The sequence below is a fragment of the Mercenaria mercenaria genome, chromosome 14 (genome assembly GCF_021730395.1).
Source record: "Mercenaria mercenaria strain notata chromosome 14, MADL_Memer_1, whole genome shotgun sequence".
Taxonomy (NCBI): domain Eukaryota; kingdom Metazoa; phylum Mollusca; class Bivalvia; order Venerida; family Veneridae; genus Mercenaria; species Mercenaria mercenaria.
The window spans coordinates 21,852,054-21,996,232 of record NC_069374.1 but is presented as its reverse complement, the minus strand read 5'-3'; the positions used below and the strand labels follow the sequence as shown (position 1 = coordinate 21,996,232).

General features: G+C 35.7%; 3 protein-coding genes across 9 annotated transcripts; 2 read left to right on the top strand and 1 right to left on the bottom strand.

The window, feature by feature from the left end:
- Positions 1-20,807: 20,807 nt before the first annotated feature.
- On the top strand, positions 20,808-46,607 carry LOC123526549 (uncharacterized transmembrane protein DDB_G0289901-like). 4 transcript variants are annotated; one of them, XM_053523035.1, is made up of 5 exons: positions 20,808-21,202; positions 31,479-31,704; positions 32,306-32,385; positions 39,520-39,537; positions 43,708-46,607. In XM_053523035.1, exons 1-5 carry the CDS (start codon positions 20,992-20,994, stop codon positions 44,523-44,525), a joined length of 1,353 nt encoding a protein of 450 aa, XP_053379010.1. In that variant the 5' UTR covers positions 20,808-20,991; the 3' UTR covers positions 44,526-46,607. The 4 variants fall into 4 exon arrangements, with proteins under 4 accessions (XP_053379010.1, XP_045161679.2, XP_053379012.1 ...); XM_045305744.2 differs by having other exon boundaries at positions 43,705-46,607; XM_053523037.1 differs by lacking the exon at positions 39,520-39,537.
- An 11,432-nt stretch (positions 46,608-58,039) lies between these two features.
- On the bottom strand, positions 58,040-87,395 carry LOC123526547 (TBC1 domain family member 15-like). 2 transcript variants are annotated; one of them, XM_053523031.1, is made up of 14 exons: positions 87,262-87,395; positions 84,896-85,028; positions 81,312-81,426; positions 80,346-80,421; positions 79,687-79,781; positions 77,570-77,817; positions 76,646-76,749; positions 75,883-76,015; positions 70,925-71,006; positions 69,441-69,531; positions 65,383-65,531; positions 64,153-64,294; positions 61,600-61,738; positions 58,040-61,120 (listed from the first exon to the last, which is right to left on the bottom strand). In XM_053523031.1, the coding sequence occupies exons 1-13, from the start codon at positions 87,276-87,278 to the stop codon at positions 61,621-61,623; spliced, it is 1,503 nt and encodes a 500-aa protein (XP_053379006.1). In that variant the 5' UTR covers positions 87,279-87,395; the 3' UTR covers positions 58,040-61,120; positions 61,600-61,620. The 2 variants fall into 2 exon arrangements, with proteins under 2 accessions (XP_053379006.1, XP_045161678.2); XM_045305743.2 differs by having other exon boundaries at positions 58,040-61,738.
- Positions 87,396-87,451: 56 nt separating this feature from the next.
- Positions 87,452-129,606, top strand: LOC123526546 (uncharacterized). 3 transcript variants are annotated; one of them, XM_053523033.1, is made up of 9 exons: positions 87,452-87,527; positions 94,104-94,279; positions 97,553-97,721; positions 99,516-99,598; positions 103,403-103,598; positions 103,847-103,885; positions 105,780-105,956; positions 107,764-107,850; positions 129,273-129,606. In XM_053523033.1, exons 1-9 carry the CDS (start codon positions 87,503-87,505, stop codon positions 129,470-129,472), a joined length of 1,152 nt encoding a protein of 383 aa, XP_053379008.1. In that variant the 5' UTR covers positions 87,452-87,502; the 3' UTR covers positions 129,473-129,606. The 3 variants fall into 3 exon arrangements, with proteins under 3 accessions (XP_053379008.1, XP_053379007.1, XP_053379009.1); XM_053523032.1 differs by lacking the exon at positions 87,452-87,527 and adding an exon at positions 89,209-89,270; XM_053523034.1 differs by lacking the exons at positions 87,452-87,527; positions 129,273-129,606 and adding exons at positions 89,210-89,270; positions 109,337-120,150.
- Positions 129,607-144,179: the final 14,573 nt, after the last annotated feature.

Here is a 144,179-nt window from a genome sequence, read left to right as displayed (position 1 = left end):
GGGGGTTTAACGAAGGAAAAGATATAGAAATACTCCACATAAAGTTCTTGCGAAAGTTTCTTTCTGTAAAAAAGTCAACATATAAGGAGAGTTGAAATATTTCCGCTTATTGTGATAGGAAAATTACACATTGTACAATATTGGCTAAAAATATTAAACTCTGATGAAAATAACATAAAGAAAACGTATCAAATGTTAAAAACGGACGTAGGCATGAACAATTCATACAATAGCAAAAACTTGGCAGTTCAAGTCAAAACAATATTAGAAAATTTAGGTTTCACCGATTTATGGCAAAACAAAAATGATATTAAGATCCATGAATGTTTGTATTTCAAGTAATTAAAAACAGAGTTTTGATCAACTCAAACAGAGCTGGTATAGAACTATATATAACTCACAGAGGCTAGCTTCTTATATTTATTTCAAACATTCATTCGAAATTGAATCTTATCTAGATGTTATACAGAATAAAAAAAACCCCATAAAATAGCTCTTTCAAAATTTAGGTTATCGTCGCACAAACTCGAAAAAGAAAAAGGTCGTTATAAAAATATACCTAGAGAAGATAAAAAGTGTAAATTGTATTGTTCAATTGTAGGAGAAAGTGAGTACCATTTTATATTCGCGTGCACAATTTATAAAGACTTAAGAAAATTATTCATAAAGTCATGCTATCGTAGCTGGCCAAAATCTTGGTAAATTTGACAGGTTAATGAGTTCAAAAACTAAATATGAAATAATTTTATCTAAGTTTATTTATTTAGCACAACTTTTCAGGCAAAATAATGAAAACTAGTACATTATTAAATGCTGTTATTTGTGTAGAAACTTAAAAAAAATACTTCTTTTTCATAGTATAGCTTTAACCGATTTCCAAAGTTTATATCGTTCTCTAAAGCTTCTCTCATTATATCTTATTATATCTCATTACATTACATGTAAATCTCTACACTATACCTTGTAATACAGCTAGAGGCATTATATGCTTATAAGCTAAAATAAATGGTGTTATTATTATCGATGCTTAATGTAAGAGCCAAGTGCTTAATGTAACCGCAAGATGTTTGTGTCTAGTGCAAAATGTAAACGCTAAATGCGACGGTCGTTGTTCTACCCAGATGCCTACTCGTGATGAAATAATGCATAGATCCTAAACGAAAAAAAACAGTAACAAATGGTATCAAAATCGTGAATAAATGGTGAACAACTCGGGATTTGCCGATTTATTAACAACATTTGTTTACGATTCATTAAATGAATCGGGTTTTACAGAGCAAGTCCCTCCCCCATTCATTGCAAATAAATGATTTGTTTACCATTCATTTGAAACAGATATTTTGTGTAGTACCATTTATTACCGATTCATTAAAAAGTAAAGCTGCAATTTTTTGGGCGGGAAACATGAGTATATTATAGTGCGTTTTATTTTACCTGGCGGGGAGGAGTTAATCTCGGGCTTATGCAAATAATGGTAATCTCAAAAAGCGAGCAAAATAGGTAGAGCTGCAGTGGTTACAGTGTAAGGTAAATGGCCAGTGAATAAGAAATCAGGTTGCTGAATATACTACATACCCTGGACAATAATGTAGTGGATCGTCGCGAAACCCCGCCCCGCCAGGTCGATTAAAATTGACTATATCTTAATGCATTTCGGCGGGATAACTGAAATACATAGACGCACTACATATTCTAAAGTACTGGAATTTTAACTGTTATGGAGTAAGTACAAATGTTTGAATATCTAATATAGTTGTAAAAGGACATGCTTTATTACATACATTAACACTTTACACTATATTTGAAGCTGTTACGTTTAAAGGAAATAATTACAAGATTGTCATATGTTTTCATGACAACTTTACAGAACGTTTTATAAACAAGATGTGATGCATATGTTCTAATATGTATCCTTATCTTGAATTTTGCAGTTGCTATACTGTAAATAGAATCTATATATTTCATGTTGTTCTTTACTTACTAGATCATTTATTTTGCCATTTTTATAGTTAATGCTACCCTTTCTAGAGAATAACAATTCGCCCTTAAACTTTTTATATTCATGCTTTCATCCATTGAAATAATGCTGAATTATTAGCACGATATATAACCGATTCATTAGCACGATTTATTAGTGCCACTGATTTCCAAATTCCTTTCATTTCAACTTCAGCAAACACGATTTGTTACCGATTTATTGTTCAGCAAAACGAAGACCTGATTTGTTACCGATTTATTATAACGATTTGTTTACAGTTTATTACCGATTAATTAGCCAACTTGCATACCATTTGAATCGTGATCAAATCATGAACAAATCACCCGATTTTTTCACAATTTATTACACCGATTCATTCCAATCTTTTTCCTTTTTTTCTGTTTTGGGAGGGGCACTTTGGGTCTTCCTCCACCATCAAAACTGGAAAGTCGCCATATGACCTATATTTCTGTCAGTGCGACGTTAAACCCAACAAAATCAAAAAACAAAAATACATAAATTCACCTTAAACTCCTTAGTATATGTGTATGTGTTCATGTTTAACGTCTTTTTCAACAATTTTTCAGTCGTATAAACGACGGTCCTTAATATATAACCAAATATATATATAACATAACTGAAGGGATAATACACGTGTTTTGTGTATGAACGTCTGCAGAAGGCCTCTGTAATGTTTATGTCGCTTTTCTTGCATAAAGACAGGACTCGACTATCAAATGTATTTCCGGTACAATTTTCAATTACAATTCTGTTGTTCTTGGAAACGGTAAACGTAATTTAAAAATCCATAGCCAGGGCCCACAAATCAACAACACTACCAAAGGCATGTACTGAAGATTTTTAAGGACTTAGTTTTATTTATTGTTACAAAAAAACATGACATTACACATTATTTTGCATAACAGGGACACAATTTCAAGAAGGAAAACATTCCACTCGAGTTAGTTTGAGTACAAACACATTTCGAGTACGGATGAGTACGGATGAGTACGGACGTAGTGAATACTTTCAAGATTCGTATGAATTCTGTTAATTCTGCAAGGAATTAGATATAACACACACACACACGCACACACGCAAACAAAGCCAACACACAAGGACAAAACGAACAAAGGAACAGAGTGAGGCACCGCCTTGGAACGGTCAGTGGCAAAAACACCACTGGGGAGCTTAAACCGGTTTATGGTGCGCACCCAACCTCACTCTCACCCCCACCATGTTCTAAAGACACGAGCCAGTGTAAATAAAAGTACATTGTCATCCCCTCCAGGTGAATCTCTAACATACGTAATGGAAACAAAAGGCATGACATGTAAAACACAAAAATGCACGTGTATAAATATATAAAAAGTAAACCGTAAGAACCAAAAACGTATGTACTCAATGCCTTTTCAGAAGACAAAGCAACAAGAGAAACACCCTTAAGGGCCCGACGAAACAGGCCAGAGAACAGATATAAGAACAGTTCAGTGCTGGTAGGATCTAAAAACTGCTTATCATAGAGTCCTCTCCCTCTTCCGTCAGACACGATCAAAAAGGGATGCGTAAACGGTTTGTACATTAAACATGCGGTATATCTCGAAACAGTTTAGTCGTACCTCTTTTAATAAAACGTTTTATAATTTTACCAAACACAGTTTGAAAATTACCATGGCCCAAGATCTTACGAAGTTTGTAAACCACATCTAAGTCATTAGTGTTTTAACATACAATTATACAACATATCTTTGGTTTTTAAAATGTATGAGATACAAATATACAGTTTTTAATTGACTTGGCACAACAATCCTATTGTCATTAGTTAGACCATTGTTTATGAGTTTTGTAGCAAGTTTTCACTTGTTCTGTCCTAACTGAAAACTTTTCCACATGAAACAATGTTTTTATTTTTTTTTTGGATTTAACGTCGCACCGACACATGATAGGTCATATGGCGACTTTCCAGTTTTAATGGTAGAGGAAGACCCCAGGTGCCCCTCCGTGCATTATTTCATCACGAGCGGGCAACCGGGTAGAACCACCGACCTTCCGTAAGCCAGCTGGATGGCTTCCTCACATGAAGAATCCACATGAAACAAAGGTAGAGTTCTGTTGAACTCAGACTTAATGCTTGCAGACCGTGCGCCGCTCCTAGTAGACAATGGCTATTGCGGCAAATTAGTTAAGACTGCCGACTTCTACTTAACTTACCCTCCCCTCAGTTGATTCGAGTCCTTCCGGAAACGCCGTACAGCAGGCTTGCAGAAGCCCTCTGATTTCACCCAGGTTTAGCATGGCCCAAGATCTTACGAAGTTTGTAAACCACATCTAAGTCATTAGTGTTTTAACATACAATTATGCAACATATCTTAGGTTTAATATGTATGAGATACAAATATACAGTTTTTATTTGACTTGGCACAACAATCCTATTGTCATTAGTTAGACCATAACCAAGGCGGTGCCCCACTGTGTTCCTTTGTACGTATGTTAGGGTTTCACCTGACGGGGATAACTTTTATTTATACTGTCTTGTGACTTTTGAACATGGCGGGGGTAAGAGTGAGGTTAGGTGCACCATAAACCGGTTTAAACTCCCCAGTGATGGTTTTGCCACTGACCGTTCCAAGGCGGCGCCCCACTGTGTTCCTGTGTTTGTTCATTTTGTCCTTGTATTTGTTTTGTGTGTGTGTGTGTGTGTGTGTGTGTGGTGCGAGTGTTCTTCGTGTGTGCCTTCGGGGAGGCTGCGTTTTTGGAACGTTGCTATCCCTGTTGGATATTCTTCCTTGTTTTTCTGTCCTGCTTCAAATTATGACAGGAGTGACATAAACATTTTGATAATTAATTGTGTAGGTGTAACTTAAAAATCCACACATATCTAACTGGCTGGCGATCAGTTCTTCCTATATGTCTATCTAATTTTAAAAATTATGTTACTTATTTGTTTTATAACAACTTCTGTGGTGTCAAAGATAAATGACTCCATTTTCAAACAGTGACCTTAACAATTTGAAAGATTTAAAAAGAGATTTTTCCTGCCAGGTCTCCACTTAAAATTTGTAGATCTTGTCATACTGACGGCAATTTGCCCGACAAGCTATGTATAGGTATGTCAGAATGGTTATAGTGGTAAATAAAACAACCAAAAGATAAAAGGTTATGAATACTAGTATATATCTTTACATTATACATTTTTAACATGACAAAAAATATTTTTCATTCTATGCCACACGCAATGAGGAGCATGAAACATTGGATTTAAGAATAATTTACCTCACACATCTGCCCTAAGGCGGGTCAATTTCTATTATTCCCATACTTTAAAAAAGATGTTGATACCAAGGTTCATATGCAAAACAATATTTTCATTTTCATACTGAAACATTAATAGTTCGGTTTTGAGGTCAGCGATGTTAATGGAACGGTCCGTTATTCAGGTAATGTTATTCAGTACGAAAAGTGGTTTTACCTATGTGGCAAAGTACATCACGTTGATTTTCCTAATTAGTAGACGAACTGAACTCAAAAACGTAAAACCCGCCCACTTAGCTCAGTAGGTAGAGCGTCGGTCTACGGATCGCGGGGTTGTAAATTCGATCCTCGGGCGGGCCGTATGTTCTCCGTGACTACTTGGTAAACGACATTGTGTCTGCAATCATTAGTCCTCCACCTCTGATAATTCATGTGGGAAAGTTACTTGCGGAGAAAAGGTTTGTACTGGTACAGAATCCAGGAACACTGACCTTGATTGCATAAATGTAGGCTACATGCAGAAAATGGTAGGAAATGTTGACTCTTAGGTACGAATAGGGCATTTCTTTGATTGAACCTAGTGACCAAGTAGTTTACTCTGCAATTGATCTAACTTTAGTAAGACAGAAAAGGTGGCCTTCCCAAATTGACCTTGGGCGTCTTTTTGGCCAAATATGGCCTATTTTCAAGCCACACCTATATTCAACAGATACATTCCGACAAGGTTTCCTGTAGATCTAGAAGGACATGTTGCTTGTTTATGCCTATGTTTTACGCTTAATTACTAATGAATACGGGCACAGTGTATCTTCATTCAATTAGTAATACATTTGTTTTTATTTTTAATGAGAAATATGTAGGCAGGGAAATAGTCTATGTTTATTTAGAGCTAACTTTAAGTTATACCAACATATGGCGACTTTCAAACTTTTCACGGCTGAGGAAGACCCAGGGCAACACTGGGTTGCAAAATGTTCTGAGCAATTAGAACATGTGTATTCCTTGTAAATGTAAAAGTTATAAATCTATGTTGTTTGCACAGTTTCAACTTCAGTTAAATATAAATTGGGCGAATGTTACAATATCATATTGCCTGGTTCATCAAACTGATGTAATAAATGTATCCAAGGTTACAGATGACACTGACTTAACACTTCATGCATGTTGTGAACAGCTAACTATAAAGCACACATTTCCTGGATCCAAATTGCTCTATTGATAAATGTATATTTGATCCTACTCCGACAAGCGTATCATGTATGTTACATATACATACTTTACACAAGATTTATATCCCATTTGTCGCTCATATATATGACAACATTTTTCTTACCATTCATTTATCTAGGATATGACAGGTCATTTGACCACCTTGTGAAGTAAAACTGTTTTCGGTTTAGCTTTGTGGTACTTCTTTGTAATATAGTGATTATATTACAGCCGCTTGACAAGGGTAAAGTTCTAACAAAGGATAAATAATTTTAGAAGCCACTGGCTGTCAGTTATCAATTCATATCTTTTAGCCAAATTGGATGAATGTAGTCTAAAATGTATCGAAAAAGTCCTGCATGCATCCCAGACTAAATCCCATCCTCGTTAATTTAGACCATGGCTGACAAAACCTTCCCTTTGATTTGGGTAAAAAAAAAAGAAAAGAAAATCAACATGATTTGAAAAATAACAATATAAATCTAAGATTTAATTTTCAACAGAATCAATTGTAAATTAGAATGATAAAATAAAATAAAGGAAAGCTTTAATTTTCCTTCCTCAAATAGAGTAATAACTATAGGGAATTATGTTCAAATGTTGTCCTTTAGATAGTTTTTAAAGCTTTTGAACCTTAAAGCCCCTCAAGCAGGACAGCTTTGCATTTCTTCGACTGCGCAAAAGTGTCATCATACATTAATTCCTGTCATTGATCGTAGATATAGACAACATGGTTTGTAAGGTAAGTCTAAACTTGAACATCATTCCATTTGCTAACTTAAAACTGGCCGTACAACTGATAAAAGATCGGAAAATTTGTGAAAGATAGATTCATCATGGAAACACTTTGCTCAATATGCCGAGTTGTAATGAAAAGAGTTTAGCTTGAAGAAATGATAGCAAACAGTTAGCAAACGGGTTGCAACAAAATTTTACGATCATGCGTAAGGAGGTGTGGTGTCAGCGCGAATCAAAACCATTCAGGGAAGAAAATCAGTTTCACTGTGAGCCATGTAAAATAGATGGTCACCATCTTTCTGCGGAATGTTACATGTAACATCATGCATTGCGTGACACACTACAAGCTTCTAGATGCAGAAGCAATGCCAAAATTGAAACCAGCAACAAAAGTCAAGGATAACACTTTAAAATTCCCTGAAAAATACGAGGTCCGCGCAATATAAAAACGAAATCAATGTCAAAGCGGCGGATGAAAAGGAAGAACGTGACATGGATAGAATAACTATCTGAAAAAAAAAACAACTTGTCATTGCCGACAAAAGGAATAAGTCTGTTAAACTGTTTGACGTTGAACAAAAGAAGCTAGCTTTCATTAAAAAAAAAAACAACCAAAAAACAACAAACGATATAACCGCCATGTGGCAAAAGTTGAGGATGTGCAAAGTGCTGTAGCATATCCTTTCCTTTCACTAGCCAAGACAAAAAGGTTCCTTACAATATTAAAATCCAGGAAATGAGTTTGACAGAGCTATGAATGTGACTGAAGATTGTCATGGTATAACGTGTATTGGAATTACTCCACCGGTAGTGAAGATCCTTATATGCATGTACCAGTTATAAAGACAATACAGGATTAGCATTTTGAGTATCCTGCCTATGTAGCAGTTAATCCATAGCGCAATATGATTTATATTTCAAACTCGACAGAGGATTTTGGCTAAGTAACGTAAGTTACAGATGAAGAGAATGTTAATTGTGTAAGCGAATGTGATTATTCAAGAAACTCAACGGTGTGTTTGGACAAAAAGACTCCGTGTTTGTTTGTTGCTACTTCACACAACTCTCAGACGACTATGTAATGATACAAAAGCTTTTGAACAACAGCAATTGTATTACACACACTTAATGAACAAGACACACTTTATATAGGAATGGATGGTGATAAAATCAAAATGTTTAAGCTCTATCTGAAACCACAGTTAAACTCATTGGTATAATGTTAATGTTTATGTAAAACAATGAAGCCGTACTTAAGGGCAAGTGGGAAGTCGTTGATAAAAGTAAAATATACCTTTAGTTATATCTATGTATTAAAGATCCAACTAAATCATCCGTCCTCCACCTCTGATAATTCATGTGGTGAAGTTGGTAGTTACTTGCGAAGAACAGGTTTGTACAGGTACAGAATCCAGGAACACTGTTTAGGTTAACTGCCCGCCGTTACATGACTGAAATATTGCTAAACACGGCGTTAGACGCAAAAAAAAATTGCGCTGATACGAGTCTTCTGACATCCATTTAGTTTTTGATACATAATCAACTATTTCTGATGTCCATTTGCAAAAGAAACATATGTCTGAAATGGGAGAATAGATTTCCAGCCTAGAGCAAGTGCTGATAGTCGTGCCTGTTAGTTTAAAAAGGTTACATGACGGATAAGGAATCTCATCAACTGTCTTCAAGAGAAATTTATTTAGTTTACATATATTATGATAGAAACTTTTTCCAAACAATTTTCCTTAAAATAGACCAAAACTGTTCCTAATTAAAATTGGTTGAATATTTATTAGATTCATTCGAGGTCGAGGCCTTTATATCATGTTTTACATCTTTGTGGTTGTAAATTGAACACTGTTGACAATTACCAAAATTGAACGTCTTTGCAGAGGAATTATACCTACTTACATACACCTCACAATTCTTTTCGTCCGATGTAGAAGACATGCCTAGACTGTATTCAGACATTATGGTTTTCATCATCATAGGAGACAACTCCTGAGCTTCTCAAATTAAACATACACTGGAACGGAGTATTGCTCAGATAGTAAAAGTGAAAAAGTAGAAATTACATAAAGTATTTATATGTTTTTAAAAATATGCTCTAGTCGGTATCAAGACTAATAGAGTGCTAAGTATGTGTTATGAAAACCTATGATAAGCCGCATTCTGATTATTTTAAAATGATAACAGATAGGATAATTTGCAAAAACTTGTTCTTTAATTAAATTCACTCAATTGTCATTTTTTATGGAATGATTGCAGTACAAATAGAAGAAATGATTTTCAGTTTGTCTTGGAAGATTTATAGCAGTCAATAAGCCTACTGCAGCTTAGCCGGCATTATGTCAATCATATATGAATAACTTAAGTTTTATGTTTCATAAAAGTCATACCGTGTGCAATTAGCCTAATCTCATACTACGAAAAGGTCATGAAGCGTTCTTCCTAGGTAAGTGTGTTATACATGTACAAACAAGCTGCGAGGATGAAATTTAAAAAAAAAACAACAAAGACCCTCAACTTGAATAGACGTTATTACTCTGTTGTTTCTGGAAACACTGGACTTAAACAAGTAAGATATCAAATGAAACATATGTGCAAAAGTATTTATATTTGGTGTGGTCATATTTTCTGCTCCTTTTGGGATTATTACATGCAATCCATTCCGTATCCCATTCCTATTTCCTGAATAATATGGAACGATGAACCGATTTGTGTTCTATGTTTCCAAAGGTTCAGTTTCTAATTGATTTTAAATACAATCCCAACAGCAGTCTACAAGTACTGTGTTGCAGGAAAGTATAATTAAATGGAATGAGTATACAGACGATATTTTTCAACTATTGTTTTCAGAAAGAGCAAAAATGTAATGACGAAAACGTTGATTTAATTGCATAAAGTTTTACAATCGTGATAAACGAATACGCATCTAATGCATTTAGTTTCTAACGCAAATACAGTAATTTGGGTATCAGTTTTAACCTTTAGCCTGCTGGCGGCAAGTGATTCTGCCTTTTCGACCAGTGCAGACCAAGATCAGCCTGCAGAGACAACATATGTACAGGCTGATCATGGTCTGCATTGTTCGCTATTCAGTCAGTAAATTTTAAGTAAATGCCCCTTTGAGTATTAAGTAGTACTGTTCAAATTTAATAATGGACCAGTCCAATTTAGACATTTAGAAGGCTAACGATTAAGAAAATTAAGCAGTCGTGATTTAACGGCAATTGCTGTAACGGTAAACGGTCATTTAAAGAAATTAGAAATAATTTTTTTTTTTAATATTTCTAGTGAACCAGTAAGAACAGAGTGCATTGCTGAACGGGCGTTTTTTTTTTTCAAAAGTGAAGTGAATCCATAAATGAAAATTACACTTTATGTTGAAAAGACAACTTAAACAATTTAAGCAAATCTTAATTCAAAATATTTTGGAACAAAGGTAAGTAAACAAATATACAAAAAAGTATCAAACCAGCGCCGAAAACCTAATTTAAAATATTAATTAATTTTTTGTTCATTTTAGAATTAATATAGTACCGAATCTGAAAACAAAAATGCAGGGATAAACAATAAAATACAGGATGCAGAATTAGATAAGGATATATATATATATATGAAGTTAGAAAAACTGTAATATCACAAAATAATTACAAATGAAACGACATTGATTCAATTTTGGCCGAAATTTATAAAATCATATTAATTCGATGAAATATCACGATTTCTTTATTTACTTTTTAACAAATTATAGTTTAGGGCGAGTACCTAAAACCTTGTGGTAATGGCATAGTAGGTTATAAAAGTATACAAATAAATGATAATCAGTACAGCTTTCAAGAAGGGATTGTCTATTTTGACTGCGTTCGGTTATAACCGAAGTGTTATCACAAGGTTAACATGTCTATTCTCCCTTTGTCGATTTTGAAGAATATTTTAAGTATATTCTCATACGCCACTTTAAACATTATTGATACATATCTTGAAGAATAAATTGTAAAGTTTCAGGTATGTGCGCAAAAAATACTGCGTCTTTTGCGAACAGCAGGACAAACATGGAAAAAATGTCATGGGTTGCAAACAGTGCTTGAATATCATTGCACAAATGTTTGAAGTAGATCTTTTATATTTGATTGCCGCTTTGACAGAACTATACAAACTTTAAATTGCTGCTACAAATCTATTTAGAGTTTTCATTTTGTTGGAATAGTTTTATAGATATATAAGAATGTTTTAAAAATATTTGATTATCAAAGCAAAAAACGAAATAGGAATTTCATACCTATGGTTGCACATGTAACATGTACGAAATTCCAAATTAGAGACATTCACAGAAATATTCATACGGCGGTGTATGAAACGCTAGGCTAAAATGAAAAGCTGTGTATCATCCCCACTAGCTCTAAGCGAGAAAGCAATGGACAGACTACAATTTAGAGAGGGTATCAGAGGAGCTGCCTGTCACAGAAACTGTCAGAACTAAAATTAAAAAGCAGGCATTATATCTAAAGAATGCTTGAAAAATACCCAAAAATATTGAAAGCGGGAGAATTGGAACCATCCAAGCTGAAACGTTCAAGCTGAAAATCTAAACAGTACCACTAACACATCATAAATATTGCGCTCAACAATCTAAGCGTAACAAACATCTTTGACTGATATTAGAAACTGTTTCAATAATTAAGTATCCTTTTTTTGTTTTCATGTTAATATAGAAGATTTTATCCATAGTAAAACTTTATCTTTTAGATAATACATCTTGCAGAACTGCATTTGCAGTTTTTTCTATACTTTGAGGATTTATAATTAACTATTAACTTAAGATTTGTAACATTAAAAGCTATAAATTATTTTTTTTTTGCATTCTGCTATTGGGATCCATGCATACATAATACTCACGTTCTGCATTGGTATTCAGAACATTGTTAAAAATGTTTTGTTTGCATTTAAAAATAACAAATCATGTGACAATCGGTCATAACCATCTGTTAAAAAGATCACAAAATCTTTCTTTTGTTTTTCAAAATGATATGCCTCGGATGTTTTATTGTTGTTGTTTTTTCAACAATATTGTACTTCAGAAGTTTAAACAGAACAGCAAATTTTAACAACAATCCACTTTTAATAGACATATATTTAAAGAATATGCATTTACAACTCACATTACGTGAGCATTAAACATTTAACTTATATGTTACGGACACGTTTGACATTTATTTGGGCCTTGCCATATAAATACAGAAATCTGAAATCTATTATGCATTAATTTAATTCACCTTGCGCACATAAATGTATCTCATTTACAGTAAGTGTTATGTTCTATATAAACAAAACAAACAAACTTTATTAGCAAAATCAGCATACACTATGCCTTTGGCTAATTCTTAACTAAAATATACACACAAAAATACATATGTTAACATGACAAAATACAATCATTTATACATCTATATATGTCTTAAAGTGGAAAAAGCTAAATTACTTCACATTATCATTTCTTGCTTTGAAAGCTTCACATAGATATTTTGAAAAGTGTCGACTGATTTTACTTGACATTACACCTTGCTAAGGAAGGCCATGAAGTGTTTGGAAAATATTTTTGTGTATTTTGGAGAGGGCCTACTTTGGGCAAATTAACAGAAAATGATATTCACTTTCTACTGCATACATATTACAATACTCACATATTCTATTTTCTCTCAATTCCATGGTAACGATCTGTTTCAATTGCTTAATTTTGACTATTTAATCTAAAGAACGCGAACTGTTTTATCTTCTTGTCACTTTAAATTTTGTTTAAATATTCCTTCAATAATGTGTTATTACGTAATCTAATTATGTTAATAGTTAAATCTTTCGTTTAACAACAACTACATGTTTGTCGAGTCAGTTTATTTCACTAAAACCGCCACACGAAATAAAGTATGTAACAGATTTGTCAAGATATTAGTATCATTATAACAATGTAACACTCGATGAAACGTTCAAATCTAATTTATAAAAAGTAAGCATGGGTTACATTAGTATTTTACACCAATAACACACGTGCCTGTATGTTTGAACACACTAACTTAAACCTAAGCATGTGTTGTGATGTTCAACTCTCTAAAATTAATAAATAAAACATATGTGTGGTTTGACATTTAAGTATCTTTACACCAATGCAACATAAAATATAAGTTTAACGTAAGTATGGTTTGACATTAAGTACCTATACACCAGTGTAACACTAAATGAAACGTTATATTATGGTTTCCATGAAGTATATTTACACTAGTGTAACACTAAATAAAACAAAGTATGTATATCTACGAGAGTTGTTCTAAAATAAAGTAGACTTTTGCGTTTAAACTAAGTGAGTACTACTGTTTATACTGTAGGTAATGTCGTCATCGACCCCCATAGATAATCAGATAGTAGTTTAAGAAGTAGTTTAAGTATGTAGAAATTTTGGTGAACAGCAGCTAGAATTTACGGTCGAATAAAACAGACGCCACAACAATGCTCGGTCATCTGTGTCTTGGTCTTTCAATGGTACAAGTCATTCACAAATGGCCCAGCTTTGCTAAAAACAGCGGAGGTGGAGGGAGAAAACAAAAAAAAATCCGTGATTCGACTTTAACGTCAATGTTTGAAGTCGTGAACCAGCTTCACCAAAACAACATTGTCATGTTTGTGTCTCTATCATTTAATAAAAGATAAGGTCAGGAAAAGCTATACGTTATGGGCAACTTCAATTGGTTTGCAAACTGAAATAGAGAGTGAAACTGTCAAGTCATATTACATAAACATACACATTAATGATATATCATTTCCCGTTCTTACTATATAAGTATGCTACGCAAACAAAGTAAATAAAATTTTAAAAATTTGTCTTTTACAAATAGCCGCTGTTTTTCAGTTATTTCTGTAAGCATGGAACTGGAATAGATAAGATATCAAAAGAAGACATTGGCTCTGTGTTGTATTCTTGTCCTTTTGAACCACTACATGGAACCCATCCAAGATTTCTGAATAAAGGAGTTTCGCTTTAAAGACGTGAGCGGTATTTCACATTCTATTGTCTCTCAAGAACAAACTCAATCAAACCGAGTCTGCTGTTAGTTTGCCTGCTTATGTCATATGCTTTAAAATGATCTATATTGAGTATCAGAAGAACAATCTGGAAAAAAATAGATCTCTAGATCAAATATTGAACACAAGCACTTTGCAACCGTTGTGACTCCGGACCAGGTGTTATCTCGTTTTTATATATTGAAATTACATTTTTTTTTGTGAATTACACACTAGATAAATCCACATAAATGCCATTGTATCAATGTTTATTTACTATCGTCAGCAGCAACAATGATTTCGACAGCAAAAATATATAAAAACTTTAAACGACATAACATGTAGCGACAGTTACATAATTATAATGACATTTCGCATAATGACATTACATATAACGACATGACATGTAAGGACATTACATATAACGACACGACATATAACGAAATGACATATAAAGACATTACATATAAGAATATGACATGTAATGAAATGACATATAACGACATGACACATAACAACATTACATATAACGACATAACACATAACAACATGACATATAACGACACAACACATAACAACATTACATATAACGACATGATAAATAAAATCATTACACATAACGACATGACGCCCGCCCGCTTAGTTCAGTAGGTATGAGCGTCTGTCTACGGATCGCGGGGTCGCGAGTTCGATCCTCGGGGGGGGGGGGGGGGGCGTATGTTCTCCGTGACTATTTGATAAACGACATTGTTTCTGAAATCATTAGTCCTCCACCTCTGATTCATGTGGGGAAGTTGGCAGTTACTTGCGTAGAACAGATTTTTACTGGTACAGAATCCAGGAACACTGGTTAGGTTAACTACCCGCCGTTACATGACTGTAATACTGTTGAAAAACGGCGTTAAACCCAAAACAAAACAACACAAAAATAATAATAACGACATGACATAAAACAACATTACACATAACGACATTACATGTCAGCTTTCGTAAAAATTGGCCAATATTAGTGGCATAACAAATATACCGAAAGATACATTTAAAGCCACCGTTAGAGAGAAAAAATACAGCACATATGATAGAAATCTCTCCAGCTTCGGCACAGACTTGGTCAGTCCCATCCTTAAAAATGTGAACAGAAATACCCTCTAATTATTCTACTGATATAAAGCCATTTGCGTTATTTATTACCTACTATTCTCTAACCCGGCAAAGCTAATAAATTCAAATGTTTACATTTCAAATGTGTTTCTTTAGATAAAGCTATATACATATGATGAACACCAAATCCCTTGAATCTTGTTATCCATACGGTGGAACATTTCTGTGGCCAAAATGCTCCATTATCTCCGATTCTTTGTCACCTCTTTGTATGAAAACGTCCATGACTGGAAGATGCACATTGAAAACGTGTTTTGTAATGCGGTGTCCATCAGCTGTCATTCATTGGCGGAAACCTATTTATTTAAAAATGTGCACCGCTGGACTCAAATAAACCAATGTGAAAGAAAGGGAATAATATATAGAGAAATAAGAAATTTATTGCAGGTATGTAGTTTAAAGTACACATGAAGACCTTCCTTCTCCACCCACATTGAACAGTCCAATGTATTTTATACACAGATAGTAAAAAACATTATTCCTAAAATGAAATTGAAAACATTCACTTAACTTGGTGTGCAGAAACAAACTAAAAATGCTTTTGGCAAAATAACTAGCCATGTAATTAAACTCGTTTGTCATTCAGTCATGGAAATGAGGAAGACATCGTAACATGGTGTCTTCTTTTAGTAAAAAAATGACATTGTCAAAACTAAATACGACCTTAAATCTACAGTTCAGTAGTCTTTACTGCTTTTTTCGGCGAATGCCGTCTAAGAACGAATTCGTGACCTTGCCTGACCCATGCCACGTGATTGAAGTTTTCAAATCAGACTACTTGATAATGCATTATAGATAGTTTATCAAAATGAAAGATTGGGTGTCCTTTTGTTTCACGCTGAGGGAAATGACAGACGAAGCGTTTGACCTTCATGACACTGTCTATAGTTTTAAAGCTACGTTTCGCTCAGTATGTTCAGAAGAATATTGATATATATCTGAAAAATGATAAGAAAAATTAATAATTATAATAAAAACCTATTCAAATACCAACATATATCAATTCACAGAGAGAGCTGAATACGGTCTGCGTATCACATTAATACGGATGTGATTAGCAGATCAATTAAGGTCTTCTAGGTAAACCACTGCTGTAATTATTCGTCGTAGAATAAACGAAACAAAATTGTACCTCTAAGAAACCTTTGTGAAAAATTCAAAAAGAACCATTTAAATTGTTAAAGTGTGGGATTTAGTTTTGCTTTTTGAACTTGAAATGTTAGATAGGTGATAGAATAACACAAATGATATGAAAACCTCATAAACTTCTTGTCTTACAATTCGCCGACCATCTTTTTTTTTTAAATACATTTCTTGTTTTTATTTATTTTTAGCAAAATCATAACTAAATTCTCCTTTATTTTGAAGCTGTATAATGGTAATCGACTTCCTTAAAATTCGAATGACTTTGTCAGTGCACAACAATATTATTAAATTTATGTACATACACATGGTACCTAACTAACAATTATTTAAAGCTGCACTTAAAATACACTTAAGCACAGCAAGCAATTTGTCTGATGTAAATAGCTTATATACACAATCTGACTAAAGTACTCGATCTTCCTAAATGTTAGGTCTGATGGCGACCCGTTCTATATTAATCAGATTTCCAATGTCTATCTGAACCAGTCAAACGACTTGTTGAAGTCCAGATTTTGGCTAAAATAATATTTCTTTAGAATTGAAGTTTTGTCATATTATAAATATAAGAAAATTAAGCTTTTGTTTCTAAACTATGTAAAAGATAAATCAAGCCCGACTGAGTCGGGGACCCGCCGCCGCAGCGGGAATATAAATTTCCCCGCGTTCATGACCAATACACCACTGAGGAAAACGCTTTCCAAGTTTTAATGGAAAAAAAATAGGAAAACAACTAATTCTCAAATGTTTCCATAAGCTTAATTATTATTTTATTTCTTCTCAAAAAAAAAACACGAGGGCGTACCCACAAGAATTATAAACCCGTGGTAATCACATATCGAAAACTGAATCCCAGATTAAACTTCTAGTTTCACCTTCAAAATGTTGAAAGCAAGGCTCTGATTGGCTAGCGGAAAGGTCGTCTGAACTTGACCCTCTAAGACCTGTCTTCAGCGTTAATAGGAGATGATTTTGATTATATTGCTTATTATACCCATTTAACTCGTGTCCATTCTATATTCCTGAACCTCATATACCAGATATCGTTGGTAAACTATATACATGTGTAGCTTATTAGCAAATTGCATTTTTTTTGACAATGTACCACATACAGAAATAGACATTGACTGTCTGTTGGTATAATTAATGTTAAACTGTCAAGCCGTACTCTTAACCTTTTGTTCAAACGACACCACACATACACCACTGCTTGCCTTTATCCATTCCTTCAACTTTATTATTTATTTGCATTTATCTGGTAATATATTGAAATGGTAAGTGTATAATGTCTTTTTAATTCTTATAAAAATGTTCATTTACATGTGTTTTTCTTTGCGTTTAATGTATTTTCTGTTAATGTTAATGAATGAATAAAATATGAGTTGAAATTATACGCGAATATTTTAACTTATATGTCACTTCCATGCATATTCCATTGTTATGACAAGGATATTTTGCATGTCTTCAAGACAATAATATGTGGCTTTAATTAAAGAGAGTAAAATGACAAAATGGCTAATTAAAAGCTAGCGGCAGTGTGATTGTAAAATTGTCTCTCCCTAAAATCCTCTAAGTATGAGAGTCAGTGACCTTATGGAAAGGCGAAAATCTTGGTGTGACGTCACTGACGTCAGACACATATAGTTACTAGAGACACGACTGTTATTATTGCTTTGAAAGATATATAATCAAGTACACTTTGTCGTGATAAGCATGTGCTTTGTCGTGATAAGCATGTGCTTTCCGAAAGTTTGTACATGCACTTTGAATATGATGAAGTAGATCTATGTCATACGTTAATTTTAAATTTTGACACCACCGATAATAAAGGGAGATAATAATTGATATTTATTTCTAAAAGTTGTGTATGTCATCATATTACTTACTTTGAGCATAGATCATGAAACTGTTCTGACAATATCGTTCAGGTCTATTATACTAAAGACCCACCACAACCTAATGACCTACTTTTTCCTCCCACATAAACTTCATGCAAATCATTTTGATAATACTGGTATAATACAGCTATTCGACAAGATGACTGAGGGACAATTTAGGCGCTCCCTGAATTAATGCGTTTTGACAACTTCAGTCTGCAAACTTATCCAGTCATTCTCTTTTAGTACAGTTTTAGAAATACAGAATAATAAATATCTTACACTGTAGATACAAAGTGTGATCTAAACTCACCTTAATGCATCCAGTACTGTGCATACTACATATTAATTTAACAATATTTTGAGACAATAAACACACTGCCTTGGCCTTATATATGACAAATCATGTATAATTACCATCATGAAAATAATAAAGAATACAGTTATTTTGTTGCGCGTCTTTAAGTAACAAAACGTCCGAGAAACCATCGAACTGAGAACATGAACAGTGGCAAATTAAGCGCACATTCCTAAAAATAGTAAAACACGGACAATATTACTTATGTTTTTGGAACAATATCTCTGAGCCTTGAATCATGTCATTCTGCTTCAACAATATCAGATCGTGCATTTTGTCCATTGTTCAGAAAAGTGGAAGTACGGAAATAACTGTATAAAATTACCGTAAAAAAGTACCTTCAAAAAAAAAATTGTGGCTATATATACTTTACCACTGTTTAGACCTTTGACGCGGAGGCTTGTATAGTAACTTTAAATGGAGAGAACAGAGCTATTTGTAATTATATGTTTGCTTTGTTGATTTAAAAAAAAATCAGTTATACGGCGGACAGTATTTAGTGTTCCCAGAATTCATATCATTACCACCTTGCTGTGTTTCGAAATTATATGAAAAATTTACAATATAATTGAGATGTGAATGGCTACTAGCAATAACTGGACTATTGTCTTCAGTCAAATGTTCAAGGAGAAGTTGGTCGAATTAGCGGCCCCTGTCTGTGGATCGAACTAGCGGCCTCTGACCGGGGATCGAACTAGCGGCCTCAGACCGTAGATCGAACTAGCGGCCTCAGACCGGGAATCGAACAAGCGGCCTCAGACCGTAGATTGAACTAACGGCCTCAACCCTGGGATCGAACTAGCGGCCTCAAACCTGGGATCGAACTAGCGGCCTCAAGCCGGGGATCGAACTAGCGGTCTCAGACCGTAGATCGAACTAGCGGCCTCAGATTTTTCCAGTTGTACTTACCAGGCAAGCTTGTCTTCAGATACTAGTAACCTTCTTTACCTTGCTTATAAATGTACTGTTTTATCATAAATCTTCACATTCGAACGAAAGAAATATGTTTTTGTACCTAACAATAAAAAGATACCAAAATGAACGCCCTTAAAATTTTACTTCTCCTCCGCATTACCTTTACCAGTAGGTTTGTAACATTGAAGGTATTTATGACAATGGAAATAACGCCCCGAGGTAGAACAGCCAAATTTGTACCACGTTTCTGTCTGTCAAACTGATGTTTTCTTGACGGTTTTAACTGAATAACTGTCAACTGTTGAGCAGGTAAATTGAAAAATATATATTTGTATATCTGTGTACGCTTTTGTTTTATTTGCCTCGTTAGTAATCGTGGATATAGCGGCTCGTCACAGGGGTTTTGCTTTTATAGATAATTCGGAGGCCTGCTCTAACTCAGGTTTATATTAATAAAATCTATAAAAAGGTCATTTAGAAGCAAAGAAAGCAACCAAGAAGAATAATAGCAGACTCGGTTTGAATGAAAACATGATGGGTTTCGGTACATTTGCGGGAAGTTACACCGGCGCCATCTGGTGGAGATAGGAAAGAGTGACGCTGTTTCGAGTGTGTAAATGATTTCACGGTAAAGGCAGTGACAACTGAGATTTAATTAAATCATGTATCTCTTCAAAAATTCTATATCACTGCCCTCCATAATAATATTAGTTACAGCTTTTAATCAAAAATATCTTGCGAATTAAAGAAGTGAATAGTTTTGCTTTTGTTAGCAGCAAGTAGTTTCGATGACTTAAATTTTAAAAGAAAGATGCCAAAACGTTATTTCCTCTCGCTCGTTTCAGTTCAGTCTTTGCCTTGTTCATATTAAACGACTAGTACAAAAGAAAGAACTGAAAGGGTCTCTATGTCGAGGGCTGTGAATGGATTTGTGTAAATTGCATTTATTAAGTCGTAACAGTTACATGTAATTTTCTTACGGTCTGAACTTGCGCGTAAAATGTCATGAACTGTAACATCTCCGAATAAATAAAATCGCTGTGCACCCTTTCTGGTTGTCAAAACATGTTCCGAAAAGTGTTACGTCACGGTCACATGAGCCAATCAAAGCTTCGCATTTCACCATCCATCCTCTAAGAAGATCAAGAAAACGACAGAATCTTGTCAAACTCATTACAAATCACTACCTTTTTTATGTTGTGGCTTTTTACATGGATTTTTGATGTATTGAAACATTAATTGAAAACTCTTCAGTCAGCATAATCTAAAGAATTTTTTCTTAGATCGTTGTGTGGCAAACAACAGTCATGAAGGGATTATATTTACTATTTGGAATTTTATGCTTTATATATTACACTTACTCAAGGCCTAATGGGTCTCCAAAGGACTCTTGCTTTTACATGACGCCCAGGCATATACATCCACACACTTACAGAAGGGTTTTCCCGACAAAAGCAATGGGACTTTATAATATCACAACGTCGGCGGATGTGTTTAGGCCAGACAGGCCAATACGAGGTGAGTACAGTTGCGCTTGAAGTTTTGCATTTTATATTTGACCCTTTTTTCCAAATCCTATTGTTGGTTAATATTATACTATGCATAAAAGCAAGAAGTCCAAACACATTTCTCTTAAATGAAGCCGGAATGGTTGTAAAGAATAAAAGTAGTATTTCACGTATTGCTAGTCGTTTACTGCGAAAATGTGAATCTCTTCAAACTGTCTGCTTATGTTCAGACATCGAGAAAAAAAAAAACAAGAAGCAAACAACAACAATAAATAAATAAATAAATATCATAATATCATGAATTCATGAAAACTTTAACTTGGTGAAGCTTTTCAAAACCGCTTCGCTGTAAAACGCATTTTGAAGCATAGCCAAAATAGATTTTAACAAAATGAAACATAGTTCCTATAAGCCAAAAAAAAGAAGCATTTAACAATATGAAAATTATTATATTCCTTTAGAATGATTAATATACGCATGCTACAATGCAACAGATGTAAATACATCAAGTAAGACATGTGTTTCCGCGGTGTGAACATTATGACGTGTATAAAGGTATATTTCAGAAATTATTCAAAATTAATTATCTGTCTAAATTATGAAACATGTACGTATATATTTGGACTACTTTTTATGAACTTTTAAGAAAACTTTTAAAGCATTTTTTATCTGAAATGTCATAAATTTACGTGTCAGACAATGTAGTTTACTTTTTAGCCAGTGCTTTAACAACTGGCTATAACTCTAAATCAGTTTCAACCTCGCGTCGTTTGAGTTTTCTTCTATTTCTGTGTGACCGCATCAAACAAATATTCTGGACGTGTAAAAAATAGTCCCATATTTAGTTTTTATGATCTCGATATTATGTGAGTGTGTGAGCAACCGAGGACTACTGTTTTAAACAACAAAAACAAGCAACAACGGATTCTAGAATAATTATGAACTTTATATTAACATTCGAAATATTCGGAATCACTCCGCTCTAGGGTTAGGGTTAGGGTTTAGGGTTAGGGTTGAAACTGGCCCAACCCTGGGGCAAACTTAGTTTTACATAGAGTTGTATAGAGAAAACCTTTAAAAATCTTCTTGTCTTGAACCACAATGCACAGAGCTTAGATATTTGGCATGTAGCATTGTCTAGTGGACCTCTACCAACATTGTTAAAATCATGACCGGTCTACGCACAATTAAATGTTGATTCTTCAGGTGTATTGGTTGAAATATCACTCAGTAAGCACTGGCTATCAGTCCTTTCAGGGCTTTGATTTATCTTTGTCAGAATCACTTATTAATGATTGAAAAATATTCGTGTGCCTCTTTTGCACTAACATAAGATATTTACGATCTTGCGCATTAACATATTTTATTAGAGCAAAAAAGGAGATAATAAAAAAGAGGGATCCACTCATACTTTACATTATATTAATCAAATATTGAAATCTATGGCAAATCTATGGCAAATATATGAGATAATAATTACCGAATATGGAAATTAGACGAAATTAATGTTTTATATTCATATCAAAAACGCGACAGCCATATTATAACCAAAACCATTATGACACTTTAAATATTTGAGCCGCGCCATGAGAAAACCAACATAGTGCGTTTGCGATCAGCATGGATCAAGATCAGCCTGCGAATCCGCGCAGTCTGATCAGGATCCACGCTGTTCGCTTTCAAAGCCTATTGCAATTAGAGAAACCACTAGCGAATAGCATGGATCCTGACCAGACTGCGCAGGTTGGTCTGGATCCATGCTGATCGCAAACGCACTATGTTGGTTTTCACATGGCGCGGCTCATTTGCGTTTATCAATTGCATTGTATGCCTTTCATTCAAATTTTATATTTTGCGAAAATTACTAATTGAATGTTTGTCCTGTGATCATATATTCATTCTAAACAGGTATGTAATAAACCTTTGCCGAAATGTCTGAAATGTGATAAATTTACATGTGTCATTTCATTGCAGTATACAATTTGTCATATTAAGTGTACATTGAGAATATTAAACGAGTTAAATAAAGTAATATTTTATATCATTTTTTTCAACGAGTTTTATAAATTCAATGTGGAAAGTCACAAATGTTATCATTGTTTTATCACAAGTAAGCTGTTCTTGCCGAAACAACAAAATTGCTTATTTCTTCAAGTCAACTAGATCAACGTCTCTTATACTTAATGCTATCTTTAAAAGAATTTAGTAAGGTGGAACGCAATGGCAAAATTGATACAGCGTTATTAATTAAACATATTTCGTAATATATATGTGAAATCTAGAATAAAATGTGTACAGATATCGTACTTTATTTGATATAAATGTGAATACAGACAAAAAGAAACACACACACACACATAAGAAATAACACAACAGTATCTCTGGTGCTTTTCTCTAAACATTTTCATACGTAAACATGTCAATAAGTTTTCGTTAATAACCTGTTCAAGTACAAAAGTATTTAAATACAAGCACCGGCAAACTTCTTAAGGGTTTTATTTTTGTCACTCTCGATTGCTTTCTAAAGGTGTACATATATTTATATTGTCAAGTCAAACAGGTGCTCCATAACTTACCCCACTTGAACTATACAATAAATCATTGTATGCATATATAGTCCAGACAGCTGCACTTCATAGTTACTTAACATATATGTTCGTGCACTAAAACTGACATCCACTACTACATTTAACGCACCAATTTTTCTCCGCCTCAAAGTCTCTGACATATTCAACTATATCCATTTTAAGTAACTGCGTGAAAGTCACAGCATAATTTCCGTCTTTGCTCTTTTAGAAGCAAGGGAAATAATTTCATTGATAAATGAATAGCACCACGAGCAATGGTTCCCTGTTTCAAAGTGTAACACGTGTTCTAAGCCCGTAACCATCAAATTCAAAATGGAAAATAAAAATGTACTATCTATTCAATTTTTTTAAGTTGCAAATATAAAACTTTGTCTCAGAATATACTTAAACAAGACACAGCTGTACAAACTTTCAACTACAAAGATTCAAAATATATTGCAACTTGACAAAAAGTCTCATAAATCGATTTCACTTTTAATAATATAATTCCTTCTTAAATAAGTAATAAATAGGAGAAGACTAGCCCTGTGATAGGTCTTAGACATCATGGAAATGACCTGCTAGGCTGAGATACAATGGCGGCGTCAAGTTTGACCTACGAAATTGTCAATCGTTTATCATAAAATGTGTGTATTTTTCCACCATGCGTGCGCTGTCTGACTTAAGATTTAAATATCTGAGAAAGAACAATTTGACCACAGTCTTCACTGTCCTGGAGATAGCACAATTTCACCGAGGTCCTCACTCTCCCAATCTGAAATGGTGAGAAATGGAAACGGTTATTGTTAATATAAAAATCTCAGTGGGTGCATTTCTTTTACTGTTTAACTATTGTTGGTTCTTACGCCATTATTCACCAGATAAAGGCAATACAGTGAAGATATTCACCAGATAAAGGCAATACGTGACATCTTTGTTAGCATGTATGAGTAAATTATCCAAGTTAAAAAGAAAAGAAATAAAGGTTAATTCGTGAGGTTGTTAGTTATATATATACATGTATTAAGTAGTTGTAGTCTGTCTGGTGTTTGTTTGACTGACAGTTACACTAAAACTGGTATAAAATCGTGATGGTCATTTTATTCAGGTTTAAGGTCAATGTCACAAAGCAATGCTTGTTTCGTAAGCGTGTTACAAAAAAATTTATAAAACATATTGTTTCTTTCAGAGGATGACAAGTTGGGCCGTATAAATAGAATTGTAAGCACCAGTAAATTATTTGAGTTAAACAATAGACAAAAGGTGTTAGGTATCCTTTTCACCAAGCTTGACAAGTGTTCCATGGTGACTTGATTTTATGCTGTTTTATTGTGTGCATATGTTTGACGACGTACACATGTGCGTCTAAAGAAATTGTTTGTTCTGTACTGCTAAAAAACAACCGACATTTTCAAGTGTCTTCTGAAAACATTACATGCCTTCAGATGAATATCATCAAATGTCCACCTTTCACTAAAATATCTGATCTTTCGAACATTTGCTTCAAATGTAAAAAAACCTCATCAAGTGTACTTAACTTTACTAAATACATTAATTGTAGATAAATTAATTGTGTATTTTTAGTTTTGTCGTCATGCAGTTACAGACAAAATACTTCTAACTGTATAGTGGTAGTGCACATTTATACTGCCTTAAGCTATGTACCTGTGCATTGTACTTAGTGTGTAATTAGTTTCTGTTATGTTTGGGTTTAACGTCGCACCGACACGATTGTTGATCATATACTTTCAAGCTTTGCTGGCGGTGCACAGCTTAAAGAAAAAAAGTACAAATCACTCAAGAAATGTGCTGCTCGATCAGTGTAAGGTGAATTGCTGCACTTTAATTAAAACAAATGTATTTTGGTTAACGGTCCATCATAATCAAAGCACCTCATGATATATACTATGGATATTTAGAATGCGCGTCGTATACGCGTTTTACATTCGTACTGCCGTTCGACAGGATTTAACAAACTTCGACAACTTGAAATTACTTTTTTGACAGAGGTAGTATTTTGTCGTTGACAAATTCATTAGTGCACTAATTAAGTAAAAACTGTATTTGACCTGTCAGTCCATTTTTTTGTCTTTTTGACAAGCCAATTTGTTACACAGCTGTAAATGTTAAAAAGACAATGCTCTGTAATATATATTTATAATAAATGTGTTTACAGGTCTATTATAAATGTGTTTATATTTTGAAGACTTCGCGCATGCGAAAAAAAGCATGACATGACAACAAATTAATAGTAAATACCGTTTTAGATACTTTAAATAAAATATTTAGTAAGCACTGACATATATCATATCGAAAAAGGAACAGCTTAACTCATGAAATATTCACGCAATATCTGCTTAATACCCCAGTCACACATACGGCGCGGAAAGTACGTCTAGCACGGATTAAAAACGTAGTAATCTATCTATTCGTATTTGATACGTACCTGAGACGTACCTAATAGTATAATCCGTTCAATTTAGTAAATATTTAGGCTCAGTATCGGATCGATACGGTAACTACGTTCTATCAGTAGTAACTGCATTTGCGCTATGTGTGCTGTAAAACAACTTTGTTGTCAAATTATGTTTCACTTGTGTCCACTACATTGTTCGTCTGATGCGTTTCTTTCAAACTCGCACTGAAACGAAAATTAGATTTCTATTATTATTCAACATCTATTGTCAAGTTTTATCTTGTTTTGTAAATTTTCCTTTCTTTTTGCTTTTTGTTGAATGATTTTTATGGGTATGATCAAACTCGATACATGTATCTGTATTATTGGTTTTACATTTCATGTTCTCTAGTTTAATATTCTTCTTGTCCGATGACAGAGCATTACATGGCGTCAATTATGACGTCAAAATGTGGCATGCCGTTCGGTTCAATACTACTCTAGAAAAAAAAAAAACAGCATATTTTTATCATATAATTTCAAAGAGCATGTTAGAATGAAAATAAACAAGGTCTTCTTACAGTGGGTTGACGTCTGGTTTACATAGGTTCCGACTCACTGGTTCCTCAAATCCTGCGCGTCTGATGTCAGAACTACTGTAAATCAGACGTTAGAGGTCCATAATACTTATATTTTTTTATCTTATTAAAAACAGATGAAACAGTTTTCCAAACAGATGTTATGCGTACTTACATGGTTAGAAAAGCACTCCTTTTAATATTGCACATGAACTGTTATAGTTAGAGCTATAAAGGGAGGTAATAAAAATAATATATTCAATAAAACATTCTAGTATATTCTGCAATATTCAAACCTTTGACAAATGTTAATTAACAAGAATTCAATGTATTTTATGTTCATAACGGAAAATGTGACAGCCACATGTAAAACAAAGGCATTATGAGCGTTTAAACAACAAGAAGGCCTTGTTTATTTGTTTAATAGGATTTAAGATTTAAAGTGGCATATTTAAAAGTTCTGTTTTTAATTTACATTTAAAGACATCTTTTATTTTTTTAATATGATGTCAGAGGTTGCGAATAATGTGCAGCCAGAAGGAGTCTTTGAATACCTTTCCAATGCTCTCGAACCCTCCTCGATTGTGTAAGTTCTGTATTGTGACAAATAGAAATAATACCATTTAATGTGTTTATCTTATGTCTTGAAAGGAAAATTGAGACACGACAAAATGATATAATATCTTCATTATTTTCAATGTTTGCCATTTACGTATGTTTTATATAAGACTGTGCACGGTTTATTGATGATAATGCGTGTACACTTTAAACAATGGAAATCCAACCTTTTATTCAGTTTTCAGTAACATTTTTGACTGATTCCTATACGACAAAGGTATGCTTAGTATGCAATAATGTAAAATTGCTATGAATAATTCATGAACATGTGTATTTCATTTATTTTTATTTCAATTTTTATCGCATTTTAATACCTAATTCCTAGTTTTAACTTAATTTCTTTGTAACGCTGTTATATAATGAATATCTGAATAGTTATTAAAATCATTTTTTGGAATGACCTTTAAAATTTTTTACGATGTATGCTCATACATGAGGGGTTTTCCAAAAGTTTTGAAGTTTTGATGCATCACACAGATGCGTGAAGTTCCATTCTAGGAATATTTGCCATAGTGCTTAAGTGTACAAACCCGCCAGTACACTGGAAAATGACAGATGCAAGCACAAGACCAAAAAAAAAAAACAAAAAAAAAAAAAAAAAAAACAACAACAACAACTACATAATTTTCTCTTACCAGATAATTAATAGTTCAGTTTTGGAAAGTTCGAAATTGTCACATGTAGGAAGGTTAAGTAGCTAGATTGTGGCCTGGCCAACGTACTTCAGGCATGCTGTACTACGTTTATAGGATTTCTGCAAAGTTTTCTACGTGATACTTTCGAAAAACTTTGTGTCATCTGTAGTGTTTGTTCGATTTCTAATTTTCGTTTTGGTTTAAAACACAGTGCCAGTAACTTCATAGCATATGCATGTTGTAGGCTGGGGAACTCCCAGCATCATTTTGATCAACGGTTAACAAATGGGATCCAGTTTGCATTTTGATGTGTTTAATTTTATAGTTAGTCCTTCAGGCAAACGTCTTGCTCTTAGCTCCGAGTGTCTCAACGTTTACGTTAAGTCGAAACTCAAAGTGCAAACAACATTTTATTGCTTGAAATTCGACAAAACCATTTAGAGACAGTTGGACCTTCTGTGGAATTGTTGACAAGTCACTTTTAAATATACGCTAAGGTCTGGCGTACTAGCAATTTTCATACCTGTCATTTGGATTAACCCTTGTAGTACATGTACATAATATATCCTAGATGTTGCTCCATGGTATAGGAAATGACACGTGCCATCCTAAATTCTGATAAAATATAAAATCGGGATAAATACCGCCTTTACGAAACTTGAACACCTTTCGTTTGAGAGTATACATAAGTTATTGGCAAAATACAAAAAAAAAATGTACATGTATATCGAAAATAAAGAGATTCAAGCACTTTTCCTGAACTTCGTGACCAAGTATTGTAGGACGTATTTTAGGATATAGGTCATGAGAAAATTTTACGATGGGTTTAATAATGACAACTAACTGATTAAAGTGTTCAAAAAAGTAATTTATGTTGTGAATTTTATTATATATGTTAACAATAAAAAGATTGTTTCAGCGCGCGTTAGTTGATAGACATGTATAATGTATTATAACATAATTGACGCATCACGCGGCAATATGAGATTGTATGTCAAAGAAGTAACAATTGGATGAAACTGAGTCATTGTCACATGACATTGACAGCGAAAGCGACCCAATTATATGGACAGCAAATGACGAGACCACGCTTAGGGAATTAATCTGCAGCCTATGCGCATGCGTACGTCCCCAGCCACTGCAAATTGGTTTGAAACTTTGTCAGGAGTTTAGATAGTTAGATACTACATTCACCTACTAAGTATTATTATCTTGTGGACTGATAACACAAACAGGAAGTGACTACATAGTGTTACATGTGAAGTAGTCAAAATGTATTTCCATACTGTATAATACTTTTCTATTTTGATAGGAATACATGTCATACTGAATGGCCATATATGGTTTTCATATCATTGAAATACTCTAAAGTACTGAAAATGAGGCCTCAAGATTTGATTGTTTACATGAAATAAAGAAGGAACTGGATTAGTAGTATATAACTATAAAAGTGTTATTTCCATTTAAATTGTACGAGTATCCTAAATGCATGAAAAAAAAATACCAGTTTCAGTATGATAAAATTAATTTTCAAGGTTTTACAGCTTTTCCAGTAAGGTACGCTAGCATGCCAAATTTCCTTTAAAACAGCTGTCACGACATACAAGTTATGGCCGCTGTAATGAAGTATTTCGACCCCCATAGAATAATGACCCCCGGTCATTATTCTATAGAAAAAGTGACTCCTCGGTCATAGTATTATGACCTCCAGATCATAGTACTATGACTCCCCCACGTGAAGTAAACTGAACCTCATGAAGAATATTGACTCCCATAAAAAACGACCCCCGGTCATTTGGTCAAATTTAGTAATAACTCATGTATCTAAGGCCTAATTGCTGCATTTTATGCCCCCATTCAGGGGAGGGGGCATATAGATTTGCCCTTGTCCGTCTGTCTGTCCGTCCTTCCATTTGACAATTAGCCCCAGATACCATCACTTGACACAGAAATCAGAGCATTCCGCAACGGGAAAAGGGATTCTATTTCTAGATGCTGTATCTTGGTGTATACAATTTTTTTTCAGGAAAATAACAATTCACAATACATTCACAAAACACACCAGTGTAAATAATCCCTGCAAACTTCGGTATGAAGTAATTCTTCAGAAGAAAACTGCACAAGAAACTGCTAGCATAGAACTTAGTATTAATAGAAGTTGCAATACTTAGCAGTGGCAGTAAAGTACGGTAGCGGCAACAGTAGAAAGTAGTAGTAGTAGTAGTAGTGGCAGTTGCAGTAGTAGCAGCAGCAGCGCAGCAGCAGCAGCAGCAGCAGCAGAGAAATAAGTGACAGCAACAACAGCAGCAGGAGAAGAAGAGGTAGATGTACAAGACGTATTAGTGGAAGCTGGTATAGTAGTATCAGTAGTAGCAGTTGTAGTAGTAGTAGTAAAAGTAGTAGTAGTAAAAGTAGTAGTAGTAGTAGTAGTAGTAGTAGTAGTAGTAGAAGAAGTACACGTAGTAATAGCAATAGAAGTAGCGGCACCAGTAGTAGTAGCACAATAAAAATATTAACTATTGGCAATGGAGGGTATTAGAGTTGTAGATCTAGTAAAATTGTCCGTTAGGTTTGGTGGGGATCACTTTTTAATAGATATTATCGTCGAAAGTATTTTTAGGAGCCGGTGTTTTACACGTAAAGAGTAACTTTTTTAAATAGAATAATGTCCGGGAATCGGTATTGTATGAGAGTTCGAATGTAGTGATTTCGGCAGTGAGTATTTTACACGGAATGAGTTACTTTTTCTATAGAATAATATCCGGGGTCGTTATTCTATGAGATTCGAAGGGAGTCATCTTTAGCGAGTCAGTATTTTACTTGAAGGGGTCAGTTTTTCTATAGAATAATGACCGGGGGTCGTTATTCTATAGAGTTTTCAAAGGGAGTCAGTTTTTTATATGGGGAGTCAATATTTTACAGGAAAGGAGTCACATTTTCTATAGAATAATGACCGGGGGGGGGGGGTCGTTATTCTATGGGGGTCGAAATACTTCATTACACCGCTTCTCATTGTATGGGCTTATTTTTGCCATATTTTATCATTCTGTGCTCTAAACTGCACTCAAATCACACACTTCAACTGTAAAATGTACCCAGTCTTAGTTCTGACACCTAAAATTTAGCAAAATTTAGTCAGTATACGCATTGTTAGAAAAAAATAAACCCTTAACAGTGAATTTGAAATATTTTTTAGTTTTTTTTTTGTACACATTATCTGCAAAATTGCACTGAAATTATCATTTTCTATCATAATCTGACCAAATTAACCCATTTACAGCCACAAGTTGCTCAACTTCTAGTGATGACAACTTCGGTTGAATCGCAGGTAGATCGAAAACCTATATTCTACCTTAACGTCTTGTACCCACTCACCTCTATAACAAGAAACAACATTAATCTTCAGAAATTTAAGCGATTTGATAAAAGATATGATAAAATTATAATTATTACCATAGTAAATACATCAGCTTTTATTTGACTTTTTTTTCAGTTACATTATGGGGTCCACCTTTCAAAGGGTTCATGATGGTAGCTGCGGAGGAGGGTGCTAAAGATTGGCCCACGGGTATATTTTATAGCGAAGATGGGGGCTGCAAACGATTAAACTGTTTAGCACGTGGTGACACGGTGACGCATCAAAATAATTCTTATAAAGACTCCGTGTCTGTATTATGGTACGGTCCAGAAAATATGATGTCAGAGCAAATCCAATTTATGTGAGTATTTTCACTGTATACAGTTGAGTAGATTGTCCAGTAACCGCCCATATATCGTAAATGTTTTAATTTTTCTTCTTAGGATACCTTTATATTACTTAAAGCGTTTAAAGGTGCGTTTAGGATACCTTTAATTAAAGCGCTTTAAGATGAGTTTCATTGAAACGTCTCGGGATATCTTAATTGAATTAAGAAATAATTTATAGCAAAACAGTGCTTTTAAAGCATTGTTAGTCATATTACAATTATATCTTATTGCAATAAGCGTCTATTCGTTTGATAAACTGGTCAGGGTGACAGGTTACAACATTTACGTTTCTGTATTTATAATTTCTTTGATAAATATAATTGGTTTAAATGTGAATTTGATATAGCTATGTTGGGGTAAGCATATATTTCGCAGGATGTTCAGATACATGCTAGCCAAGCATTTCCAAATGCCGAGGAGACGTAGTTTATACTAAAGTAATTAAGACATGAACTTATGAACTTATCAGTTTCCTTCAAGCAATGTTTTTTTTTTTCTTTGGTCACGGTGTTTGCACTTTTTATAATACGTTAAATTTGAGAGATATTGTAATATTACTTCCGTTTATTTCAGAGCAACAGTTGTTGTGAATTTGACGATATACTATACAAATATTAGATCAGGAATGATTCGACTTGATCCCTCATTACATGGTAAGTATCAAAATACATGATATAATGTGTCTTTAAAATCTCAGTTGTGATAGAAACTGTCCGTTAAAGGCAATCGGTAATTTCCGCTTAATTACGTAGCTTTGTATGACGTTTCGGCGTTCTTCACACCGTGATGTAGGTTTGACGGTCCTAAATGTTCCCCCTATAATTTTTGTAAAAATGACAATCTAAAACATGGGATTTTTTATCAGCATTTACATCCTTGCGCTTCTTTTGAGACTACCGTTGCCTTATGGTCTCTCTATTGACAACAAGAAGTATTAGAAAATATGGGGTTGGAAACCATGGTCAAGTGACTGAGACAATATCTTTATTTCATAACATAGGTCTATAAAAGTTCAATTAGTACAGACAATTCAAATTCAAGTTGCTAGACATACACTAATGATCAATGCCATATTGAAACAAATGAAAAATATGCTAAAGAATGCAACCGGAAAACGTTTGTAATTTGTTTTGAACATATGCATTATTTTACACGTTAATATAAAAACAAGATAATTATTTTTCATGTCATAGTACTTAACCTTAAATAGTAGCAGAAGTAATTAATGTCAAACTCCTTATGACAACAACAAATAAAAATGATGCATATGACATAATAGCGTTAAATAATTTAATTGTGTCAGTTTTGTTTACACTTAAGGAGCACGTACCTTCCAATGAGTGATTAAATATACAATGTACAATATGAACGCCTTAAATTTGACACAACAGGGAAATATTATACATATCCACACCCAGGCGACACACGAACTTGGCCAAAACATCGCAATTAGTGACTTTTTTTGTACAGAGACATACATTTAATTAGATACAGTGTTGATGAGATCCTAATTTTGATCTTTAGTTTTTGGAAATTTTAAAACTTTCAGACTTTACTTTCCAACTTAGGTTTGCATCAGGTAAACATCAGCATCATTTTCGTAGTTATACAGTGAAAAATGGCGGCATATCATATCAACAAACTGCAGGTCAATGGAGAACGACGAACATAATATATATAGCATTCGGATACATGTAGCACATCAAATGGTGATAATGTAGACCTTTTGTAAAGTACATTCTACCAATTCTCCAATAAATATATCAACGTTATAAGTTCTAAATAATTACGCGACAAATAGACTAAGTTTGTTCAGTACAGCTATATTTGTGCTGGAGAACAATTCCAACTTGAAAAAGTTCGGATTAACATAGTAATATCGTTTCAACTACTTTTTTCTTTCATTAACAAATTGTTGACATATAAAAAGAAAGTGAAATTCATAACCTACATCACTATTACAAAAAGTACATTTTCTTTCAGAAGATGGTATTCCCTGCCATCTTCCCATTTCCACAGGTAATCTATGGTTTCTAACAAAAACGCATAATCAATAGACTACGTCTAGATGACAAAAGACTGATGTAAACGCTTCTATGGAAATTAGTTTTAATAGTTTTGTAAATATTAGTGCTTGATGTAATTTGTAAATCAGAATGCCATTTCTGTATAAAATTGCTCTAAATTTTTGACAAATTGACTCAATCAACCATTAGTCGCTTAAGAACTCTGACTATGCCATACACCCGAAAATCCGGACGAACATATTGGGACTTTATAGTACCTGAAATATTCATTTCATATATCATTCTGTAAACTTTACGAGACATTTTTTCAGTATTTTCATTAGAACATTTAGTAAGTTTTGTCCAAACGATATAACTCTTCTATGGATATCAAGACATACTTGAAAGATACCAAGTTCACCATAAAATTATATCATCTATGAAATTGTTGGTCGACTTCTTAAGTTTAAAGATATACAAACCTTTTTTAATACAATCAATATTTCCAAAACCCCAAATTTCATAACCATACAGTAATACTGGTTTTTCCATTTTGTTAAAGAGATCTATTTCCAGTTCATATGACAAATTAAGGGGTTCGGTTTTTTCTCAAAAAAAAAAAAAAAAAAAAAAAAAAGAAAACAATGCTTTATTTCCCTGGTCCTCTATATATTTCTTTGTTGTAAGAACAGAGCCACCCTTAGTAAAGTAAATGCGAAGGCACTTGTAGTGCTTGACGATTTCTACCTGACTGTTTCCAATATATAAAAAAAAACAAATTTCATCTGGTTCTACCTTTACCAAAAATGAGTATTTTTGATTTATCAACCGTTATTTTCAATTTCCACTGGACACAATGTGATTTCAATACATTTAAGGCATTTTGTAAATCGTTTTCAGGGTCTGCGAATATCATCTGCATATAAATCAATAATTCAAGTATATTTTAAATTTTCGGCATTTAAATGTTTGCTAAATCCCTCAACATTACTTTCACATAGATAATTTTTTAAGTCATTTAAGAATATACTAAATAAAAAAGGCGACAAATGTTCGCCTTGTCTCACACCGACATTACAATTAAAAAAGTCTTTACATTTTCCATTTATCTTTAACCGTTGCACTTTATACCACAAGTCGTTTCTACAAAAAGAGTCAAATGCCTGCTTAAAATCTACAGAACAACAATACAATTTCTTTTTACTAGACTGTACAATATCTATCAAGCTAAAAATCATCACAAGCTGAGTGAGATTTTCTAAAACCTGCCTGTGAAGTAAATAGCGCTGTCTTCATGTCTACAGTAATTTGAGGGTCCGACATATTTAGAATCCATGCTGTAAGCTATCCGCCAAGTGCATCTTAAAATGTATGTACTTCGTTTGTTCAACCATTGCTACCGTCGTTGCTGTTGAGGTGTGGATATTACTCCCACGCTTTCTTTGTCAGCCAATGAGAACCATCGGTATCAATTATTGGTTCTCGTTCTGCTTTTGGCTCATATGGCCTGGAACAAGTGAACATTTGGTCGAATACTGGAGAGTCTTTAAGCATCCGCCACTGCCCAAAGGCGCTCGCTTGTTGCGAAAAGTAGAAAGAGAACCAGTTACTCGAATTGAGCCACCAATTACACACGGGAGTAACGTCTGTACCTTAAGAGCAACGAAGGTAGCAATGATAAAACAAGTTATGTACTCGTGGTATGTGTCGAATGTGTGTAACACAACTTGGACAACACACGTATTTCGATTGTTATACTTTCCAAACAATTTGACAGCTTAGAGAACGCATTCTTCTACGTCATTTTGGTGCATGTAGGCTACATAAATATCGCCGCCGGATGCATCCTACGGAAATGTTAATTCTGTTTATTATTTCAGTTTGGCAGTTTTAGTCACAGCAGCAATGAAATGTTATTATTTCTAAATGGCAATTTTAGTCACAGCTATAATAAAATGTGTTCATATTTTATCTCTACTTTCGAAATTGCCATAAATTCATTGCATGAGATCATGCAGTGTTTTGTTGAATTTGATTATAAAATGAGTTGTCGGCAAAACATAAATGTGAAATGTCATTTGCAAAGTTTCAACAGTTGTAAAGGCAGGTCCAAACTGTCCAATCTTTCTCAGGTTTCCTATAGAACAAATTGTTCAATCATTCTCAGGCTTCCTATAGAACAAATTATCAAATCATTCTCAGTTTTCGTATAGAACTAACTACCTTTCTGAGCCCACCCGCTTAGCTCAGTAGGGAGAGCGTTGGTCGACGGATCGCGGGGTATTGAGTTCGATCCCCGGGCGTAGTATGTTCTCCGTGACGATTTGAAATCATTCGTCCTCCACCTCTGATTCATGTGGGGAAGTTGGCAGTTACTTGCGGAGAACAGGTTTGTACTGGTACAGAATCAAGGAACACTGGTTAGGTTAACTGTCCGCCGTAACATGACTGAAATACTGTTGAAAGACGGCGTTAAACTCAAACCAAACAAAATCTTTCTGTGTGCCAATATTAAGGTACTTACTCCGGTCCGTCTAGATGAAAGCTTTCGAGTACCATGGCATTTTTACATTGCTTTCTTTGCATTAAGCAATGGACAAGCAGAGAACCAGCAAACCTATCGCAATTACCCAAAAGAAACTAAATGAAAATTATATGCTACTGACGGTATACCGCGGTATACTCGTATGTACCATACTTTGTGTTTAAACATAGATTACAGGATAGATTTAAATCTACATCAGGTTAGAGCTGTGAAAAATATAGGAGAGACGCTTGTTGAAGGAAATTGAAAAATTCTAAACCAAGATTCATGTCACAGACGGGTATAATTGTTATTGTTTTTTAACCAGGTTTTCAACGAAAACTTGAGTTACTAGGTTGGGGTATGTCGTTGGGCGGGCGGGCGGATGGGCGGCGGCGTCAAACTGGTGACCGGTCAATAACTTTTGTTTCGGTAATGATATTTGAATAAAACTTGGTATGTATGTAGCTTATATCAAGACAAAGGCTGGGATTGATTTTGGGGTTTCTGGAGTCAAGGTCAAGGTCACTGTTACTTAAAATAGAAAAAGGGTTTCCGGTCAATAACTTAACTTAGGAATAAGTTATCATGATGAAACTTGGTGTATAGAAAACTTATATAAAGTTGTAGCTTGGGATTGATTTTGGGGTTTCTTGGATCAAGGTCAAGGTCATTGTTACTAAAAATAGGGTTAGGTTAGGTTAGGGTTAGGATTTAGGGTTTAGGGTTAGGGTTGTGCTTTAAAGTGGTGCACTGTGATTCAGTATACTTTTGTTTTCTTATGAAAAGTGTTGAAAACCTGGTTTCGTGGCATTGCCGCGTTTCTTGTTTTTTTTTTTTTTCGGCGACGCCGTCTAAATTCGTTTTCGTTACCTATGCCACGTGACCTCAGTTTGCAAATCAAGCTACTTGATAACGCATTATAGATAATTTATCAAAATGGAAGATTTATGCAACACTCTGCCTGATTGGACGAGAGTGTCAATTTCTTTCACTCTGTTGATTGTGCTACGCTGAGTGAAATGTAGACAAAGCATTCACCCTAAACGACGCTGTTCACAGTTTTAAAGCTAACTTTGGCTCAGTATATTTAGCAAGAATATTGATATATCTCAAAATGATAAGTAAGTTTAATAAATATGATAAAAACCTGTTCAAATACCAACATATATCAAATTAAAAAAAGAGCTGAATACGGTCTGCGTATCACATGAATAAGGGTGTGATAAGAGTCTTTTATGTAGAGAAGTGTTTTTTAAAGGATTTTCCTTCTTACAATTGTCGTGTATATGAAAAGGTTTCTTGTTTTTGTGACTTATTCAGATTGCATATTAAAATGAGTACTTGTTTGCTTTGATATATTTGTTATAAATTATTTAACTGATTTATTATATATGAATATTTTTCTTTAGTATGGTATGCAGATATTGAACTCAGTTGAAATCTATTTCATTATATATATGCTATATAATGACTGAATCTCATTACACTGAAATGAAGGTACGCTGCATACAGTTTATCTATGTGATATGACTACGGTCAAACTTTGCTTATGAAACAGAAATATTGAAATAATTACAATTGTATGTTTTGCTTGACCTTCACTTTTTTATAGGTGTGACGTTATTGTCCAAAGATTCATAAATAGCGAATATGCATTTGTTAAAGCGGGATCAGTTGGCCTATTTTAGAAATAAATAAAAATAATAAATAAAAAAATCCTTTAATTGATTTTTTCTCATGTGTTCTAATCAAACTTGATTTGTAGCATCTTTATTAGGCCCGCAGCCGACTTTGTTCAGCTGGGACATTTGACCCCTTTTAAGGGCTGCTAGAGCTAAAACTAGAAATGCCTTTATACAGCGTCTCATAAACAGCTTGGTGGATCTTTGTCATACATGGTCTGGAGCATCATTATAAGGTCCTCTTCCAAATTTATTTATATAGTAACTTGGGCCCTATTAGGAACCACTATAGCTAAAAGTAGATATGCCTTTCTTCGCACTAACCACAAAAATGTAATGGATTTTTATCAAACTCGATGTGTTACAATATCGTAAGGTCTCCTGCTATTTTGTTACAAATGGGGATAGGGACCAATTTAGCTAAAAATATAAACACGTTTAATGACCTCTTCTCATGAACCGCTTCATGAATCTTCATCAAACTACTGCTGTAATTATTCGTCTAAGGATAAACGAAACAAAATTGTAACCCTACGAAACCTTTGCGAAAAATTAAAAAATAATAAAAAAAAAATGTTAAAGTGCGGTGTTTAGTTTTGCAATTTGAAAAATGTTAGATGAAAGATGAATGTTAGATGAAAATTCATAAACTTCTTTCCTTATTACAATTCGCCGACCATCATTTTTAAAGATATTTCTTGTTATCAATTTAGCCCAAGGAGTTTATTTTCTTCACGGCTATCCTTTAGTAAGTTATATGCCATTTTTTCTTGTCTTTGAAGTGAATGCTGATGCGGTTCAAAGTGAGGTCATAGGAATAGTTACAGATTTAAATGGGCCGCTGTCTAATCTTGTTTGTGTTAAATGTGCATTCATTATCAGCTGAAATGGTTATATCTTATATTTTTGTATTTGTTAACTCAAATAATGCACAGTTCATTACGAAGTATCGTTCCGGCGTGATATCATTTTATATTTATATGTTATTATATCTTACAGAGTACGGTTGATTTCGAACGTAATTTGTCGGCATGATGCATCCTCTCTCTTGTCAGTTTATTGCAATTGCTTATAATATCATCGGATTGTCTGCTTTTAAATCAAATTATGCATAGTTGATCTCAAAAGTATCTTTCTGGCATGATATTTTACTTTATTGCCAGTTTATTGCCAGTTGTCTTTTCTCAGCTTTTAAATCAACATTGCAAGTGTAGTACACAGGCATGATGTTAAACTTATAACGTCCATTTGAGCCGCGCCATGAGAAAACCAACATAGTGGCTTTGCGACTAGCATGGATCCAGATCAGCCTGCGCATCCACGCAGTCGGATGCGCAGGCTGGTCAGGATCCATGCTGTTCGCTTTCAAAGCCTACTGGAATTAGAGATACTGTTAGCGAACAACATGGATCCTGAACAGACTGCGCGCGCGAATGCGCAGGCTGGTCTGGATCCATGCTGGTCACAATGCCACTATGTTGGTTTTCCCATGGCGCGGCTCATTTATTGCTTGTTGTCTAAGGTTATAACTAATTATATATCATGGTTTTCCTTTTTGTTAAATTTGATTAGCCACAGTTGATCCCGAAGGTAATGTGCCGGCATGAAATTTATCAAATATATTTGCTGTACATGCCATTCTCTGAATTGCCGTTTCTTATACCGGGCTCGTATTCATCAAAGTGTCAAGAATGAAACTTGAACTCGGACTGAAGAAATTATTTACCAAAACTTTTTTTATATCAAATTCTCATAACTGAAATTTGGCTAAGCTATTTGTAGTTACAGAATGCACGTTTATGTAAAGTTTAATGCACGTTTATTTAAAGTTTCAGCGCAGTCTGTGCTAATTTAACACTGAGAGAAAATGGAAAATATAGCATTGTAATGTTTTGGTCCAAGTTTTTTACTTAAAACTTTTATGAATATGTGCCCTTTTTTCAAACTATTGACTGGGCTCGAAATCTTTAGGCAAATCTGAATCACTTCCGAGCCCGTTTCCGTGTTAAATCTCACTTTTAATTATCGAAGTATGGTGGCCGCTGGAGCCCACTTTTTAGCTCACCTGAGCAATGCTCAGGTGAGTTTTTCTGATCACTCGATGTCCGGCGTCTGTCTGTCGTCTGTCTGTCTGTCCGCCAACATTTCGCTTTTGTATAGGATAGAGGCTGTATTTTTCAACTGATCTTCATGAAATTTGGCCAGAATGATTACCTTGATGAAATCTAGGCTGAGTTCGAAAATGGGTCATCTGGGGTCAAAAACTAGGTCACTAGGTCAAATCAAAGAAAAACTTTGTGTATGCGATAGAGGCTGTATTTTTCAACTTATCTTCATGCATTTTGTTCAGAATGATTATCCTGATAAAATCTAGGCCGAGTTTGAAAATGAGTCATCTCGGGTCAAAAACTAGGTCACTAGGTCAAATCAAAGAAAAACCTTGTGTATGCGATAGAGGCTGTATTTTTCAAGTAATTTTTATGAATTTTGGTCAGAATGATAACCTAGATGAAATCTAGACCGAGTTTGAAAATGGATTATCTGTATTCAAAAACTAGGTCACTAGGTCAAATTAAAGAAAAACCTTGTGTATGCGATAGAGGCTGTATTTTTCAACGTATCTTCATGAATTTTGGTCAGAATGATTATCATGATAAAATCTAGGCCGGTTTCGAAAATGGATTATCTGGAGTCAAAAACTAGGTCACTAGGTCAAATCAAAGAAAAACCTTGTGTATGCGATAGAGGCTGTATTTTTCAAGTAATCTTCATGCATTTTGGTTAGAATGATAATCTTGATCTAAAACTAGGTCACTAGGTCAAATTAAAGAAAAACCTTGTGTATGCGATGGAGTCTGTATTTTTCAATTAATCTACATGAATTTTGGTCAGAATGATTGCCTTGATGAAATCTAGGTCAGCTTAGAATATGGGTCATCTGGGGTCAAAAAGTAGGTCATTAGGTCAAATCAAAGAAAAACCTTGTGCATGCGATAGAGGCTATATTTTTCAACTGATCTTCGTGAAATTCAGTCAGAGTGATTGCCTTGATAAAATCTTGGTCAAGTTTGAATATGGGTCATCTTGGATCAAAAATTAGGTCACTAGGTCAAATCAAAGAAAAACCTTGTGTATGCAGTAGAGGCTGTATTTTTCAATTGATCTTTATGAAATCTGGTCAGAATTATTGCCTTGATAAAATCTAGGTAGAGTTTGGTTATTGGTCATCTGTGGTCAAAAACTAGGTCACTAGGTCAAATCAAAGAAAAACCTTGTGTATGCAATATAGGCTGTATTTTTCAATTGATCTTTATGAAATTTGGTAAGAATGATTTCCTTGAGTATGCGATAGACGCTATATTTTTCAATTGATTATCGTGAAATTCAGTCAGAAAGATTGCCTTGATAAAATCTAGGTCAAGTTTGAATATGGGTCATCTGGGGTCAAAAACTAGGTCACTAGGTCAAATAAAAGAAATACTTGTGTTTGCTCCAATTTTAATGATACTTGGTCAGAATATGTTTTTCCATGCAATCACTAGGTCTATGTTTACACTGTTATGGTGTATAATGGTGTGTTTCTCAGGAGAGCGACCTAGGGCCATCTTGGCCCTCTTGTTTATAACATACATTTGTTTGTAATGTATGATGATTAAATTTGTTCAGCTAAATTCCCTATCCTGAAATTATATTTGTCTACTAAAATGTTCTAAGAAACGACAAATCTTCTCTTATTGGTTTATATGTGAATTTACATATAAATTTTGTTTCGTGTGTTCTTTTTCATACAATAATTAGTGTTTTCACTTCAAATCCTGCCTCTGTTGTGTTTAGTGCATGGCTATGTGCCCGATCTTGAAAACTTCCGCTGCGAGGGTTGCGAATGCTGCATTTTGTAATAGTTCAGTAAGAATTGCGCTTGCATTAAAGTGAGATAAGAGTCTTGAAACTGCATTTCGTATTTTCATATGAAATAGCCTAAGCGCTTTTTATATTAGCATGGCTTTTAATTTAGCAGAGCGTAAGCCACTGTGGTTTGAAATATATGGGCTGATCTGCGTTTTTGAACATTATGATAAAATTAACAACACATATATCCACAGAACTAATACTGTTCAGCACTGCGTATAAATTATTTCTTGCAGGGGTGAAAAAGGTTAACATTCAAGTCATTGGCCTGAAATTTTGAGTACGTCAAGTGCCAATATTATTTTTGATGCTTGATCTAGACTTTGTTTCCTGAATAAGATGAACTTAGATCAAAGAAAACTACCCGCAATTTTAAATATCAAAGAATCATAAATCTAGGACGATAATGGCCAGTAACAATTTGTTGGTTTTTTTTTCGAACTATCTATATACAGCAAAACTGTTGTCCGAATCCCCGCGTTTAGCTACCCAGTTGGGACCATCATAACATCGGTAATCCAAACGTTTTCTATTTAGTTACCCAGTGGGAACCAACAGTAAATCTGTTGTCCGAACGTTCTACATTTAGATACCCAGTTGGGATCGTCATTAAATCTATAGTCCTAACTTTTTCTATTTAGCTACCCAGTTAGGGTCAACAGTAACACTGTAGTACGAAGGTTTCCATTTAGCTACCTAGTTGGGACCAACAATGAATCTGTAGTCAGAAATCCCTGCATTTAGCTACCTAGTTGGGGCCAACATTGAATCTGTAATCCGAAATCCCTGCATTTAGCTACCTAGTTGGGACCAACAATGAATCTGTAGTCAGAAATCCCTGCATTAAGCTACCTAGTTGGGACCAACAATGAATCTGTAGTCAGAAATCCCTGCATTTAGCTATGCACTTGGGACCATCAATGAATCTGTAGTCAGAAATCCCTGCATTTAGCTACCTAGTTGAGACCAACAATGAATCTGTAGTCAGAAATCCCTGCATTTAGCTACCTAGTTGGGACCAACAATGAATCTGTAGTTCGAACACTCTGCATTAAGCTGCCTAGTTGGGACCAATACTATGTGTAGTTTGAACTCGTGTGCATGTCAGCTACTTAGCTGAGACCAACAATAAATCTAAGGCCCGACTTTCCTGTATTTAGCTACCTAGTTGGGACCAACAGTAAATCTGTGGTCCGAACCCTTTGTATTTGACAACCTAGTTGGGGCTATCGTTAAATCAGTTGTTCGAACTCCAAGGATTAAGCAGACGCAATAGGATCAAGTTGAGCCAGAATCAAGCTTACCGGATAGGACATATGATTGGAACCATTCAATAGTTCGCAGCCTAGCGGATTCAGATGTTTTCTGCGGATATTTATTTTTGTCGGCGTGCATTGCTTCTAGTAACGAAAATACAGCAAGCTTGTCATTTTCTTGCTTTGAGTGCATGTAGCTTTGTTAGTGCTTTTATTGATAAGGGCATGAAAATTATGACAATCTTTTGAGACTTATTTGCATAACTTACTCTTTGTATTTCAGTAATGATATACGTTAAGCTGGCGTATGAATTTGTGAACATTTGCTAAAACTATTTAAACAAATTGTTCAAATTACTTTCATCATTTCATTTTTATCTGACCTTTACCAGGTCAGGAACGTACCAAAATCTCAAATGTAACAAAAGCTTTAAAGACAATACATGTAGTGTCATTTTGTAAAGCGGTGGTCATGAGAACAGAGCTTTGTAATATTTAGCCACTAGTAAGCATTACTTTACTTTATAGTGACTTTACGGAAGGTCAAACTTGATGCGTTGACTAATGCAAACATGTTTTGACGATATTTCAGCAGCAGCTGGAGCCGGTGGCGAAGGAGGAGCACCTGTTGCGGTTACCATGGATCCCTGGCTGTCTGGACAGTCGGTCACTCAAGCCCCAGCCAACATATGGAGCAGTCTGATTGGCGGTGCTGGCCGTGGTGCTGGTGCTGGTGCTGGTGCAGGCAACGGTTGGGGCTCAAATACGGCAGGCAACACTGGCTGGGGAGCAGGAGGGAGTACCGGTGGTGGCTGGGGTGCTGCGAACGCGAACACAGGAAATAATGGATGGGGAGCAAACACTGCAGGAGGGGGAAGCTGGGGTGCAAGTGGTGGGACTGGGGGATGGGGTACCTCTCAGACTGGGACTGGTACCGGGGGATGGGGCGCCCAGGGTGGTACAAACGGATGGGGTAGTCCAAATAATCAAGCTGCAGGTGGTACCTGGGGTGGCAATTCTGCCTCGTCTTGGGGAACTGGGGGCACTGGAACTGGTACTGGCACGGGCACTGGTGGCAGTTGGGGCACGAATGGGGACTGGCAGCAAGTGAATCAGGGATCAGTGACAGCAAGTAGTTGGTCTCAGAGAGGGGCACAGTATCAAAACGCTGACGGGAGTGTGGCATGGAACAATGGGCGGACGTCATGGCATGCGCCAGGAGACGGGAAACCCATCTGGAACTGGAATTCTGGGAAAATTGTTACCACGCAATCACCTTCCACAACACAAGCCCAACAAACGACAAAACCCGCAGGAGGAGCAGGATCGACACCCGCTACGGCATGGTCAGCACAAGCTTTATTAGAACTTGTTCAAAGACTAGGATTCGGTCCTGTTGCGAGAGGCCCATAATTCTTTTGCCAGTCTATTTATTATGTTTACAAAAGCTCAGTATTCTGTGAAGAGTCTGTTGAGATAAGCATTCAACGCTAATCAAATTTCACTTAATAGCTCTTGTGGTTTAAAATAAAGTGTGCTGGCGTTTAAAATAGGAATAAAACCTTGACCAACAATATAACGTTATGTAATTTTACTTCAAAATAGGGAAACAGTCGCCCGGGATCCGAACGTACTATCACCCGTTTGTTGTATTGTAATTTACCTACGTAGATAATCGGTCAGGCCTAACTTGTTCGGGAATATTGACGAAATTGTTATCACATTGGACTCTTCTTTGAATTTATAGGTGTCGGAAGTTACGTAATATATATGTATACATATAAATTCAGTAAATAACATAAGTGCAAATTTAAACAGCATACCTGCATAAGAAAATAAAATGAGCCGTGCCATGGGAAAACCAACATAGTGGGTTTGCGACCAGCATGGATCCAGACCAGCCTGCGCATCCGCGCAGTCTGGTCAGGCTCCATGCTGTTCGCTTTTAAAGCCTATTGGAATTGGAGAAACTGTTAGCGAACAGCATGGATCCTGATCCTGCGGATGCGCAGGCTGGTCTGGATCCATGCTGGTCGCCAACCCACTATGTTGGTTTTCTCATGGCACGGCTCAAATGCTTTGTAGATCTCTTCCTGAAGCGGGAACATACTGGGTATTCGAACAAATGTGATCTTTAATTTCGTTGAATTACGTATCATTTTGTTGGAATTTTATTAAAAGTTAAAGACAATAATGTACACCTCGATTTGCTTCTGACTATTTTCACATTTTATTTTTAAAACTGATTTATTATATCTCCTAACCGTATGTAAGAACAGGGTAGTTGGAGTCACTATGTACATGTGCAATTTTTGTCATACTGATGTAAGTTCCACAAATATGTACGTAGCGCTTAATAAAACGGCGTATTAATACATTTCTGTCTATATACCAAGTTCCATTCGTCCGACTGCCGCACTGTCTACTCTTTCTGACTTTTTTTTCCCCGCAAACCTTTTTATTTGTTTTATTTCACTGTTTTTGTTGGTTTTCTATTTCTGTTAAACATTTAAGTAAATTGTGTTCACAGTTACAAAATGTACATAATTTCTCCGATATGACTCAAATAGTATGGCCAGTAAATGGTAGTCAATTCAGAACAGTTTAGTGACAGAAATTACAAACAAAATATTTGTCGTAAGCTTGCATAAATCAACAGCTGCATGCCTTGTTAATTGTATTTCTAATTTATTTTGAGTTTTCTCCCCATTGCAATAAGTAGCTTATTGTATTTTTCTTGTATTTTGCAGATTTGCTGCATGGCTTTTGATGTTACAACCGCTGTTTGTGTTTGCACGACGCTTCATCGCACATCATACGTCACGCTTTGCATGTTTACGTCTTAAAAAAACAAATTGGTTCAGCGACACAAAATTATTACCATACTCGCTTTATACATGTTATTGTCTTGTTTATATCATCATATTTTTTTAAATGCATGGCTTGACAGTTGTACATTTTATTACACATACCATTACTAAATGCACATATGTTTTCGTAACGAAACTTAACCCTAACGTAAGTGCGTATTGAAAAATTACACCACCCATCTGGGTCATTTCGACTACAAATGCACAATGTCTTGCATGCTATTTTTCATTTTTTAAACCGCACGCGACGCAAAAGGTAATTGAAGATGCAGACATCTATAAAGTAATGAGTGCAAAAAAACATTTGCTTTATTTACTGTGTAACATCAAAAGAAAGGGAAAAGGTGAAAATAATTTTCAAGTCGTCTGTTCCCCGCGCTGCGGTCTAATTACATTACTATAGAAACGGTACTACTAATGAATGATGACACTTTTAATCGCATATTTTTTCTTTGTCTTCGTAATTGCGTACAGGCGTAAAAGGCACACTATAAATGCTTTCAAAGTTCAAGGTCAGCAAATGTCAAAATGGTTGTTCATGTAACATATGTGTTTGCCTTTTACGTATATTTTGTTTCAACAATATAAATTATTTGAAAATATTAAATACATTACTTTAAACGTTTCTTTTCTCTCTTTTGTTATATTCAGTACTAAAACTACACGGAGTGGAAAACATCATACTGTTTTGTCTGAGGCAGCCCGACAACGCCAAATCTGCCCAACAAATCTAACTGTTGAATTATATTAAAAAATCTTCACAAATCATTTGGTCTGGATCATATCATGTTAGCACTGTATTTGCCTGTATGCTTTTCAATGGTATTGTACGTTTTTAGCACGCACAGCATGCCGAGTGTTCTTATGAAAGGTGGAGCACGTAAAGTGCAATAGTTGCTCTGTTTGTTAAGAGGTTTTTAAGTATTCAAGTATAATGCTAAAATCGGCAAGTAGTAAAACAACGCTCGTATTGGTGGGTATCCGTGACCTAACCTTAATTGGATGGACGAGAATTAATTAAGAACCATACTTGTCCGAGTCGTAAATTCATCACAAGCGATTGCGTTAGCAACTAAATCGGCAAAAAAAAAACAACAAGTTAAGGTGAGAAGAAACAAAAGTTGTCCTTTGTACTCTAAACAGCAAATATTTTGTATCGCGGGTCGCGTGACGTCATCGCACGCGCACGATTCACGAAAAGAACATACGCTAACGCTATTCTAGCATAAAACGAGTAAAAAAACGTGAACGCGAGAATCTCTCTGTTAACACACGTGTTCTCTCCTGTTAAAACACCCCCGAAAAGTAACAATAACTGCAGTTTTATGCTAGAATATGTAATAAACAGTGACGTAAAAATCAAACTATGTCATGCCGGTGTGAGAATGATGACAGGCGCTTTTTATATCTCTGTTGGCAAATATTTCCAACGAGGTATGTTATTGAAAATTGATCGCATTCTGTTGAAAAAAAGAACGATTTTCGCTGTAGCATCGATTTATTTCCAAGACAATGTTGAAAATATAACCAACTTTATGTTTAAAAAATGGCCGAATATTATGTAACAACCTCTTGAAGGTAAACTGGAGGCTAAACCTGTCTGTTATTTTAAACGCGGTTTTATCGTTTACCATATTGTAAACTGCCGTTAATGATAACAATCAATGTTTCTTGTATTAAAGCACATATGGTAGAAATTTTGTACAAATCCGTTTTATAAAGAAAGAAATATTTATGAAAAACCACAAAAAGTGGTCGAATTTACGACTCGAACCAATACAGTGTTTTTTTTTTTCGTGTTAAAGTTTGCAAAAGCCCGCGGGATTATTGAGGAGAACGAGGACATCATCATATCCCGGAGGTTTCTGCAGACGTTAGTATATAAAACAAACACACAATGATCTCTGTTCTTGCATAAAAAATCGTAGACATGTGGACTTTATATGCCGTTTTATAGACCATTGCTATAAATGCTGCGTTTACACTAATAGCCACGATATCCACGATGTCCACGATTTAAAGAAAAGCTCGGAGCTCCACGATTTATTGCACGAATTTTGCATTACTACGCTCTCCTACGCTTTCTTACGCTCTCAGTACGTTTTGTTACTACCTGCAGCGTTTTATTACGAAACCAACACAATTCTGGTCGAGATCTGCCACGATTTTCATCACGTTCTCTCAAGTTCTCTTACGATTACCACGATATGCTATCACGCTTTGTCACGTTCTGTTTAGATCCCTCACGTTATCAAGTTTTGTTAAGCTCTCCAACGATTTATGGTCACGATTTGATCAAGAATGTCACGTTTTGAGCACGATTGGAGTATAAATAGGAGTCATGGGTCATCCTCTCATTCTGTCCAGAGATTTCAAAGAGGAACGAGCTATGCATCAAAGAGCTGAACAAAATGCTGAATTTGCATTTTTCGTGTATGCCTATAACAGTTACTCGTCGGCAGCAGCAACAAGGGACGGAATAGGGCAGGATATAAAAGAGAGTAATGAGAAGAAGAATAGAAGCCTAAGACCTGGCGGGTGAGACCATGGTTAAGTGGAAACCGAAGGCGCCAACTGGGACAATACTCTCAACTTTTCACAGAACTCAGGCGTGAAGGTGTCGGCTCTAACGTCAACTATGTAAGGATGCCTGCAGATCTAGTGGAACTTAGAATCGTGTTTCCAAGTTCACCAAGATCCCCATACGATGGAGCATCAAGGTCTGATGCGCTACGTTAATGTCTGTTAAGCTGCATTACGCTCTACAACGATTTCCAAGTTCTATCACGCTCTCTCAAGATTTAAGATAAATCGGGATAATCGTGGCAAAATTTTTGACTGCCAAAAATTTTGTCACGATCCTTACGATCATCACGATTCCACCAAGTTCCCTCAAGATCACCACGATTCGATCTCACGAGCCCCCACGCTCACCACGCTTCTCTCAAATCGTGGACATCGTGGCTAAGTGTAAACGCAGCATTACCATTCAGTCGTTATACTGTCAACATGTTTAAATATGGCCCTCCTCCATAATCCTACTGAACCCGCATATGTCCTTGAAGGCACACTAACAAACTAAAGAATTAATGGTACTCAAAATTTGTATGTCTCTTTATTATAAACATAATATCAATGGTACAAGTTTAGTATATAACTGGAAAACAAGTTAAAGACCCACCACAAAAAAATTGAATTCTTTTGTATTTCCTTGATGGTAATTATAACATAACTTGCATGAACAAATATGTAGTTACAAATAGACAGTGGCATTATAAATGTTTGTTTGTTTGGGGTTTAACGCCGTTTTTCAACAGTATTTCAGTCATGTAACGGCACGCAGTAAACCTAACCAGTGTTCCTGGGTTCTGTACCAGTAAAAACCTGTTCTCCGCAAGTAACTGCCAACTCCCACACATGAATCAGAGATGGAGAACAGATGATTTCAGACACGATGCCTTTTATCAAATCGTCATGGAGAACATACGTTGTTTCTACAGTGTAAGATAGTTATTTATGTTTTTAAAACTATACTGAAAATATGTTGACTGAATAAGTAATCAGATGAAGTTGTCACAGTGAAAACATATTTATAAAGAAAGGGACTAAATTGCCCACCTGTCATCTTTTAACATGTATTACCAGAATGATTTTCATGGAGTTTATGCGGTCACTAGGCTGTTGTGGGTCTTTAAGACTGAAAAGATGCGTAGAGGTTGATTTGGGTATGGACTGACCTGTAAACATACTTCCTACAGTCAGAGCATACCTCATGTGTCTATCAAACAATTTGTTGCTTTTTTAGTGTAAGTCTAAATTCAGAACCTATAATGTCGATAAACATAGGGCTGTGGACTGGTGCACCTCATTTTTCACATAAAACGATCGAAATATATTCGTCTTCAAGACCAAGTATTTTGTTTTTAAGTTAACGTTTATTTTTCAAACAAGATGGTTTAATTACGCAGATTTGACAATATACATCTCCGCTTCAAGTTATTACGAAAGTCATTTCGATGAATAAAGAAATGTTTATGTTGTCACATAGGTTTTTATAGCGTATTATCAGATGCCCAAAGGGGTACATGTCTTTTTCTAAGGAATAATGCACCAAACGGTGTTTGGAAACCTCTTTTGTATGAACTGAATTATTTCTACCGGAACCACATATTAGCTGATCTGACACCGTAGGTACATGACGTAAATTTGCAGCTCTTTTCTAACTTTTTTAAACCATTATCCTCAATCAATTGCAGCTAAGGGTGCATGCACGTGAAACATGGATTTATCGTCGCTCAGTCACTTACTCATTCACAAGCATACTCGCCCATGAAAACCCCTGATTAACAATAATACACTCACAGTCCTTAACAGTTATTTCGTATTGTGCAAAACAGGCTACTTTTAAAATGGGAAGGGGGTTCGACCAAGTGTTGTGGACCTTGTGCTCTGCATATTTGTTCTGACGTGGTAAAAAATGCTGCTATTTATATCAAAATCTTTGTGCTCATGTAAGCTGAAACGGTGAGAATTGCTCAAGGTCGGCTATAGTGATTTCAGTGTCCATCGCCGTCAAACGTTTACTTTTAACACTCTAGTCTACGAGAGTCAAATTTAACCCGATCTTAATGAAACTTGGTCAGACTACTCCTCTCAGCAAAGTCTCGAATAATTTCGAATCTGGGTCACTTGGGTTCAAAAACTTTGCAAATTATATGAATAACGTTGTGAACACTTCAGAGCCACAATTTCTTTAAAATCTCCAAAAGCATCCTCAGAATACTAAATTTTTTGTCTCAATACATTTAAGTTCAAAACTAGGTAACCTGAGGTCAAAGAAGAAAAAACAACATGTTAACATCAAATATTCGGAATAAATTTTGGAAAGGGTCTTCTATTGTAGCTAGAAACCAAAGTTTAATGAAGATTCACTAAACGATTCATAGGACGAAAGGTATTTCTTTGGGACTTTTTAGCACTGGAGGCCCCTACTAGTGGCCGAGTGTCCCATTGGAACAAATCTTAGAGAATATCTTATGATGATGCATCAGAGGTTTCATGAAAAGATGTTTAACCCTTACCCAGCTAAATTTCTATAATGAACTTGTCCATCTTTCAGTTTGGACAGTACCATTAACTGTTAAAAGGGGTGCTTACTAAAAATATACTGATTGAATCGCAAACAGTGTAGATCTTGATCAGACTGCACAGATGTGCAGGTGGATCATGATCTACACTGTTCGCATAGGCATAATCAGTCGTGTCCAGCATGATAAGGGTTAAAGGTATTTCTATTTTTAGCTCTAGCAGAAGCGAAAGGGGGCCGAGTATCTCTATTTAGAGATATTTGGGAGAGGACCTCGTAATGAAATTACCAACCATGTTTGATGAAGATCCATCAAGCGGTTCATGAGGAAAGTTTTTTATTTAAAGTTTTCTCTGATTTTATCTCTAGTTGCCCTAAATTGGATTAAGAGCCCCGACATGAACAAATCTGAGAGAATACCTTGCCAGAAGGCTATACATGGAGTTTGGTTTAAATCTGACCAGTAGTTTCAGAGGAGAAGATGTTAAAGTTCAAATGTCGATGTTATATGACAAACCATTTGCTTATAGGTATAGTTCACCCTGAATAAAGTTCAGGTCAGCTGAAACATTATTAACATTCTAGAGGCCACATCTTGTATCTGATCCTCATAAAACTTTGTTCATCTCTATGAAATCTGGGTCAAGGTGAAAGTCAAACTAGGTTACATCAAGAAGCCTTGTTAACACTTAAAAGCCACATTATTTACCCGATCTTCATGAGATTGTTCAGAATGATTTCCCATTTAAAATCTAATATAATTTGTTGCTGGGTCACTTGCTTCTAAAACTATTTTGATAACAATAACCTTGACCTCAACAGTAATCTTGACTTTGGTAATGATATAAGCTTAATATAGCTAAAGTTTCACTTCTTACTCTATTCGTCTATTGGACACAGTTTGTTTCTCCTCTCTGTTTTTAGAATAAAGGATCTTGGCCAAACAGGCAAAATTTGAAATCCAAATTCAGGCCTTACTCTGTAAGTTACTCAAAGGCTATGATTCATTATTTCAATATATTAATAAAATTTAATTTATTCAGGAAATACTGTTCTTAGATTTAGTAATAGTGACCTTGACCCCACTGGCATAGTGTCCAATCACATCCTTGGTGTTGACTAAAGCTTCCTACAGCATAAGTTTTGTTTCATTAACTTCTTTTTAAATTGAACTATTTAATGACACTGTTTTATTCTATTCTAGTGACAGTGACCTTGACATTTCTCCCACTGGACAAAATATACAGTCCCTTCTTGGGCTAACTGTAAAAAGCCTATATATCAAGTTATTTTCAACAAATCTACCCAAAACTAAAGTTGAGCTGACAGGATGAGATTGACACCACTAAAACATTTGTTCAACATTTACCAGTCTAACAAAACTTGTTAAAATATAAAGCTAAATTCAAACAGTGATTTTTTTTTTATTTTATTGCACTTCTATTGTTTATAACAAGAACAAAATCATAACAAAATTTAACTATAAGGAATATATAAATCAGTAACAAACTTCTTTTAGAAATCTATATCTTGGTCACAGTAACACTTTACTTCCTAGTGAGTACATATAAAAAACTTGTCTCCAAATTTGTATAATAGGGTTATTATAACAATAGCTCGATCTGGGATTCTGTATTCGGCTCAAGTGGATTTTTGCCAGATCGGATCTCACGAGGCACGCAAGCGCCGAGTGTGATCCAACCTTGCTAAATCCAGGAGAGCTGAATACAAAATCCAAGATCTAGCTACTGTTATAATGACCCTTTTATTATACACCTCTACCTTTTTGTTGTTTTGTTACTGAACGAAATCTTCAATGTTTACCGATATTAAAATGGAATTAAGTGAAGTTTTATGTGCGCTATTTATAGAACTGTGTCAGGTCATGCATTATTAATGAAAATAGTCCGGCAGCATACAATACGGAAGGTATAATATGGAATTTAAAAGGTACAATACCAAATTTTTTTTTGCCTGTACATATTTGTGAAATACAAGCCGATGTTTTTACAGAATTTATGTAGGTATATAATAATATATTTTATATATGTAATTGTATTATACTATAAATAAATATCAAGAAAACATTTTCTAGTATGTAACTGTATACAAACAAATAGCTTCAAATTCAAAACGCATACAAAGTTGTGAAATGCCTAGAAAATCTACTTCTTATTTTTGTCAGGGGATTTAACTGTGATATCAATGAACAAGAGGGTCATGACGACCCTGGATCGCTCACCTGAGAAATATGAGCTACATGTTTCAAATGTCAAACTGATGATTTTTAGAAATTTTTTTGGAAGATTTTCTGCTGTACAATCAAGCAACCCCTGGAGGTCATGATTTGAATAAAGTTTGTAGAAGTCTACTAGGCAATGTTATATATCAAATATCTAAGATCTAGGTCTCCTGGTTTATTTTTTTTAGCAAATTTATGAGGTTTTCCCTATGTACAATCAAGTAACCCCTGGGGCTGGGCCAATTTGACCCTGCGGGGAGGGGGAGTCAAGGTTTGAACAAATTTTGTAGAGATCAACTAGGCAATGCTACACTTCAAATATCTAAGCTCTAGGCCTTCTGGTTTATTTTTAGAAAATTTTGAAGATTTTTCTATGTACAATTAAGTACCCCCATGGGGCGGGTCAATTTGACCCCCAGGGTCATGATTTGAACAAATTTTGTAGAGGTCCACTAGGCAATGCTACATGTGAAATATCTAAGCTCTAGGCCTTCTGGTTTTTTCAAGAAAGTTTTTGAAGATTATCCTATGTAAAATCAAGTAACCCCTGGGGCGGTGTCAATTTTGACCCCGGGGATCATGATTTGAACAAATTTTGTAGAGGTCCACTAGGCAATGTTACACGTCAAATATCTAAGATCTAGGCCTTCTGGTTTATTTTTTTGAAAATTTTCCTATAGAAATCTATGTAAAATCAAGTGACCCCTGGGGTTCTGACCCCGGTGTAAAGATTTGAACAACTTTAGCAGAGGTCAACTAGGCAATGCTACATGTCAAATATCTAAGCTCTAGGGCTTCTGGTTTTTGAGAAGAAGATTTTTTAAGATTTTCCTATGTAAAATCAAGTGACCCCTGGGGCGGGGTCAATTTGACCCCGGGGTCATGATTTGAACAAAACTGGTAGAGGTCCACTAGGCAATGCTTCACACCAAATATCTAAGCTCTAGGGCTTCTGGTTTTTGAGAAGGAGATTTTTAAAGTTTTTCCTTCGGTGCCATGGAACCAGAGTTCTGCATGGAATTCTTCTTGAATAATTTGTAGAGGGTTCACCAAGGAACATTCCTGTGAAGTTTGGATGAAATTGGCATAGGGTTATGAGAATGTTGTTAAAGTAAAAGTTTACGGACGGACGACGAACATCAGACGGTGACTGATCCTAATAGCTCACCCTGAGTCTTTGGCTCTGGTGAGCTAAAAACAGCAGAATTATCCTTCATTGAGTGAACATCAGATGGCACGTGCATAAAAATGTTAGAATTGAAAAATCAAAAATTCCCTGTTAAATTTGTCCATACTTTTAACCAAATTGGTATGGATCTTAACACTTTTCTGAAACAATCATTATATATTTCAACAATATGTACAGAAGCTTTGGAAAAAACAAGTTTTAAAACTGTGAGTAGCTTGGAATTTATTCATTTCCAATCTAGCAACAGGCAAAGAGAGGTTAAAATGATATTATCTACTTTCATTTCTAATACATTTTGGCTAAATGAATAGTTGTAAATGTAAAGAAATATAACACATTAGTTCTTACATTCATATCACACCCTAAGTATGTTTACAAAACTCAATTCTTACACTGAAATAACTTTGTCTTGGTAGGTAAATACCTCCTGTGAAAATATAGGTTAAACATGAATTAAGCTCTCTGTGAATATAAACAAATGTTCAAGCTTTGAATAAATACATTATTTTAACCAAATCTAATTAACCACCTGGATGTCATTTTCTTCAGGAGCAATATAGGAAGTATTTTTGAAATGTTTTATGCTGGAAGTAACATCAATGTCCTAACATTTATAATAACTGCTAACTTGACGAAAAAAAGTTATCAACCACGTAATAATTAAATCATGCATAAATCAAATTACATATGCATGCCCTGTCTTACCTGTCTACCTTATTACTATGCGTTTACTACTCACACCTGCCATTTATGACTAATAAAACAAGTCTCTTTGATTCTTGCTGTCTGATTGATTTAAAGAGATCGAACAAAATGACACTGGGGTTTCTGAGTGTGTGAAAGAAGTATAGATATAAATATGTTTATTTTGCAGTTATAAGTACATAACAACATAATATAAATTTCAACATTTGAACCGCACCATGAGAAAATCAACATAGTGCGTTTGCGAGCCGCATGGATCAAGATCAGCCTGCGCGTCTTGCAGTCTGGTCAAGATCCATGCTGTTAACTAATGGTTTCTCTAATTGCAATAGGCTTTGAAAGCGAACAGCATGGATCCTGACCAGACTGCGCGGATGCGCAGGCTGGTCTGGATCCATGCTGGTTGCAAACGCACTATGTTGGTTTTCTCATGGCGCGGCTAATTTATTCTTACACAACCAGATTTATTTCCCTGCTAAATAAAAGAGACAAAAGCTGTGCATCATTATGCAACATATGCACTGTTTGTATATCACAATTATTACTTCATAGCATCCAACATCATACTGGTGCACTGGAATACAAAAACCACACAGAACGTGTAAATATTTGTTAATATCTTTGAAGATTAGATGTTACTCCTTGGTAACTTCATTCAGATGAGTATTATGATATCACTCGGGCTGCCCCATTGTGATATAATTCCTTCGCATCTGAACTCGAAACAATGATTATTATCAATGAAAAATCACTGCTTGGAATATCATTTCTTAATCTTCATAGCTGACTAGTTTTCATAAAGTTCATGGTTGTATCATTCAACAAAATTATTCCCAGCATACAAATAAAATACCCTTCTTTAAGATTTAAACTCAACAAATTTGTGTTGCTTTGAAATAGGCTTTTTGGCTGAAAGTATGAAATTTCAATGCCACAAAAGAATGAATTCACAATAAACATGTATAAACTAAAACACTATAACTGTATGCATGTAAAGCTAGCTAATTTGTTCTTTTTCAAATTAAACGAAAAGAAATTGAGGTCAGTATCAAAATACAATAAAATATTGAGATCATGAGACAATAACATAAATTTCTCCAACATCTGTAGTGGCAAAAAAAGAAAAAGAAAAAAAAACATAAAAATTTGAAGAATCAATTATAAAACTAGTAGTTTGACAAGTGTCCGAGTACTGCAGCAGCAAAACAAGTCCCCTACTGGTGGAAAACTTTCAAAAGTGACCTTGACCTTTTACGGACAACCACAGGTCATGTGCTGACACATTGTCTCATCATGGGGAACATTTGTGTGTAGCACTACGATAATCCATCAATGCATATAAAAGTTATGAAGCAGAAACAATTTTCACTTGACCTTCACCATTGACCTTGACCTTTGGCCTACACGTATTAGTCATGTACGAGCATAATGTACATATTGCCTTCTATCCGCAAACCAAGTTTTAAAACCTAGCTTGAATACTTCCAGTAACTGCAGGATCAAGATTTGCGGATGGGCAGACCAACGGACAGACAGACGGACGGAGGGCGTTCCTGTAGTCCCCTCTTTTACTCCACCAGCAGTGGTCTAAAAAGACTGCTGTTCAATCAATCCATTAAATCTGTACCAGGGTTTTTCATGAATTTTGGCTTTATTTTGCAAGATCAAGATATAAATCTTGTGAAATTCCAGACAATTTTCTTTTTACAAGGACAGGCTGCTTTAAAATTTACAATAGTTAAGATACCCTGAAAGTTCTATATCAATCCATCAATACATAAGGTAAAATTGACATTTTAAAACTTCCTGGTGCCCAAAATATCCAAAATTGGCAACTGACATTACATAATCAAAATAATTTTCTTGATGGTAAATTCAAAAGCAATAAATGTAATTTGAAAACCAAAAAAATCCTATTTCTACCCTTGGTTCTTTTCCGTCGTGCGTAACATTACTGGTATTATTATATATCTAAAGAGAAATAAAGTGAAAACCTGGATACAATTAACCTTTAACCTGCTGGTGGCAAGAGATTCTGCTTTTGTGACCAGTGCAGACCAATATCAGCCTGCACAATTATCTATTCAGTTAGAAAATTTTCAGTGAACATCCCTTTGAATAATAAGTGGTACTGCCCAAATTGGATGATGAGCTAGTCCTTTTTTGAAATTTAGCATGGTAAATGTAAAGGTGGACCAAAGTAGTAGGTTATTATTCCACTGACATACTAGTATATGTACAACTTAACTCTTCATTTTTGCAACATATTCATTGAAAAAAGTTGATGCTTGAAAAAATATTCAACAACTTGATAATAATACAGATATGGCACATTATTTGCAGTTTTCTTACATGTAAAATTATCTAATACACTCAACAATATTTAATTTTTAAGCAACGTATAAATACATTTATCTGATATAGGTCTATAATTGGTGCTAATTAACATACAAAATATATGGGCCTTCCAAAAAATGTTTGAGGCAGATTTTAATCAAAGGCCTGAATGGCCTGAGTCGGCTAATGATTGATGTACTGACAGTATAGTCTACCAGTTTCAGTTTGTTTTTAGTTTTTTTTTTCTTAAAATTTCATAACACAGCTCGATATTTAGCCAAAATATTATATCCAGATACGATTACACTTTTCTCCAGTTTGAACAATATATTTTACAAATTGTGATGATACGAAGACATTTAGCAGCAATTGGCAGTATCTGACATTGAAGTTTACGGTTAAATTACCTCTTATTTAAATCTTTTCATAAAAAAGTTGTTTCGCTTCGCCAAACATAGACGATCTACTTTCGATTTCAAAAACTACAAGAAAATACAATTTAATGTTTCGCCGATTTGTTTATTTCTCGAAAAATAAGAATTAAAATCATTTTTAATATCTGTAGTAACTAAACAAACCAGTAAGAGCTTCTTCTTCCGATAATTTATCCGTTTACTGACTGCAAAATTCATGTGTGTGTGTAGAAACCCACGCAAAGTTTATAGAAATCATACGATGCGTGTATACGTTCAATGTAGGAGAATTAAGGCTGATCGGGATCGGCTATGTTACCTAACGCATCCAGACGATTCAGATTTTGTTTTTAAAAAAGCATTGTGTGCATTTCTGTAATTTTATATACGTTTAGAAATTATTAGACATGCGTATTTGCATTATTTCTATACGTAATTTACGCTAATACGCATCTTATCTGGAGCCCTGTGGAACTATTTTTTGTCTTTCGCTGGATGTTACGCAAGCTTTGTAAGCCTGCGCAATTCATAAAATGCACATTTATGCTTAATGAGTTACATTCGAGTATTGCACAATTACAAGTCATAAATATGACAGATTACATCGTATATTGGTCATAGCAAAGGGAATTCACGCAACTTAACTTCATTCTTGCAGTGAACTGTTTGAAGTTTGAGAAATCTAATGGAACTACATCGCTTCACTGTGTTATTTGGTCCATTTAGACTTAGAGAATCGCTGGATAGCAAGGACTCGTCAAAACGATTACATCGTTTAGCCGACTCAAAAATCAGTAAACTTTTTATTGCATGCATTACTGGTTATTTACTTATTATCAAAACTTATTACATAAGTATCTATAAATAGTAATAAAGTTATGCTGGCAATTCTGTTGCAATATTACATTTTTGTTGTTGGCCCCTGTGCCATTACTGATCATAACCCCAACTTTAGCGTGGGAAATTTAAGTCTGTAAAGAGAAATGACGTCATGTCATTTCACAGAGGCAAAAAAAGCTGAGTTCAGCATTAGTTTTATTTATCTGAAGCATAATGCCATGTATTTTTCTTGAAATAACTTATTTTATTCCACAACCATACTATAAGCAACAATGAACAACTGTAAAGGCAGCTGGTTTTTATAGAATTGCGTAGAATCACTAGCCTATAAATGCTGAACATTTTTATGTTAGCAGATACTAGTACCAATAGTACCAATAAAAAAGTGTACATGTACTAGACTTTTCTTACTATATTACATGTAACTATGTAATAAACAGGTAATTACATGGGAGGAGGTTGTCTTTGAGTGATAACTGCCATTGAAAAAAAACAATTATAGCCTCTGAAAAAGAGAATAGCCCTCAGGCTATCATCTCCTTGCCAGGAGCATCATCAATCAAAAGCACTGCTTTCCCATTTATTAACATATACTCAACACTTTATTAAGAATTCTCTCTATGTTCCTTCTGATGACATGAAAAATTTTGAAATTTAATAATTTATGTAAGAAGAAGTATAACAAGAACAACAACAATCTAAGAGCCATTTTAGAACAACAATTAGGCGGAGAAATACTTATATTTACAAGCAAAAAGAGCTATACCATTATCACTTTGATTCTTGCATACTTGATGGGGATTTCTGGCATTTTCAGTGGTACTAGAAAACTCTATCTTACACCCAAGGGTGCATGATGACACTCGTGCTGTAAATGATGTATAGCGAACTTCTTATTTATTGAAGAATTATGCAGTAAGTTATATTTTATTACATAATACAGAATAAAGTTCAAACACCTCACTAGTTCCTCTTTGTTCATTATAGTAAATTCCTCAATTTAAAAAAAAGCCATTTTATCCAAAATACATAAGGTTATGCTGCAAGTGCTAAACAAAATCAGGACTAAACATTGTTATTTGTCTTTGAAACATCATGATGTCTTTCTGGTTTATGTACATTGATTTCACATGCCTTGTTTAAATACGCGACTATAGGAAACAAGAGCTGTCACAGGAGACAGCGCGCTCGACTATTTCAATGCTAGATAGTGAAACTGGGCACATCTGAGGAAACGAACTGTCACTAGAGCTTTCATTAACTCCAATGGCGGATGAAGATATTGCACAATAGCTGGAGTCTGTGTCAAAAATATTAAATAAGAAGAGAGGTAAAGATAAAGTGTATCAAAACACTATATAAGTATAGTCTACGTAAAAAGGAGGCATAATTCATTAAATATTGGTGCAAGAGTTATGCATCTTGTGTCATGTGGTGTTGGTGATGATGCTGAACAATTATTTTAAGTTTGAATCAGATCCATTCAGTAATAACAGAGATAGAGTCAAAGTGCATCAAAACTTTTACCTGAAATTCTAAGTAAAAAGGGGGACTAATTCATGAAAAATTGGTGCAAGAGTTACGCACCTTGTGTCATATGGTGTGAGTGATGATGTTGAACAACTATTTTAAGTTTGAATCAAATTCATTCAGTAATAACAGAGATAGAGTGAAAGTGCATCAAAACTTTAACCTTAAAATCAATGTGAAAAGGGGGAATAAATCATGAAATATTGGAGCCAGAGTTATGGCCCTTATGTCAGATGATGTGGGTGATGATGAGAAATAACTATTTCAAGTTTGAATCAAATCCATCAAGTAATTACAGAGATAAGTTGAAAAAAGAGAAAGTGTAAAAAAAAACTTTAACCAAGGTGGGGATGTGGAAAGACGCCAACGCCTGGTCGAGTAGGATAGCTCTCCTTATACTTCGTATAGTCGCGCTAATAAAAAGTGATAAAAGAAAATCATCCATGTGATTATTTCTTGAATACGGTAAGCAAGAGAAAGATTCTATCACTGGCTGTAAATGTGGATGGGAAAATCTGGACCTTGAGTAACTGTTTAATCCGCGGTAAACATAAATAGTTCCCCTCAAGCCAGATATTCCCATCTGTATCTTCAAACAGTGAAAGAATCTTACAAGCTTAAATTATCGAACAGTAGCATTTTATAAAAGACAAATAATTACAACATTTCACTGGATGGCATGAAAAACTTGACATTAAATCACAGTTTTTGGCAATACTTAAACTTTATCTCTGTAGACATTTCACAGTTCTACATCAAAACAAACTTCAAGTTGTCGCTACCCTGGTAACACCACCTGTTAAACAAGAGGCATATTCTATAAGAGGTCCAGAAAGGGGTACCTAAAATGCTTCTTTTGTAGCAAGTCAGATTGGACTTTTTTTTGTATAAAAATCTAAAACTTAACAAAATATTAATTGCAATGTTTATAGGTTGTTTATAGCCGATTCATGTGTATATGAACCATTAAATTCAATTTATATACTCCTAGAGTCAGTGTAATTATTGAAATTCTAACAACCGGTAATGTAACTGTGTCAGAAGGGAAAAAACTGCTTCTTACCACTTTATGTTGAATGTGTGCTTATTAAATTAATAGTGCATTTATTATTTATCATAGAAAATGTACAATTTAATTACAAAACACCAACATGTATTTCATATAAGTGTCAAAGTGATCTTGCCACATGTTTAGGTTCAGTATACCACTTAATTAATTAATCAAGAAATAGAGCACACATTTATTAGTATATACACCTTTTTTCACATATGTACCTGCACACATAAAGAATGACATCATCTGTTAACTACAGGGGTGTCTACAATTTGAAAACTATTTTCCACCGTCTTTTTACAGTATCTGAAGAAAAGATGTTCCGATTTCTCTAGTATTGAATCCAGATTTATCTCCAAGCTGAAAGTAGAAATATATAACAAAACTAGAGCTGCTTTTGAGAAAAGTGCATGTCTCCCATAACTGCCTAATCATCTAAATAGCTATCTGAGTCAACCATGCACCAATGACTTAAAATGCAGGCACTGGCAGCAATATTTAGTAATTTTTGATCATTCAAGGACCATAATTTCGAAGTGCCTATGCTGATTCGGCTATTTATCGAACTTGGCTGAGGACTTATTGGCAAATACATTTTGTTCAAGTTTGGTGAAGATAGGATGAGAAATGTTCGACTCAAGAGTGTTCGGACAATATTTCTGACAGACGGACAGAAAGACATAGTAAATCAATACGTTTCCCACCACAGTGGTGTCATAATTAGAATTCAAGAATTGCCTGTAAAATGTTTTTTTTTTAAATATATGAGCCACACCATGAGAACAAGAGTTGTCACTTATGGTGACAAATGCCCCCGCAGCTCCTTGACCTTTCACCTGGTTACCCCAAAGTCAGTAGGGTTGGTGTACTCAATAAGTACTATCAGCATGTGAAGTTTGAAGGTCCTGGGTGAAGTGGTTCACATGTAAAGTGCCTTCATGCAAAAAGTTAACGTTGGCCCCTGTGACCTTGACCTTTGACCTGGTGACCCCAAAGTCAGTAGGGTTGGTGTACTCATAAAGTACTATCAGCATGTAAAGTTTGAAGGTCCTGGGTGAAGTGGTTCGCGAGTAAAGTGCCTTCATGCAAAAAGTAAACGTTGGCCCCTGTGACCTTGACCTTTGACCTCGTGACCCCAAAGTCAGTAGGAGTGGTGTACTCAATAAGTACTATCGTCATGTGAAGTTTGAAGGTCCTGGGTGCAGTGGTTCTCGAGTAAAGTGCCTTCATGCAAAAAGATAATGTTGGCCCCTGTGACCTTGACCTTTGACCTGGTGACCCCAAAGTCAGTAGGGGTGGTGTACTCAATAAGTACTATCAGCAAGTGAAGTTTGAAGTTCCTGGGTGCAGTGGTTCGCGAGTAAAGTGCCTTCATGGAAAAAGTTAATGTTGGCCCCTGTGACCTTGACCTTTGACCTGGTGACCCCAAAGTCAGAAGGGGTGGTGTACTCAATAAGTACTATCAGCATGTGAAGTTTGAAGGTCCTGGGTGCAGTGGTTCGCGAGTAAAGTGCCTTCATGCAAAAAGTTAACGTTGGCCCCTGTGACCTTGACCTTTGACCTGGTGACCCCAAAGTCAGTAGGGATGGTGTACTCAATAAGTACTATCAGCATGTGAAGTTTGAAGGTCCTGGGTGCAGTGGTTCACGAGTAAAGTGCCTTCATGCAAAAAGTTAACGTTTTGACGAACAAACTAACTAACTAACGGACGGACAGTTGAAAACTAATATGCCTCCCTTTGGGGGCATAAAAACAACAAAGTGCTTTTACAACCAGCATAGATCCAGACCAGCCTGCGCATCCACGCAGTCTGGTCAGGATCCATGCTGGTTGCTAACACTTTCTTTAATTACAATAGGCTTTGAAAGCAAACAGCATGGAATCTGACCAGACTGCGTGTACTATGTTGGTTTTTTCATGGTGTGGCTCATATGTATACTATATAGATTTATCTAAATATTCACATCTTACACAGTAATCTTCTATAGGAATACAGATGAACCTGCCATAGCTGCCACCTATTGTAAGCAGCCACTAGCCTTAAGCAGTTAGTCAGCTAACTTCCCGAATTCCCATTGAAATAGTTACACTTTAATTAGAATGGCATGATTTTCAAGTTAAAATATTTACATAGTTACATATATTAACAGACATTACTCATTCTAGATATAGACAGATAGATAAGTTTATGTCTGACCAAATACTTTTATTTGCTTAAGAACTGAAACTAAGAACCTGTGAAGGCTAAAAGCCCAGTTGTCCTCCTGAGGTGGCCGTTTTGACCTAACAATGACCAAGCTTGGTGATTATCAATCAAGAGGTTATTAAAGGTTGTTCTATATTTTGCTTTTGTGACCCCTCAGTATATTCTAGTGCAACCAACCATATGATCTTGAGAAAGGTCCATAAATAGATTCTTCTGACCTATGTTTGAAAAACTCCATGAAGCAGTTCATAAAAAAGCCATGTAAAGAACGATTTGAACAGTCACTGTGACCTAACTCTTAGTCTAAATAGGACTCATTCAATGCCAATGAGGAATGTACATATCAAGTTCGATGATCATAAGTCAAAGTATTCTTAACTTACCGAGTGGAAAGGAAACAGATGTATGTAAAGACAACCTGCAGCAAAACACAATTCAGGTGTACACGATCCAAACAGACAATGTAAAGTGTGTACTTACATGAGATCTGGTTCATAAAACAAAGAAAAGTTTAAGTACAGTTAAGAGTACAAAACTATAGTGAAAACAAAATAAAATGTACACTTACTGATTTATACAGTCAAAAACCATTGCGGCATCATAACATCTGAACAATCTCTCTCTACATGTTTCCAGCAATGCCACACACATAAACAGTTCAAACGTGTATTCAGCATCAGTATCTATCGGCTCTGTTCTAGTTACTCCCCCTGTAAACAATCAGATGGTAAAAAAACCATTAACATATGGAATTTTTATTTTATACTGATTTTACTATCTGATTTCAGTTCATGATGAAAGCTCAGCCAGTTTCATGTATATCTAGAACTTCTGTAATTTGCATCTGTGATTCAGGCATTTTTTTAAACAAAAATTTTGTTAGGTTTAATGAAACATCAACATAACTTTAGTTCATATGACAACTTTTCAGCTTTAGATGCTTGAGGAAGACCCCAGGTGGTGCTCTGGCTATTATTCCATCACAGGTAGGCACTTGTGTAAAATATCTGATCTTCCGTAAGCCAGCTTGACAGCTTTTTCATATCCAAAGTTTCTATACCCTATTCATTTGAATACCGACTTCTACAACTTATCCATGGAGACCCCTGTGATTCGAAATTGCTTTAAATTTGCAACATGTGGTTTTGTTTGCTACAGGTTTTATGCCTTCTTTCATCAGTTTTAAACTTTTCAAGTAAAATCACATTAATTGGTTAACCAGAATTGTGCACCTGTGCTGGCTTGTTCAGCGATAAAACATTATGTACATTACATATCAATTGTGATTAAAAAGGAGCTATCATTTGTTACAGAAGTATATAAAGCAAAGCATGTATGTAACCTAGTCATAGCTTCTATGTCGTCTAAACAGCTGATCGCATATACTGACATGCTGCCGTTTGACTGGGGCCCTACAGGGATAGCCGAATTTGGAGCTCTATGTATAGATCTAGTATGTAACCATACACATAGACATATCAAATATCAATTTCCCAGTACACCAACAAGCATGTGTAACATACAATTGAAACTCCCTATCGCGAACTCGCTTATCTCATAATTCTAGCTATCTCAATGACATTTTCAAGTCCTGTCCTGAAAAACATGTGCACAAAATATCATTTTAAGTCAAACTTCCATTATCTTTAAGTAAAAACACTTGGTCTCTTAGAATTCACGATACTCAGTTTCAACTGTACAAATAACTACAAGAATCGAATCATAGGGCTTTGAGCCAGTAAAAACAACAAAAAGGAAGGATCACAGCAAAAAGGTTGCAAGAGAAACAATGGCTAACCTTGTTTCACAAATTCCTTCATGGCTTGTTTTCTTTTCGCTGTCTCTGCCTCGACGGAGGATAACTCTAAGTGATGACTGCTCAGTATTTCAAACACCCGTAATGAATCCATGAAGCTAAATTCACGCTTAAATCCCAGTAACAACCACCTGCAATATGAATGAAAACTGTTACCATGGCAACACATTTCGCAAACATTATTATATGAAGCCTAACATATGAGTATCTACTGCAGTATATGTTTTGTAACCAGTTTAGTATTCAATCACATACCTCCTGCAATATATTATGGTTAACAGTCAAACATCTGGAAAACTAGGACCTTAATAAAGTTTTTCTGAATTGTGTGGCTGCATCAACTGAAGAAATTAGATACCAACCCATATGTAAAACTTTCCATGTCTCTATGAAACACTAGGGGCCATTTTGATTGAATCAAAAACTTGTTAATGAAATAAAAGGATTTCACAGAATATTCATAAAACATACATCGCATGTATAACATATATTCCCTCAACAGTCAGGTAAATGGTCAATATCACATAATTGTTTGTTTGTTTTGGGTTAAATGCTGTTTTTTAACAGTATTTCAGTCATGTAACGGTGGACATTTAACCTAACCACAGTAACCAGTGTTCCTGGATTCTGTAGTCTAGTAAAAACATGTTCTCCACAAGTAATTGCCAACTTACCCACATGAATCAGAGGTGGAAGACAAAAGATTTCAGACATAATATCTTTTATCAAATCGTCATGAAGAACATATGCTCCACCCTGGGATCAAACTCACGACCCTGCAATCGGTAGACCGACGCTCTCCCTATTTAGCTAAGTGGGTGGGCTATATCACCTAACTGTTCTGTTTCTGTATAGCTCATAAAATTCTATTCAGGCCATTAAACAGATGACAAAATTTAAAAAATAACTTTCCTAAGTTTTACCTTGTTAAATTTCTAAAATGGGCAGGTCTATCATTCAACTTAGACAGTGCTATTTATTATTCAAAGTGGTGTTTACAGACAATTTACTGACTGAATAACAAACAGTTCAGACCATGATCAGCCTGCACAAATGGGTAGGCTGATTTTAGTCTGCACTGGTCGCAAAGGCAGAATTACTTGCTACCAGCAGGCTAAATACCTTTCCTCTTAAAACTATTAGCCAATATGACAAGGAAGGATCTAGTAAATTATAACCTATGCCTTTGGCAAAACAAGAGAACCATGATGGTCCTGAATCGCTCACCTCTGCCCACATGACCCAGTTTTGAGTATGACGTCGATTTTTCTATTATTTGACATAGTGACCTAGTTTTTGAGCTCATGTGACCCAGTTTTGAACTTGACCTAGATATTATCAAGATAAAAATTCTGACCAATTTTCATGAAGATCCATTGAAAAATATGGTCTCTAGAGAGGTCAAAAGGTTTTTCTATTATCTGACCCAGGGCTTCAGAAATTTGCCGGTTTGTCGGTTTTGGACCGATTTTTGACTTTTCAGACCGATTCGTAAAGTGAAAAAACGAAAAAAATCGGTCCCGTAAAAATGGAGAAAAGTATAAATTTCGGTCCGATATCTCAATACACGATCACCTGCCAAGTAGGAAATTGTTGGTCGCACCTTCAGATAATCAATAAACGTGTCAATCGGTCTGATTGTCACTTTGATAATCGGTCCGTAATTAGCGCGTGACGCAATCAGTGCTCGCGCGGCACCTCCTTTAATGTTTGCAGACAGCCGACTGCGGTGTATTAAACATTTTGACTGGTTTCCTAACGTTTCTGACTGGATCCAAATCATTTCGACGGGGATCCACTTCTTTTATTTAGAATCCTACGGATGGTTTATTTCAAAAGGTAACAAACAAATGGTCGCTGCATTTAATCAAAGAGCTATAATTGTACATTACAGGTCTTTGATTTAATGAGACATCACACGGAAAACCGATAAAAATAATTTTTATAATTACTTGATTTGAAAAAATTACATGATTCATTTGTTGGGGCTCCAGTTGAAACAAATGCAGAAAATCGTCTTTGCAACCCGACTGTACAAAAAAGAAAAAGACGGACGGGCAACCACGAATGATAAAGAAAACCGGAGCGGCACTGTTTATCAAATCGGTCTTTTAAAAAAACGTTTCAAAATGAAATTTTGTTTACATCGGAAGAGAACATATAACTTTATAAAATGTAGTTGCTTATTGAAGTACAACGTAAGTGAAATGAAATATCCGTGGCCAACCCGCGTGACGTTTTGGTGCTATACATGCGGGAAATTCGATCTCAGCGTTCACATAACGTACACATTCGGTCCGCGGCAGAGTATTCTTTAAATACTTAGGCTGTTTAGCAGAGAATATGTGTCATGTAACTCACTTTGACGCATTGTATTTTATAGAAATTTATAGAATTCCGTCAAAGAATGAGGAAACATCACAAAGTATCTGCCGTGTATACGGTATCGAAGTCACGTGCGTTGGCTTTTAGACTAGTTACGCATACGGTGTCAATGCCTCATATTATCTCGGAAAAATATCGAAATTTAAACAAAGTAACGATCACACATAACACTGAATAACTGTCTTCTTTGTATGGTAACGCGCGGTGACTGGTAACTCAGTTTTGATGCATGACATGCTTATTTCTTTACCCTATCACGTTTTACAAAATATGTAATATTGGGAATGCGGTGGGTGGGGTAGCGCCGATGTCAGGATTTTCGTTTCAGACCGATTGAGTTATCAAAATTTCCGGAGCCCTGATCTGACCTACTGACCTAGTTTTCAAAGGTACGTGACCCTGTTTTGAACTTTACGTAGATATCATCAAGGTGAACATTCTCACTAATTTTCATGAAGATCTCATGAAAAATATGGTCTCTAGAGAGGTCACAAGGTTTTTCTATTTTTATACCTACTGGCCTAGTTTTTGACCGCACATGACCCAGTTTCGAAACTGACCTAGATATCATCAAGGTGAACATTCAGATCAATTTTCATGAAGATCCATTGAAAAATATGGCCTTTAGAGAGGTCAAAAGATTTTTCTAATTTTAGACCTACTGACCTAGTTTTTGAATGCAGTTGACCCAGTTTCAAACTTGACCTAGATATCATCAAGATGAACATTCAGACCAACTTTCATACAGATCCCATGAAAAGTATGGCCTCTAGAGAGGTCACAAGGTTTTTTATTAATTGACCTACTGACCTAGTTTTTAAGGCACGTGACCCAGTTTCAAAATCGACCTAGATATCATCAAGGTGAACATTCTGACCAATTTTCATGAAGATCCATTCAAGGGTATGGCCTCTAGAGAGGTCACAAAGTTTTTCTATTTTTAGACCTACTGACCTAGTTTTTGACCGCACATGACTCTGTCTCGAACTTGACCTAGATATCATCAAGATAAGCATTCAGACCAACTTTCATACAGATCCCATGAAAAATATGGCCTTTAGAGAGGTCACAAGGTTTTTCTATTATTTGACCTACTGACCTAGTTTTTGAGGGCACGTGACCCAGTTTCGAACTTGATCTAGATATCATCAAGATGAACATTCAGACCCACTTTCATACAGATCCCATGAAAAATATGGCCTCTAGAGAGGTCACAAGCTTTTTCTATTATTTGATCTACTGACCTAGTTTTTAAAGGCACATGACCCACTTTTGAACTTGACCTAGATATCATCAAGGTGAACGTTCTAACCAATTTTCATGAAGATCTTTTGAAATATATGGCCTCTAGAGAGGTCACAAGGTTTTTCTATTTTTAGACCTACTGACCTAGTTTTTGGCGGCACATGACCCAGTTTCGAACTTGAACTAGATATCATCGAGATGAACATTCTGACCAACTTTCATAAAGATTTCATGAAAAATGTGACCTCTAGAGTGGTCACAAGCAAAAGTTTATGGACTGACGCACGCACACACGGATGGACGACGGACGCTGCGCAATCACAAAAGCTCACCTTGTCACAGGTGAGCTAAAAATACTAACTGGTACTGAAAGCATTACCTTTGACCTATGACCTAGGAAGATCACTTACCTATGACAGAAGAGGAGGTCACCAAGGTCATGCCTCTGTAGATGCTCCAGTAACAATGGGTCCATCTCTAGTAACAGCTTTCTCACTAACTCTACAATAATGTAATAGCCAATGTTACTTCAATTTTCAAATACATATGAAACTGATATAATCTAACTTGCATATCTCAAAAGTCTTGCTATCTCGATGACATTTTCAAGTCCCATTCCGAAAACATATTCACAAAATAACATTCTTAAGTCGGATTTCGGTTACCTCCAAATAAAACACTACATCCCTTGGTATTCAAGATACTAATTAGTTTTAACTGTATTAATAAACAGACTGTCAAACTGGTGTACGTTATTTGAGCCACACCATGAGAAAACCAAATAGTGAGTTTGCGACCAGCATCGATCAAGACCAGCCTGCGTATCAGCGCAGTCTGGTCAGTATCCATGCTCTTAGCTTTCAAAACCTATTGCAGTTAGAGAAAACATTAGCGAACAGCATGGATCCTGACCAGACTGCACGGATGCAGAGGCTGGTCTGGATCCATGCTGGTCGCAAAGCCACAATGTTGGTTTTCTCATGGCGCGGCTCATTTCATGCTTTTACAATCAGTATGATGTTACAAACTCTAAATGAAACAAAAGAATAAGCCAAAATAAACATCAATTTTTGCTGGAGAAACATTCGTTATTATTTCATATTATCAGAAGACATTGTGGGGGCCTCGGTGGCCAAGTGGTTAAGGCCACCGACTTGGAATCACTTGCCCTACACTGACTTGGGTTCCAAGCCTTGCTTGGAGTGTTGAATTTATGTGAGAAAGCCATCCAGCTACATTTCAGAATGTCAATGGTTCTGCCTGTGTGCTAGCTCGTGACTGCAAATATGCTCGGAGGGGTGCCTGGCCTCTCCACCATGAAACGGCAAAAAGATGCCATACGAGCTATAATCTGTAACAGTGTTGGTATGATGTTATCTCAACCCCCCCAAAAAGTGAACCCACTGTTATGTAAATGATGTTTTTTTCAGCAGCACCAGAATGAAATCGTAACTATTCTATAATTGAAAAAAAAAAGTCCAGAAAAGCATCATTACTGCAAAACAATCTTTACTACATCTATTTATAAACAGTCAATCTATCATTCACATGAATAATAATTTTATCATACCTCACTTTTGTCTACAGTGACAAAATCCCATTACCCGAGGAGGCATTTTAACTATCAAAAACATTTTCAACCTTTTTGACACGTGACCAAGTGAAATGACTGTCAGGTCATGTGACCCTGCTAATATATTGAATGTCATATAAGGGCAAATGACTGCTTAAATTTTTTAGCCAAATCATGAAATGATTGCCTCCCTTGTACACATACAGGGTGACATTCTGCCCTCAGGCTGACAAGTCATATAATATTCGTATAATATTACATAAATACATTGATCGACAAAGAGAAGACTTGGTTATATGATATATTTTTATGCAAACCTACCTATCTTTTTTATCATACCCTCTTCTAGGAAATCATTTTTTATTTTGTCCAAATAATTATGGAAACACCAGAATGCTTCAACCTAGAAAATAAATGATCTATTTTTCACTACTTTTCATTAACACATATTTCATTCTTGGTCAGCCCATATGTTGACATACAGTTTTTCTGCATATAATATTCTAGACAATAATAGGCCTATATATCAAATTATCAGTCTATATTTGAGAAGAAAACTGCTTTTGGTTTACTTACATATTTTGCAAATGTATGTCAAATTTTAGAAATTATCACTCTGGTTTTTGATAATATAAAGCAACATAGTGGCTTTGCGACCAGTATGGATCCAGACCAGCCTGCGCATCCGCGCAGTCTGGTCAGGATCCATGCTGTTCGCTAACGGTTTCTTTAATTGCAATAGGCTTTGAAAGCGAACAGCATGGATCCTGACCAGACTGCGCGGATGGTCGCAAATCCACTATGTTGGTTTTCTCATGGTGCGGCTCATATTGTGTAAATTTCAGTTGCTGAGAAGCTTTCATGCAAAACTTTAAAACCAAGCTTAAAGTGGTGAAAATTTGTTTGAATATATCCCTGGTTTGTCGTCAATACAATGGCAAAGTAGCAAAAGTGTGTATTGATATATCAATGTTTTGTTGTAAATACAATTATAGTGAATTGGTGAAAGCCAGCGATGTATCATGGCTTGTCAACCATATGATAGAGAAGAGGCAAGAGTGTGAATTGAAATATCAATGTCTTGTTGCAAATACAATTATAGTGAATTGGTGAAAGCCAGCAATGTATCATGGCTTGTCAACCATATGATAGAGGAGAGGCAAGAGTGTGAATTGATATATCAATGTCTTGTTGTAAATACAATTACAGTGAATTGGTGAAAGCCAGCGATGTATCATGGCTTGTCAACCATATGATAGAGAAGAGGCAAGAGTGTGAATTGATATATCAATGTCTTGTTGCAAATACAATTATAGTGAATTGGTGAAAGCCATCGATGTATCATGGCTTGTCAACCATATGATAGAGAAGAGGCAAGAGTGTGAATTGATATATCAATGTCTTGTTGCAAATACAATTATAGTGAATTGGTGAAAGCCAGTGATGTAGCATGGCTTGTTGACGATACAATATTGAAGTGGTGAAAGTGTGCAATGATGCATCACTGGCTTGTCACCAATACAATTGTGAAGTGGTGAAAGTCATAATATGATTAACAACACAATTGAACAAGAGCACCGCCTACAGGTGCCATCGCTCATCTGCAAGTGCTGGTTAGTATGTAAGACAAGAGGGTCATGATGACCCTGGATCGCTCACCTGAGTAATATGATTGAGCTACATGTTTCAAATGTCAAACTGATGATAAAATATTAAGAAAGTCAGAAGGTCACATTCATGGTCAATGAAATTCAGTTTTATGATTTGTGTACAAAACTGTGTATGTCATCAAAATTTCAAGGCTGTATCTTAAACAAGAGGACCCTGAGTCCTGAATCGCTCACCTATCCCCACATGACCCAGTGTTGAACTGAGTATGACGCCGTTATTTCTATTATTTGACAAAGTGACCTAGTTTTTGAGCATATGTGACCTAGATATCATCAAGATAAAAAATTCTAACCAATTTTCATGAAGATCCATTGAAAAATATGACCTCTAGAGAGGTCACAAGGTTTCTCTAATATTTGACATAATGACCTAGTTTTTGAAGGCACGTGACCCACTTTTAAATTGACCTAGATATCATCAAGGTGAACATTCTCACCAATTTTCATGAAGATCTTGTGAAAAATATGGCCTCTAGAGAGGTCACAAGGTTTTTCTATTTTTCGACCTACTGACCTAGTTTTTGACCGCACATGTCCCAGTTATGAACATGACCTAGATATCATCAAGCTGAACATTCTCACCAATTTTCATGAAGATCCATTGAGAAATATGGCCTCTAGAGACATCACAAGGTTTTTCTATTTTTAGACCTACTGACCTAGTTTTTGACCGCACGTGACCCAGTTTCAAACTTGACCCAGATATCATCAAGGTGAACATTCTGACCAATTTTCATGAAGATCTCTTGAAAAATATGGCCTCTAGAGAGGTCACAAGGTTTTTCTATTTTTGGATCTACTGACCTAGTTATTGAACGCACGTGACAAAGCTTTAAACCTGACCTAGATATCATCAAGGTGAACATTCTGACCAATTTTCATAAAGATCCCATGAAAAATATGGCCTCTAGAGAGGTCACAAAGTTTTTCTATTTATAGACCTACTGACCTAGTTTTTGACTGCACATGACCCAGTTTCAAACTTGACCCAGATATCATCAAGGTGAACATTCTGACCAATTTTCATGAAGATCCATTGAGAAATATGGCCTCTAGAGAGGTCACAAGGTTTTTCTATTTCTAGACCTACTGACCTAGTTTTTGACCCCACGTGACCCAGTTTCGAAATCGACTTAGATATCATGAAGGTGAATGTTCTGACCAATTTTCATGAAGATCTCATGAAAAATATGGCCTCTAGAGAGATCACAAGGTTTTTCTATTTTTAGATCCACTGACCTAGTTTTTGACCCCACGTGACCCAGTTTCGAACTTGACCTAGATATCATCAAGGTGAACATTCTGAACAATTTTCATGAAGATCTCTTGAGAAATATGGCCTCTAGAGAGGTCACAAGGTTTTTCTATTTTTAGACCTACTGACCTAGTTTTTGACCCCACGTGACCCAGTTTCGAACTCGACCTAGATATCATCAAGATGAACATTCTGACCAATTTTCATGAAGATCTCATGAAAAATATGGCCTCTAGAGAGGTCACAATGTTTTTCTATTTTTAGATCTACTGACCTAGTTTTTGACCCCACGTGACCCAGTTTCGAACTTGACCTAGATATCATCAAGGTGAACATTCTGACCAATTCTCATGAAGATCCATTGAGAAATATGGCCTCTAGAGAGGTCACAAGGTTTTTCTATTTTTAGACCTACTGACCTAGTTTTTGACCCCACGTGACCCAGTTTCGAACTTGACCTAGATATCATCAAGTTGAACATTCTGACCAATTTTCATGAAGATCTCATGAAAAATATGGCCTCTAGAGAGGTCACAAGGTTTTTCTATTTTTAGATCTACTGACCTAGTTCTTGACCGCACGTGACCCAGTTTCGAACTTGACCTAGATATCATCAAGATGAACATTCTGACCAACTTTCATAAAGATCCCATGAAAAATGTGACCTCTAGAGTGGTCACAAGCGAAAGTTTACGCACCCACGCACAGACGACAGACGCCACGCGATCACAAAAGCTCACCTTGTCACTTTGTGACAGGTGAGCTAAAAACAAGAAAGTAGGTCAGTAGGTCAAGGTCACAGTCAAGTGACATCATATCACTTTCATAAAGATCCCATGAAAAATGTGACCTCTAGAGTGGTCACAAGCGAAAGTTTACGCACCCACGCACAGACGACAGACGCCACGCGATCACAAAAGCTCACCTTGTCACTTTGTGACAGGTGAGCTAAAAACAAGAAAGTAGGTCAGTAGGTCAAGGTCACAGTCAAGTGACATCATATCACTTGGGGTCATCAGGTATTTTTCCTATATAACTCACATAATAACTAAGTGACCCCAGGGTGGGGCCTCTTTCAACCCCAGGGGCATAATTTGAACAATTTTGGTAGAGGACTACTAGACAATGCATCATACCAAATATCAAAAGCCTAGGTAGCATGGATTCAGACGAGGATTTTTAAAGCTTTTTCCTATATAAGTCTATGTAAAACTTGGGACCCCCGGGCGGGGCCATATTTGACCCTAGGGGGATAATTTGAACAATCTTGGTAGAGGACCATTAGATGATGCTACATACCAAATATCAAAGCCCTAGGCCATGTGGTTTTGGACAAGAAGATTTTCAAAGTTTTCCCTATATAAGTCTATATAAACCATGTGACCCCCGGAGCGGGGCCATATTTGACCCTAGGGGGATAATTTGAATAATTTTGGTAGAGGACCACTAGATGATGCTACAGACCAAATATCAAAGCCCTAGGTCATGTGGTTTTGTACAAGAAGATTTTCAAAGTTTTCCCTATATAAGTCTATATAAACCATGTGACCCGTGGTGGGGCCATATTTGACCCTAGGGGGATAATTTGAACAATTTTGGTAGAGACCACTAGATGATGCTACACACCAGATATCAAAGCCCTAGGCCCTGTGGTTTTGGACAAGAAGATTTTTAAAGTTTTTCCTTTTGGTTGCCATGGCAACCAGAGTTCTGCATGGAATTCAATTCTTTGAACAATTTTGAAAGGGGGCCACCCAAGGATCATTCCTGTGAAGTTTGGTGTAATTCTGCCCAGTGGTTTTCAAGAAGATTTTTTTAGAAATTGTTGACGTACGAGGGACGGCACACGACGGACTACGTACGACGAACGACAGACATCAAGCGGTCACAATAGCTCACCTTGTCACTTTGTGACAGGTGAGCTAAAAAGTGTCATAGTTCAGAATTTTTAAGTATAAAAAGGGCTATAATTCTGACAAAATGCAGGTTAGAGTTATGGTTCTTGGCCTACACAGTCACCTAATGGTGATAAATTGTGTGCAAATTTCAAAGCTGTAGCTCTTCAAGTTTTTGAGAAAATGTGGAACTAAACAAAAATTTTGACCAAGAAATTCAAATTTTCTAAGTAAAAAAAGGGCCATAATTTTGACAAAATTCAAATCATAGTTATGGTTCTTGTCCTATTAGGTCATCTAATGATGACAAACCAGTATGCAAAGTTTAAAAGCTGTAGCCCTTATGGTTATTGAGAAAAGGTGGACCTAAGGCTAAACAAAAATTATAACCAATGCCAACGACACCAACGACACAATGTAGATTATTTTCAAAAAACCAGACGAGCTAAAAATGCTTACCTCAGAATCAAATATAAACAGGAATCTTGCAAGGATATCGTTCATGCCCTGGGCATAACCTACGTCTGAATGGAATGTTGCATATGTTATTAATATATCCCGTAACATTGATAGCTGATTAGATTTTGATTCCCTGAAAAGATTCAAAGTCATGACATAACTCCTTTATAGAATATGAGATATGATATCCTACAATATTTACTCTATGGACAATACTTAAATGCTTAAAACACTTAAAATTACATAGACTTAGCTATCAAAATACTAAAGTAATTTTTCATCAATTAACATTGTGTTTCCTTAAATTGATTTAAAACATTCACTTAGCTATTTTACAGAAATTTTCTAACAACTTCTTTTTTATGCTGCAAGTGAAGGATGAACGAAACAGTGTTAAAATAATAGATATATGGTGTGTCTGCCCACTAGATGGACGTAACATTGTTTGCAATATTTAACTGAACATATTTTTGGATTTCTCCACACCACAAGCTTTTTTGTCTCACATAAAATATATGGACATTTTCTGTCATGTAACTTTAAACAAGTCCTGTGTCCCTGGAATTTTTTCACGGTATTAGCATCACAGTAACAAGAGCCAAATAGTAAGTTTGAGCCACTTTCATTAAATAATAGCAAAATGGCTCAAGTGGTATTCGTCACAGTTTTAGCCACTTCCATATCGCCCAAGCCAAGAATTAAAGTTTGATTAACTTTCATAAAATAATAGTGTGGGTATAATTAAGAAATCAGGGGTAATTACTTGAAGTATGGCACATCCCTGTCCGTCCTAGGAACATCTTTGTCTATCAGCCGTAAATAACTCTTCATACCCGTAACATCTATCTTACATCTATTCACATATACCTGTATGATAAAATGTTGACGTCATTTAGAGCATTACTCAATGAAAAGTCTTTTCCACATTACACGCTGTCTAAGATTTTAAAGTATATGTGCTTAAGGTGAATATATTTAAGTTTCATAGTCAGTGCTATATCAAGTTAGTAGATGATAGATAAATGAGCCACACCATGAGAAAACCAACATAGTGCATTTGCGCACAGCATGGATCTAGACCAGCCTGTGCATCCACGCAGTCTGGTCAGGATCCATACTGTTCGCTTTCAAACCCTATTGCAATTAGAGAAACCGTTATGTCGGTTTTCTCATGGTGCGGCTGATTAAATTAAATATAGATTTAAGGTGAGCAGTTGCAAGCCTTCTAAAAAATTTTGTTATGTGCCAACTAACCTGAAATTTCAATTGTACATTGAACCATTTTTTGTGTTTTGAATAATCCTTTTTTGTGTTTTGCATAATTCTGCAGTACTGGCATAACTTGAATACAATTACACATTTGTACCCTGGGAGTTTAAGTGTTATACATAGATTCTGAAGTACTGGCAAGGATAATAAATCAAGTGCATATTCTAGTATTTCTTGAGCATTAAATACGCAGATATACAGTTTACCTAGAACAAAGCAAATTCTATGAGAATTTTATTTGTATGAAAAAGAAAACTGTGAACAAGTCTTGTTACAAATATCAGAGATAAAGTGAGTGCATCACACTTTTAACAGTGTGAACTCAAGGGCAGATAGAACAGCTCTCCATATACTTAATAAAATTGAGTTAGATACATTTACTTGTATACTCTTGACAGTTTTTGAGTGACATACATACCTGTGCCTGTATTTTCATAAACTCTATTTTCTGTTTAGTCTCTTCACTGTTAAAATCTAAAAATTCACAGTTTTTTGACAATGTGTTGAAATCTGACTCTAGCCCGTCTGTCTGTACGGCTTGCATGTCGTGATTGTAGTTTTCTACATTGGCCAGTGGGTTACTGGTTTCCAGGTCTGGGCTTAGTAAACCGCTCTGTGAGTCATCCAGCTGGTACCTTGCAACTAGACCTTGTTCAAATTTGGTTGCTGAAAAAAGATATATCTTATATTATTTAATCATTCATTCAGATACCAGTATATATTCCAGCAAGATAGAGACTAGTCTGCAACACTCAGCATGTCCTGGTTTGAAAGCAGAAGAAGTCTCATTCTTTATTCATAGGTACTTAGACCTCTTTCACTCTAACCTTTCAATTAAAACTTGGAATGGTTTATTCACTGAACTAAACATAATCATTTTGATTTCAGCAGCAATTGTAAATCTGCAGTAATTAGTTTATACTAATTCATTTTAGGTCGATTGTGAAGCATGTTCTACATCTTGGAATCCATTGCCACGAGGTTGTAAGAGAAGAGAAGCCAGTTTCCCTGGGCACCAAGCAAGGGAGCTACTGGTACCATTTTTCATGTCTCTGGTATGACACGGCAGGGGATCAAACCCGTGACCTCCTGCACTCAAAGGGGATGCCCTACTACTAGGCTACTGAGGCTGTTAAAGTACAGTAGTAAATACTGATGGAAGAAAGAAGGATCAGTACTGTGTTATTGTGAGGCTTATTCTCAATGCAAAAAAAAACAAAAAAACAAGAGGGCCAAGATGGCCCTAGGTCGCTCACTTGAGAAACACACCATAACAGTGTAAACATGCTTGATCTAGTGATTTCATGGAAACAAATATTCTGACCAATTTTCATTAAGACTGGACCAAAAATGTGGTCTCTTCAGTTTTAAACAAGTATGTTTTTAGATATGACCTAGTGACCTAGTTTTTGAGCCCAGATGACCCATATTCAAACTCGACCTAGATTTTATCAAGGCAATCATTCTGACCAAATTACATGAACATCAATTGAAAAATACAGCCTCTATCGCATACACAAGGTTTTTCTTTGATTTGACCTAGTGACCTAGTTTTTGACCCCAGATGACCCATATTCAAAGTCTTCCTAGATTTCATCAAGGCAATCATTTTGACTAAATTTCATGAAGATCAATTGAAAAATACAGCCCCTATTGCATACACAAGGGTTTCTTTGATTTGACCTAGTGACCTAGTTTTTGACCGAAGATGACCTATATTCGAACTCGACTTAAATTTCATCAAGGCAATCATTCTGAACAAAATTTATGAAGATCAATTGAAAAATACAGCCTCTATCGCATACACAAGGTTTTTCTTTAATTTAATCTAGTGACCTAGTTTTTGAACCCAGATGACCCATATTCAAACTCGACCTAGATTTCATCAAAGCACTCATTCTGATTAAAATTCATGAAGATCAATTGAAAAAATACTGCCTCTAGCGAATATACAAGGTTTTTCTTTGATTTGACCTAGTGACCTAGTTTTTGATCCCAGATGACCCATATTCAAAGTGGGCCTAGATTTCATCAAGGCAATCATTCTGACCAAATTTCATGAAGATCAATTGAAAAATACAGCCTCTATATCGCATACATAAAGTTTTTCTTTGATTTGATCTAGTGACCTAGTTTTTTACCCCAGATGACCCATATTCAAACTTGACTTAGATTTCATCAAGGCAATCATTCTGACCAAATTTCATGAAGATCAATTGAAAAATACAGCCTTTATCGCATACACAAGCTAAATGTTGACAGACAGACGACAGACAGACGCCGGACATTGAGCGATCAGAAAAACTCACCTGAGCAGTAGAATGTTCATGTAGGGACAATACTAGTAACAGGGACACCCTCATGGTGTTGGGATTATGATATTGAAAGTCTTATGTGTATATCAGTTTATCTATTGTCACCACTTGTTACTTATTTGAGCTACCCCACCAGCATCTTAGTGATTTTAGTCAAGCTAATTTTGTATTACCGCTGCTACCACTGGACCAATGCATCCGCTGTTCTGACAAGTCTTACCTCCTGGTTGAGCACTGAGTACTAGCAGTGTTTTCCATCTGGACTTCATCTCATTGTATTTGACTATATAATCCAACAGCAGCACTTCCCTCTCCCTGAATATACAAACATACATCTCAACATTATCATACATGTCAGCAAATGCTTCTCTCTCCCTGAATATGCAAACACATATTATACAGTTCGACAATTATTGTTCAATGCAGCAGCACTTCACTTCTTCTGAGAGGGGAAAACGCAACTAATGTCATAAGATTTTGAATTTACAAGATGAAGACAAGAGAAGAAAATTGAGGCAGAGAATTGCATAAAATAGGTGCATAATTTATGAAGTATTGGTGGAAAAGTTACTGACTTTGAGTCACTTGAAGTCGGTGATGATAAGCGTTTGAAGAAAATCCATCAATAACATAGAGTGAAAGTGCAACAGAGATTTAATCAAGCTCTGGACACAGGCACCAATGCAAGGGTAAGTAGGATAGCTCTCCATACACTTCTTTTAGTCAAACTAAAAACTGTGCTCGTAATGCAGGACTGACAAATTTGCGAAAAACAGTTTAAAATGATGCAAAAAGATTTATCTAAAGATACAGTAAATAATGCTTGCTGTGAATAAAGGTAATAAAACTCGCAACTTTTCAAATAGAAGAAAGACTTACCTTTTTGTAGAAGAGCATGGATACAGTGCAAATAGGTACTGCCAAACTTCTCTCCTGGCACTGGGTTCTACACCACCTGAAATATTTGAAGAAATAACACAATTATATGCTAACATGATTTATATCAAATATTGTGTCAAACATTCTGACCAACCTCCATGTAGATTTGGTAGAATTCAACCTAATTACATAGTTTTCCACACCAGATGACCCAGTTCTAAACCTGACCTAGATATTGCCAAGACAGATATTCTGACCCAGTTTCAAGTAGATTCAAGCAAATGACTCTATACTGAAACTGTTTCGGACTTTATAGAGGCAAACATTCTGACCAACTTCCATTAAGACTCGGCTACAATTGTGATCTTTAGATTATCAACAATACAACTGTTAATGCAGCATAATGATGGGCACCTGGCCAACACTGTAGCTCAACTTGAGCACTTTGTGTTGAGGTGGGCTGAAAAGCGAGGTTCAAGGATTATACCTAAAAGATTGTTTTAGGGCAATTTCTAGGAAGTTTTTAGATGGGAAGTTGGGTCTTACTTCTTTCCAGATGCAACATCACAAAATGTCAAGGATACATAGGTTAGAAACTAGTATTGTTAGTGTTATACTTGATAAATAGAAGTATTTGCAAATGAAGTGTCCTCTTGCATTTTAATTTTATTCTCCTTTAAAACTCCCTTTTCTGTTAGCCCAAGAATCAACCTCTACAAAACTGGAAAAATAATCTCTAAGGTAAGGAATTTAGCTAGGAGAAGTTGGGTTACCCTGAACAAACACATTTTTTAAGACTTACTCATTCCATTTTTCAAGCAAACATTTTTGAAACAACATTCAGATCCAAGTCAATGCCAACAAACACATAAAAGGTTACATATAAGACTTAAAAAAAAAAAAACCCAATGAACATCCCGAAAAAAACACAAATATATTTTAAGTCACAAAGATAAAGCCATTTACCTAAAAATACTGTTCGTCTCAATGATGACTCATCTACCAGTCGACCATCTGTATCTATAAACTCCTGGAATCTCTGTAAGCTTAATGGTTCAGTCCTCTTACTTATTGGTGACACCTGTAACACATCTACTTTATTATTATCTGCTATTTACTTAAGATTTAAATGCTATTTATTATGTATTTGTATGGGTATCTATAAACCACATTGGAACTTCTTACAAATTCATGAATTGTGCTATCATCCTTGATATTGATATGCCAATGTTGTTCATACAAAAATCAGCACTTTTTACTTACCATACAAAATATCTAGCAAATGTTAATATTTGTATGCAATACACATCCATTACAATGTACAACAGATTTTCATGCTTGTTACAAAAACATTTCTTCCTCAAAAAAAAAAGATTTTGTTTTAAAATGAATAAGCTTTGCACCATAAAAATGTGAAGAAAATAATCTTCAAGTATCTTCTTAACGTATCAAAAAAAAGTTTATCGAGAGCTATCACAAAAATGATTAATACCACCAGAAGCTACTCTGATATTTATGAGGTAAAACACTCTGCATGTCATTTCGATGAGGTAAACAACTGATGCCACCTGAAAATCATTCAGTTTAGGAGAGAGTGTTTTTTTTTAAGTTTTGGGGGAATAGTGGCGGGGCCCGTAAGGAGGGGAAAATTGCGTTGTAACCACTAAAATAGGGGGAAAATTGCATCGTGATAAAAGCAATATTTTTTATCCCCCCCGCCAAAGGCGAAGGGGATATTAGAAATGCTCTCCGTGCGTGCGTGCGTGCGTGCGTCCGCAATGATCTTTGTCCGGAGCATAACTCCAAAAGTACTGGAGGGATTTTCTTCAAACTTTATACACTGATAGAACACATTGGGAGGAAGTGCAGTGTGCAAGAACAATAACTCTACCTTGCCTATTTTTTAGTTATTCCCCTTTATCATATTTTCTTAAAACATTTTGTCCAGAGCATAACTCCAAAGGTACTGGAGGGATTTTCTTCAAACTTCATACACTGATAGAACACATTGGGAGGAAGTGCAGTGTGCAAGAACAATAACTCTATCTTGCCTATTTTTGAGTTATTCTCCTTTATCATATTTTCTTAAAAAAAATTGTCCGGAGCATATCTTTTTCATGCATGGAGGGATTTTGATATATGTTGGCATAAATGTTCACCACCACGAGGCGGAGTGTCAGACGCATGAACCAGGTCCCTAGGTCTAAGGTCAAGGTCACACTTAGAGGTCAAAGGATACAAGAATGAAAACCTTGTCCGGAGCATTTCTTCTTCATGCGTAGAGGGATTTTGATATAACTTGGCACAAATGTTCACCACCACGAGACAGAGTGTCATGCGCAAGATCCAGGTCCCTAGGTCTAAGGTCAAGGTCACACTTAGAGGCCAAAGGTCAGATACAAGAATGACTTTGTCCGAAGCATTTCTTGTTCATGCATGGAGGGATTTTGATGTAACTTGGCACAATTATACACCATCATGAGACGAAGTGTCATGCGCAGTTCCTTTCTTTAGAATTACCTCCCTTTGTTGTTACTTTAAATAGCTTTTATTGTAACTTTTTCATTACTAGTCGTAGGGAAAAATCGAGACCACTTTTCTGTAGTACAACATGCATGCTACATCCAATTTTGAGGTGTATTTTGACCAATCTCTACCTGGTAAAGATTTTTGTGTGGACTTACAATTTTTTTTTTTTTTTTTAATTTTTTTTTTTTTAAGATTAACTTATACAAATACAAATACAAATACATGGCATTTATATAGCGCAAAAATTATAAAATATTCTATTGCGCTTTACAACTACATAACACACATCTAAACTTCCCTTAGTTGTTACTATAAATAACTTATATTGTAACATTTTTATAATTGACCGTAGGCAAAAAACAAGACCACTTTTCTGTGGTACAACATGGATGTTACTTTTCTAATTTTAGGTGTATTTTAAGATATCTCTACCTGGTAAGGAGTTTTTTGTGGACTTAGAAAAACAAAAGACTTACAATGATTACTAAACAACCACAAAATTAAAATTCCATTTGCAAATACAGCAGCTGCTAGAGTAAAAAACAAATTTGCTGTGACGGGCATATATTGTGACATTCTGGCACTAGTGTTCCCTGTTAGCTTTCCATTCCTTCTTTTTACAGTAGCAATATAGAAAAACGTCATAGCTTTACTGTTCATGAAAATTAATAAAATTTAGCAGTACACCACCTCACCACTGACTTATTCTTTCTTCCACATCTTTAAAACCCCTGATGCGGACCACAACTAAATGGTTCTTCAAAGCTTTCCCCAAAATTAATACTTTCAGACACTAACTTGCCAGGAACTTTAGCCTTCAATTATAATATGCCCGGCGGGGGGGTTGGCCATGTCTAACATGGCTCTTGTTCATAAATGTTACACTAAAAAAGAAAATGATTTAAAAGCACATTGTCTCATGTTTTAAAAGGTACAGTTTACTTTATCATGTACATCTAAGGGTTTTGTTGGTTGGGATGTGTAAAAAAAAAATTGGTTTTGTTTTTCCGAGGAGAATTTTTGACAGAAATAAAAAAATCACTGGCAGATATGGAGCAGACATGGAATAAGGCTATTTGACCTTTGACCTCTATATATGAACTCGACCACTCGGCCTTGTGTTCTTGATTTCTATTCACCCACATTTAAAGACTGCCCCTGACTCCAATATAGTATCGATATACTTATATGCAATATTTATTTTCTTATACTGAAAGCGCATTAAAGGTGGTCAATCACATTTAAACAACATTTAATGACATTTTTTACTTTTTGTATATTCTGATAGAGAATTATTTAAGGAACAAAAAGACCGATTACATAGAGTTAGATTCCTATTTGAAATGTATATTTCATTATTTTTAAAAAAAATTGTAATTACTCCCCTTTAATATGAAAGTATATAAAAAGCTGGGTATTTCTTTTTATTTCGATACAATGTCTAGTTTTACATTTGCATTTGATAGACATATCAACTATTGAACAATCTGAACAAAAATGCAAGTTTAAAAGCTGTGTGTAGCTTCTGAATTCATTTATTTCCAATCTAACTTGGTTGCGCAACCAAGATAGGCAAAGGGAGGTAATAATAATTTTTCAAACTTGCGTTTCTAATGAATTCCATCTAAATACATAATTTCTAATGCAAATATTTTACAAATATATTACAATATGTCTAATATTTATACATTTCCTTAGGCAAAGTATGTTTATCAAATTTATACTTATGATAAAATAACTCTATCTTGGTTGGGCAACCAGGATAGGAAAATGAAATTTTAAAAATACCTCCAGTGAAAATCTAATTTGTATTAAGTGTTAAGTGAACATAAATGAGTGTAAATGATCAGATGCTAAAGTTTCGAACAAATCCGTTACATGGCCAAAATCTGATTATCCACCTTTAAGGGTATAAACATTTATTGGAAAAATCAACATAATGATAATGGATTTCTATCAATAATAAGCAGAAAATGAAAACCAATAGAAATAAAGTCTAAATGTACAGAAAGCATAAAAACCTGATTTTGCAATTCTTCATTAGCTGACTGTGTGCTTCTGGAACATATATCTTTGGAAGTATCTCCGGACAGATTTATGGAAAGTATATCTGTTGGATCGATAAACACGAAGGAGTCATCACTTTTATTCTTCCTGAAATAATGAGAAAATACATCATAGCAGAGTATTACCAGGAACAATGATGCAACAGTAAAATGCTAGATGCTCCACCTTATGTTAAAGGACTTGAACCCCATCCATGACACAATGCTGAGCTTCATCTACAACTATTCAGAAGTTAAAATGGGTAAAAATGAGTAACAATTTCATCCTTTCTTATTTTCCTGTCTGTATCTTGTGGGTCATTTGAAACTGGAGCTTGTATAAGTACTCTTGTAGTTTATCTGACTGGGAAGGTTACACAAAAAAAATTTCATTTCTTAGCATTAAATCCAACATAATGCAGTAAAGCCAGTATGTAAGTATGGAGACTAAATGGATGTAAAAGTGTGAGAATGACAGGATTAAGATATGAGTCAGATTAACAGTACAACATGCATTTGCTGTCTTCAAGTGTTGATCTAATATTCCCTGTGTTTTTACTGTCTAAAAATGAAAAATATAACAGATGTACATGTGTATCTTATTTCTTTGTCCAGGTTTTAATGTCGCACCAACACAATTATAGGTCATATGGTGACTTTCCAGCTTTGATGGTAGATGGAAGACCCCAGCTGCCACTCCGTGCATTATTTCATCACGAGCGGGTACCTGGGTAGAAACACCAACCTTCCGTAACGGTAATGGATGGCTTCCTCACATGAAGAATTCAATGCCCCGAGTGAGGCTCAAACCCACATCAATGATGGACAAGTGATTTGAAGTCAGCAACCTTAACCACTCAGCCATAGACGCCCCAATACATTTGTATCAACATACTTATATTTCATTATCAGCATAAGCTCATTATTGCTCACAACATTGTATTCCTAAACTGTGAGGCATACATAAAGAAAACATAATAAAGCATATTGTATGCAAATGAGATTAACCTGGGTGTAAAGATAACAGATGTCACATTTCGCAATATATAGATCTATTATTTAATAACCGATTTTAAGTAATGTCTTAGCATGCCTTACTTGTCCATGTGTATGCAAATGATATTGCGCTTTGAGATCAGGAAAAGTCTTTCATAATTTTCTACATAATTAAAATATTTTTCTGTTGGCTTTAATGTCACAGACACAATAACAGGTCACCTGGCGGCTTTTCAGCTTTTAATGGTGAAGGATGATGAAAGGCACCCCTCCTGGCATTACTTCATCACCCGCGGGCACCTGGGTATTCCAACAAATTTGACCCAATCCTAGGAAATATTGAGTTATTTTTCTTACCTATGGGCAATATCTAACGTCAAACACTTGAAAGACCAAAATAGTGGAGGAAATTTCTGATGAAATTGTCATCGCTGCTGATTTGGGTTTAAATGCTGATTTTGTTGTGAATATGAGATAAATTCAAATGAAACTTACATGCATCAAAAAGTGATTCAATTTCTCATTGATTTATGTAAAAATGATCAAAACTTTTCATAAATTATGAATTTTCTGGTGACTTTAGCTATGTCTTGATCTTGATCTTGATTGGTTACGGTGAAACATAATGAAACATTTACTCACCGCGCCTGCGTCAAGTTGCTATTATTTTAGAATTCACCCCCCCTGACTGATATAAATGTGGAGACTGGATTGGTTGCTGTCATGTATTTACTGATTAAATCCGGAGGTAGAGAGTCCCAGTCACAGACTGTATTTGGAATGAAGCTGTATTTTAATGTATTAGTTCTTGCATAAATTCTGTTGAAATGGTCGTTATGTAAGTTAACTATACACGATAAACGTTTATGTCTACACAGAATATGCGCAAACAATAAAACCAATAACTTTACATGACAGTGTACTGTGATTTATCCTTCATTTATAATTTTGGTCCTTCGAAGTTTTGACGGTGAGATTGCCAGCAGCTGTCAAAAATTTATAAAAATCTGACCGCCGAATTATTTTGACTAGCACCTGGGTTGAAAGGGAAGGCATAATAATCGACACACATAGCTATATATATAAACATAGTAAACAAATGACTGCAGAAATTTTTTAGGAAGTGTCTAGCTGACAGGTAACAAACCAATTATTTTAGTCTTCTTGTCAATATTCGCGAAAACTAATTATTTTCTTATCTAATGGCAACCTTCAGCCACCCAGGCTGAATTTAAGATATTTGTAACTTTGAAAAAGTTTTTGTTCTATATTTGCTATGCATAAGTAGTCTAGAAAACATAAATTCACACGTAAAAAGCAGTATAATATAACCAGGAAATAATAACCTCTTGGAGGCTGACATCTTGAAGTCTCACACAGAATGAATATTTATAAATTATCATTTTTCAGTTTTATAGCCCAATTCTAATTTATTTCGGTTCATAACTTTGCTTCATATCTAATATTTGTATTTATTTGTTTTAAATTTGATTCAGTTTTGAAAATTAGAAAGACGGAATTCAATTATTTCCAATCAGAAGACAGTATTGACGTCACATCCTAGAACGTAAACAAGAAAAAGTAGAAATGAAATTGGCATTAAATATTTGGGGTAAAGTTACATATAAACGTTTGTTTTTAATTGTATTTTTTATCAAATTAGCTATTTATGTATAACTACAAAATGAACAATAGCTTGCATGTTACGTGACATTTATGGCATTATGGAGTTGACTGTTACCCCAGTTAGCATGACCCCAGTCCCAGTTTGTACAACTTCTTACAAATGTCTTAGGTCTTAAAAAACGGTGACAATGGGTCTTGTAGCCAGAATATGGTCTTTCTGTTATCTTCCATTACTGTCTAACCCTTTACCACATACACTTCTAGACACTGTACGAACCTAATTGGTCACTTCAGGGGAGAAACCGGTTAGCTCAGTCAGTAGAGCACAATTGCCCTGTTAGCAAGGGGCCCTGGGCTCAAGCCCTAGACTGACTTCACAGTTTTCTTGCCCTGTGACATTTGGTGCCCAATGAGAGACCGTGGCATATACATCGCTTGCTTGGTCAGTCTCCCGACGCTTGGAAATAATATGAATTAAGGCACTGCCTAGCATGGGGATTTATCTTTTATATATCTACTTACAAAGAAATAATCAACACTCAAAAGAAAGTGAAACTTCGCTCTAAACAGTGAAGTTTACATTTAGTGCCATCATACCTTTTACAGCGAATATCATACTTTGCAAAATTTATGGGAAGCCGTGACGGTGACGTCATTCACCGCGTTCTCGCACTGGCTTTAGGATTTTTGTTTGTTTGTTTGCACTCCACGTAGAAACTTGACGGCCTTTACACTTCCTTACTGTTTTAGAAGTGTTTTTCAGTTGCATGTACAGTTTTCATTACGAAAAAGAATCATGTTGGCGCGGTTTACGAATTTTTCTGACTGATTCGAGGTGCTCGGATGTTCTTGCAGACAACCAGTCTGCGTTGTGTACATAAACCTGAACCGGAAAACATCGAAAAAATTGCCTCAGTATATGCAGACAACAAAGACGAATAACTATATACGGACATTACCGTCTCGGGGATTTTCATCCCCTATTATACCTTAATTAATATTATACCAGTTACCGGGATATACATAATTACCAATGGCCTGTGTTCACACTTAGCATGAAAAGTGCTTTACATTTTTTCTCTTATTATTTAGGCTCAATGTGCTAAAGATTTTTAGAAAAACTATATATTTTTGAAAATGGAAGTGTCTTTCTTAATTTTTATTTCACACTGATCCCAGAAATTAAAGAATTTAGCTAAGTGACTGGTCATTATGGTTAATCTTTGCAATTTTTCTCAGCAAATTTACAATAAAGTTGCTTATTCCTGTCATACATCTGTTTCATATTTAGGTCTTAATTCTCTTCTTCTTTTACGATAATGGCCTTGTTCAATTACTGATACATTGTGGCAATGCATTGGGGGTTAAAAAGTGAAAGACCATCAGGCTTCTCAAGCTTCTCAGTCCACCTAGTACTCCCTGACAGTTGGTGATAAAAAAGGTGCAAAACCTAACACCTTCCAGCCCTAAATGTAAAACATGTACATACATAAGCTGTTGTGCAAGAAAAGAGAAATATTAGTAGGGTTAAAAACAGGATAAAAGCAAGTATATATAGTAATTATGGTTTGAACATCGATGCAGCCAGTGCTGGTTTGAATCCGAAGATTGTTTCAGCACTGACTATCTATCTATCCGCCATTGACGTCAAACCCCTTGCGGGAACGTAGACATTTTGCGCGTCAAAATCAAGAAAAAGTAGAAATGAAATTGGCATTAAATATTTTGGGTAAAGTTACATATAAACGTTTGTTTTTAATTGTATTTTTTATCAAATTAGCTATTTATGTATAACTACAAAATGAACAATAGCTTGCATGTTACGTGACATTTATGGCATTATGGAGTTGACTGTTACCCCAGTTAGCATGACCCCAGTCCCAGTTTGTACAACTTCTTACAAATGTCTTAGGTCTTAAAAAACGGTGACAATGGGTCTTGTAGCCAGAATATGGTCTTTCTGTTATCTTCCATTACTGTCTAACCCTTTACCACATACACTTCTAGACACTGTACGAACCTAATTGGTCACTTCAGGGGAGAAACCGGTTAGCTCAGTCAGTAGAGCACAATTGCCCTGTTAGCAAGGGGCCCTGGGCTCAAGCCCTAGACTGACTTCACAGTTTTCTTGCCCTGTGACATTTGGTGCCCAATGAGAGACCGTGGCATATACATCGCTTGCTTGGTCAGTCTCCCGACGCTTGGAAATAATATGAATTAAGGCACTGCCTAGCATGGGGATTTATCTTTTATATATCTACTTACAAAGAAATAATCAACACTCAAAAGAAAGTGAAACTTCGCTCTAAACAGTGAAGTTTACATTTAGTGCCATCATACCTTTTACAGCGAATATCATACTTTGCAAAATTTATGGGAAGCCGTGACGGTGACGTCATTCACCGCGTTCTCGCACTGGCTTTAGGATTTTTTGTTTGTTTGTTTGCACTCCACGTAGAAACTTGACGGCCTTTACACTTCCTTACTGTTTTAGAAGTGTTTTTCAGTTGCATGTACAGTTTTCATTACGAAAAAGAATCATGTTGGCGCGGTTTACGAATTTTTCTGACTGATTCGAGGTGCTCGGATGTTCTTGCAGACAACCAGTCTGCGTTGTGTACATAAACCTGAACCGGAAAACATCGAAAAAATTGCCTCAGTATATGCAGACAACAAAGACGAATAACTATATACGGACATTACCGTCTCGGGGATTTTCATCCCCTATTATACCTTAATTAATATTATACCAGTTACCGGGATATACATAATTACCAATGGCCTGTGTTCACACTTAGCATGAAAAGTGCTTTACATTTTTTCTCTTATTATTTAGGCTCAATGTGCTAAAGATTTTTAGAAAAACTATATATTTTTGAAAATGGAAGTGTTTTTCTTAATTTTTATTTCACACTGATCCCAGAAATTAAAGAATTTAGCTAAGTGACTGGTCATTATGGTTAATCTTTGCAATTTTTCTCAGCAAATTTACAATAAAGTTGCTTATTCCTGTCATACATCTGTTTCATATTTAGGTCTTAATTCTCTTCTTCTTTTACGATAATGGCCTTGTTCAATTACTGATACATTGTGGCAATGCATTGGGGGTTAAAAAGTGAAAGACCATCAGGCTTCTCAAGCTTCTCAGTCCACCTAGTACTCCCTGACAGTTGGTGATAAAAAAGGTGCAAAACCTAACACCTTCCAGCCCTAAATGTAAAACATGTACATACATAAGCTGTTGTGCAAGAAAAGAGAAATATTAGTAGGGTTAAAAACAGGATAAAAGCAAGTATATATAGTAATTATGGTTTGAACATCGATGCAGCCAGTGCTGGTTTGAATCCGAAGATTGTTTCAGCACTGACTATCTATCTATCTGCCATTGACGTCAAACCCCTTGCGGGAACGTAGACATTTTGCGCGTCAAAATCAAGAAGAGAAAGAATATAGTGTTAAAAATTAAGAGTGGAAGAAACTAAAAATAAATTTGGTGATATAAAAAGGTTAAAACTCGAGTTTGCAGGATAACTTAAGGGTGAGACATGTTCTAGGCTGCAAACTGCAGTAGTGAACTGCTCTAGGGTAGGGAGGTGGGCGACACTGGGGGGAAGTTGGTTCCAATGGTACACTGTTCTCGGAAAATAAGAAAACTTGTAATAGTCAATGCAGGGTTTTTTTTCGGCCGTTTTTATAGCCATTATTCGGCTATATTCCCAATGCCAAAAGGTATGTATTTTTCCCAAAATGAGTGCAACAATTCCCAATCTACATTCTGAAAAAAATTTCATCAAAATTGCACAAAAATTGACCAAATTATGGACAATTTTGTAATGGAAGTATGTTAAAGAGGTTGTACAATGTGAAACAAGTGTATGAGAAAGTGCTTAAACACATCCTTACTATATCCTATGGGACTAAATATTTCCCAATTTGGAACATTTCCGCGTCAAAATTCCCAATTTTGGGGGTATAGGCTATATTCCCAAATTAGCTAGAAAAAACCCTGCAGTGGTTGCAGCAATTAACCTATAACTTAGGGAATGGCCATAGAAGATATAGCGGGTCATTGGGGTCAGGTAATCCACGATTGGGATAGCAACCAGATCATGATGAATCTTATAGAAGAGTGATAACCTAGAATCTATACCCCTTAAATCCAGTCGACTGACTACATGAGATGGTAAGATGTCCCACTCTATCACAGTTTTGGGGAAGAATGAGTATTTGTAGTAGTCAACTGTGGTAGAGCCTAGAGGGTATTTGCAGAGCTAAGTGATGGTAATGTCTAGATTCTCTTGTGATTGGAGCGAGATATTGTTTAGGTTTGACATCAACATGATTATGAACCATAAATAAAATAAAACCAACCTACTATATTTCCTTCCGGACTGGAGGGAATTCCAACTTAAATTTGTTATGATATTTGTGACTGTACCCGAGGTCTTGCTATAATTATTTACTACAAATCTCGCAGCTTGCCTCTGAATGTTTTCTAATTTATCTATATCCTTCTGAGGATAAGGATCCCAAACACTGGAAAATACTCTAAAGTTAGTCTTAACAATGGTGTTATAGGCAGCTGTTTTGGTACTACTCTTAGCAGAATGTATATTACGTTTTAAGAAACCAAGACTTTGACATGCTTTACTAGATATTTTGTTTATATGAGGTGACCAATTAAGGTAAGTTAGACGTTACTTCTACACCTAGGTAAGTAGCTTGACTGACAACAGACAGAGGCTGATCATGTAAGGTATAGACAGTATTCACTAGTTTTCTGGATCTAGAAACATGCATGATATGACATTTGCTCACGTTAAAGGATGTCTTTCATTTCTGCTCCCATAATGACGGACTGTTAAGGTCCCGTTGCAGTTGAGCTGAGTCTGCCTGTGACTTAATTGTTCTGTAGATAGTGCAGTCATCTGCAAAAAGACACACATTGGAAGATACAGAACTGGTAGGTCATTTATGTAGAGCAGGAATAGTAGAGGTCCCAGGATGGACTCCTGAAGGACGCCTGATATAACAGGAGCCAAGCCAGATGTTGCCCCATCTACCACCATCCTTTGTGTTCCATGTCCTAGGAAAGCTTTGATCCAGGAATGTGCAGAGCCCCTAATGATCTAATTTTAATAAGAGCCAGCCATGCTGTACTGATTCAGCTAAGTCATGAATAAAACCAACAAGTTGCATCTTGCAAGACAGTCGGGCACGGAAACCATGCTTGTTGTCCACCAGGATGTTAAATTTGTCTAAGTGATCCAAGCTATTCCTGACCACAATGTGTTCTAATAGTTTGCAAGGTATACATGTCAATGAGACTGGTCTATAATTGGAAGCTTGATACTTTTCATCTTTTTTTAAGTATGGAGAGCTGTCCTACTTGACCTGGCGTCGGCGTCCTCCCGCGTCCGCACTTTGGTCAAAGTTTTGATGGATTTGTTTTAAACTTAAAATAGTTATTCCTCATCATCACCCACATCAAATGGCACAAGAGTCATAACTCTTGAAACAATATTTCATGAGTTGTTCCACATCATCACCCACATCATGACACAATGTCCATATCTCTGGAACAAATTTTCCATGAATTATGCCCCCTTTTTACTTAGAATTTCAGGTTAAAGTTTTGGTGCACTTTCACTCTATCTCTGTTATTACTAAATGGATTTTATTCATACTTAAAATTGTTGTTCCACATCATCACTCACATCATATGACACAAGGTCCATAACTCTAGAACCAATTGTCCATGAATTATGCCCCCTTTTTACTTAGAATTTCAGGTTAAAGTTTTGGTGCAATTTCACTATATCTCTGTTATTACAAAGAGGATTTGATTCAAACTTAAAATAGTTGTTCGGCATCATCATTCACATCATATAACACAAGGACAATAACTCTAGCACCAATATTTCATGAATTATCTCCCCTTTTTACTTAGAATTTCAGCTTAAAGTTTTTTGCACTTTTACTCTATCTCAGTTATTACTAAATGGATTTGATTCAAACTTGAAGTAGTTGTTACACCTTATCAACCACATCATATGACACAAGGTGCATCACTCTTGCACCAATATTTCATGTATGTCACCTTTTTTCTAAGAATTATACTTATTTAATGTTTTGATAACTTTATCTTTAACTCTCTTATTACTTAAATTCTTTTGACACAAACATAAGCTATTGTCCAATATCTTTATCCACATTTGAATCATTAAATACTCCATTGACAACTCCAGCTTCCTCATTTTCACTATCTAGCATTGAAATAGTCGAGCGTGCTGTCTCCTGTGACAGCTCTTGTATTCATATTCCATAAGTGCAGAAATATGTTAAAATATTCAGTACCCAGAGTAAATTAGTAAAGTGCAGTATGTTTATTACTGGTTTCGATTTAGTCACAAAAGATTGCAGTGGTGAATGCATGACTGAATAGGTAATTTATGTTTGTATAAAAAAATGAAGTTTTTAAATGATGGGTAAATGTTTTTCATCATTGATCTGATAAAAGCTTGTGTATTAATAATAGTGTATGTTAAACTGTTTATTTCAGGTCTGTGTGGCTTGTTCTTTATTGAGGTTCTTGGGGCTGCTGACAATTCAAAATGTCAGTTTTGGAATCAGTTAGCTGACAAGCTATCACATGCAGATGAAAAAAGTGGTGGTGCCTTGCGGTTTGCATGCAACAGTTCATGCTCGAATATCACATGCAATGGGCATTTTAAGCCAGTGAGTTTATAAGTATACATTGCATTTTCATGCATGGAATTCAATATCATTTGGCATAAATGTTTCTTGTTACCTGACCTAGTGAGTGGTATAAGGCCATCATGGTCCTTTTGCTGCAAATTTGTAAGCAAGTATATTACAGTAAACACTAGCTGGGATGTATAAGAACTTCTCAAGTTACGACCATGTTGCACTGACCCATCGGTTTGCCTTTAGTCAAAAATTGTTTGCCTTCAGTCTGTTAAAGGGCATATAATTTCACTAATGACCAACAAGCAATTCAGTATTACTAAGTGTTTTATTAGCTCACCTGAGCCAAAGGCTCAGGGTGAGCTATTGTGATCGCTCAACATCAGGCGTCCAGCCACACTTTCCTTTTAACAACATCTTCTCCTAAACCACCAGGCCAATTTTGATAAAACTTCACAGGGATGTTCCTTGGATGGTCTTCTTTACAAATAATTCAAAGAATTGAATTCCATACAGAACTCTGGTTGCCATGACAACCCAAAGGAAAAACTTTAAAAATCTTCTTGTCCAAAACCACAGGTCATAGGGCTTTAATATTCGGCATGTAGCATCATCTAGTGGTCCTCTACCAAGATTATTCAAATTATCCTCCTGGGGTCAAATATGGCCCCGCCCTGGGGGTCACATGGTTTACATTGACTTATATAGGGAAAACTTTGAAAATCTTCTTGTCCAAAACCACTAAGCATAGAGCCTCAGTATTTGGCATGTTATTTCATCTAATGGTCTTCTATGAAGTTTGTTCAGATTATGCCCTGGGGTGAAAAGAGGCCCCGTCCTGGGGGTCTCAAATTTTACATAGAGTTATATAGGAAAAAAACTTTAAAAATCTACTTGTCTGAAACCACAAGATCTAGGCCTTTGATATTTGGCATGTAGCATTGCCTTGTGGTTCTCTACCAAGATTGTTCAAATTATTACCTTGGAGTGATAAGAGACCCTGCACCGGCGGTCCCAAGTTTTACATAGACTTGTATAGGAAAAAACTTAAAAAATTTTCTTGTCTGAAACTGCAAGGCATAGGCTTTTGATATTTGGTATGTTGTATTGCCTAGTGGTCCTCTACTAAGATTTTCAAATTATGACCTTGGGGTGAAAAGAGGCCCCACCCAGGGGGTCCCAAATTTAACATAGACATATAGGGGGGAAAAAATCTTCTTGTCTGAAAGTTCAAGGCCTAAGCCTTTGATATTTGGTATGTAGCATTGCCTAGTGGTTCTCTAACAAGATTGTTCAAATTATGCCCCTGGGGTGAAAAGAGGCTCCGGCACCCCCGGGGGTCACTTGTATGAGTTATATAGGAAAAAATACTTCAAAAATTATCTGATCATATTTCCTAGACTGTTTAATTATAATTACCTGATGACCTCAAGCGATTAGGGGTCACTTGACTGTGACCTTGACCTACTGACCTACTTTGTTGTTTTTTAAGGTACAGCCTTGAAATTTGAATGACATATATAGGTTTGCACACTGATCCTAACAGCATAGAAATTTAACTTCTGATAAAGATTTCAATACTCTGATCATGTTCTTAGCCCTGACCTACTGACCTACCCTCTTGTTTTTGAAGCTACAGCAAAAAGATTTGGACCACATGTATAATGTTTGATACAGATTTCAATACTCATCTTGAATAGTCTTAATTCTGACTTTCTATCCTACTTTCTTGTTTTTGAAGATACAGCATGGAAATTTGGACCACATGTAGAACTTTTGATACAGATTTCAATACTCGTCTTAAATATTAACCCTGACCCACAGACCTACTTTCTTGTTTTTAGCTCACCTGAGCCAAAGGCTCATGGTGAGCTTTTGTGACCGCTCAATGTCCGTCGTGCATCGTCCGTTGTCTGTCCGTCAACATTTTCTAAAAAAATCTTCTTGAAAACCACTGGGCAGAATTACACCAAACTTCACAGGAATGATCCTTGGGTGGCCCCTTTCAAATTGTTAAGAAACAATGAATTCCATGCAGAATGCTGGTTGGCATGGCAACCAAAATGAAAAACTTTTAAAATCTTCTTGTCCAAAACCACAAGGTGTAGAGCCTTGATATTTGGCATGTGACATCATCTAATGGTCCTCTATGAAGATTATACAAATTATGCCCCTAGGGTGAGAAGAGGCCCCGCCCCCGGGTCACAAGTTTTTCATAGACTTATATAGGAAAAAAACTTTAAAAATCTTCTTGTCTAAAACCACAGGACCTAGGCATTTGATACTTGGTATGTAGCTTTTCCTTGTGGTCCTCTACTAAAATTATTCAAAATATAACCCTGGGGTGAAAAGAGGCCCTGCCCCGGGGGTCTCAAATTTTACATAGACTTGTATAGGAAAAAGCTTTAAAAATCTTCTTGCCTGAAACTGCAAGGCTAAGGCTTTTGATATTTGGTATGTTGCATTGCCTTTTGGTCCTCTACCAAAATTGTTCAAATTATGCCCCTGAGGTGAAAAGAGGCCCTGCCCGGGGGGTCCCAAATTTAACATAGACATATAGGGGAAAAAATCTTCTTGTCTGAAAGTTCAAGGCCTAGGCCTTTGATATTTGGTATGTAGCATTGCCTAGTGGATCTCTAACAAGATTGTTCAAATTATGCCCCTGGGGTGAAAAGATGCCCCGCCCTGGGTTCACTTGTTATATGAGTTATATAGGAATAAATACTTCAAAAATTATCAGATCATAATATCCTAGACTGTTTAATTATAATTACCTGAAGACCTCAAGCGATTAGGGGTCACTTGACTATGACCTTGACCTACTTTCTTGTTTTTTAAGATACAGCCTTGAAATTTGGATGACATGTACAGTTTTGCACACCGATCTTAAAACTGACTTTCAGTGACCATGAATGTGACTTACTGACCTACTTCCTAATATTTTAGCATCAGTTTGCCATTTTAAACATATGACTCATATTACTAAGGTGAGCGATTCAGGGTCATCTTGACCCTCTTGTTTAAGCTACAGCAAAGAGATTTGGACCACCTGTATAATTTTTTAACAGATTTCAGTACTTATCTTGAAGAATCTTTACCATGACTCTTACCTATTTATTTTTTGCTTTTAAAGCATTAGCAAAGAAATTTGTTCAACCAAGCAATTAAACTCAAGTGAGCAGTATAGGGCCATCATGGCCCTCTTGTTAAATGTGCAATCCCATGACTTAAATTTGAACTTGACAGAACAGCTTTGTGTAAAAACAAAACACAACCTTTCATAAATATTTCATTTATTTTCAGTCTGTATTTACTGCAACGTTTGAGATGGACTTATGTTTCGGACTGAGGTTGAATCCCTGTGAAAATCCAGTCGCAATGGACTACTATGTAGATGTTCCAAATGAAGATGCTAGTAAAGCCATTAATATGTCGGGTTCTATTGCTCACAATAGCTCCTTTGACATACCAGGTATTTCTACTTTTAGCTCATCTACACCAAAGATATAGCTTGGGTTGAGACGATGTTATATGAAATATATTATTAAATTTCTTCCCCTTTGTATCTTCTTAATCGCTTTAATGAAGTTGGTAAAATTTATTATTGATGACATGGTCAAAGTGACATTCAGAAGTCAAATTTCACAAGGCTCAAATTTGTGTTCGCTCAATGTAACCTGATCAAGATGCTGAGTGCACAGTCCAGGTCAGTAGGTCCAAGGTCAAGGTTGAAGGTCAAAGGTCATGATCACAACATTTAAAATTCTTTGTGTCAAAGCAGCATCTGTTGTAACTTTTTACCTTCAATGACGGCTCTAGTTATTCCCCAGATACATAGTATCAAGACTGTTCCCCAGTTCATCGTGTCTTCTCTGCTGGGAAAATTTTCACTTAAGTAGTTTCAGTTGTCAAGATCACATGCACAACCCTGGTTACTAGTCTAAGGTCATTGGTCACAGATCAAAAATCTAATAGCCTAACTTCAAGTCAGCTCCGTGTTGTCTAAATTCCATGAATGATTTTCATAAAGCAAGCAGAAATTGTTCACCTGGTCAAGAAGATGTGCTGAACACATGACTTAGATCAGAAGTTCAGAGGTTTAGGTCATACTTGGAGAGCAGTTTAAATTCATGTCTACGCGGTTTCTTTCTTAAACCCAAGAAAGAATTTCTTGACATCCAGTTCAATTTGAGAGATGAAATGCAGGGTGCACAACCCAGGTCATTAAGTTCAAGGTCAAGATCATGCTTAGAAGTTAAAGATCATATAGTTTAATTTGTATCCCCTCTATATCTTCTTAACTGCTGGAAGGTTTTTCATAAAACTAGCATCAGTTTTTGCCCTCAGGAGGACACACAGACTGCACAACCCAGTTCACTAGGTTCAAGGTGAAGGTTGATATGAGGTCATTGTTGAGGTCACTGGTCATTATTATAACATTTTACTTTACATTATCAGAGTCTAGTGATACATCTTATATCCTTTTAGAACACTATGTCCATAGCTTAACTCTGAAATTGTTGGTGGGATTTCGTTAAAACTTCACACAATCGTGGAGGACATTGAGTTTTAACCCTAGACAGCTCACCTGACTGTGCCAGCATTTTCTGACAGGAAGTGTTCTGCTACATTGTACTTCCTCTCAGTGTCATTTAACATTGCTTGAAATTCTAACAAAATCCCTGTAAAAGTTTCGGAGTTGTATTATTATTATTGTACCAGATTTATGTAGTGCCCTTTTCATGATAAACACATTCAAAGGCGCTTTACATATAGCAAATGCAGCCACACAGAGCGCAAAATTCATCCTCTACTAGTACAGACACAGAGCAATCTGACCAGAGGGACAGAGTGAGATAAAGCCCCCAGAACAGATAGAGAGAAATCCTTTTTAGATACAGACTTGTCCGGCTAACTTAGCCTAGCTCTTTGCGAATAGACTGGTTCTTTAACATGCCCGGTGTATAGCACCGATACACACGAAGCCGTCTTTCCATGGAAGAACCAGTACAGGCCTCTAAGTTAGGTGGGAGACAGAATCTCAGAAATTCCCAGTGTCTGGACCGGGATTCGAACCCCGGACTTCTGGATTGACAGTCAAGCGTGTTACCACTAGACCACCGGCCCACCTTGAGTTACGCTCTAGAAAAATTGTTACGAGTAAATTAAAGTAAAGAGATATTAAGTAAAACGATAACACAAGAGGGCCATGAACATTAATGATTTCTCATATTTTTATATGAATATTTTTTCTTTAATAAAACAGGTCCAACTCTAGCTGGCATTAAAACTACCATTGTAGTTCTTGTGGAAATGGTTCGGGTTAATTCTACACATGTCGTATATGGGGTAAGTTTATACTTCAACCTGATTTATTTGCTAACAGTGGGATGATAATTTTTAACATTGTAATATTACATGATATGTGAAGATTATTTTATCACATTTTTGTCAACATTTCAAACTTCTTGTATAAGATGAAATTATTTAATATATGGGCATGCATTTCTTGGTTTTTGTCGAAACAGCTGTTTTTAGCTCAACTGCATGTGTGTGCTTATCTGTCATCAACAATTTCTTTAAAGAAAATTTCCTCCAAAACCAGTAAATGGATTTTGTTGAAACTTGGCCTGGATGTACCTTCTTTGGTCCTCTACCAAAGTTGTTCAAATGGTTCTACTTTGTTTCATATAGGGGCCGCCAGAGCTAAAAGTTAAAAAATCTTCAAATGACATCTTTTCCGAGACAGCTGGCCAGATTTTTAAATAATTTCACACATAACATGGCCACCAGAGGGTGTGGTCGCTTTTACCTACTATATAGTAGAAACTTTAAAAATCTTTTGTGAAACTGCTGGCCCGATTTTAAAATGATTTCCCAGAAGATTGGTCCATGTGTGACCCTCTACTAAGATTGTTCAATTTATTTTGATTATTCAAAAACTAAATCAAACAAATTTTCTTGTATGAAACAGCTGGCCAGATTTTAAAATAATTTCACACATACTGTCCTTGCATGACTGTCTACCAAGATTGTAAAGTTATGTTGAATTGTCTTAAAACCATCTTTTGCCGCCAGAGGGAGTTTTCACAGCAGGCCCAATTTTAAAACAACTTTACACAAATGTTTCTTGGGTTACATTTTATGAAGATTGTACAAATTATCCGTTTTGTCAAAAAAAAAAACGCTGCTAGGATGTGTTGTCACATCTTCTTGTTTGATATTGTCATATCACATCATTCCCCCAACTTCTTTTTCCATTTCCCCATCCCAAACACACACATACACATTAGGCCAAAAAAAAATGCTTAGTTTCTCGGGCCACATTTTGCAAAATTTAATGAGGCAGGTGGATTCTTTTTTTACTTATTTATTTTTTTTTTATTAACGACATTGCCCGTTTTATATGGAATCCAGTGATGTACATCCATTTTTAACACACTTAAGACATTGCATCTTATGTAAATAATAATTTAGAAGAACAATACTTGTTCTGAAGGTTGCATTTGGCACTCAGTATATTCTGAGAAAGTTACTATATATATTAAACAAGAAATTGTTGAAGCATGGACGCCAGACGAAATTGACGACAGACAAAAATGATCACAAAAGCTCACCTTGTCACTACGTGACAATTGAGCTAAAACAAATTATGCATTAAAAGAAACTGAAATGAAAGCACCATGAAAGGTTGTATATAATATGTTTAATGGTGTTTTTATGCCCCCCTTTGGGGGCATATTAGTTTTCAACTGTCCGTCCGTTCGTTTGTTCGTTCGTTAGTTCGTCACAACGTTAACTTTTTTCATGAAGGCACTTTACTCTTTGCATGAAGGCACTTTACTCGCAAACCATTGCACCCAGGACCTTCAAACTTCACTTGCTGATAGTACTTATTGAGTACACCACCCCTACTGACTGGGGTCACCAGATCAAAGGTCAAGCTCAAGGGCCAACGCTAACTTTTTGCATGAAGGCACTTTACTCGCGAACCACTGCACCCAGGACCTTCAAACTTCGTATGCTGATAGTACTTACTTAGTACACCACCCCTACTTACTGGGGTCACCAGATCAAAGGTCACAGGGGCCAACGTTAACTTTTTGCATGAAGGCACTTTACTAGCGAACCACTGCACCCAGGACCTTCAGACTTCACATGCTGATAGTACTAATTAAGTACACTACCCCTACTGACTTTGGGGTCACCAGGTCAAAGGTCAAGGTCACAGGGGCCAACGTTAACGTTTTGCATCAAGGCACTTTACTCGCAAACCACTTCACCCAGGACCTTCAATCTTCACATGCTGATAGTACTTATTGAGTACACCACCCCTACTGACTTTGGGGTCACCAGGTCAAAGGTCAAGGTCACCAGGTCAAAGGTCAAGGTGCTGTGGGGGCATTTGTCACCATTAGTGACAGCTCTTGTTCAATTTGTGTTGATAAGAACACTATGGTGGAAATTTTCCAAATTGTTCTCTTTGGATTTTTTTTTAAACATCTAAAAAGTATCAGGCACACCATATGTGCCAACAGTTGTCCAGGGAACAATCACTTTGGGTCCAGATTGGACCTGGAAACTAAAATTGACGACATTTCCTAGTTTCGTTTTGGCACGATAAATCAATGTAATAATTTTTCGCTTATAGAATAAACAGAACACCAAACGCCTATTAACCGAGATTAACAGAGTAACCGTTCTTGATGATTTATTCGTACTCTCTTATTTACGTTCTTTTGTCCTCATTTTTTTGTTGAATGTTCTTTTTACGTGGATTTCGTCAATTTTTCTTTGATAAAAAATTTAGAAGCGCGGGTCAAAATCATATGCGGCTGGGCCTGAGAAACTGAACATTAATTTTTTTTGGCCTTACCTGCCCATATTTATATAGTAGAAACTTTTGAAATGTTCTTGACAGAAAACACTGACACTATTTCAATATAATTTCGCTGACATTTACCTTCCATAACCATCTACAAAAACTATTCATGCAAGCAGCATAGCTCAGGTAAGCAGTCTAGGACCATCATGGTCGTCTTGTTATGTCTCCCATACCACTGTGTGGTGAGAGAAATATTGATTTACTTCTGTCTGTGTGTGTGTGAGTCTGTCACAAATATTTCTCATCCGATCTTCACCATACTTGAACAAAATGTGTTTACCAATAAGTCCTCGGCCAAGTTCGATAACTACTTAAACTTAAAAATTGGCCGAGGCACTTCGGAATTATGGCCCTTAAATTACAGAAAATTGTTCAGGTCTAGGGGACATAAAGGACCCATATACCGTATAACGGGTTATTTTTTACTGCTGTAAAAGTTTACGGATTTGCGGTAAAAACACATGATTTTATTTTATAGGATTTTAACATGTACAAAATCACAAGGTCCACCAGCTTATTTGACTTTATGTAGCAAATTTATACGAGGCCAATATTTATGATTCTGATTTGGTTGTAAAAAATATAGTAAAAATTAGCAGCAGGTAAAAATTACCCGTTATACGGTAGTACTCGTGTGAATAGTATTGTATGGATCATTCATGTCCCCAAGATTTTATCATGTCAGATGATTAGGCAGTTGAGGTCTTGGTGCACGGTTGACGCATATACTACTATTCAGATGATGAGGCAGTTGTGGGAGACATGTGTTTTTCTCAAAAGCAGCTCTAGTTTCTATGTTTATATTTCTCTAAAATTTCTCTTAAGCTTTGAAATTTTGTTCTTGAAACGTTTAAAATAAGGCCAAGTAGGTGTAGAATGTGAATAAATAATAAATGAATAAATCAGGAATTAAAATACTTATAAATATTGATCAGGTCAAGTTCATGTGGGAAGGGAAAATTAAGCTTGACTTGCCCTTTTGGCACCTTGGTTGAGATTGTAGCGATTTTTGAAATCTTTAACTTTAGCTGACCTCTGAAGGTATATAATTTATGATATTATGATTATGATATAATGATAGGGTTTGGGCTGTTTCAAAGCCAATGATTAATTTAACAAAAAAAACAGTGTTACAAAAAGTATGTAATTCTAAATGAAAATATCTTTCAGTCATACATATATATAGGAAGTTGCCCTAGTTTTTGGTGAACAACTGGGGGTCATCTTGGGTCATTTGTATGTTTTGTATATGTATAGTTTTACTTCAGATAAATGCAGATGTAAGAGCTACTATGGGAGGACTGCCAACCTTCAGTGAGAATCGGAAAGTGTTGCCACCCATGTATATAGATGTGCCGCCATGTACAGATGATATGAAAAATTTAGCTCCGATGAAATCACCAGCAGTTTGCACTCCCTTACCAACCACAGCAACAACACCACATACTCCTAAAGCAACAAAAGGTACCATAACAAATTTTCAACTTATTCTTAAATTTATTTTATCTGTAAAAGAGTTTTTGTGATTTTCTTCAATTTGTATCTAGAATTAAATGATTAAATGTATATGCTGCTTTCATATCATGAAGAGATTTGGAATGTTTCACAATAATTTGTCAACAAAATTAATGCAGATAAAATGACAGAATTTCCAAATTGCCTAAAATAGCTGCTGAAAAGGAATCTTATTGGATATTTTTCTCTATTTTCAGGAATGTCAACTCCAAAGCCAGTAACTGTTGTCAATTCTAGTAAGTAGAATTTTTAGCTGACCTGAGCGGAATGGGCTCAAGATGGGCTTTTCCCATCATGCAATGTCCGGAACCTTCTTACTAGAAACTGCCAGGTGATTTTGCAATTAGGTCACACAAATGGTCCTTTTGTGAGTGTTGACCCTTTATCCAGATTGCACAAGCTATTCCAGTTTGTTAAAAACATGGCCGATTTACTTGTATGTATGTAGTAGAGACTACAAATCTCCTTGTCAAAAATTTCTGGCCCAATTTTGAAATCATTTCACATAAAATATTTTTTGGTTAACTCTCTGTAAAGATGGTTCAGATTATTTCATTTATTGAAAAACGTGGCAGCTAGTTTCTCTAGAAGTTTCAAAATCTTTTTGTCAGGAACTGTTGGCTCTTATAAAATAGTTTCACATTCAATTTCTTGAGTGACGCTGTACAGAAATATCCAGATTGATCAAATTTTACAAAAAAACATGGCTGCCAGAGTTGGTGTTCACTTTTCCTTGTTTGTTAAAAATTGTCATATCAGAAGTTGCCAGTCCGATTTTGAAATAATTTTAAACCTGTTTTTATTAGCTCGACTATTTGAAGAATAAGAAGAGCTATCCTACTCACCATGGCGTCGGCGTCGGCGTCACACCTTGGCTAAGTTTTTCGTACCAGTCCACATTTTGACAAAGTCTTTTGAGATAAAGCTTTGAAACTTTCAACACTTGTTTACCATCATCATGGCCAGTTATAGGCAAGAGCACATAACTCCATCAAGGATTTTGGCTGAATTATGGCCCCTTTTGACTTAGAAATCATGGTTAAGTTTTTCGTACCAGTTCATATTTTGACAAAGTCTTTTAAGATAAAGCTTTGAAACTTTCAACACTTGTTTACCATCACCATGGCCAGTTATAGGCAAGAGAAGATAACTCCATCAGGGATTTTGGCTGAATTATGGCCCCTTTCGACTAAGAAATCTTGGTTAAGTTTTTCGTACCAGTCCATATTTAGACAAAGTCTTTTGAGATAAAGCTTTGAAACTTTCAACACTTGTTTACCATCATCATGTCCAGTTATAGGCAAGAGCACATAACTCCATCAAGGATTTTGGCTGAATTATGGCCCTTTTTGATTTAGAAATCTGGGTTAATATTTCGTACCAGTTCATATTTTGACAAAGTCTTTTGAGATAAAGCTTTGAAACTTTCAACACCTGTTTACCATCACCATGTCCAGTTATAGGCAAGAGTACATAACTCCATCAAGGATTTTGGCTGAATTATGGCCCCTTTTGACTTAGAAATCTTGGTTAAGTTTTTCGTACCAGTTCATATTTTTTGTAGTGTTTGACATATGGCTTTGAAACTTTTATCACTTGTTAAGTATAATAGTTTTTATCTGTAGGAAAGAGAACATAACTCTGTCACCTATTTTGGCAGAATTATGGCCCTTTTTGGACTTTGAAATTGGTTCTGTTTTCATACAAGTCCATGTTTTGTCAAAACTATTTGACATATGGCTTTTAAACTTTGAACACTTGTTTATCATTATAATTTCCATCTGTAGGCAAGAGTACATAACTATTTTGACTGAATTATGGCCCTTTTTGGACTTTGAAATTGGCTCATATATTGCCATTTAGTGCAAGACTTATTGAAATCAAAGTGATACAGGAACATTGTTCGTCTAATTTATTTATTTCTTTTGTCTGAATATCCGTGGAAATATTTTGACCCCATTCTTCAATCAATTCTTCGAATAGTCGAGCGCGCTGTCATCAGACAGCTCTTGTTTGGATGACCCTTTACCAAGATTGTTTCAGTTATTCAGATTCTTAAAAAAATATGGCCATTTCAACTGAAGCTGTCAGTTAACATTTTTTTTTTATTTGTTTACTGTTTAATTACAGAGACCTACAACCAGTCTTGTGAGTTAGGAGTGGGGAATTGTGAGAAGTATGAGATGTGTATAGCAACAACTGACAAGAACAAACTTGTTAGATCTGGTGTCTGCCAGTGTCAGCCAGATACAATGTTTGATGGGAATACTGGATTTTGTAAACCGGCTAGTCAAACAACACAGAAGAGTGAGTTTTTCTGTTTACAATAACTATGTAAATTATACCGTGGTATTAACTTCACCTGTAATTTTTAAGATGAAAGATGATTAGAAAGGCTGTGAAGTAAACTTTGGTAGTCTGTAAAGTATGGTTTGACTGGTTATGAAGTGTGATTTTATTGGCTGTGAAGTAAGCTTTCATGGACTGTGAAGTAAGTTTTGATAGGCTGCCAAGTAAAGTTGAAAAGGCTGTGAACTAAGGTTTAATGGGCTGTGAAGTAAAGTGTTATAGGCTGTGAACTAAGGTTTAATGGGTTGTGAAGTAGGCTGTGAACAAAGATTTAATGGGCTGTGAAGTAGGCTGTGAACTAAGGTTTAATATCCTGTGAAATAAAGTTTAATAGGCTGTGAACTATGGATTAATGGGCTGTGAAGTAAGGTTTGATATGCTGAGAAATAAGGTTAGATAAGATGTGAAGTTAGGTTTGATATGCTGAGAAATAAGGTTAGATAAGATGTGAAGTAAGGTTTGATATGCAGCAAAATAAGGTTAGATTGTTCATGAAGTATGTATTGATAGGCTGTGAGGTAAACTTTGATATGTTGTGAAATAAGATTAGATAAACTGTGAAGTAAGGTTTGAGAGGTGATGTAGTAAAATACTATTTGATAGGTCATGCATAAAGATATTGTATACAGTATATTATGATTTGATAAGGGTCATTAGGTGTAGCTGGCCCCCATCCCAACCTCCACTAAAAATTAAGTCTTTCTGATAAGAATCTTGTGCATTTGTGCTGTACACCAGACATATAAATTAAAGAATTGGGCTAAAGGGGAGGAAGTACAGATCCAAAGAACCATAATGGTTACCCCTACACTCAATAGTTTTCTGTTGATCTTCTCTTTTATTTGTACCCACTGAATGGAATTGAGTGATGTATTGATAAATGGGAGAGGAAGAACAGAAGCATAATGTCATCTTCATTAATTGCAGATTTATCTCTCTTTACAAACTGTAAGAATTGACAGTTTATTTATAGCCAGTAGAATATGGGTCAGTTGAGATTGTGGAGGAAAATGCAGTATACAAAAGATAGCCCATTTCCAGACACATTCACTTGCTCCTTATTATGCTGGGTGTAAAGAATGCTACTGTTGACCACAATGTATGTCACATGAAAATTAGTAAGTTTAGATGGAGGGATAGGGGAGAGAACTCTTGGTCGCTGGTTCTGAAGTCCAGCCTCTTACTACTGGAACTCTTTGACATGTAAAGGATTTATGGTCTATTTACAAGTGTGTAAGCTTGTTTGTAGTTGCTAATAGTAACCAATATCGGTGTCTTCTCTGAAGACCTTTGATAATATTAGTTGGAGGATAGTGCAAGATACAAAAGACTCTCCCAATTCCAGAAGCTACCCTGGTTCTTAGTATGCCTGGGGTAAAGCACCCATACACAGGACTCTTATCCCAGTGTTAGTAATTTTAGTTGCAGGAGCTTTGGTTTAAACTCAGGTCCCCTTGTTTCCTAGTAAGTGTTAATACAGGACTTATGTTTATGAACAGATATTTATGTTGGCTGAAATATACAGCTTTTAGGCTGAGGTGTATGCATACTTCTGGTGTGAAGTATGGTTTAACTGGCTGTGAAATTTGAGGGGTGAATGATGTATTTCAAAGACTTTGAGGTATCTTAGACTGTAAAGTAAAAGCAGAGAACATCTGCCTTGATATATATAAAATGTAAGCATAAATCAGTTTACTTCTGAGTCATTTATCACTTGTCTATATTCTGTTGCAATTTATTTAGAAGTTTACTGTTTTGATTACAGCTGGTTCAACAGCAAAACCTACAAATGTTCCATCTGTGACCATAGCACAGAACAGCACTGACAAAGGCAAGAAAGGGGGAATAAACAGTATGTATTTATTACTTTCTAGTTCATTATCAGTGTGTATTTTTACGAAGTTATAGAAAATCTTATTTCAAATAAATTAGGTCCTATATTCATAACATGACTAGATTAGTCCTGCTTTATCCACGGACAATACCCCAGTGGAATCAGCTACCAGTTACAGCTTCTGACACCACCAGTCTGGAAGGGTTTTAGGATTCTGTACGTCAGTTCAGAGCAACTCCTTCCAGTATAACCTAGCTCACCATTGCCCTGTTCATAGTTTTAGTTGAATGTGTCATCTTTTAAGCTTTATTGGGCGGTCTCCTCACCCTAGTTAGGTAGACAGTACAGTCTTTTAGACTCCTGACCTTCTCTGGAAGACCATCCAGCTGACTTACAGAAGGTCGGTGGTTCTACCCAGGTGCCCGCCCATGATGAAATAATGCACGGAGGGGCACCTGGGGTCTTCCTCCACCATCAAAGCTGGAAAGTCGCCATATGACATATAATTGGGTCGGTGCGACGTTAACCCCAAACAAAATAAATAAATTCTCTGGAAGATGAAGCTTTGAATGGTCTTTCATAGGGTTAATTGGAAATTGCTGTAAAGCTACCCTGCAGCTGACAATGTTGTCTGATGAGATACAGCAGCTTGCGAAAAATTTACCAAGAATGAAATATGGCTGTCACAATTCTGAGATTCAGTTGACAAATTTTACCAGATATGGCTCTAGATTATCCTTAGTCAAGTATTGGCTAATTTTTGCAAGACCTTTAGGAGGAATGTTGCTAAGTGTCAAAATGGTATAAGTAGGTTTATAGGGAAGAACATGTTGTCTGTCAGATGGGGTATAGTTTGTTATTTGTAACTGCTTAATTGTTTGACTAATAGTCCTTGAATTTTCATGTTAATGTGATCATTTGGGGAATGGCCATAATTATTTAGTGTTGCTGATTTCTGTTCTTACTATGTGAATTTTAATATATCTTGGGGATGGAGCCAGAAAATAAAGCTTTGTGAACGTAAAATCATTGCCTATAAACAGCTTATCCACCCACCGTTACAGTACATACTGCACTCTGAATCTCAAATAAGTTGTTGGGAAATAACACTATTAGAAGTGTACAATCTTAATTGAATCTAAACAATGACAGTAGAATTAGAGTTACAGTACTAAAACAAGCATGGGTGGAGTTTTAACCCATACCATGCTGGATACAATTGATTCTGCCTTTGCGACTAGTGTAGATCATGATCAGTCTGTACACCCATGCAGTCTGATCAAGATCTGCACTGTTCGCTATTCAGTCGGTATCTTTTGGGTAAGCACCCCTTTTAACAGTTAATGGTACTGTCCAAATTGAAAGATGGACAAGTTCATTATAGAAATTTAGCAGGCTAAGGGTTAATGGTAGTTATTATGAACAAATAAGTTGTGAGAAAATTTCATGCAAATGTAAGTGAAAGACGTTTTCATGTGATTAACTCCTATCATCTTGATTTCAGTGACTGCCGTGATTATTGGTGGGGTGTTTGGTGGATTGTTGTTGATTGTTGTTGTTGTTAGTATAATCATCTTCATTGGTCGCCGACGACGTCAAGCCGACGTCCGCGGCAGACATACACTTCTCTCCGATACAGATGATGGTGATGACACCAACATGGTTATCTAAAACAGGGGACAGAACTTTTTACTCAGAAGGCCTAGGCATATTGATGAAATCCATGGGATTTAAAATATTACATTGAATACTTTTAACTGCTTTTTTTTTTTTTTACTGAAAATTGTCCTAATGAAGAAATGGCATTTCTCTATCAAATTGACTTGATGAGGTGTATATGTCTATTACACAATTAAGTTTAAAAAGATCTGAGCCATGTTGTTCAAATATATATATTGTTAGCTGAAAGAGAGGAGTGTGACCTCATTTTTAAATTTACATTCCAGTTATTCATTACAATTAAAAAATGATAATAATCAGGAAATATAACATTCCCTAAATTTCTGTTGTCCTTGTGTCGTAAGATTGATTGAAATACTCAGATATTTAATTAACATTGTGTTTAACGGCAGTAGATGAATTTAGACAACAGTGATAAGGTATACATTGGTTGGAAAGAGCAAAACTGTTCCAAGTGCATCTTTATCTGTGTGCAGTTAGAGTGCTGAGGGCAAAACTGTCGTATCTTGTTCTTTAATTTATTCATATACTGTTTCAATAGTTTCGCGCCCATTCCTTGAACATTTGACCACTTTAATTTGCTCTTAACCCTGAAAGATTTTGTGGTATGTTAGGGGCCATTTTCTTTAAGTTTAGTTTTTGCATATTTTAAAAACATCAGATTTTCTAATTAAAGATAATATTTGATTTTGTTAACTTTTGATAAATTTTATAAGTTATCAGATTGGTAATATAGTGTAATAGCTGTGATGAAATTACTAGGAGTTGAAAGATACCAAATATTTGTACTTGTATTGTGTCAAAGAAAGGCTTATTTACAGGAAGGTCTGTTTCATTGTGGCAGATATTTGAGTGAGGCAATAAGTAACAGTTTGTTGTCTGATTTATAAAATGTTGAGGTAATTTTGTAACTGTAGCTGTAAGTAGTTAAATATTTGTTTTTCTTTTTTTTACGAGAATCTCATAATTTAAAACAAGTATAGGAGAAGCATGTGTGAGAACATGGAAGTGAACTAATTTTGAAATGTGTTCTCTGTCTTTATTATTGTAATCAAAACTATTTTTCAATTTCATGATTTATTTTTTTACATTTTCTTTCTTCCTTTATACTCATTTTATTAAGAATGCTTAACAGAGTTGTGATAGGTTTTATTTTTGTTAAAAACTTTAAAAATAAAAGAGAAAAAGAAAGAGAATTTATCAATATTCTGTCATCAGAAAGTGTCCAGGCTTCCTTGGAATTTTAATCAAAATGCTATCTATAGTGAAAACCAACATAGTGCTTTTGCGACCAGCATGGATCCAGACCAGCCTGCGCATCCATGCAGTCTTGATCCATAATTGTTAGCTTTTAAAGCCTATTTCATTTAGAGAAACCGTTAGTGAACAGCATTGGTCTTGACCAGACTGCGTTGATGCCCAGGCTGGTCTGGATCCATGCTGGTCGAAAATGCACTATGTTGGTTTTCTCATGGTGCAGCTCAAATGGTAAAAATTGACATTGTTACATGTACATAGTTGATTATATCTGCTGAAATGTTTTGTCTGTAACATGCCATTACAAAAAAATGTTGAAGGTCCAAGTTCTTTTCTTTTTCTTTTTTAAGAACAAAATGCTTTATATATTGAACATATTCTGGGTATACCAATACTGCCAGTCTTATATTCAGTGGACTCTGTAACAAAATGATTGTATGAAAAGATAAATTTTATTCTGGTTAATTAATTTATATTTTAGCTTTAGACTTTTGGCAAAGAAATCGTAAAAACACCAGGTAAAAGTTCCACTTTTGTCGTTAAAGAACAAAGGTGGAGAATTTTAGCATTTTCCGGCATATACCTATTACCATGAATTTCAACTTTAAATAAGTTGTTAAACTGATCTAAGGCAAAGAGAGCATTCCTATTTTACATGGGTCAAACTAAATATGAAACAGATATGGCAGAAATAAGCAACTTCATTGAAAATTGCTGAGAAAAATTGCAAAGATTAACTATAACGACCAGTCACTTAGCTAAATTCTTTAAATGTTAAGCACTTTTCATGTTAAGTGTCAAAATTTAACAGGCCATTCACGGTAATATGTATATCCCAGTAATTGGTAAACAAGGTATATAAGAGAATTATAAATATTTAAGAGATTGTAAACAATTAGATTTGAAATAAGTGTAATTTTTTAAAATAAGAGTTGCATTTTGTACATTTTGTTCTTTTCCTGCATTTAATCTTTAGCCTGCTGGCGGCAATTGGTTGTGCCTTTGCGACTGTACAGGCTGATCATTGTCTGCACTGTTCGCTATTCAGTCAGTAAATTTTCAGTGAACACCCCTTTAAATGATAAGTGGTATTGCCAAAATTGAATGACAGACCAGACCATTGTAGAAATATAGCAGGGTAAAGGTTAAACAAAGGAAATAAACTGTTTTACAAGAACTTATTGGCAATAACTTTAACCCTTAGCCTGCTGGCGGCAAGTGATTCTGCCTTTGCGACCAGTGCAGACCAAGATCAGCCTGCACATTCGTGCAGTCTGATCATGGTCTGCACTGTTCGCTATTCAGTCAGTAAATTTTTAGTAAACACCCCTTCAAATGATAAAGGTACTGCCCAAATTGGAAGATGGACCAGTCCATTACAGAAATTTAGCATGGTAAGGGTTAAACAGTAGATTTGAACAACACTGTAAATCCTTTCTGAAGTGTTATTGTTCCATTCTTTATTGTCTTTCCTTTTTTTAAATGCATATCTCATTGTTTCTTATTATTTTTATTTTTATAGAATTATTTATTTCTTCTGTACATTTACATGTATCTACAAATTGTTTTTATTTATTTGTTAAAAGTTGAATAAAAGTTAAATTGAATTAGATCTAGTAATACAAAGTCTGCTCTCAGAATCTCAGATAATAGATTTAAAAGAAATATGTTTTTACATTTTGATTCATTTAAGTATACACAGATTGCACATGTTATACATTTTAAACACTTACAGATATTGTATATTAACAATGTATGTTAGGAAAACGAAAAAATAAACATACTGCATAACAATAACATAATGATTTAAAAGAAGAATTAGATTTAAAAGAAATATGTACTTTTTGTATGAGTATGTAATGATAATAAATGTTTATAGTATAGTTCTGAACATAAACAAAAAAAATTACAAGAGCATTTATACCAAGTAATACTGTGAATTCATGAATATTCGTGAGGGATTACTTCTCGTAGATTTCATGACAGTGTCAATCTGTGTAATTAAATCACAATTAACACATAAAATTCTCATTCGTTCTATATCCAAAAACTTGTAACCTCACAAAATAGCCGTTTTGGGTAAAACTCATAAAGTTTATATACATTGTGTTCAGCAAATACCTTTTTTTCATACTATACACAGTCTATCCGGTATAGAAACCCACTCTTGGAAAAAGAGTATAAATGGTCTTTAATTCAAGGTTGTTTTTATACACAGGTTAAAATGAACACTGCTGTGCGAAAACCAACATTAGGGCTTCGCAACGAGTATGGATACGGATCTGTTTGCACCTCTTATCAGTTGCATAGATGTGCTGAAGTTGATGAATGAACACTGTGGATGTAGGAATTAGCAAACAGTATGGCTGTGCAATGATCTGTATCCTTGCTGGTGCGAAAGCCCTAATTAGGTTTTTGCACAGCAGCACTTAACTACACTTCAAAAAATTAAAGTTGAAAAGAGACTAGTGGTCATTTGAGCAAGGTGTTGTCTATTCACAGGTGGTCTGTGGCACAAGTTAGACTTTAAAGTTGATAATATCATTTCATTTTAAAGATTTTGTTTTGTCAGTTTCTTAATGTCCATTTAGTCACTCTATTACAAAGAGTTATACTCATAGCACTTTCTAGTAAGGACATGTATATATCAAATATGAAAACCGGCTGTATATTGTTCATAGTGGGAGAGAAAAAAAGGAGAAAATCTAGCTGTATAAAATTGTATGTATGTGCATGTGACAGATTGTGCTCTTGTGTTGGCTTTATATTGATATTTCTTGTCATATTATGGACTGTAAAAAGACATAATACTTGTATTGAACTGTTTATGTATTTGTTTTTGTATTTTAACAGTAGATGTGTTTTTAGCTCACCTGTCACAAAATGACAAGGTGAGCTTTTGTGATCGCGCGGTGTCCGTCGTCCGTCCGTGCGTCCGTAAACTTTTGCTTGTGACCACTCTAGAGGTCACATTTTTCATGGGATCTTTATGAAAGTTGGTCAGAATGTTCACCTTGATGATATCTAGGTCAAGTTCGAAACTGGGTCACGTGCCTTCAAAAACTAGGTCAATAGGTCAAATAATAGAAAAACCTTGTGACCTCTCTAAAGGCCATATTTTTCATGGGATCTGTATGAAAGTTGGTCTGAATGTTCATCTTGATGATATCTAGGTCAAGTTCGAAACTGGGTCACGTGCGGTCAAATACTAGGTCAGTAGGTCTAAAAATAGACAAACCTTGTGACCTTTCTAGAGGCCATATATTTCACAAGATCTTCATGAAAATTGGTCAGAACATTCACCTTGATGATATGTAGGTCAAGTTTGAAACTGGGTCACGTGCCGTCAAAAACTAGGTCAGTAGATAAAATAATAGAAAAACCTTGTGGCCTCTCTAAAGACCATATTTTTCATGGGATCTGTATGAAAGTTGGTCTGAATGTTCATCTTGATGATATCTAGGTCAAGTTCGAAACTGGGTCACGTGCTGTCAAAAACTAGGTCAGTAGGTCTAAAAATAGAAAAACCTTGTGACCTCTCTGGAGGCCATATATTTCATGAAATCTTTATGAAAATTGGTCAGAATGTTCACCTTGATGATATCTAAGTCAAGTTCGAAAGTGGGTCACGTGCCTTCAAAAACTAGGTCAGTAGGTCAAATAATAGAAAAACCTTGTGACCTCTCTAGAGGCCATATTTTCCATGGGATCTGTATGAAAGTTGGTCTGAATGTTCATCTTGATGATATCTAGGTCAAGATCGAAAGTGGGTCACATGCGGTCAAAAACTAGGTCAGTAGGTCAAATAATAGAAAAACCTTGTGACCTCTCTAAAGGCCATATTTTTCAATGGATCTTCATGAAAGTTGGTCAGAATGTTCATCTTGATGATATCTAGGTCAAGATCGAAACAGGGTCATGTGCGGTCAAAAACTAGGTCAGTAGGTCTAAAAATAGAAAAACCTTGTGACCTATCTAGAGGCCGTACTTGAGGCTATATTTTTCATGGGATCTGTATGGAAGTTGGTCTGAATGTTTATCTTGATGATATCTAGGTCAAGTTTGAAACTGGGTCAACTGCGATCAAAAACTAGGTCAGTAGGTCTTGAAATAGAAAAACCTTGTGACCTCTCTAGAGGCCATACCCTTGAATGGATCTTCATGAAAATTGGTCAGAATGTTCACCTTGATGATATCTAGGTCAAGTTTGAAACTGGGTCACGTGCCTTAAAAATCTAGGTCAATAGGTCAAATAATAGAAAAACCTTGTGACCTCTCTAGAGACCATATTTTTCAATGGATCTTCATGAAAATTGGTCAGAATTTTTATCTTGATAATATCTAGGTCAAGTTCAAAACTGGGTCACATGAGTTCAAAAACTAGGTCACTATGTCAAATAATAGAAAAAACGACGTCATACTCAAAACTGGATCATGTGGGAAGAGGTGAGCGATTCAGGACCATCATGGTCCTCTTGTCTATAAGTATAAACAGAAATTAGGATATTTTTCTCCCAGTTGATGCATAATAATGTTATTTTATCTCACCTTATATATTTCTCCTTATGAACTTTTTGTGAATTTTGTATATATCTTTCATTTGCAAAACAATGCATTAAATCGGATTTTGTGAATTGACAAGTATATCATATATTTTTATGGTATTTATGAGTGATTCAGGATTGCTGCCATATTTAAGTCAGCTGAGAGCCTCAGGGTGACTCTCTGTGTGTTCGAATTTCATTATCTGCTGTCTTTCTAACATATAAATAGAATTTTGTTTCCACAGATCACCATTCCCCATAAGGGGGTAGTTGTGTCTGGCTTATTTTTCAGGCTTGTTTTCATACTAAAAATAGAAACATGTGAAGCCAGTTGATGAAATCTAGACATCTGAATTATGGACTGTTATGAAGAATATTTTCAGTAAAGTCAATGCATGACAAATGTGTGTCACTAAATAAAAATTTAAACACTTTATGAATCTTTTCTCTCAGATAAAATTTCATTGATTCAGTGTAGATACTAATGCAGTGCAGGTGTTCTTGGTTTCATCACAGAAAGTCTGGGCTGTCTTAAATAAAGTCCTTAATAAAGGTATATTTTAAAATATTCTTGCATTTTCCCTAGCAGGTTTACAGGTAAATGAACTTTTAATGAAGTAGGACAAGTTTTAATTTGATTGTTTACAGGCATATAATGCTAGATTTCCAACATTGTTTGAAGAAACTATTCACTGCAATAAAAGAGATTGCGTTCCGACAGAAATTACAAGATTGATTATCTAAAATAATCTGTGGTTTTAAATAGTGTGAATATCGTTTGTAATGTAGGTCAGAGTAGTGGGGGTTGGGATCTATGGTCAAGCCTTTATATCAGATTTTGATTACGGTGAAATTGTTCGGACTTGAGAGCTTTAAGTCTATAATTTTGAGCTCTAAAATAGGTGTTATATTTAGATAGGTAACAGTCTTTTTTCAAAATTACATGTTTTTTTCTCACTTTTTTCACATTTTTCTTCTTTATCCTCGAAAGACATTGTATAATTGTGATCCTATATTGTTGTTTTTGCTGTTTGATGCTATATATTTATATCATACTCAATAGTCAGATTTTTTTAACACATGTACCAGCTGTTCTTATAAGTGTGTTCATGCAACTACTGCTAGATGTGAAAGCATACCAAATTTTGTTGGTATTTTATGTTTCCATATCAAGTAGAAATGAATTGTTGCACTTTCCATTACCTCTAATGAACAGACTCTGTCAAACCGAGTCTGCTGTTGTTGTTTTTTGCATGATTGCATTCTATGCTTCCGCAAGAACTTCTTTTAATACAGTCCCTGAGGGTGTGTCTGTGTGCACAAGAGGTCCAGAGAAAATTTCTCTAGAAATGATAAACGGAACATCTAAGGTGTAAGAAAATCGAAGGTGATGGTGATTTTCTTGGACCGCACCATGATGCGACACCATCACCCTCGATTTTCTTACACCTTAGATGTTCTGTTAATCATTTCTAGAGAAATTTTCTCTGGACCTCTCGTGCACACAGACACCCCCTCAGGGACTGGACTATTTTAGATTTTATTTATTGATACTTTGCTGTTGAGGAAAAAATATTTTTGAAAAGTTTTAGAGTTTTGTTTCCATGGAGAAAACATGGGTTTTTAATTTGATGGTAAGAGAGGTTGCAATTTTAAATATTCAAGACTTTGTATAATTCATTATTTATTTCTAGGGAGTCTGAGGGGTCAAAATGCAGAACATCACCATTTTCTAACAGTTTAGTCATACACATGGACAATGTACTTACGAAACCTTAAATTTGAAGTCTTAAACTTGTGGATTTACATGTAGCAAACAACTACATTTTAATTTGTTAGACAGATTGTTGTTATTATTTTATAGAAATTTAATACAGGTACCTGTACATATCGTTTTAGCTTATCTGAACTAAAAGTTCATGGTTAGCTATTAGTATAAGAGGATGGTCCGTCATCAGCATTTTTACTTAAACATCATTTTCTCTAAAACTACATGTCAGAATTACATCAAACGTGGTAGGTAGCATACTGGCTCATAGACCTCTCTCAAGTTCATTCAAATGGTTCTGCTTGCCCTAAAATGTAAAAAGACCTTTAAATGACTTCTTCTCATGAAATGCCTGATGAATACTCACCAAACCTAGTCAGAAGAATCTTTAGGTCTTCTTTTTCAAGTTTGTTCAAATGGTTCTGCTTGATTATCTGTGCTAAAAATAGAAAACAATCATTAAATGACTTCTTATAAACTGCATTTTGGATCTTTACCAAAAATGATTTGTAGCATCTTTGTATGGTCATCTCTCATTTTTGTTCAGATTGTTCCATGTAATACTTCCTAGGGTCTGCCAATTTTAAAAATGGAAAAGGCTTTGAAATAACTTATTTTCATGAACTGAATAATAAAAATTCACTTTTGGTCAGAAGCAAAGTCAGTAGGTATAAGTCAGGTGAGCGACTAAGGACCTTTATGGCCCTTAATGTTCATTGCTATACATGTATGCTAAGGTTTCAGCATTAGTTGATGCGACACATAGACAAAGCTTGGTGAGGCCCTGAATATATATATGAGCCGTGCCATGAGAAAACCAACATAGTGGGTTTGCGACCAGCATGGATCCAGACAAGCCTGCGCATCCGCGCAGTCTGGTCAGGATCCATGCTGTTCGCTTTCAAAGCCTAATGGAATTAGAGAAACTAATAGCGAACAGCATGGATCCTGACCAGACTGCGCAGATGTGCAGGCTGGTCTGGATCCATGCTGGTCACAAACCCACTATGTTGGTTTTCCCATGGCACGGCTCATATTATGTGCTATAATTCTGTTACGCATAAAACTTACTCATTTAATTTTTCTGTTGTTATGAAAATCACAGATGGAAGTAATGTACCTAGTATACGTAAAGGGTCCATAAGCTATACATGTATATCATAATAGCAGAACAAAAATGTGTTAATACTTAGATATATCAATGATTTTTCATCAGGGCTTATAAAAGCATTTTGGCATAATTATGATGTTACATGTATTTTTATGCCCCCGAAGGGAGGCATATAGTTTTTGAACCGTCTGTCAGTCTGTCGGTCTGTCAGTCTGTCCGCATTTTTCGTGTCCGGTCCATATCTTTGTCATCGATGGATGGATTTTCAAATAACTTGGCATGAATGTGTACCACAGTAAGACGACGTGTCGCGCGCAAGACCCAGGCCCGTAGCTCAAAGGTCAAGGTCACACTTAGACATTAAAGGATAGTGCATTGATGGGCGTGTCCGGTCCATATCTTTGTCATCCATGGATGGATTTTCAAATAACTTGGCATGAATGTGTACCACAGTAAGACGACGTGTCGCGCGCAAGACCCAGGTCCGTTGCTCAAAGGTCAAGGTCACACTTAGACGTTAAAGGATAGTGCATTGATGGGCGTGTCCGGTCCATATCTTTGTCATCGATGGATGGATTTTCAAATAACTTGGCATGAATGTGTACCACAGTAAGACGACGTGTCGCGCGCAAGACCCAGGTCCGTAGCTCAAAGGTCAAGGTCACACTTAGACATTAAAGGATAGTGCATTGATGGGCGTGTCCGGTCCATATCTTTGTCATCGATGGATGGATTTTCAAATAACTTGGCATGAATGTGTACCACAGTAAGACGACGTGTCGCACGCAAGACCCAGGTCCGTTGCTCAAAGGTCAAGGTCACTCTTAGACATTAAAGGTCATTTTTCATGATAGTGCATTGATGGGCGTGTCCGGTCCATATCATTGTCATTCATGCATGGATTTTAAAATAACTACGCATGAATGTGTGACACAGTAAGACAACGTGTCGCACGCAAGACCCAGCTCCGTAGGTCAAAGGTCCTAAACTCTAACATCGGCCATAACTATTCATTCAAAGTGCCATCGGGGGCATGTGTCATCCTATGGAGACAGCTCTTGTTATAATCTATAATTTTTTCTTCATATAAAGCCTTGTCCTTCTCAAAAGGAAAGATGTTATATTTATAGGTTATTAGCTTTGTATCGGGAATATTGCGCGACTTTAGGAGCACAATATTATTCCGCTGAAGAACGAGTGCATATTTCCCGATGCAAAGATAATAACCTTTTTATTACATACGCATCTACACGTATGAATATTATGTAAATACCATATATGTGTTCAATAGCCTGAATAGGATTGACAATACTGAACTAAATAGAAAAAAATAGTGCAACGACACACACTGAATTACATCACGCACCCGATATGAAATTCAGGCGTCAGTGTATGGAAAAATATTGACGTTTCCGGTACCAGTGTAACTTAACGGGGAATAGAAATGAGTATGTAATAATTCTGAAATATCTTACTTCCAAGCCCAGTAACAAATGTCTAGTGCATGAGCTAGGTTATACAACAGATCTTAGGAAACCCACCACATTTCTGACAGATAAATTGTCCCCCTAAAACACACATACACCTTTTCAGCTAAAACTGATATTAAATTTAACACTAAAAATGTTAATAACAAAATGAAAAAGCATTTTGTCCAAACTTTATTACATAGTTTACAATTTCATGATCAAACCATTTTTTTCTCAATTTGTCTTATCCAGTCATAATATCATGTATGTGAGGTGGTAGATGTTTTAGACATTTTCAGAATTTTCAGATAATTTCAGAATTTTCAGACAATTTCAGAATTAATTTCAGTGTATGACACATTCTTTCATCGAAAAATATGTTTTTGGATATCATTTGGACATATAGCTTATTTAGTTTTTACGAATCCAGTGTAAATTGCTTCCACGTGTGGTAATTTTCCTTTTTCAAATAAACGTTGAAACGTATAATTGCAATTCTTTTATTTTCTTGAAGACCCTTTATAGTGGTAACTTTGAGAGAAAATGCATCGTCTAATGATCCAGTAATCACTTGTGGCCATTTTCTGCATTGAAAAAGAATGTTGAAGGATTGGTTTCTCCAAATTGAATACAAAAATATCTCTCCTTCATTATGCCCTTGTGTAAATGTCAGGTAATTGAAGTAGAAGCCATTTTACTGATTTTCATTTTGACTTTATGAAACTGAGCATTTTTTGTCACTCTTTCACTGGTGTCTGCATTGCAAAGGCTTTACATGTAAGCAGGTATCTCAAAAACTAGGAGGCATAACTCTAACTCCTTTTTTTGTCAAAATTATGCCTCTTTTTTTACACCCCCCACTTTTTTTGAAAGTACATGTATATTGTTTTGCTCATTGTTGCTCCGTCTATCAGTTTACTTGTCTGTCTGTCAGTAGTCCATTTGGTTTTTAAACACTTTGTCTGAAATTAGTTTCACTTAATAGGAAGATAGCCTGTTGTAGATGACCCCTTTAGTTTTTGGGGCTTGACAGTGAGCAGTCAAGGTCACAGTGACCTCAAGACATTTTCCACACAGTAATTAATGCTTAGTAATCAGATGATTGCCTGTGGACAGTAGATGGCCATTGTTATTTTGGGGGTTGATAGGTCAATGGTCAAGGTCACTGACCTTGAGTTCAAAAATAGTTTCCACTCAATACATACAGAACGCTCTGATCTACAGTCATTAAACTTCATGGGATGACTGCCAGAGGTCAGTAGATGACCCTATCATTTCGGGTGTCAGCAAGTCAAAGGTCAGGGTAACAGTGACCAAAAGACTGATATTGGTTTCCAGTCCGCCCACTTAGCTCAGTAGGGAGAGCGCAGATCTACTGATCGTAGGGTCGTGAGTTTGATCCCCAGACGGAGTGTATGTTCTCCGTGATGATTTGATAAATGACATTATATGTCTAAAAGTATTCATCCTCCACCTTTGATTCATGTGGGAAAGTTTGCTGTTACTTGCCGAGAACAGGTTTGTACTGGTACAGAATCCAAGAACACTGGCTAGGTTAACTGCCCGCCGTTACAGAACTGAAATACTGTTGAAAAACGGCTTTAAGCCCAAAACAAAGAAAGAAGGAATGTATTTAATTTCCGCTCAATTTCTGAAGGACTCTTTAGCCTACAGTCTTTAAACCCATAGGATGATTACCAGTGGTCAAAAGAGGAACAACTTTATTTTGTTTGTTGTAAGGTCAAAGGTCAAGGTTACTTTAAGAATGAAAATGGTTGCCACTCGGTAACTAAAGAGCATATAAGCCTACAGTTGTCGAACTTCAAAGGATGATTGCCCGTGGTCATTAAATTATTTTGGGAGTTTGCAGTTTAAAGGTCAATGCCATAGTGACCTCAATACTGAATATTGATTCAGCTAAATAAAAAAGAATTCTTTGGCTTGTAGTCGTTCAAGTTATTTTCATATGATGATTGCCTATGGTCAGATGACCCCAAGTGTTTTGTGATTGGTAAATTTATTATAGTCAAGGTCATATTGACCTTGCATCTGGAAACAGTTTCCAATCAGTAACTGAGGGCATTTGGTATACAGTCTACCAATTTCATTGGAGGATTGCCAGTGGTCAGTAAATGACCCCTATTGTTGTGCGGGTTGGTAGGTCAAAGGTCACAGTGACTTGTATACTTAAAACGGTTCCCTCAAAATAATCAAGACCTCTTTGGCTGTCGGTCTTGATAAGATGGGTGCATGTAGTCGGTAGAGGAAAATTGTTATTTCTGAGGTCATAGGTCTAGGTAACACCATACAAAATTACATACATACTTGCTTCTGACAGGTTATTATCATGTGGAGTATAATTATGTGTTTTACAAACAGCTCATTTTTACTTAGAAATTTTGGTTTAAGTTTTGCATGTTGGGATGTAGGCCAAATGATTTCAAACTTCACTCATGGCTTTTGCATCATTAAATGACCTCAGAGGAAAAGTTACATTATTTTAGCTGTTATTTTGTCCAAAAAAAACTTTTTAAATAGAAATTCTATGCAAGTTTTGCAGGCAGGCAAGGTTCTCAGAAACTGCATGATTGAATGCTTTCAAACTCGTTATAAGACTTGGGCATCATAAGGTGATCTCACGGGTCAGGATTCATAACTCTGGCTTACATTTTGTCAAACTTGTGGCCCGTTTGCATGAAAGCTCATTTCTCTGAAACTACTTGGCCAATGGCATCTTAAGATGACCACACATGGCAGGTTTCATAACTCTTGCTTACATTTTGGCAAAAACATATACCTTTTTCACTTAAAAATGCTGACTAAGCAGACATTTCGGGGACTATTGTACTGAATTCTTTCAAACTTTTCTCAAATGTGAATAAAGAAGGTGCTTTTGAAGAGATATAACACTATAAGTTTGGAAATTTTACAAACTATGTACGAATAATACTGAAAGTGAAAGTAGAATATTGAGGTTCATTTCTGATAGACAATAGATCCTTAAAGACCCACCACGACCTAGTGACCTACTTTTTTCGCCCACAAAAACGGGGGAAACTGCGATTTAAAGTAGTTGCTGTCAGTCACATTTTGAACGTTTATCCAACATTTTAGTCTTGAGCAGCTTGGATAAAAAAGTTGTAGTAAAGGGAAAATATAAGTTACTGTATATCTTTCTTCAGTTTTAACAGAAATGAAAGCGTGTTTTTAGCCCACCATCATCATGATGGTGGGCTATTCAAATCACTCTGCGTCCGTGGTCCGTCCGTCCGTCATTCCGTCCGTCCGTCCGTCCTTCCGTCCGTCCGTCTGTTAACAATTTCTCGTTATCGCATCTCCTCAGAAACTACTGGGGGGATTTTGACCAAACTTTGTCAGAATGATGTATTGATACCCTAGTTGTGTCCCCCTGAAAATCAGTCTGGTTCAACAATTGTTTAGTGAGTTATGGCCCTTTGTTTATTTCTATAATTTACATAGATTTATATAGGGAAAAACTTTGAAAATCTTCTTGTCCAAAACCACAGAGCCTAGGGCTTTGATATTTGGTATGAAGCATCATCTAGTGGTCCTCTACCAAGCTGATTCAAATTCTTTCCCTGGGGTCTAATATGGCCCCGCCCCGGGGGTCACATGGTTTATATAGACTTATATAGGGAAAAACTTTGAAAAACCTCTTATTCAAAACCACAGGGCCTAGGGCTTTGATATTTTGTATGTGACATCATCTAGTGGTCTTCTACTAAGATTGTTCAAATTATCCCCCTAGGGTCAAATATGGCCCCGCCCCGGGGGTCACATGGTTTACATAGACTTATATAGGGAAAAACTTAAAATCTTCTTGTCCAAACCACAAAGCCTAGGGCTTTGGCATTTGTAATGTAGCATCATCTAGTGGTTCTGTACCAAGTTTGTTCAAATTATCCCCCTAGGGTCAAACATGGCCCCGCCCTGGGGGTAACATGGTTCATATAGACTTATATAGGGAAAAGCTTTTAAAATCTTCTTGTCAATAACATACAACATTCAGATTTGGACCACATGTATGGTTTTGCATGGCAAGATGAACCTTGACATGAGTTGACCTTGATTTTGACCTAGTGACCTACTTTCACATTTCTCAAGCTACAGCCTTCAAATTTGGACCACATGCATAGTTTTGTGTACTGAAACAAACTTTGACCTTTACATTGACCTAGTGACCTACTTTCACATTTTTGAAGGTACAGGCTTCAAATTTGGACCACATACATAGTTCTGTGTTCCGAAATGAAATTTGACCTTGATTTGACCTAGTGACCTACTTTCACATTTCTCAAGCTACAGCCTTCAAATTTGGACCATTTGCATAGTTTTGTGTACCGAAATGAACTTTGACCTTAAGATTGACCTAGTTACCTACCTTCACATTTCTGTAGCTACAGGCTTCAAATTTAGACCACATGCATAGGATTGTGTACCGAAAGAAACTTTGACCTTGACATTGACCTAGTGACCTACTTTCACATTTTTGAAGGTACAGGCTTCAAATTTTGACCACATGCATAGATTTGTGTTCTGAAATGAAGTTTGACCTTGATTTTGACCTAGTGACCTACTTTCACATTTCTCAAGCTACAGCCTTCAAATTTGGACCACTTGCATAGTTTTGTGTATCAAAATAAACTTTGACCTTAAGATTGACCTAGTGTCCTTCTTTCAAATTTCTCAAACTACAGCCTTCAAACTTAATGCACATGCATAGTTTTGTGTACAAAGAACTTTGTCCTTGAAATTGATCTAGTGACCTACATTCACATTTCTCAAGCTACAGCTTTCAAATTTGGACCACATGCATGGACCATATGCACATTGTTTTGTACGGAAATGAGCTAGTCAATAAGTCTTGAAATTTGGAACACTCAAAAATGGCACATTGGTGGGCGCCAAGATCACTCTGTGATCTCTTGTAATGCTCTTCGGAATATATGATTTTATTTAGAAGTTCGTTTACTTTCTCTTTTATGACCACGAAATGCCGCAAGCATTGCTGATGAGTCCTGAACAAAATTCATATTTAGCTGAAATATTGTGTTTGTGCTTCCTTATTTTGTAGGGGCACTAGAATTTTCACTTTTAATAAATGTCCATACGTCAGTCTGAATTTGTCTTATGCGCATCTCAAAAAAAAAATAAAAAAAATATTTGACCTAGAATCATACTATTGTTATTCAGTATGTGAAGTTGCGCACCTTCAGTTTAATTTGGGACTCCAATCAATGAGACCAGAGTTGTTGCCCTTGACTTAGTCAAAAACATGAATAATAGACGTATAAATTTGTGTCACATACATCTCAAAGAGTATTTGACTTAAACTCGGCTGCATGTCTGTTCTCGTTTTGATTCGTGATTATTTTTCACGTTTTGGATTTACCCTTACCTCGTGACTAATTCGAACATTGGGGTGTAATTAAATAAAAAGAAGCACACAAAATTGAAGCAGCAAAGGCTTAGACATTGTAGCATATCCATCCCCTCGTGAATGATGCAAGAATAAGTAAAATACAAATTTTAAAGTGAAATACTCACTTTCATTTAATATACCATTTCTATACAGTCGTGACATTTTTCTAAAGCATTAAAACTAGACAGATTATAGTTATGAAATGAGTGAATTTTATTGGTGCAGACTTTGAAGTGTTTTTTTTTTTTTTTTTTTTTTTTTTCTTGAAAACGAAACAAAATCAAATTATATGAAAATATATAAATGATTCGAAGGAACCACTCGTAACTGCTGTGCGGATTCGAAAAAAAAAAAGCATTATTGTTAACGAATCCAGTTATAAGTGGCTTCCATGTACACAACATTCACGTACAGCAGTTTCATGTTCTAACTAAACATGCAAAGTCGGTAGAATATAATTGTTGCTAAACATGAAGTGTGAAAGTCTTTTAGATTTTTTTTTTTCAAAAGCAATTATTTTTGAAGATATACAGATTTTTATCATAAATTGAGTATAATTACTGTAGAATGGGTAATATTGCCAACGTTTTTCTTTTCGCGAAATAATATTCGCGAATTATGCCAGTCACTCGCGAATTAAAACTGTTCGTGTATATTTTAAAATATTCATTATATTTTAAAATTGTATTACATTTCGCGACTTTTTTTTTACATCGCGGCGAATGAGACTGCTAATCATAGATCGCTAAACAAAGTATACGCAAATATCATCGAATCTAAAGTATATAAAGATTTCAGTATTATATTTCAAACTGACAAAGTTTCATCAGTGTTAAACATTAATTATCATTGCTGGAAAAAAAATCTCAGACGGGGTAACTTACGTTCGGCCTCTATTTCCGGGAACCTAAATGATCTGTCATAAAATCTATCAAACTAGACGTTAGGTATACAAGAATCCAAATCGTCATGCAATTGCCATGCTATTTTCTGCCCGAAGTAATAAATAATTAAACAAAAAAACACCAAAAATGGAAAATTATCAGTTGTCCTGGAAATGAAATCCTAGAAAATCTTAAAATTCCGGATGTTTTGTTACGCGTGAAGAAGCCATTATTTCTGTTTTTCAGTTTTCTAAAAACTCAATCGGAAATGAAAAAGAAGTCAAACAGACGGGAGAAGTTTGTCTAAGACGGGATTGATATTATTTTCTTTGGCTTCAGACAGGGTGTGTGCTCTGTGAAAGTAGTCCGCTTATCTATACTTAACGCTGAAATTTCAATACACGCGTGTGCACTTGCATTCAAAACATGACACGCAGATTTTCAGTATTTTGAGATCTTGAAAAAGAAATCAGAATATTTCATTTAGATAGTATCTAGTGAGACATTCAAATTATCAAGAACAGCATTAAGGTATCTGCCTTCAAATGTATTTCGTTCCGAAATTAGTGAACAATAGAGCCTCGTTCTGAGACTGTCCTAGGCTATAACGGAACGTATTTCCCTATTTATAGGGACAGTCTACATGCTCTCTCTCTCTATTTTCATTCTCATGTTTATGCTGTGTGTATGTAAAGCTTTTTGAAGTTACACGCAGTCACGTGTGTTGTTTATTATTGTAAGAAAAGTACCGTGCACCGTTTTTATATGAAAAAGCGTAAAGTGGATTCTAGATATCTAGCAAAGGTTGTCGATTCAAATGAACCACAAAAAGTTTCCGGTTGACTTTTATGTCCAAATTTGTCGTATTAACTTATACCACCAATCAACATGTCATCACTTTAAAGTACTCTACTGAGTGCCATTTTGAAAATACTGAAACATTCATTTATACCGTAGGATGTAGAAGATTTTGCATAGCACAATGTGCTATCTCCAAAAGCGCTATTAGCTAAGTCCTCTTCAGCCAATCATATCGCATAATTTAGTCATGTTACCGTGTTTTTCTAATTCTACGTTGATCTATGTCCATTTGTCTTTACTATTAATTAAAGTGAACTATGTGTAATAAAGAAAAGTGCGATCATTTAACACATGTAATCGTGTAATTAACTTGGAAAGTAAGTAAGTGAGTAAGTAAGTAAGTAAGTAAGTAAATTGTTATTATAGTTTAACACATAATAAACAAGTGTTTGTATACTTTTGTTTTTAAGAAGGATTAATTAAAGAGATTTGTTTGTTTGTTTTGGGTTTAACGCCGTTTTTCAACAGTATTTCAGTCATGTAATACCCCAGTCACACATACGGCGCGGAAAGCTACGTCTAACCACGGATAAAAACGTAGTGATCCGTATCTATCCGTATTGATACGTACCTGAGACGTACCTTAAAGTAGAATCTAGTAATCCATATCAATTCGTACCAATCCGTACGGCTCAGGTACGGGTTACTACGTTTCTATCCGTAGCTAGACGTAGCTATTTGCGCCGTATGTGTGACTGTGGTATAACGGCGGGCAGTTAATCTAACCAGTATTCCTGGATTCTGTACCAGTACAAACCTGTTCTCCGCAAGTAACTGCCAACTTCCCCACATGAATAAGAGGTGGAGGACGAATGATTTCAGACACAATGTCGTTTAACAAATAGTCACGGAGAACATACGCCCCGCCCGAGGATCGAACTCACGACCCCGCGATTCGTACGCGTAGACCAACGCTTTACCTACTGAGCTAAGCGGGCGGGCTGGATTAAAAGAGAGGTAGATGATTTAAAATGTAATACGAGGTTTTTCGAAACTGTATACCTGAGTATCATCTGCAAGTTATTCTCGACTTTAAAGGATATAGAAACTATCAATTTCCGTAATTTGCATTCGGTGCTCCTTGGTGATTACAGATATTTACCGAAGCCTGGCGGAGAAGGTACGAGAAGCTGCATCTGTCCATATTTAAAGGTGTACGCTAGAACTCCCTGTATATGAGATGGGCGAAATTTTTCCCAATAATAGAATTTCTTCAAACTTTGGATATCGAAGGACAGTCATCTAAGAAACAAAAATATGCAATAAAACTCATAGGTCACCGGTATTGAAAAAGAGTTATCTGTCCTTGAAAACGTCATTTTTTGGGGAAATGCCGTTTTCAAGGGCAGAGAACTCTTTTTACAATACCGGTGACCTATGATTTTTATTGCATATTTTTGTTTCTTAGATGATTGCCCTTCAATATTCAAAGTTTGAAGAAATTCTGTTACTGGGAAAATTTCGCCCTGGGGCAAATTCTAGCATACGTTCTTAAAATGGATAGGTACCTAGGGACGGGAAGCAAGAATTTTTTTATTTTTCTTGTACTGCGACATATAATTTAATGCTACGTTTTAATTCCATGCAGTGTAAAACTATTATACTTTTAAATCTTTCATGTAATAACTTCTCTCTCTCTCACTGATAGGTTTGAAGGTTGATAATGATCGATAATAAGATGTTATTTTAAGCTTTCTTGAATAATAACACAATTCGCCTGTTTCACAGGCGGCGCTGCAAGATTTCACTGCCATTTAGAATAATGCCTCGGAAACGGATTGTGGCTTGGATCTGCATGAGGTCCAAATTATCTGAAGCCCTCAGTTGTTAGATAAACAATCATGCTTCTGTTATTGTCTTTTTACGAATAAAAAATTATGACAGAAACAAGATATATACTTAATAAATCTTTAATCGAAACAAAAAAAAGGAATAATTCGTGATTTCAATTTCTTTTCATAAGAGTAAACAATTATCAGAAATAACAAATTTTAGAAGCAAAGCAATAAAAAAAATGCTGCAAGGAGTAAAAAGATGAATATAGAAATGGCAGATTTATTCGAGAATTTAAGAACTTCTGATAATAAGTGATTTTATTTGTGTTGTGATCGATGCAAACTGAAATGAATACAACAGACTTTTATGAAAAGACCGCAACTAAATATTTGTGGATTATAAGTTCGCCAATACTGTTACTAATTGGAACATTTGGAAATATTCTGTCATTTATCGTGTTGAATCGGCGTCAGCGCACGAGAACGTCAACGTCAACATACTTATCCGCGTTAGCTCTTTGCGACTTATTCGTGCTGCACATTGGTTTAGTTCGACAATGGGTCAGGGAGACTTTTGACTTTGATATCAGGAACATAAATGACAGTTTCTGTAAAATACATTTCTATCTGGTTAATTTCTTGTTACAGTTGTCATCATGGATTTTGGTCGCCATTACTGTGGAGAGGGTAAAAAGCGTGCGAAAACCGCACATGGCCAAAGTAGGGTGCACGAGAAAGTTAGCCATTTGTGTCCTTTTGGCAGAAGTCACTGTGCTTATGGTCTTGAATGGACATATTCTGTTTGGGGTGAAGATTCGTATAGCAAACGACAAAGAAACAAATACTAGTGTTTGCACGTGCGAACCTGACAACGCGAATGACACATATTCCCGCTTTATGTACTTTGTGTGGACTTGGATCGATTTCGTTGTCGTCTTCTTTTTGCCTTTCCTCATTCTTATGACGAGCAACATCCTCATAATAGTGAATGTGAGACGCAGCAGACGATTCCAGCGTCGTGTTATAAACCATGTAACAAGGGTAACCAGGAATGCCCCGCAGAAACCACTTATTCCGATGACGGCAATGTTGTTAACCTTGAACTCTGTGTTTTTCGTCTGCGTCGGACCTGTCAACGTTTACTCGATTGGACAATTTTACTGGTGGCCCGAAGAAACAGAAGGACATACATTGGTTGTTCAGTTACTCCTATGGGCTGTTGCGAATATCTTAATGTATACAAACAATGCTGTGAACTTTTTGTTATATTTCATGTGTGGATCCGAATTTCGGGTGGAAGTGAAAAGTCTCCTGCTCATGTGCTGTAAAAGACACCAGAAAAAGAAATGTTGTGCGCAGATACGAAAAGCTGCCAGATCGCAGTCTACAAACACTTCGTTTGAGCTGATAAGTGTGTAATATGTTATTGTTGCACAATAAAACATTTCTTTTTTCGAGTTCTTCTTCACTGCCATCTGTTAGACAATGGAGGATATTTGTTTTGTTTCAGTGTAAGATCGAAACATATTTCACCGAGTGAACACCATATGTAATATTTTCAAGAGTGGCGCAGCCACGAGTGAAAATTTAAATCATGGTGTTTATGAGCGAAATTTATTTCGATCTTTCACTGAAACAAACAAATGTTCTTTTTATTTCATGTATTTTCAATGGTTTTAAACAAATTATATCAATTTTACCCGCGCAACGTAATGTACATCGCATCATTACGTCATAATATATATATATACATGTAGAAAAACTGTCAAATAGTTCTATATGACATTTCCAGATTTTTTTAGATTACGTATATCTTTATGATCCTGTAAGTATATATCTTTAGTGAAGTAAATTTTGCAAGGACTTTGCGATTTTTAGCTCACCTGAGCACGAAGTCAAGGTGAGCCTTTGTGATTGCCATGCGTCCGTCGTCAACAATTTGACTGTTAACACTCCAGAGGTCACAATTTTGGCCCAATTTTAATGAAACTTGGTCAGAATGTTACCCTCAATAAAATCTTGGACGAGTTTGATATTGGGTCGTCTGGGGTCAAAAACTAGGCCACCAGGTCAAATCAAAGAAAAAGCTGGTAAACACTCTAGAGGCCACATTTATGATAATATCACTATGAACCTTGGTCAGAATGTTAATCTTGATGATTTTCAGGTCAAGTTCAAATCTGGATTATGTGGATTTAAAAATCAGGTCACCAGGTCAAATCAAAGGAAAAGCTAGTTAACATTCTAGAGGGCAAATTTAAGATGTAACTTCATGAAACTTGGTCAGAATGTTAATCTTGAAAATCTTTAGGTAAATCATGAATCTGAGTCATGTTGGGTAAAAAAACTAGGTCACCAGATCAAATAAAATAAAAAGCTAGTTAACACTCTAGAGGCCACATTTATAATCATATCTTAATGAAACTTGATCAAAGTGTTAATCTTGATTACTTCTAGGTCAAATTTGAATCTGGGTTATGTGGGATTAGAAACTAGGTCACCAGGTCAAATCAAAGGAAAAGATTATTAAAAACACTATAGAGGTCACATTTATGACCATATCTTAATGAAACTTGGTCAGAATGTTAGTCTTGATGATTTTAAGGTCAAGTTCTAATCTGGGTTAGGTGGAGTCAAAAACTAGGTCACCAGGTCAAATCAAAGGTAAAGCTTGTTAACAGTCTAGAGGCCACATTTATGACTTTATCTTCATGAAACTTGGTCAGAATGTTAATCTTGATGATCTTTAGGTCAAGTTCTTATTGAAACAGAGAAAATATCAATTGTATTTAATTGATAAATATCAGTATTTCACTTAGAAGCACAAAATAAATGGTTTTCTCTACAGCTCTAGAATTTCTCTCTACCACATACATTTAGTAATTTAAGATTTTAAACTCCATAATGAATTTATCTAAATTTTGCAGCTTTGAAATTCAAATTTGAATGCTAATTTGAAAGTCTAATTCTGATTATTATGGCAGTTTCATATTAATCCAGCAACAAAGGAAGTCAGTATTGTAATATAGCCGAAAATGACGAATTTAAGGAGAAAAAATCAACGAAATTATATATTTCGGGATACGAGGAAGAGCATGAAGTGACACACATGTCAAAATTTGATGGGATTAAACTACTTTTATATACTTTATACAAGTAAGCAATCTGTGGTTTTGTGCAATAAGTTTTAAAAAATAAAATGTCATTACGATATATCTGAATTACAAAATATGATAAAAATATTCATATTACATAACAAGAGAACATAGGTCCAAATAAACCCTTGTCATGCTGGACACGATTGATTCTGCCTTTGCGATCAGTGCACATCCGTGCAGTCTGATCATGATCTGCACTGTTCGCCATTCAGTCAGTATATTTTTGGTAAACACCCCTTTAAATAGTTAATGGTAGTGTCCAAATTGAAAGATGGACACGTTCATTGTAGAAATTTAGCAGGGTAAGGGTTAGACTGGCATCAGTCGTTAGAGTCATTAAATGTATAGTACTTGGCCATAAAATCCTCTCTGATACCACTTTCTGATAAAATTTACAATATCTCTAGCCTCTGTCTCTAATGAATCCTCATCGAGGTTATGTAAGCCGAAAACGCATTTTATAAGTCTGTTGAGATAAGCCACAGTAAAAGGGTTGATATATATTTAAAAAAAAATAAAAATAAAATGGCAAATGTTTAATCTCAACAGACTGTGTAAGTCTAGGTAAGGGTTAACATGCAGGAAAGGCGTGACAATATAGCTGACATACCTCCGCAAACCACAATAATACCTAAGTGTTGTGTCCTAAAACAGGTAAAAAAGATCTTTCATATTTATTAATGAATTTAAAAGTAAAATGTGCTATTTATATGCTTTATGTAGGTTAGCAAAAATAGCTTTTAACATCAAAACCGGAAATGTAATTTGCATCTGTTACAAATAAATTAAATTAACGTCATATCAGTTTTCTTACTAACAAAACGACCCCACATTTATTGATTCATTTCTTTTCCCTTGTTCTTGTTTTCAACATGAGGAATGTCGTAATTGTCGATCGACATTATTGTATTGTATTGTATTGTATTGTATTGTGTTGTGTCGTGTCGTGTCGTGTCGTGTCGTGTCGGTCGCGTCACGTCGCGTCGCATCGCATCGCATCGCATCGCATCGTATCGAATTGTATTGTATTTTCAAAATGAGGAATGTCATGGAAATATTAAAATAATTATCGATCGACACTACGATCGTCATCAAGATTGAACGCCTTTCTGATGAATTGAATTGATTTGAATTGCATTGCATTGCATTGCATTGTATTGTAGTGTATGAATATTCTCGATCGGCACAACGTCCGTGCACAAGATTGAACGTCTTTCTGCCTTATTTGATGCAAGAGACACGATATGGCATGAATTATTTATGTGACAAAAAAAAAATCGAAAAATTACTGCTTTAGAGCCGGCGATATGAAAATCATGCTGGATCATGCCAATCAGCAGCTAGGGTATAAATCACAGAGATACAAGCTAATCAATCATACAGACTGAAGGAAACAGATCTAGGAGTTTACAACATAACGAGGTTAACATACCCTTTCAGTCTAGGCGACTTACAAACAGCTGTAGACTTACAAAGTCTGTTGAGATCATAAAGTAATTTCTTTCTTTATAATGACACTAATGCTTTCTAAGAACACCCTTTCTCTCTAGGCTCATCTCAGCAATTAGAGATAAGAGATATTGTTGTTTATTTCTTCAGAAAGTGCTATTAATGAGAGGATTTAATGGCAGATATATTGAGCCGTGCTATGTGAAAACCAACATAGTGGGTTTGCGACCAGCATGGATCCAGACCAGCCTGCGCATCCGCGCAGTCTGGTCAGGATCCATGCTGTTCGCTTTTAAAGCCTTTTGGAATTGGAGAAACTGTTAGCGAACAGTATGGATCCTGACCAGACTGCGCGGATGCGCAGGCTGGTCTGGATCCATGCTGGCCGCAAACCCACTATGTTGGTTTTCTTATAGCACGGCTCATTTAATTTAAAGTACCGCCAGTCTAACTACTGATGCCAGTCCAACAAGGCTACGTTAACCGTTTACTAATATACCCCTGTGATATTTCGAAAAAAGGTTCACACTATGACCATTAAACTGAGACAAAGTGAATGGTTTAAATAAATTATTTTTGCATCATTTAATATAACTAATATTTGAGATATTGCTTGCAAATGGCTAAATTTCGCGTATCTTTTAAAAATATTTTTTTATTATTATTATTGTTTTTGAATGGGGGTGACCTGTAATAAATGCTCATTTCTCTAGATCTTCTCAATATTTTGCAACGAAACTGAGCAGATCATTGTGAAATGGGTGTGCCTTGAGAATGAATGCTAATTCTGGAAAAATTCAAACAAAAAAGATTTCTTATAGGCTGATTACTTCCCAATCAAATGTAAGCCTACGCAGATCCATCAAAAGTAGTCCAAATACAAATAGTGCTAATCTTTTTCCTTTCCTCGTGCCCCTCCTCAACAGCATCGTGCATGTTTTTCTTTTACTCTACCACGTTTCAGAATGTATATGTAGCATTCTGTCGAAATCGGCATGTTCCTATCGCATGCTAAGAAAAAATGGCGGCGTAAGAATTTTATGTCTCGAAAAGAGACATTGAAAGAAGCGAAAAGTAGTAAATTCAGTGAGTTGTATTTAACTAACCGTAGTTTCCTTATATAAAAGTTAACACCTCTTTTATTTTTGTTTTTCTATAGTAGCGATATAGTTCGTCATGGGAATATAAGTCTCTGAAAATCTGATGTGCTAGAAAATGCCGAAAACCCGTTATAATGCACCTGTCAATATTTTGCCCGCCCGGGGGAGCGGCGGGCATACACGGGACTTTAGACAGAAGACCATTCCCGACAGGCGGGAATTTGACAAACATTTGATATACCAACCAGGCTCTAGGGTGGGATTTAGACAAAAAAGGTTGTCCCTAGGGTTGGGATTTAGACAACAAAATTTTTGAAATGTCAAATTCCCCTGGGTCGGCCCTCCGCCCCCCTGGGCGGGCAAAATATTGACAGGTGCATAAAGTAAGTGGATTTTATATGAAATAAAGAAAAGCCGGCTTAAGTGTAGTTCATGCAGCCTATAATGGAGGCAAATATAATAAAGATAGCTATGAAGTAGATTAACCTAGCATCTATAGAATCTCAAACAACTGATAAATGATAATTATATGTATAGGATATAAGACGAAAACGATCCAATATGTAAAATACTGGACTGTCCGAAGCGCGTTAGCGCTGAGGACCGTCCAGTATTTTACATATTGGATCGTTTGAGGCTTATATCTTACTTAAAACATTGTTTTTATGACATAACCTATAAAAAATTACGTATAAACCATTGACGTAAAATATTCTTGAATTAATTCGGTTTTTATTCACATTAATGCATTTAATAAAAGTTGCTATATGATTATGAAATACCCTGTAGATCCTCATGACAATTTTACGCACGTTTTTCTCATAATGCACGATTGCGTTTTTCTCGGGTTTCTCGCCTTCGTGATATTGGACTTTCGTTAGCCCGGGATTCTCGTGATGCTATTAATTGTGTTTACACATGTACACTGATGTACGGAATAAGCAGTAGTATTCTCATGAGTGGCGGCGGGAGGAGATAAATTTTGTGACATTTTAGAAAGGATTTATTTTAATTCATGGCTAGGATAAAGTGATTATGTTTTTTTATTTAAATGTGTACAAGGAAACTTTCTTTGTGTTAAAAATTACAAGGGTATGGCGGATTATGATAATCAGATAATGTTTCACTGAAAGTATAGTTGAAATCGGACAGCTGGAGAAAATGAATGCTGCATGTGCACTGAATGAGAAAATGGGTTGTTTGTTTACACGCCTGACAATATACTGTTGTGATTTATTAGTTCAATGACAGTTTTGTTGGGTTGTACATGAACTTGCCCGAAAATCTTCAAATTTAGTGCAAGAAGACTTACAGAACAGACATTTTAATATATTATCGGATACAGCTACTGGTAAGTCCAAATCATATTATTTTCGTTCCTTTAGACGCATAGTGGCGAGGCGGATGCAGAAAACTAAGGAAAACTTGCTTTCAGTATGATTTTTATTGATGCACTCAAAGCTGCTCGTATTTATGTTGTTATTATTACAACGGATGTTTAATGTAGTCCCAACTGAAATACTGAAAAATATATTTAATATCATTCACTTTGAATCTATTAAATTTATTTTCACTAAAATCTCAGTATTTCATAAAATAGCATAGAATGAAATAGAATATACGAGTACAAAGTTAAAAGATATTTCGACAAAACAAAATAAGGCTTTTTCTGGAGCATTACTTGAAAAGTATTGATGACATTTCATTTAAACTTAACAAAATCATAAAGGCTATTGACAGTACGGCCTAAAAGAACTACTGTGAAATCATTAATATTCGTTGGGGACCAATTTTCGTGGATTTCGTCACGGGTTGGGTCATTCCACGAAATTTAATCCCAAAGAACAAGTAAAGTTCTCACTCATTTTATGTTTAAAAGTTGAAATCCACGAATTCATATCCCCACGAAAATTGCCGTTTTGACCAAAACCACGAAATTTCATGCCCACGAAATTAAATGATTTTACAGTATCATGATTGGTCTTATAAAACTGCTTTTTCAATAGAGAGCAATAAATTCTTGCACAATTTTTAAAACTGGAAGAAATTATTGCTCTAGGGAAACGTCGTTTAAGGAGTAAGACTACGTTGACGCATGCAGAATACATATATGTATAATGCTATTTTTAAAATTTTGCATCTAGATCTATACATAAAATTTAATTTTGATATTAATTTTCCCTTTTATTATCAGTACTGTGTTATTTTATTGGACTGCTTTCATTTGATTACAATATTTCTATATGGAATTACGCTACATGTATTGATAAATATTGGACTACACGAAGACATTGATTTTGTATATAAATCGTTTTCCTCGTGCAGTCCAATATTAAATACACAGTCCAATATTAAAATAACATTGGACTCGACGTGGAAAATACTGAACTAAGTCCCATTGAAAGCAGTCCAATATTAAAAATACAGTACAGCGAGAACAAAGGAGTGACGTCATGACAATGTTTTAAGCTTGGATAAACGACATAAACAAAATATCCCGTAAACTATAATAGTTGGTCATTGGTCAGTGTCTTATCATGATGACCACAGTGCATGACGTCTACAAACGCGTCAAGAAAAGGTCATTGACCGGTCCAATACGATACGAAGGTCATTAGTTGCTCTCGTAAATTAAAATGATAAACAGATAGGCAGTTGACAATTTATTCTTCTCAGTGTTATACGTGTGAAAGCTGCCCGTTTGACACTAAAATATAGCTTGTTTCTTACGTATAAAGCAAGGCTTCCAGGCTTTTACGATTTAAATGTGATTTATGTTATGATTTATAATAAAAAATATCTTGATTTTCAGGGTTTTATGCATGTACAAAAATTTAGTTGAGCCGCGCCATGAGAAAACCAACATAGTGGCTTTGCGACCAGCATGGATCCAGACCAGCCTGCGCCTGCGCATCCGCGCAGTCACTGGTCAAGATCCATACTGTTCGCTTTCAAAGCCAATTGCAATTAGAGAAACCCGGTTAGCGAATAGCATGGATCCTGACCAGACTGCGCGGATCCGCAGGCTGGTCTGGATCCATGCTGGTCGCAAAGTCACTACATTGGTTTTCTCATGGCGCGGCTCAGTTAATCAAGTGCAATTTATATCAAGGCGATGTAAATTTGCACGTTATGTTGTAAATTTGGTATCATACATAAACCCCAGAAAACAAAGAAATCAAAACTTATGGTTAAATAAAAAATTGAACCACTGAAGTACTTCAATAAGGAAAGATACCCTGGTGGTTATTTTATACTGTTACCATTTTAACGTATTGTTCTTAGAAATAGGATGGAATTTATTTTGCAAGATATTTCGCCGAATTTACATTGTTCACACGGAAAATGAGTTTTAAAAGTAGAAAATTTGTATTTATTTTCTGAGTTTGATCCTGCAACTTGATCATCAGCTTCATCATAGCTCACTTATTCCATCCTCGCTTCGGTTTCATGGTTAGTGTTAATATCAATATCGAATTGAGATATATTGTAAATAAATTGTCTTTTTATTCATTTGAAATACATAATTGACATATTTGTATTTGTATTGTTTGTTTATGTAAAAGAAGTTAAAGATCTTCTGGATGAAAATGAATGATTTTGTAAAACATATTATGAGCCGCGCCATGAGAAAATCAACATAGTGGGTTTGCGACCAGCATGGATCCAGACCAGCTTGCGCATCCGCGCAGTCTGGTCAGGATCCATGCTGTTCGCTAACGGTTTCTCTAATTGCAGTAGGCATTAAAAGCGAACAGCATGGATCCTGACCAGATTGCGCGGATGCGCAGGCCGGTCTGGATCCATGCTTGTCGCAAACCCACTATGTTGGTTTTCACATGGCGCGGCTCATTTGTTATCAAAGTTGATGTTTTATTCATACAATTTTATAACAGACTAGAATAAACATGTGTTCATTTGTCAAACTTAACGATTTATAACTGAAGTATTACTTATATAGACGGTTATTAACCCTTACCCTGCCAAATTTCTATAATGAACTGGCCCATCGTCCATTTTAAGCAATATCATTTATAATTTAAAGGGGTGTTCACTGAAAATTTACTGACTGAATAGCGAACAGTGCAGACCATGGTCAGGTCGCAAAGGCAGAATCACTTGCCGCCAGCAGGCTAAAGGTTTGAAGACCCTATAAAGTATGCACTTGGCATCACTTCTAAATTTTACCTATAAAATGGAAATGAACCACAATATAATTAATGATTTTTTTTTGTGTTTAAAATGTGTTGCTGTAACTGTTGTTGTTGTTGTGGATGATAATGCTAATATCAGTCTGTTACTGATGGAACAATAACATGGCGCTTTATTTTATATCTTACGAATTGTTGGACTGTTTATTTCCGTTTACTGTCAAACAGTACAGCGTTTTGATTTTTTTTCTCAGTTTCTTCTTTTTTTATTTTGTCTAATGTGTTACAGTTATGATGGAGCGTGTTGCAATTTTCTACAAAACATAGTTATGGAAGCTTCGGTCATTGCCTTTTATTCTATACTAGAAAAGCTCCATTGGTGGCTTCATTAATCAGTTGGAGTGATGACAAATACTTAATAGGAAAACGTTTCTGACAATTTATATGTTGAGTGTGCTTCTTAATGCCATAAATGATCCTGCAGGACGGTTTAATTCTAAAATTGACAAAGCTGAATATCTCTTCCCGCGAGTTATATGCGGGTTTCTACTGATTGTCATGGTTATGTTGTTATTTTCTGTCTAAAAATGTCCATATCGTAGGTTTATGCCTAAAAATCTTGAACAGTACATGTATACAAAACATTTTATATTGATCAAATAATATCGATAATTTCTAAAGCGGGAGAAAACATTCTTGAAAAAAATATCTAGGGAGAATAATATTGAAATTCTCGAATCCGTTATTTTGCGGTTCAATACATTCTGTTTTTAAAACTCGAATGGAAAGGTAGGTAAGTTTACAATTTTTTTCGGATATGTAAACGAAATGCTTAAGCATGATGCTATTTTCTTCAACAAAGGGGCGGGACAATGTTCGGCGGGGCGACATTCGGCGGGGCGACAATCGGCAGGGCAACGTTTCGCGGGGGGTTCGGCGGGGCGCCATTACGACGTTTGTCGTTGTGTCGCTGCGACAGAACGAAATAACGAAATGGCACATAACAGCCACCATAACTAAGAAATAATTACCGTTATATAAAAGAACATATTATGAACAAACTGGTCCTTAGTGGTATAACTAGTATGAAGAAGTATAACAGGATTTTTTAAAATTTCTATGGACAACGACAAAAGCTAAAAGCATGTACAAGAGTTGAATTACATTTAAAAAGCAACAAAATAAAAATTATGTCTATTTTCGATAACCGAAATGGACTGAAGAAAACATAGCAAAGGAATTATATAAGAATATGTCTCCCTTATCGGTGAACATATATTTCGAAATCACACTGCAAACAAACAAATATCCTGTATGAAAAATGTAGGGGCAATTTCACTTAGTGATAAGATATTTAAAGAAAAAAAATATGTTGTGACAGATTGTCATACGAATTGTCACAACTAAACAGGTAAAAAGATAATGATACGTAAACAATGCCATTAGGTACAATTTAGTGAGGAGCAATTGAAAGAAAATGTAATACACTATTTCAAAATATAAATAAATACACTTTACAAAATGTATGGAACTTACAACGTCTTAGAACTACTTTTATGGAACTTACAATGTCTAAGAACTATTTTTATGGAACTTACAATGTCTGAGATTTATTTTTATGGAACTTACAATGTCTGAGAACTATTTTTATGGAACTTACAATGTCTGAGAATTATTTTTATGGAACTTACAATGTCTGAGATTTATTTTTATGGAACTTACAATGTCTGAGAACTATTTTTATGGAACTTACAATGTCTGAGATTTATTTTTATGGAACTTACAATGTCTGAGAACTATTTTTATGGAACTTACAATGTCTGAGAACTATTTTTATGGAACTTACAATGTCTAAGAACTATTTTTATGGAACTTACAATGTCTGAGAATTATTTTTATGGAACTTACAATGTCTGAGAACTCACGAATGGGAAGAATGAACAGTGTGTGTAAATGCAAATATACTGTGGGTGATGTTCCGTGTGCTGGTGGTCAGAAGGATGAGATATATAAATGAGCCGCGCCATGAGAAAACCAACATAGGGCGTTTGCGACGCGCACGGATCCAGACCAGCCTGCGCATCCGCACAGTCTGGTCAGGATCCATGCTGTTCGCTTTCAAAGGCTACAAAGACTATTGCAGTTAGAGAAACCGTTAACGAACAGCATGGATCCTGACCAGACTGCGCGGATGCGCAGGCTGGTCTGGATCCATGCTGGTCGCAAACGTACTATGTTGGTTTTCTCATGGCGCGGCTCAAATCAGGAAAAACGTAAACGAACAGGCATGACAGGCATAGTGTAGAGCCTCTATGAATGGAGATGATGAATTACAAGGATGATACTAATTATATAACGGAATCACTTTTATAACTTGCTCTTTGTTTGTTGATTTTGCAGTGTTAAACTTGTAAACTTGGATATTCCGTAACATTACTTCAAAGTTCTAAAGAAATGAACACAGTTAAAAGTTCTGACAAGACTGGCACCTATCGGTAGACTGACGTCTGATATCATATGAGAGTCGGAGCTAGCAATCGTAGATGTGGCCGTACAATGTTTCATGAATTTCAGAAATACATGTTCTGTTTTCATTGCACTGTAACCCAGTTTCATGACGAACAGGTGAGCAACCATGAGCTTACTAAGGGAGGAGATGACCGAATGGTAGATTAGGCAGACACAATTAGTACCCAAATTTAAAACGAGCATGGGCAGATTTCATACGCTTTGAAGCCCTTCGATTTCCAGTTCTTACACGTATCATTCTTATACATGTATTCATTAGCCAGCCAATATGCACAGACAGGGTAAACGCGACAATTCCTGGTGGCGGCAAGTCTTTTACATAATAGGAACATTCGCACACACCACATCATGTCCTCTATTAGCCTTTGGCTTCAAGCATGAACAGTTACAGCATGCCTAACGTAGATCTGCTGACATCTCCGGACGTAAAATGTCTAAAGCTAGATTCCGAAGAAGCAAAAGGTGACTTAGTTTGTCCAGAAAGCAGAAAAGTGACAAAGAATTCAAAGACCTAGTCTTTATTTTTTGTAGCCGATCAAGTGGAAACGTTATTTAACCTTAGAAAGAAGCATTGTTTGAACTGCGATCAGGTAATTGTCATCTGGTCACAGAAGAAGGAATGTCACTTAATGATTTCGTTGCTACAAGCTTTCTTTGAACAAGATGGCAGAGATACTCAAACAGTGCAAGAAGCGTGTGTGGAATACATAACTTTTCCAATAAATGTTGAGATTGGACGAAGAGTCTTTAAAGCACAGTACGAGGGAGTTAAGTGAGCGTGGTGAAGAGCTGAGATACAGCGTGCGCTTCCATCAACTTTTGTTAGCCCCGTGTCTTTTAATTTAAAGTGCATTGGTTGTGCTTAAAGTACGTCTCTCCATATAACCCATTTTCAAGTACATATTTAAATACATCGTTTCACCCTTGACTTCTAGAAAGTTGTTTATAGTTATTGATTGTATGCCTTACTGTCTCTCTAACTTCCATATCTTTATAACTTTCTTGTTACACAAGAGATTTTAACAGCTTTTCAGAAAAGCGGGTTATGTTATCTAATGACTTGTCCGTATGCATTTAGATATAACAAAATGTAACAAAAGGTCCTTTGGATGCATAATGCACAATCAAGTTAAGTAATAATCTACATGTCCTAGACCTCTTTCAGAGAGACGTTTGCACTGTCCACCTTCATTTAATGCTATGTGCATTTCTAAAAAAAACCAACACATTCTGTCTTAGCCCTTACCCAGCTAAATTTCTATAATGAACTTGTTCATCTTAAAAGGGTGCTTACCAAAAAGATACTGACTGAATGGCGAACAGTGCACATCTTGATCAGACTGCACGGATATGCAGGCTGATCATGATCAACACCGGTCGCAAAGGCAAAATCAATCGGGTCCAGCATGATAAGAGTTAGACTTCATTTTGTAACTAACGCATTTTGTAATAAATTTGATAACATGTACGTGTATTTTGCAATTATACCTCGGCAAATACATACATAGCTGATATGTTTAACCCAGAATTTAGTGCTTGACCCTAGATATGATCACCTGTGTGCTGGTTTAGGAAAGAGCTATAAGTCATATTTGATCAAAGTGGTCACTTTTTATCACTGTCTTGTCAAAATGATATACTTTCGTATGAAAACGGCAACTATTTGAATATCATGTTTGTATAGATATCATATTATAATAACATGACCATCTCCAATGACCGGGACATGTGTGGATAAGGTCACCTTAATCAAAGAACAAACAGAAGCTATGGTCCCGTTTATCATCTGCAGTTTACTGACCTTTGTTTCTGCTCTCTTGTAAAATTAGGAAGGTATTTTTTTGGATTTTTTTTTTTAACACAGATATAGGTCTAGAACCGACTTTTTACTTCATGTTTTAAAAAAAACGAGGGTCACAACTTCTCCATAAGTAACAGATAGGATAATTTTTGTTAGGTTATTTACTCAATTGTTTTATTTTACGCTAATATTCGCGGACTTAGTGACCCGCGAACTTGAAACATTTAAGCAGCATTATCTTAAAAAGCCATTAACCGACTGCGAAGCGCGAATTTATAACCACATGAATGTATCTCTTCGCGAAAAATTAGTAACGCGAAATCGGCCCAGTCCGTGTAGTATGCATCATGCTGAATTTTTATAAAGAAATGCTATTTTGACCACTGGTGCCCGTCCAGTCTTGGTGCCCATATGGGTGCTGCCCACTCCAAAAAAAAAATTAAATAAATAAATAAAAATCAAAAACACTGTTTTAATCCTAAAATGAAAAAGAAAATGGAAAAAAAAATGTTTTTCCCTATATATACTCTTGTATGGAAAAGTTCCATATAAGAGTATATATAGGAAAACATTTTTTTTTTCGTTTTAGGATTAAAGCAGTGGTTTTTAACTTTTTTTGAAGGGGGGGGGGGGGGGGGGGCACCCATATAGGCACCAAGACTGGACGGGCATATGCTTTCCTAGCTATTACTTTAAATAGTACTGGAACTTAAAAATTGCAGCCGCTACAATATTCATTCTGGAGAAAGGTTTGTTCACAACTGTAGGTCATGCAAACGCGGGGATTTGCGGGTACTAGCCACACTAGTCTTTTTTTATCTACATTTGGGTAGAATAAAAATAAACCCCCCAAAAAACATTCATACTAATAACCTGGTGAACTATTTAAAACTCTTTGCTTTCGGGTGAATTGGTACAGTTTCACTGTCTTCGCTACTTTGATGACGTAAATGAATAGATAACAGGGGTATCTAACCCAGCTACATCATGAGTGAAAATACAAACTCTTCTCCTGTTAGCATAGCTATTTAACTTTGATTTGTAATAGATTATAATCAGCAGAAACACGAAGACAAAAGTAGAGACAACAACAACAACAGTAACAACAACAAACAAACAAACAAACAAACAAAAAAAAGAAAAGAAAAAATGTATAAGTTTTTAGATTTATACCATTTTGTAACATCGTTAGTTATATTTAATTTTATTCCTATATGTATAATTTGTATATCAATGAATTTGATTTATGCTGTTTAAACTTACAGTTGTAGAAATAATGAAACAGTCATAACGCATATACAAAACTATTTAAACAATAACCGAAAAAAAGATATGAGCCGTGCCATGAGAAAACCAACATAGTGGGT

Excerpts from the sequence above, each read along its gene's own strand:
- LOC123526547 (XM_045305743.2), bottom strand. Across the intron at positions 79,782-80,345 it reads CCATGCTCTTCTACAAAAAG|GGAGAGGGAAGTGCTGCTGT; the intron begins GTAAGTCTTTCT and ends TTGTATATTCAG. Across the intron at positions 64,295-65,382 it reads GAAGGAATTTGTGAAACAAG|GGGGAGTAACTAGAACAGAG; the intron begins GTTAGCCATTGT and ends GATTGTTTACAG.
- LOC123526546 (XM_053523033.1), top strand. The coding sequence starts at position 87,503 with ATGAAATTGGCATTAAATATTTGGG. Across the intron at positions 94,280-97,552 it reads GCAATGGGCATTTTAAGCCA|TCTGTATTTACTGCAACGTT; the intron begins GTGAGTTTATAA and ends ATTTATTTTCAG. Across the intron at positions 103,886-105,779 it reads AGTAACTGTTGTCAATTCTA|AGACCTACAACCAGTCTTGT; the intron begins GTAAGTAGAATT and ends GTTTAATTACAG.
- LOC123526549 (XM_045305744.2), top strand. The coding sequence starts at position 20,992 with ATGAAGGGATTATATTTACTATTTGGAATTTTATGCTTTATATATTAC. Across the intron at positions 21,203-31,478 it reads GCCAGACAGGCCAATACGAG|TTACATTATGGGGTCCACCT; the intron begins GTGAGTACAGTT and ends CTTTTTTTTCAG. Across the intron at positions 31,705-32,305 it reads TCAGAGCAAATCCAATTTAT|AGCAACAGTTGTTGTGAATT; the intron begins GTGAGTATTTTC and ends CGTTTATTTCAG.